This window comes from Trachemys scripta, chromosome 9 (assembly GCF_013100865.1).
Source record: "Trachemys scripta elegans isolate TJP31775 chromosome 9, CAS_Tse_1.0, whole genome shotgun sequence".
In the NCBI taxonomy this organism is placed as follows: domain Eukaryota; kingdom Metazoa; phylum Chordata; order Testudines; family Emydidae; genus Trachemys; species Trachemys scripta.
The window spans coordinates 45,170,752-45,282,811 of record NC_048306.1 but is presented as its reverse complement, the minus strand read 5'-3'; the positions used below and the strand labels follow the sequence as shown (position 1 = coordinate 45,282,811).

General features: G+C 47.6%; 2 protein-coding genes and 1 long non-coding RNA gene across 5 annotated transcripts; 2 read left to right on the top strand and 1 right to left on the bottom strand.

Annotated features, from left to right (window-relative positions):
• Window positions 1-23,600: 23,600 nt before the first annotated feature.
• On the bottom strand, window positions 23,601-41,127 carry CLIC2 (chloride intracellular channel 2). The gene is made up of 6 exons (XM_034781334.1): window positions 40,645-41,127; window positions 33,137-33,246; window positions 31,854-31,979; window positions 29,026-29,132; window positions 27,770-27,951; window positions 23,601-25,833 (listed from the first exon to the last, which is right to left on the bottom strand). Exons 1-6 carry the CDS (start codon window positions 40,699-40,701, stop codon window positions 25,672-25,674), a joined length of 744 nt encoding a protein of 247 aa, XP_034637225.1. The 5' UTR covers window positions 40,702-41,127; the 3' UTR covers window positions 23,601-25,671.
• A 5,229-nt stretch (window positions 41,128-46,356) lies between these two features.
• LOC117882691 (protein eva-1 homolog C-like) lies at window positions 46,357-85,854 on the top strand. Of its 3 annotated transcripts, XM_034781331.1 has the most exons (8): window positions 46,357-46,588; window positions 64,941-65,140; window positions 75,917-76,040; window positions 76,709-76,861; window positions 77,706-77,849; window positions 80,738-80,809; window positions 82,338-82,427; window positions 84,878-85,854. In XM_034781331.1, exons 1-8 carry the CDS (start codon window positions 46,480-46,482, stop codon window positions 85,264-85,266), a joined length of 1,281 nt encoding a protein of 426 aa, XP_034637222.1. In that variant the 5' UTR covers window positions 46,357-46,479; the 3' UTR covers window positions 85,267-85,854. The 3 variants fall into 3 exon arrangements, with proteins under 3 accessions (XP_034637222.1, XP_034637224.1, XP_034637223.1); XM_034781332.1 differs by lacking the exon at window positions 82,338-82,427 and having other exon boundaries at window positions 46,358-46,588; XM_034781333.1 differs by lacking the exons at window positions 80,738-80,809; window positions 82,338-82,427.
• Window positions 85,855-102,904: 17,050 nt separating this feature from the next.
• LOC117882965 lies at window positions 102,905-107,367 on the top strand. Its single transcript, XR_004647149.1, has 4 exons — window positions 102,905-103,073; window positions 103,171-103,219; window positions 104,575-104,655; window positions 105,881-107,367. It is a non-coding gene; the product is annotated as an uncharacterized LOC117882965 (long non-coding RNA).
• The last annotated feature ends 4,693 nt before the right edge of the window (window positions 107,368-112,060 follow it).

The window sequence follows — 112,060 nt, the reverse complement described above, 5'->3', positions numbered from 1 at the left end:
GCTGTGTGCAGAATAATGGGGACTAGCCAGCAGTTCTCCTAGCTTAGGGGTGAGGGCAGGGTAAGTGAAGTTTCCAGCTGAGCAGTCAGGGAGAGACGCGCACTACAGATTGATGTTTCACCCTGAAATCCTCCCTCCCCTCTCACACACACACAGGCAGAGGAGTAGCAGGGAGTTAAAAAGCCAGGCTGCAAAAACCTGATTTGATTTAATAGTAAAATAAAATAAAAAGTCCTCAGGATTTTGGGGGCAAGCTCATGATTTTTGAGGGTCTGACTCTGGATTTTTGGTCCCTTTAGGCTTGCAGTACTGTAGGCCCAGGGGACATCTACACAGCAAAACCTCCCCCAGCAGCGAGTCTCAGCATCCAGGTCAACTGACTGGGGCTTGTGCTGCAGGGCTGAAAATAGCAGTGTAGACCTTTGGGTTGCAGCCTGGCCTCAGACCTGACAAGTGGGGTCCCTAGAGGGCTTCAGCCAGCCCTGGGGTGGGTTTGATTCATTCTGACCACAGCTCCTGAAACACCAATGTAAGGAGACAAATCAGGCTTGTGTGTGCTCTGACTGATCTTAAACCCCCTGGTCTGGCTCTCCATTGCTGTCTGCTCAGTGATCTACATGTTGACTCCTGCAGTTGCCAGATCAAAGAACATAGGAAAAAGCAGCTGAAGCGAGCCCTACTCAGAAAAGCTAGCTCAGAAATATTGTACAGGGTATTTTTATTACTAATACTAATTCTGATAAAACCAAATTGCCTGAGTGCCAAGAAGCTAATTGTACTGGCCTCAGAGAAAAGAGAAAAACGCCCAGGAAGACAGGGGGCTTTACTAGCAGTGACTGACTAGGAAATAGTTAATCAGTATTTAAATTTCTAGAAAGGCTCGAAACGAGCTTGTCTATAAATCACAATGCTGCAGAATTAAGTCCTGCTATCTCACAACCTGGCAGGGTTAGAACAAATACCTTCACTCATTAGAATGAGAGCCCCTAGTCACTCTCCGTTAGCGCCATTTCTAGTTCTGACCTGAGGTCTTGTGTTTCATTAGCCCTGTCATTCACCCAGGCCTGAGTACTGTCCATGCTGCACTTCTGGGAAGACCTGCATAATTCACATGAAGGTTTCAGCGTGCATCAGTAATGCAGCCATCCTAACCTCAGTCTGCTACAGCATTGATGCCACCCTCACGTACCCCCATGCTTTGTATCTGCATCGAATCATCTGCTGGGGAGCACGCTGGTGTAGACGCTTGAGAGGATAGTCTTCTCCTTAGGCTGGTTCTCAGATGCTTTGTAAACAAATATGAAGCCATGATGGTCTAAAATAGCCCAACCGAATCCCACTCCTTCCCTGGGCTGTGCAGGCAGCAGCTGTAATACCAGCTGCTGGCAGCCTGAGCCACAGAGCTGTAGCATGTCGATATCACTCTGCTTAGTACTGATTGGGAAGCGTTGTCCAGTGGGGCGGACACTGGTCTAGGAGTCAGAAGACCTGTGTTCAAGTCGCTACTGTGTCCCAGCCTGCCTGTGACGTTGGGTGAGTCACTTAGCCACTCTGTGCCTCCCCCTGTACAATGAAGACAATGTTTCCCTAGCTCCCAGCGGTTTTGTGAGGGTTAATACATTACAGATTGTGAAGCACTCAGATACATCAGCACAATAGATAGATTAATAGAATAAATCCCTGACCTGTTGGGCTTTTGAGCTCAGTGGGGCAGTAGCTACAACAAATCTTTCACAGATACTGTTTCATAATGTTTCCATTTCTGAAGTTCCTGGCTTGCCAGCCTGGCAAAGGGTCTTTTCATGAGGACAATGGAAAGTCTACAGCTAACTGTGATACAGCCCCTGCTGCAAATGTCCCCACTAAAGATTTAAATAGAATATTCCCCCTGGTCACAGCTAAGTTGGCCACATGGCCAGGTTTTTACTGCCTTGCTGGTTAAAAGCTTTAATGTACTGTAAAAAGAACAGGATTCTTTTCACATTAGAGTGCTACAACTCACACCTAAGGCTGCGTGTCTGTCATGAAGGTCATGGAAGTCATGGATTCTGTGACTTTCCGTGACCTCAATGACTTCTGCAGTGGCCAGTGTGGCTGTCCAAGAAGATCAGGCAGCCTCTGGGCCAGCAGCACTGGCCGCTGCTGGGGAAGTTTGGGTGTAGGAAGGGGTTGGGGCTGGGGTGGGGTGTTGGGGTGCAGGGTGGCACTTACCTCTGGGGGGACTCCCCAGAAGCAGCTGGCATGTCCCTGCAGCTCCTAGGCAGAGGGGCCGGGGGTTCCGCGTGCTGCCCGCGGTCCCAGGCACCGGCCCTGCAGCTCCCATTGACTGCGATTCCCAGCCAATGGGAATTGCTTAGCTGGAGCTCATGGCGGGGGCATTGCAGGGAACTCTCCTGGCCTTCCCTCCCCCTAGGAGCTTCAGGGACACGCAGAGCCCAGTAGGGAGCCTGCCAGCCCCACCAATTCTCCCCCCCAGCATCAGCATGGGTCCCGGGCCGTGCGCCGCTGACCACTACCCCTCCCCCAGCACCAGCAGGGGTCCTAGGCAGTGCGCTGCCGCCCGCCCCCACCAACACCAGCAGGGGTCCTGGGATGCACACTGCCGCCCGCCCCCACCAGTACCCGCAGCACCCCTGGACACCCCCCCCGCCCCCAGTACCCATGGCCCAAGTTTTAGTTAGGGATATATAGTACAAGTCATGGAAGGTCACGGGCTGTGAATTTTTGTTTACTGCCTGTGACCTGTCCATGACTTTTACTAAAAATATCTGTGACTAAAACGTAGCCTTGGTCCAGACCAAGATCCAGACTGTGGCACCAGGCATCAGGTTCACACCCCATGGTCCAGACTGCAGCACCAGGTTAGGATAAAGTAAGACAAATGATAAAATAACACACAAATGTGTGTATGTGTACAATCATTCTCTAAAACACTTTAGTAATAATTAGCTGCATCAGCACAAGGCCCCTTTCTGCTGGTGGGTGAGGGCTGGCCAGTGGCTGGCTTTCCTGCCTCTCAGCGGTTCCAGTGTCTGCTTTTCCTGTATCTCAGAGGTGGCAATGCTGGTCACAGCCCATGATCTCCAGTGTTTGTGGAAGTGAGGCTGAGATGTGCTTAGAACAACTATGGGCATTTCAGTTCATTGCATTGACTCTGGTCCAAGCAAGCCCTAATGAGCCACTCCTCTGCAGTTGTGGATGGGAGAACTCTAGCGACCTCTGATGGGTATGAGAGGCAAAACAGAAAACAGGGAAATAGTGTAGGATAGTCCTCTGGATTAAGGGGCGTTGGCCATGTGCAGTCAACGGGGTGTGGCTAAATCAGCAGATCAACCAAATTTATTTCCTTTCTTATATGTCTCTCTTGCATCCATTTGTGGCCAGTGGGCTAGGAGAAGGAGAGCCCAGACCATGCTGTGCTTGTTGAAAGATTTGGATTGCATTAAATTATTTTTGCAACCCCTTCCAGATCCTCGACCCTCTGACACAAGTCAGAGCAGCCTCAGGGCAGCTCTATTTTATACTGGCTACCCATGGCCCCCAGGGGGCTGTTCTGGCATCTGGGATAGGCTGGGACAGAGGGACACCTGAGCCATGCCTCTTTTTTCCAGCCACATCCCCTGCATTTCTTTGGAAGATGAGAAGCCACTACCATTAGCTACAGAGAATATTAAGGTAGCTCTATGCAAACCCCCCACCCCCGCCCCAGATCCTCGACCCTCTGACACAAGTTAGAGCAGCCTCGGGGCAGCTCTATTTTATACTGGCTCCCCATAGTCCCCAGAGGGCTGTTCTGGCAGCTGGGATAGGTGGGGACAGAGGGACACCTGAGCCATGCCATCTTTTTCCAGCCACACCCCGGCATTTCTGTGGAAGATGAGAAGCCACTACCATTGGCTACAGAGCATATTAAGGTAGCTCTATGCAATGAGGACTCTGTTGGGACTGTAAGCTGTCACTTTAAGAGTGGGGGCAGGGAGGAGGGAAGGGCATTTCATCCTGGGCCTGCTTACAGGATAGGGGGTTCTGTGGTGAAGTGTGTGATCAGAGATTCAGAGTCATTCTGGAAAAAGCTAGATTAGAAAATCATAGAATCGTAGGACTAGAAAATCATAGAATCATAGGACTCCAGAGGTCTTCTAGTCTAGTCCCCTGCACTCAAGACAAAACTAAGTATTATCTAGACCAGGGGTCTCAAACTCAATTTACCTTAGGGCCAGTGACAGACCTAAAATCCTCCCAGCGAGCCAATAATGTCACTGAAGATGGTGTTCAGAAAAGAAAACTTTTATATTTTATTTTTTATTTTGAATTTCTTAGAAATAATAAAACTGTTATACAACTTTATACAATTATCTGCATGCCAGAGAGTTTTTCTTGTTTGCCAGACACCTGGCAACGTTTCAGTTCAGTCAGTTTGTTGATGTTTGGCCTCAGTGACTGAGCAGTTGAAAACTTCAGGATTGCAGCAAGGTGTGCATCAGATAGTTGTGTTCGGTATTTTGACTTGTTTATATTCATTGTGGAAAAAAGTTTCTCACAAATGTAAGTACTGCCAAACAAGGACATGATTTTTCTAAAGGTTTTGCAAAGATTTGGGAAAGATGGTGGTAGCTGTCTGAAGAACTCTGTGACATCCTCAGTCTTTCTGAATTTAGTCTTTAAAGATGTATTGCACTGCATATCAATGAGTTCCACTTGTAAATCACATGGTGCTGTTGCCACATCACCAGAAAATGGATTAGCAAACATATGAAGCTTTCTTTGTGCTTTCTGAAATCTGCAACCCGCTGATCAAATTCTTCCAAAAGCAGGTCAAGCTTAATAGTGCATTCAGAACCACTGAACTGTATTTCAGAGCCGAGCTCTTCCATAAGTGACTTGCATGCTGGGAAATGAGTGAGATTCCCCTGAGAAATCTGATTTGTCCACAATTTTAGTTTAGTTGTGAATGCTCTCACATTATCATACACTGCTGTCACCTAGGGTGACCAGACAGCAAATGTGAAAAATCGGGACATGGGGTGGGGGGTAATAGGAGCCTATATAAGAAAAAGACCCCAAAATCAGGACTGTCCCTATAAAATCGGGACATCTGGTCATCCTACTTGTCACCACCTGGCCTGGACCTTGCAGCTTCAGGTTTAGGATATTCAGCTCTTGTGCTACATCAACAAGGAAAGCAAGATCTGTCATCCATTTGTGATCTTCAAATTGTGGTACAGGCATTTTAATTTCTTCCATGAATCTTTTCACCTCTGTTTTCAATTCAATGAATCTCCTTCAATTCAGTGAATCCCTGCTTAGCCAGCGCACCTCAGTGAAGTAGAGCAAGTCACCGTATTTAGATTCAATTTCCTCCAAGAAAGTACGAAACTGTGCTGCAAGCCCCTGGAGCAAATGGAATTCACACATTTCACAACAACGGACATGACATTGTCAGATTTCAAAGATTTACTGCACAGTGCTTGTTGGTGAATGATGCAGTGTAACGCTATTGGTTGCTCAGCATTTTGCTCGGCCATCTTTCTTTGGGCTAGTGCTACCAGTCCGTTTTTTTGCCAATCATTGCTGGGGCCCCGTCAGTGGTTAAGCCTGCTAACAAGTGCCATGGCAGAACACGTTGTTCCAGTGCTTCTTTGAGGCAGTGAAAAATTTCACTGGCCGTTGTTCTACCGCGCATTGTTGACAAGCTGAGCAATTCTTCAGTTACTGCAAAGTTTTCATCAACGCCTCTCACAAATATGGCAAGCTACGAACTATCGGTCAAATTGGTACTCTCATCAAGTGCGATTGAATATGCGTGGAAAGCTGTGCTTTTCTCGATGAGCTGCCCATCGATATCTTTAGAGAACTCAAGAATATGCTCTGCTACTGTATTTGGAGATAGGAGAGATGTTTTCAGCAATATCATGGACATCAGGGACATACAATCTCACTGACTTTAATAAAGCATTGTTTAATAAATTCACCATCAGTAATTGGCTTCCCACACTTAGCAATCATTTCACTCATGATATAACTTGCCAAAACTGCTGATTCTGACTCTTTTCTCACTTTCTGAAAAAGCTGCTGCTGCTTTGCTAATTCTTTTTTCAATTGTAAGACCATCTTCTCTCTCTCTTCTCCCTGATATTTATCATATTGCTGTGCATGTTTCACTGTGTAATGTCGTTTGATATTGTAGTCTTTTAAAACAGCAATTTTGTCTTTGCAGACCAAGCATGAGGCAGTTTGTTTGTACTCAATGACAAAATAATCAACAGTCCACTTATCTTGGAATTGGCGGTATTTGTGTGTGTGTGTGTGAGAGAGAGAGAGATGGGTTGTTATTATTATCCCGGCACAATGGGTTATTATTATCCCTGTGTGACAGCTGGGGAACTGAGGCTTTGTCCAAGGTCACATAGGACATCACTGGCAGAGGCAGCACCAAGAATAGAAACCTGGTCTCTCAGGGACCGCCAAGCACTTTCACCAAGACCATCCTACCAGGAGGCAGTTCCTGCTCCACTTTGCCATACTTCAGCTCTGCTGACAGCAGGACCTTGCTGGGCTGGGCCTCCTTGAGCACAAAAGCAGCTGAGGAGGAGGCACAGTCATGTCTGCCCACTGGTCAGATGCAGGGGGTGAGGAGCATGGCTACTACCCTAAAGAGATGGGGCAGTGGGTGGTTCTAATCCTCCCTGTGTGTCTGGGATTCTGCTCCCATCAGGTTCAGTGCCTCCTGGTGCTCTTGCTGAGATGGCCCTCTCCTACACAACCTACCAACATTACATGGGACAGTGGGTAAAAAACTAAATAAAGGGCCCCATTTCATTACACAGACCTGCAGTGCCAACAGCTAGAAAGAACCTCTTTCCTTTCTTCTTATCTTCACCTTGTCTTATCTGCAGGCATCAGGCACATTGCCTCCATGCAGGCGCCGTCCCCTGGAGCTCCCAGGAAGCCGAGCTGCCTGAGGTGAATGTCCCGGCAGCCTCGAGGGCCGAGTGAAAGAATTTTTTTAAAAGTTTCCGCGGGCCGTAGTGGGGCGGCTTTCAGGCCGCAGGTGGCCTGCAGGCTGGGATGTTGAGACTCCTGATCTAGACGAAGTGGTGGGGTGAATTGTGTATCGCCTCCTTAGGGAGCAGCCTGCTTTGTCTCTCTCTGTTTTGGGTTCTTGTGTGTTACCGTTCTGAATTCTAAGAAGTACAGAAGTGCTATGTTGCAAGAGTATTTATGTCTTTATCTAACTTTTTTGCGCGTACATAGCCATTTCCAGAAGCCTTTTTTGGACAACTAAACTCGAATACCCCAACCTCATCTCTCCATCCTATGTAGCTGTTTTGTCTCTCTGTGTTGCTGGTCTCTTTGGTGCAAATTCAACTGTGATCATATTTGTAGGTGACATCAAATTGAGAGGGGTAGCAAAACATGCAGGAGGAGAGAGATTTTCCCAGCTCTGAAATAAGGATAAAGATACTGACCCATCTTTGTAACATGATTTAAGATCTACAGATAGAAAGTATTGTAGGAGTGCTCAGCACTATTATTATTAATTACTTATTAAAGTGAATGGAAGGTTTGGAGCAGTGGGGGCTTGAGACCATGAGACCACTAGCAAATATAATGTTCTTCCTCCAGAGAGATGATGTGAACAGCAGAAATGTATAAAATAGAGGATATAATCAGGCAACCACACATGGCACATTCAAGCCTGTGATAAATGAGAGTGAGGGTAGCTTTCTTTTGTGGACACCCAGCCAGCCAGTTAGCTATAAAATCCCCCTTGATAGCTGTTCTCTACTTACTTTACCTGTAAAGGGTTAAAAAAGTCCATAGGTAAAAAGAAGGGAGTGGGCACCTGACCAAAGAGCCAATGGGAGGGCTAGAACTTTTTAAAATTGGGAAAAAACTTTCCCTTTGTCTGTTTGTTGTTGTTCTCTTGAGAGAGGAAATGCAGAGCAGGAACCGGGCTGAACTATGATGTAGGAAGCTTTAAGCCAGGTATGAAAAAACATCAGATCATACCTAGAGATTGCTTATCTGAAACCCCAGATATGTAAGTAAGTCAGGGAAGGTCTAGGAAGATGCCATTAGGGTTATTTCTTTTATTTCTTATTGGCTTGTGGACTCCTCTGTGCTAATCCCAGGTGCTTTTGTTTTGCTTGTAACCTTTAAGCTAAACCTCAAGAGAGCTATCTTGATGCTTAATTGTTGTAATTTTTTTTTGATCTAGCAAAAAGCCTAAGTTCCAGATGTATTTTCTTTCTTTTTGTTTTTAATAAAATTTACGTTTTTTAAGAACAGGATTGGATTTTTGTGTCCCTAAGAGGTTTGTGCATGTTGTTTAATTAGCTGGTGGCAACAGCTGATTTCCTTTGTTTTTCTTTCTCGGCTCTTCCCCGGAGGGGGCGTGAAAGGGCTTGAGGGTACCCCACAGGGAGGAATTCCCAAGTGCGCCTTTCTAGGTTCTCATAAGGTTTTTTTTGTGCATTTGGGTGGTGCAGCATCTACCCACCCAAGGTCAGAGAGAAGCTGTAGCCTTGGGAGTTTAATAAAAGCTTGGAGTGGCCAATATTAATTTTTAGAATCCTTGCAGGGCCCCACCTTCTGCACTTGAAGTTTCAGAGTGGGGAATCAGTCTTGACAAAGCCATTTTGTCTCCTTATTACCATCCACTAGTCCTTTCTTTTAGGGGCACCGTGGAATGACCCACTCACTGTTTGAGCAGTGGGTTCAGTTCTAGGAATAAGGGAACATTTGGGGTTGTTTCTTTTCCCCAAATCTGGACACCCATCTGGAACCATCTCCTGGGCACAGGAGTTGGATAAGTATTGATCATGTTTGACAGAAGCATGGAGATCATCCATCTGCAGGCCACAGCAAGCTCTGCCAGCAGCGTGCAGTGTGCTGTCTTTATCGTATCTGGCTTTTATAGGGAGCCTAGAGCATGTCTTTATACCCTCTACCTTCCATATTACAGAGTATTAAAACACTGATCAGGGAAGCCTCACAACACTGCTGTGAGGAAGGGAAATATTAGCAGCATTTCACAGGTGGAGAAACCAAGACAGAATGGCTAGGTGACATGCCCAAGTCAAATGCTCCATTCTGGTCTTCTGACTCCCTAGCCTATGCTCTAACCCCTGGACCATGCTCTTACTTACTTGGAGTCCTTTTGCAGAGCAACCAGATCAGAGTCCCAAGAATGTTATGTCAGTTGCAGTATGGGGAGAAGCACAGTTCTCCTTTGTACAGAAAGCTCTCCTTCCTGCAGAGGCTAACCTTTCACTGACAGCCATGCTGAGAGGTTTCTCCTAGAATGTCTCTCAAACTTTTTCATCCTGTGTGTGGACCACCTGGTAAGCGGACATTCCTCCTAGAAAGTCTGCTGAATCCAGGCCATAAGAGTGACTGAATTTTCAGAACAAATACAAGACCCATAGCACTGGCTTGTGTCAAGTCTGGTATGGACAACATCTTTGCAACCTTCCCTCAATCACAGGCCTTCAATTTTACCTCATTCCTGATCTGCAGCATGCCCTGAGATGCCAGTCCTGGGCCTCCACAAAGCAATACCAACGCCCTTTCCTCTTGGCCTGCAGCTCTCTGTGCTATTCTAGTCCTGGGCCCCCCAAAATCTCAGTCACTGACCATCAATCCCAATTTGCACCATATGCCAGCCAGCTGTGGTTCTGAGATCTGGGCTAGACTAGGACCAGCAAAGCTATATCACTGATAGGATGTAATCGCCGATCTCTGCACTCTCACCACCTTCTTACCTGGCCCTTTGTGACTGATCTCTGGCTCACGCCTTTGCCCCCGTGCCTGTCTGGTCTGATGAAAGGAGTGATGGGCCCCCATCAGGAATATTTCATTCTGTCTCAAGAAATCTGACAGTGGAAACAAATGGAAATAGAATAGAAATGGATTTAATCAGAGAAGAATAGTCTGAGCTGGCTGGCACTTGTGGGGAGGATGAATGGGTGCTGGGCCTCATCAGTCTCATCTAGGCCTCGGCTGATGGGCGATGATGTGCAGACAAAGGTAATGCTCACTAGTCCAGTCCCTCAAGCTGCTGCATGAAAAATGAGCCTCAATTTAGGAGAGGGATCAACAGCAAATGCATGTCTAAGAGTCCCCCAGCTGTGCTGTATCTAATTTGGCTCTTCTCAGCAAGTGGAAGGCAAAATATTTCTTTCTTCCTCAGCTTTTTCCAACCCACAGACCCTCCAACATCCCTCCTCTCCTCTACTGTTATTTATTATTTGTAGGAGCGTTGTGCTCAGGAGCCCCATTCATGGAGCAAGACCCTGCTGTGCTAGGTGCTGGGCAGACAGAAAAAAAGATGGTCCCTGCCCTCCAAAAGCTTAGTCTATGCCAAGATTCCCCCCCACTGCTACACACACACACATACACTATGGGGAAGGCAAGGTGGTCATGATCCCCTGGCACCTATTTGTAACCCTCTTTGGAGTCATGACCCCTCCTTTGAGCAACATTTCTAAGAATCTTTTTTATTGCCATTACTTTAGAAATATCTTAACACAATTTTTAACAAGCCTTTAAATGTGATGTTACTACGGAATATACACTAGCCCCCATCACAGGTCATGGCCGTCCCATAGTGCTCTCTGCTGGCTGAGCATAGTGCAGCTGGCACTGTCAGCCTCAGTTTCCCTCCCTGAGGTTGGTCTCCTTTGCAGTGCACATATGGGTCTATGCTGGAGATGTGGCTTAGCCTCCAGCCACATCACAGCAAACAGACCCCTCCTGGGGTAGCAAAATCCAACTAAAAAGTCCCAAACAAGCAAAAAGGTCCCTCTGACATTGGGGGCTTCTCTTCAACCCACTGTCTAGGCCCTGTCCCTTTCTGGGCTACATCTGAGAGTCTCTCTCTCTCTCTCTGTGCTCTGGGCTAGATGCTGGGCCCATGCTGATTCCCGTGATGTTCCCTTTCCCCTGCAGATCCTAGCTCGGGAGTGAGCCACCCAGCCTGTGGTTCCCTCTCTAGTCTGCTCACACTCTCAGTCCTTTGATATGCCCAGGTGTCCATTAATCTATCATCTGACCCCTCTTAGCCCCACCTCCTCAGGCTGGAAGCAACTAATTAATTCAGGCACAGGTGTGGCTGGCCTCATTTCCCCTTAGAGAATGTCTACACAGCAACTAGACACCCCAGCTTGCCTGTGCCAGCTGACTTCGGCTCACAGGCTTGGGCCGTGGGGCTGGTTCATGGCTGTGTAGACTTCCGGGCTCACGCTGGGGCCCAGGCTCTAGGACCCTGAGGGGTAGGAAGATCCCAGAGCTCGGGCTCCAGCAACACCATTGATGATGCTTGTTACCATAAAGTGGTGAACCTTACGTTTTCCATTCATTAGGCGCCGGGAGCTCAATGGGGAAGCATGCCCTGTCTGCACAGCAGAGAGGAAGGGGAGACAGTACCTCATCTAACTCAATAGTTAAACTCAATAGTTCAACACAATAGACTCAATAGATGGTGTGGATGGACTCCAAAAAGCCCTGTCCACTCTTCCATGGCAAGGCCTGTGTGCAGAGGCAGATTAAGGTTTCCTGGGGCCCTGGGCCAGAGCAAGTGGGGGGCTCCTCCTTCCACCTGCAGTCCCGCCCCTATTCCACCCTTCCATCTGCAGCCCTGCCCACAGCCCCACCTCTTTCTGCCCCTTCCCCGGGACCCTGCCCCTGTTCCACTCATGGTCCCCCCCATTCTGCCCACTCCACAATCTGTTTGCTCCTTTCTGCCCCCCCCCTGCTGGGGGGGCTTCCCCCGTCCCACAGTTTCTGCGGGGGATGGGCTGGGTTGCTGCCGGCGGGGGGAAGGGGCTTCTCCCTTCCCATGGCTTCTGCTGGGGATGAGGTGGGGGAGTGCTGCCAGGGGGGCTTCCCTCATCATGCGGCTTCGGAGGGGGATAGGGTCGGGTGGCACAGGGGCTTCCCCGACCCCACCCACCGGGCAGAAGTTATGGGCCCCCAGTTGGCTGGGTTCCCAGGGCCTGGGCCCCATGGGCTCAGTGGCTAATCTGCCATTGGCTGTGTGATAGTGACCATGGTGTGGAACATCAGCCAGTGGAGGCCATGAGTGCGAGAAGTAGGGGGAGAGCCCCAAAGAGCTAACCAGGGACACATGAAACTTCCATCTTTCATAAGACACCTTAGTTTAGTTCCAATTTCCCCTGACTATTTATGCTCATATACATCACCTGAGCGTGTGTAGGGTGGAGTGAAGCCAACAATGCAATGCTTTCCCTCCCCTGATCTCCTGCCACCACCTTTGCACATGGAAGAATAAATATTAAACTCAAAACTAAAAATGTCCAGAATTTAGAAACAAATGTAAATGGTGCAGTGTGTACAAAATCGCACAATCAAGTGAAAATCCCCTGACATTTATGGGCATGGACCATCCCAGTCGGGGCGTCCCTGGGAGAGGTGACTTTATCAATACCCTGGTGTGACTGTACTAATCTTGGCCTCCCCTAGAAGGAGGCCCTTTAGCCATAGCTTGGGGTTCAGTGAAAGGAAAGTGGCTCCCTTGCGAACTTCAGCAGCAGCCTGGTGCTAGTTGTTCCAACCTGTGGCTGCGAGGAGGGGGGAAATGACCACTAACCTTGTATGGTTGTTGGCGAATGGGGACTTCTGATGTGTGTCCTATGGAAGAGGGTCTGCATTATCACTGACTGGGGGTGCAGTAGGAGGGGATGTCTCAAAGTGGGGGTACTTTGGCCCAGATCCTCAAAGGTATTTAGGATCAATGGGAGTTATGTGCCTAAATATCTTTGAAGATCTGGGCCTTTATCATTAACCCTGGCTGGGAAAGTCCTGATCTGAAGGGTTTTTGGGGAAAATGGCACAGTGATGTTTGCAAAATAGTGTCCTGTGAAAAGGAACTGCAGGTTTTCTACAAATGGCAGTTCTGTTTCACTGTCGTCTCTCCTCAGATTTCCACTCAGCGTTGGCCGAAACCTGCTGCATTCATTGTGAAGCTCTCAGGCCTGTGACGTCAGGGCTCAGAGAGGGGAACTGCCCCGTCTCCTGTTCAGCATGGCCAAGGTAAACAGTGGGGCTCTTCAAGGGCCAGGCAAACATCTGTTAACGCCACCTGTTCAAGCAGTGATGGGGGAGATTTAAAGGATGGTACCCGGGTGACAATAGTGATGGCTGGCTCTGTCACCAGGATGGCTGGCTGGCTAGGAAGATGAGAATCACAATGATGACATATTGATCTCTCAGAGATTGATACGCGAGGAATGTATAAAAGAAGAGGTCCCTTCTCAGCCCTTCATCAGGCTGGCAGGCTCCTCCAACGTTGATCAAGTTTCCAAGGAGAAGAGGAGTCTGGGAGATGCATCCCAGGGTTCTGTTGTGCATCCTGGCAGTGCTTTCGGCAGCCTGCCGCATGGACACTTATCCCATGTATCCTGAGAGCGATGGGGTGCAAGGTAAGAGCCATTACTGAGTCTTTCTTTCACTTGGTTGGCAGCACCGATAAGCCAGGCAGAGTCTAGTCAGTGTCCTAATGGGCAGGTCCTGTCCAGCTCCAAGTGGAATCAAACCAAATCTGACATTTAGTTTGGCATCGAACGCTGGAAAGTGCATGCAAACTTGCCAGCATCTCCCTGCTTTGGTCTTAGACCTGGTTTGATTTGGTTCATCAGAACCACAAGCTAGCTTGCCAGAATTTTTCTACAGCCAGTGAGATGGACTGTCCTGATCTGGTTCTGTGTATAACTGGGTCAAATTTAGAGGTGAGACAACAGACCCTGTTCTTAGGCTCAAATAGGCAGTGTGGCCTAATGAATTAGGCAGTGGACTGGGACTCACGAGACCAGCATTCAATTTCTGGCTCTGCCACTGGCCAGCTGGGTGACCTTGGGCAAGTCACTGCCTCTGTGTGCCTCGGTTTCCCCATTTGGGGTTAATGATACTGATGACCTTTGCAAATTGCTTTGAAATTTGCTGATTAAAAATGCTGCATAAGGGCTAGAATTATTTTTAAATTACTAAAGACCAGTCTACTCATGAACAACCTGATCTCATTGATCTGTTGTTTTTTAAAACAAGACACAGGTAGCTGAGTTCAGATGAGGTGCTCAGATGTGCCTGTGGTGAGAGCCCTGCGTACCCTATAGGTAGCCAGACAGAAGTAAATATACAACGACCCCATGGAGAATGGGAGATTACATAGGCATTTCTGGCTTCTAAACAGGAGATCTGGAAACCACAGCTCATGTGTAAAGCAATTTTCTAGAGTTACCATCCTTGCTAATAACTAATGTAACTAATGTCTGACTATGAACACCATATATGGGGCCAGTCCTGCATCCCTGGATCAGTTTGTTTGCACTCAGGCGAAGCTCTCAGTGGTGTATCAGTGGGAATTTGCCCCAACCAGGGCTGTGAGACTTGGGATTTGTAATTAACGTTATTTGTACCACATAAGTTAGAAACATCAGGATTCCATCATTTGGTATTTTACAGGGCAGCCGAGTAGAAAGCAATGTGGCCTAGTGGCTAGAACACCACACTGGGCATTAGGAGACCAGGCTTTGATTTCCGGTTATGCTACTGCATGACCTTGGGCAAATCCCTTCACCTCCCCGTCCCCCTCTAAAACGGGGTAATGGCATGCCCCTCATCACGTGTGACGCGCTTGGTGATCTACACATGACAAATGCGCTGTGAGAGCTGGGTGTTGGTGTTGTTACTGGCCTATTGAAGGCTCGTGTGTGGGGGAGGATTTCAGGTTGGAGTCCAGTGGTGAACAGTGCCTGTGGGTATCAGTGGCTTCCCCCCCCGAGATTCAGTCTGTAAGTTCCATTAATGACCAAGGTGGTGATCGTGAGCTGCAATCAAAGCTGCCTCTTCAAGATCCCACTGATGTTCTGTGGAAACCTTTGAACAAATGTTATCTGGAGAGACCCCAGGCCTGATTCCAAGTCAGGATCAGATGAGCTAGAAGGAATATGTTGAAGTACAGGTCTCTTTGGGAGAGAACAAAAGCCATAAGGGAAACTATGAAAACCACAAACAGGCCCAATGCTCAGCATTCCTGAGCACCTGTAAATCCCACTGAAGGCAGTGGGTAAAATCCTGGCCCCAGTGAAATTAATGGGAGTTTTGCTGCTGACTTTAATGAGGCCAGAATTTCATCCTACAGCAGCTGCTGGGACTCAGCTGGTGCCAGCCCCTGTGGCCGTATAGGATGGATATAGAAAAGCGATAGCAGTGCTGATGCATATTGCATTAGACAGCACTGGACACACACTGATCTTTCTAATTAGTGATCCGGGATGTCTTGGAGGCTGGGGAAGAGCTCAGTTATCCAACAGGTTGATTGCTCAGTCACTGGTGTCTTTTTGCTGTTGCCAGTGGCTCCTCTGCATGTCTTTGCCCCTCTGCTACTTGGTCCTTCTGGACACTGGCGTCCAGCAGCATGTGGGAGGGATCTGAAATTTGGTATCACCAGCTGTGCCCAGCCCTCTCTTTAAGCTTCTGCTGCCTACCCCCCATGGATGGCTCCTAAGTGAGCAGGAACAGCTCTGTCCCCTCAGAAGGATCCACTCAGGGCTTCCCTGCTGCAGACTTGGGCAGTGAGGGACGTGGGGGCAGCCTGGGGGGAAATACTGCCTGAGTGCCAAGTCACCACAGCTGACTGCCAAAGCTCTAGATTTCTAGGTGCCCAGAAATGCCAGTGACAAAGCCATAAGGTGCCCTCTCTAGGGCAATAATCACATCCCTTTGGAACATCCCTTCCCACCTAGCCTGGCTGACAGTGGTCACTACAGCTGTGGCCCAAAGTACTTCATCCCACCAGAAGCCAGAGTGCATTTCCTGTGGGGCATGGGACAGAGATCAGGCCATGAACTCAGATGTCCTTCCTGGCCATGTGATATACCCACAGCCATGAGTGACGAAAGATTCCAATACCACCCCTCACAACATATCAAATTCCTCTGCCTGTCTGTCTGAGGAGCAGGACTGTCCTAAAGTACCAGGAACCTTGTGATAGTTTCTCTATTTAACCCAGATTTTGTTCCTACGGATTTTAACTTGGCGGACAATGCAGTTGGGTTCATACCTGATAACACCCCTTCCACTGGGCTCAGGCAGTCCAGGAATCTGAACTCAGTTCTCTCTGCTCTGGAAGAAGGAATAAGCCAGATTCAGAAAGCTGGCCCTTGGAAGGGTGAGTACCCAGAGTCTTTGGCACCTGCCTTCCGCTCTCCTGGCTCTCATTTGTGTCCTGTGCTCTGTCCCCTGAAAGAGGAGAATTTCCTTTGGTCTCATTCTGACACTGCAGGGTGCAATCCAGACCAGTGAAGGGCTGTGTTACCGCCTGCCCTGCAACCTGGGGTGCCTCGCTGCTGTAGCTCCTACCTGGGCCGCTCACAACCAGCCAGACAGTATGCAGGTCACTCCCTGCGTGTCTGTGAGTACAGTCCTGGTCCAGCAACTCTGACCCTAGCAGCCTGTCAGCAACAGAGCTGCCACACACTGGCTCCCAGCGGCCTGGATTACTACCTGCACTCCTGCAGTGTGACCCCAACACACTGCCAGGCCCGGATTTTATCCCCAAATGTGTGTTCTGCACTGTCTGGCCCTCTCCTGGACAGTTCAGCTAGATTACGTCCATTGCCCCTCTAAGGGGATCAATATACAGCAGTTTGCCACTTTAAATGAAGTTATCCACACAGTTCACAACTCTGGATCAGTTTTGATTAAAGAATGAAACAAACTGATTTAACTACAAGGAGATAGGTTTTAAGTGAGTGGCCTTAAAATCAGAAATGGTTACCAGAGAAATAAAGTGAAAATACTTTCTAGGGCTAAACTCAACTAACTAGATGTAAGTGAGGGAATGGTCCTGCTATTGTGGGGAACTTTCCTGGCTTCTGCACTACCCCGGTGAAGTGGGCTAGCAAAAGGATCTGAGTCCTTGCTCCCACTTCCTTTACCCAGAGGCCTCCCTGCCCTTGAGGACTCCCCTTCCACTCTCCTGTCTGGCAGAATCCTGATAAACCCCGACAAGGCTGGGCCCAGGATTCCTGGGGGGCTTGACCCCCAACCCTGCTTTGGTCACCCAGGACAGGGGCTAGGGTGTCCCCACTCCGGGGTACTCTCTCTGCACTGGGCACCTCCCTGACCCACTGATCATTTCATACAATTTAAAGCAAATACAAGTTGTTTAATTAACAGTTAATTTAAAAAAAGAATAAGAAAAAATGGGAAAGGTTAAAGGAAAACACATCACCCTGCTTTGTGGCAGGGAACATCACAAACAGTGTCTCTGGAACGTCAGGGCAGTTCACAGTCTGTTCCTTGTAGGTCCCAGGCCTCCTTCTCAGGCCCTGGCTGTGCTGCAGAGACGCTGCGGGTTTGACACTTGCTCTGGCGGTGGCCACACACTCTCAGGCTCTAGGTGGCAGGACCCTTCTTCCCAGCATCGCCCCCACCCTGTCAGGGTTACGATCCCCCTCCAAGTCTGGCCTGCTGAGGCGTCTCCCTGTGCTGGGCCCACTGCCCAGGGTCCCCCTCACTCTCCCCAGCTGCTCACCACACTCAGCTCCGGACTGCTCCAGCCCCAGCTCCAGCTCCACACTGCCTCAGCACGGCTGCTGCTGCTGCTCTGTCTTCAGCTCCCTGGGCTGCTTCTCTGGCCTCTCTGTCTCTGGTTGCTACAGCTCTGCTTCTGTGACTCTGCTCCCAGCTCTGACCTGCTTCCTGGCTGCTTGCCTGGCCCTTCTGGCTCTGGCTTTTGGGCTGCAGCTCTGCTCCCAGCAGCTTAGCTTGGGCCCCTGCTCTCTCCTTAGCTCGGCCCCACTCTGTCTGACTCAGGCAATTCCAGCTCACACGGGGGACAGGACACCCCTGGCCTCCTGACTCCCTGACTAGCCTGCCCGCCCTGTCAATCAGGCTGATCTGGAGCATTGGCCTCTCTCCATTGTGCTGGGAGCTAGCCAACCAAAACACCCCCACTGAATGTTAGTAAGGGGGCAACAGTCCCCTTACATTGACTTGACTCAAGGTGAAGTCCCTTACCACATGTTTCCAGTAATGTTGCTGACCAAACTTTCAGGCCAGGACCTGCTTCCAAAGTCCAATGGCTGCTTCTTTTGTCGTCTCAGCTGAAAAAGAAGGGGCTGGACAGGGAGAGACATGGAGTCTCTTCATGAAAGAGGCTTCATGCTGTTGTTTGCTAAAATGCGGATTTGCTTTGTCTCCCTCTTGTTGTCTCAAAGACCTTGGTTAGCACTTACATGTAAATTGAGGTAAATTCACACTCCTTTGTTTAGTGTGCTAAACTTGTGTCACACTGCTTGACCGGTCCTCCCTAACTGGGGCTGCTTCTGAACATATGCCACCAACATCACTCAGGGGGAATTAATAACTTTACAGATAATGTAAAGTTGCTGCACACATTTCGCCATGATACTATTGACCAGTGAGTTGTTAGTTTTCAAATGATAGCTCACAAGGCATATTTTGCACAAAGATTATTACAGTCATGTGTAGGGGGTGAAGACGGGGTGCATTCCATCACACCCATTTGATTGTTACCCAGTCTTTCTATTGGAAAACCCAGTTGCTCTGTGTTCTGTTGACGATGGTGTTGCCATAGATATTTTGTCATTTCAGGAGGCAAAGAGACTTCTCCGGAGGACGCCCCTGATAACCTGGTGAGTGAGAGAGGCAGGCATTGTTGCTGTTTTTCACTATGGAGTAGTCAGCCTTGTTTGGGATGCCAAGTCCCAAATGATCAGACCCAGGGCCAGTCATTCTGGAGTAGGCCAGGTGATGGAGAAAGCAGTTTTGAGGTCTAGGGGCTGTAACAGGGCACTGCTGGAGGGAAGCTCACACTGTTGGGAGTTTAATCTGTCATTGGCAGGACCTTGCTGTGCAGACTCGGGGCACCAATATGAGGGAGCTCTCACTGGCCCTGCTGCCAGGGGGCTGGAATCCAAGCAACATGCTTGCAGCTTGCAGTGCTGCTGAGGCAGCCTCTTCACTAGCATGTGTGATTGGGAGGTGAGGAGGGAAAGGGTTCCAAGGAGGGCACTTTCTCCCCAGCGAAGGGCTGTTGTAAGCCAGCATGGCTCTGTGTCTTTTCAGGTGAACGATGTCAAGATGATCCTGTGGAAACTGGTGGCCACAGACCAGCTCCAGAGCCAGGGATTCACCAAATCAGAGCAGCCCCGACAGAAACCCAACAAGCGAGGTGAGCACTTAGCTCTTGGGGAGCCACAAGGCCGACCTGAGTCTCCAGGAGGGGAAGGGGCAGTTTGCTGAGTGCGGTTCCTTGTTCTCAGGGGCCAGACGTCTGGTCTGTCAGGGTGGGATGCTTGTCACCTGCTGCAGGAATCGAGCAGAGCGTTAGTTTTGCCGTCTCTGGGAGCGGGTTGGAAGACCAGTGGTAGGAGCTGAAGGCACTTTCCCCAGTCAAGTCATGAAAAGGAATTGTAGGGGTAAGTGCAATTCAGGGAGAGTGGGGACTTGAAACTTCAGCTCCCCGAGTACCTCCCACTCCTTTGAGGAGGATAGAAACGCTAGATCCCCTTGCTCTGGCTGCTTGTGAAACCTGCCTGAAGTGACTGCTCAAAGGACTGACAACAGTCAATTACTCCATGGACATCTCAATAAAAATGTCAAAGGACTCGACTGGCCATATTGAGCAGCAGTGACTTGGCATGTGAGGCAATTGGCTCCCTCCTGTGCCAGCAAAACCATTGCATCCCAGAGAGGATTCATCCCAGGGGGTGGGCAGGAGGTGATCCCAGGGTAATTCCTCAGCTCCCACAAGTTTCTGTAGATGAACCCAGCTGGGTTCACTAGCTGCTGTAGCTATACCCACTCTGTAGGGGTCACAGCCTGGACTGGGGCTGCACTGCCTGTCTGCAGGTCCCTGGGTGAAAGGAAGACAGTAGGTATCTTGCACAACAGCAAACCTGACAGACTCCCTGCACCAGGCCTGGCTCCTGGAGTGAATCTGGCCCAGTATGTTCTGGGAATGTTTTACTTGATGACTAAAGATAGAATGTTGCCTGTGGTCATTTCACTGTCAGCATAATGTGAACAGCTGGCTGAGCACCAGCTCCAAGTCTCCTCCAAAATGATCCTGATAAACTGGAGAATTGGTCTGAAATCAACAATTCAGTAAAGACAAGTGCAAAGTTCTTCACTTAGGAAGGAAAAATCAAATGCAAATCTACAAAATGGGGAATAACTGGCAGTACTGCTGGAAAGAATCTGGGGGTTAGAATAGATCACAAATGAAATGAGAGCCAACAATGTGATACTGTTGCAAAAAAAGACAATCATCATTCTGGGGCATATTAACAGGATTGTCATACGTAAGATATGGGAGCTAATTGTCCTGCTCTACTCAGCACTGGAGAGGCCTCAGCTGGAGTACTGTGCCATGTTCTGGGCAGCACACTTTAGGAAAGATGTGGACAAATTGGAGAGAGCCCAGAGGGGAGCAACAAAAACTATCAAAGATTTAGAAAACCTGACCTGTGAGGAAAGGATACAAAACTGGGTGTGTTTAGTCTGGAGAAAAGAAGACTGCAGGAAGGTCTGATCAGTCTTCAAATATGTTCAGGACTGTTCTAAAGAGGACAGGGATCAATTGTTCTCCACCTCAGCTGAGGGTGGGACAAAAGATAATCAGCTTAAGCTGCAGCAAGGGAGATTTAGCGTTAGGTATTAAGAAAAGCTTTCTGGCTATAAGGATAGTTAAGCTTTGGAACAGGTGACCTAGGGAGGTGTGGGATCCCCATCACTGGAGGTTTGTAAGAAGAGGTTGGACAAACCCCTATCAGGGATGGTCTGTGTATTCCTGGTCCTGCCTTAGTGCATGGGCTTGACTACAGGACCTCTCAAGCTCCCTTCCAGATGTACCTTTCTGTGGTTCTGTAACGTGTACTTATGCCATTGTATGCCCAGTGCAGTGAATGAAGTTACACCAGTGCAAAGCCAATTTAAAAGAGGTGAGATTGAATCAGGACCTGGGTCTCTTCAGAGATCTGTCTCCATCTCTGGGACAGCAAAATGGTCTATCCTGTGTGAACCCTCAATTTGACAGCCTAGGATCCAAACAGAGGAATTTTCAGGAGCCTTTCTCAAAAATGGAGACTTCTTAGCTGTTCCACTGAAACCATTAACTTCCCACCACAAAGTTTCACCTATATGGTGAATTAAAGGGTTAGGGAGGTCCATTGCTCCATCAGTCTGCTCAGTTTAACACCCTCAGGTGCTCTATCTGACATTTCCAGATAGAACGTCTGTCTTTTCTACTCACAAGCTATTGTGAATGCAGAATGGTGGGTCCAAGTGCTAACAGTGAGCCATCTAACTACCTGGCTTTGGAACTGATTGCCAGGGCAACTATAGGTGCTTGGCTAGATAACTGTATCCACAAAGCTCAGCCATGTTGCTGTATCAGAACTGTGCTGTATCCCCTCCCACTGACTGTCACACTTCTCCTCCACTCTCCTTGTCCCAGCCTGCTTCTGGAAGTACTGTATCACCAACTGAGGCTGCCTGTCACATGTCCATCCCAACGCAGACATGCACTTTGTGAGTCCTCCACCAAGAGTCCTCCACAAACTCATCCCCCTTGGATGCGTATGCCCCTTCCTTGCCTGCCTTTGTGCCCCCCAGCCTCTCTGCAGCTGCCATGGAAGAGCATGCATTGCTTTGTAAATAGCATTACAAATAATGAGGATGCGTCGGTGGAAAGAGGAGAACATTTGTAAGAGGGTAATGGGCTTAGTATGTTGAGAGAAAGAACAGGGTTTGACTCTGTTCAGATGAAATAGTCCATATTGAAATATAGGCTACAGTCCTGGGGCTGTATTCCCCTGCCACAGCGTGCACGGAAACCCACTGAAGTCAAGTATCCTGCAGTGTGAGAATCAGACATCTGGTGCCTTTAAAGGTCCCCCCTATCCTGCAGTGTGAATTCCACTGAATAATGCTGAGCTCCTGGAAAGAGACAGCCCCGTGCTGCACCACAGGAGGAATCTTAAAGGGCTGGAACTGTTCCAGGCTTGTTTCAGCATTGCAAATTTCAGACAAACTAGGAAGACAAAAGAGCATGACCCATGCTGGGCATTTGTCGGTTTGTTCTTGTGCCTGTCAGGCCCATTGCAGAGGTCACAAGGCGAGAGTGCTCCATGCCCCAGGATCAGCGGGCAATTAAGAAGAAAACTGAATGATCAAACTCTCATGTTGAAAACCACAAGGCAGCTGCACTGGTTTCCTGCACATCACATGACTGACTCATAAAGCAGCTAAACCGTTCTTGTGGCTGTGTGGATTATAGCAATGGAATGGTGTAGCTGCTGAGGGATAAAGGCCAGACTTGGTCTGGCAACACAGACAGCTAAGTGGGGAAAAAGAAAAAGAAAACCCATTACTGATCATTTTCCAGGCCTCCGGGATATGCACTTAGCAATTGTCCATCTCACCAGGTTTGCCGCTGTTCATTCCCCCAGTTCTAGCACTTGGTGGCTTAACCCCACTTGGAGCTATTTTATTTAATAAACTCTGACATGTTTAATACATTTTCTTGATTTCTTGTGTGTTTGGCTCTTTCTCTTTACTCTCTGAGTCCATCTTGTTTAGCGTCTTTGGCCCCTCTTCTTCCCTCCCTTACATTGCACAGAGGAAACAGGTGGGAGTAAATGAAGCATAAAGGGCTCACAGAAAGACAGGAAATGCTGCTGCATGGTGCCATCCGATGGCACTATGTAGAATGCACAGGCAACTTGGAGGTCCTTGCACACCAGGGACTAAACTGGGGACCTCCAGAGCTAAAAGCACCAGTGGCTACAGCTTGCTGCTGCTGAACAGACTCATGTTTGCTGTGGATTGAGGACCGTCGTGGACATGGTGAAATGGGGCCTACCCCTCAGAGAGGAGTCAGGGACCAGTCCTTGGATGCAGCATGTTCCTCTCCCAAATCCAAGCACAAGGTGCAGAAAGCAATGGCAGAAGTTACTGACCAGCAGTAAGTGCCCTATATGCTCTGCATCCCTCACTGGTGGCATGGGCACGTCAGATGCCAACAGGGGACTAATATCAGCACAGCAAAGGGACAGGCCATGCTGCCAAAACTGCGGGGCCTGGGAGCCCTATGGAGGGCCATGACCTCAACCAACATGTGGTCAGTAGTCCCTGTCCTTTGCACTTGTTCCTACTGCCAGTGAGTGACATCGTCAATAATACCACAGCTGTTGCTATGCTGCTGTGGCTTCTCCCATTCTGCAGTTTCTGAGGGGAGTAAAGGGGTCATGAAATTCCTGTTCATGTGACGCTGCTCTATAGAATTTGAGATGCAGAGCAGATGCAGTGTGCCACCCCAGAGCGGGCTGCCTTGCAGGTGGTGTCTATATCCCTCTAGTCTGTACAGCATATTAGGATCCTTCAGCACAAGGGACTGCACAGAAAATGGAAGTTATTATTACTGTTTATTTTAGAAATGCAATTAATATTCACTTCCTCATGTTCCCAGCATAACCACACACCTTTTCATGCTCTACTGCCTTCTCTAGCTCTCAGCGTCTCCTGGACAGCAGTCTGGGGCCAGGTTGTGAAAGTTGTATATAAAATAAAGTTTATTATCACTTGAATGAAACTAACAAATATATCAAAAGCAGAATTGCGAGTACACACTATTTAGTGCAAAAGTACAAGTAAGAGAGAAACTTAGTGGGTTTTCTAGGGGGCTTTTACCATCAGCCCAGTGCAGATCTGTAACGCTCAGTACATTATAGGCAGGCCATTGCATTCTACAGAATATCTACATTGCCACTGGTTTCCGTACTATTTGGGGCGAGGAGTCAGATTCCTGGGTACAGATTTTGGCGGGAGGCCCCAGCAGCACAAATCTAATGGAGGAGAGGAGAATGTGGCCATGCAAAATGTTCCCAACATCCCAGGGGTCCCTGTAGATAGCCAGTTCACACCATAGAGTGGATAATGCTGGATGAGAAGGGGCAGGGCTGGCATGAGCACTGGGCCAGCCCCTCCCAGCAAACCTCTGTCAGTTGCCTCCTGGACTATGCCAGAGCTAGCAGCAATCCCCAAGGTTGCAGTAGTAGAAAAGGGCCTTAAGGGTCGTACTTCTTAAGCCAGCATCAGTCACTCCATGCTTATATGGGCCAGATCCTTAGCTGGTCTTGCCCTTCAGTGGAACTGCGCTAGGCTCACCCAGCTATGGAAGTGGCCCTGGGTGCTCTGTGCACACGCACACACTGTTTGACCTTGATACGCTGCACATCAATTATAAAAACCCTTTTGTTTTAGAAAGCAAATGAATTTTTGTCCACTCTGGTTGGCTGCGCAGGTGGGTACAGCTTGTGTGGGATCAGGGGAAAGTTCACAGTCTGCTGCCCAATCATGGAAAACTCCTGCACTGCCTGTACCTGCAAGGGGAACCTCTCCTGATCAAGCTGCATTGCTGCGCGGGATCATGGAGATCTGGAGATGAAGCACCTGAGTCTTAGCAGTGCACATTCCAGCAGTAAGACCGGGGCAGATCTCTTGCAAGAGTTTCCAAGCTGATCACTGACACTTACCGGGTGAACTTTGTATAAGAAATGGCTCTTTGCTGCTGGTGCTCTGTATTGAGCTTGTGATATGTGTGAGCCTGATCTACCTCGAACCTACACCTACATGCCTCAGGAGGAGCTCTGCTGAAGTCAGTGGAGACAAAGCAATGGAAACCTGGTATTGGAGGAGGGGAAGGCACTGTAGTTCAGTGTCTGTTGTTGGTATGTTTGTGACTTGCAGAGCCTCCCATGCTGGAGCCTTCACACAGCTCCGCCAGGGCACCTCATTCCTCATCTAGAGCAGCCCCCGCTGGTGCAGCCCTGTGCACATCCTGAGCACACTATTTTTCCTCAGCAATTTGATGGAGCTTCTCCAAATTCTAATTAGAAATCAGGCACATTCCTTTTTACCAGTGAGGGTGATTAACCATGGGCATAAACGCTCCAGGGAAGTGGTGGATTCTCTATCTCTTGGTGTCTTCAAATGACTTTCCAGAAAATATACTTTAGCCAAACACAAGTGATTGGGCTCAAAGCAGAGGTAAGTGGGTGAAATGTAATGCCCTGTGTTATACAGGGTAGGTAAGTCTAGATGATCTGATGGTGTCTTCTGGCCTAAACTCTATGCATATGTGAAAACCCATTTTGCTGGGATCTAAGACATCATTTGTACCCCGTCCTCCAGATTCAAAAGGGGGATACTTAAACCGCTCTATGCCGCATGGTCACCAGCTCTGCGCAGTTTTGCACAATAAACGTTGGTGATCCCACAAAAAGGTTGGGAATCCTAGCCTCTAAGGAATGACAAAGCAGCTGCCTCGGCAGCTGGGTGGTGGCATTTTGCTACATGCAATGATTATAGCTGTAAAATCAGGGTGCAGTCAATCTACACATGAGGAGGATAGCTGCAGCAGCTGGAAGCACAGGGTTATTTTCTGAAAGGCTGTTACTAATTAGATCATAATGATTCCTCCAGTTCCTAGATCCCCAAATGTTTGCAGGTGACAGGACTGGGCTGTTCTACTGGCATGGCCATTCAGAAGAAGGCAGCTTTCACGGCAGTGTTTCCAATGGAAAGAGGGGTTTAAAAAACCGTCTCGTTTGGCTGCCCCTAGGTCATCTTCTTGGCAACGCTGGCATAGGTGCGTTCTATCTCCTCATTGGCTGGGCATGTGTGGCTGAACTCATCACGGGAGTAAGCATTGTGGAGGTAGCGCCAGATGCCTGTCATTTCCGCTGGGATCTCGAAGTCACGGTATTTCTTGGCAGCAATCTAGAGGGATGAAGGGTGAGAAAATGCAGGTGATTATTAGACTTCTGGGTATCCAGATAAGATCTGGCCCCATTGACCTGGAGGCCGGCAGGTTTTGTTGTTAAGGCACTGGCCTGGTATGCAGAAATTCAGACTTCACTTCCTAGATCCATCATTAGTTCCTTGGGCAACTCACCTAATCTCTCTGTGCCTCAGTTCACATCTGTAAAATTGGGACAATAATCCCACCTTGGGCAGTGTCCAGCACAATGGGGCCCCAGTCTCAGCTGGGGTTTCTAGGTGCTACAGTAGAACCTCAGAGTTACGAACTGATCAGTCAATCATGCACCTCATTTGGAACCGGAATTATGCAATCAGGCAGCAGCAGACCAAAAAAAAAAAAAAAAAAAAAAAAGACAGTACAGTGCTGTGTTAAACATAAACTACAAAAATAAATAAAGGGAAAGTTTTAAAAAAAATTTTGACCAGGTAAAGAAACTGTTTCTGTGCTTGTTTCATTTAAATTAAGATGGTTAAAAGCAGAATTTTTCTTCTGCAGAGTAAAGTTTCAAAGTTGTGTTACGTCACTGTTCAGTTGTAAACTTTGAAAGAACCAGAACATTTTGTTCAGAGTTACGAACAACCATTCCCAAGGCATTTGTAACTCTTAGGTTCCACTGTAGCATCTTGGACCAAACAGGACTCCATATGCATGAGCAACTAAGGGTGAATCTTGACTTGGAACTCCCAGGGTGCCCCCTAAAGATTGGCCAAGGCAATCCACGTAAGAGAGGGAGTGAAAATCATGAAGTGGATGAAACAGTGAAGTCCACTGAGTTCCCACAAATCCCTCCCATCCCTTCTGGATCAATACCCTCATTCAGAGGAAGAAGACGGCCAGCTTTGCTGGAGAGAGATCAATAGACCTGTCAGCTCAGAATCTCAGCTTTCTCGGCTCATCCATCCAGCATGTCAGGGATGGCTATTACACACTGTGCTCTGTTCCTGCAGCAATGCTCTCCCTGACTTCACACTTATTGTTCATCATGGATGAGATGGATGGGTTCAAGGCTGTTAAATCCAGAAGCAGAGGAGGGTTGCAGGCGGGAGGGGAGCTGTCCACCCAGTCTGGCTTTGAACCAGAGACACAAAGGTGTCCCAGCACTTCCAAAAGTACTGGCTGTGAAAGCCATACCCCTGAAAATAACATCAGAGCTTCACACGGCCAGAAGGGGTGATACTGTGAAGGCTTTACTGGGGACATCGCCTTTGAGATCTAGCCAGGAGCTTCCCAGACTTTGGTTACCAGCACTGTGTTTGGGTCTGGCTAGTGCTGTTGGTCCCTCATGGAAGAGCAGGGGCTGGAGTGGGGTTGCCCCTACAGGTTTCTCTCCAGTGCTTTTCCCGTTTAGCTTTAGCTCCCTAGAGTGATGGAGCTTCCTTCACTCTCCTTGGGATGAAATTCACCCATGTTTAAATGATCAGACCTGGCTCACCTTCTTCTAGCCTCCCTCTCCAGCCCACTGCCAGGTAAATGCCCTATTGAAGGGACAAGCGAGACACCGAGCAGGGGATAGCGCCAAAGGGATGAATACAGACAGGCTTGAGTCAAGATATTCTGAGCTGGAACTGGACAGCGCCTCAGCTCCCCAAATCTTCACAAGGTCAGATGTGGTGAGCTGGCTCTAGTTGGGAGTGTAAAGGGACCTGTACTGCTTTGGGAGGTGATTCTCACAAGTGCCTAAGGCTCAGATCCTCAAAGGTACTCATATGCCTAACTGGCATTGATCTCAATGAGGTGGTAGGCCTAAGTGACTTAGGAGCACAAGTCCTGCTAACTGTCACAGGACCTTGCACTCCCTGGGCATGAAGGCACTTTTGAAAATCCTGTACTTCGTGTGCTGGCCTGCCCTTTGACCCAGAGATTGTGGCCTCTGTAGCTAGTGGGTGGATTTACTTTGATGATGTGCAGCTTGGGCAGCAGGTTGCAGTCAGCTAACGTTAGCCTGTTCCCATCCAGGAACTTCCTGTTGGAGACCAGGACTTCCTCAGTACTGTCCTGGTCGATTTCTTCAGGGAGCGGGTTGTTCAGGTAGGTATCCAGGCGTTTGAACTCCCTCAGCAAAGCCTTCTCAAAAGCTGCACCCAAGGAGAAACCAGTGTTAGTGTGAAAGACCTTGAGCAGATTCTGCTCTCACACCCACCAATTTCACTGCAACTCCACTGATTTCAGTAGAGTTACTCTTGATCTACAACAGCCCAACTGAGATCACAGTCAGGGCCCCTGGCGTCAGATAAGGAACCTGCCCCAATGCGTAGGTATAGACAGAATCCGTGCCCCTGCCCCCATCAAAAAAAAAAATGTCCACCCTCACAAACAAATCCCTGATACTTGTACCGTTGAGCTGGACCATACCTGAAGAGGGGTTTCCACCTGGGACCGCTGTTGGGATTTTGGTGGAGAAACCCCAGAAGATATCCCTTTGGCACCTTCCAAAGAGCTCTAGGATCTGAACGTGCCCCTAATACGTATTGCCACCTTTCTCTGAGAGGGAGTGGTTAGAGGGGGTTGGCCAAACCAGTGGTAGACTGCCTCCCCAAGCCCAGATCCACCAAACACAGTGCGATGTCCCACTGCCCCCTGTAGGGTGTGCCAGAACTGCTCACAGTGTGTACAGAACAGGTCTCTGTGCAGGTGGAGCTACCAGAGCTGCTCCTTTAGCAGCCACCTAGCCTGATGCTGTGCTGCTTCCAGGCATTTACAGCACAAGCTATGGATCATGATCCTCAAATGGTGCTGGGTGAAAGGCAGGGTTGCTTTTGTCCTTCCAATTTATTGCTTTACTTCCTGGGGGCATCACTTGGGCGGGTGGAGTGTGGGAGACAGTGGGGACTCCAGCCCAGCCATAGGATGCCCTCTCAACGAGCAGGAATCCTGCACACAGGAGTTATCACCAATACTCAGCACCTCTAGATCCCTGCCGCTGCTGTTGAGAGGCATCCCCTCCACCTCTCCTGGAGGTTCTGTAGCTCCCATTCTGTGCACCGACATCCCCACCTTCATGGACTGTGAACAGCTGATACACCCTCTGGATCTCCTTGGGTGAGCGAGCTATTTTTCTAATAGGTTTTGCTTCAGGATCCAGGGAAGTAAATTTCCAGGGGAAATGATGAACTCAGAATAATAAATAAAAATACCCTAGGGTTCCTTACTCTCATTCGCTTCCTTGCGGGGATTCTTGATGTATGCAGAGAACTTGGCAAAAATGTTGCTGCCCACATCAAAGGACTCCTTGTATTTGGGGCTTAAGTGTGGGTACCTTAAACAGATAATTGCATAGAGTCATACATGGAGAATTCACTCTGCCATTAGAAAGCTAGTCAGCTGCATTCTCCTCTGGTGACTATACAACCCACAAGCACTGAGATGGGTTCAAAAGCATAAAGCCCTGCAATGATCAACCTCATCTAACTTCCTGCCCAAGGGATAGGGGGAAGCCTGAGCTCTGCTGGCACTTCCGGGATGCTGGCCTCAGACAGGAGTGCACGGATTGGCATGAGGGGGATATGGAAACTCATGCAGCTCCCATGGGGAAATGCCTTTTGTTCTTGAGGTATCCCAGTATACCCCGCAGGCCAACATCATCCCAGCTGTTGTGTTAGGCCCAGCCCTGCACTGGCCCTAAGGTGGGCTTTGCCAGACTCAGGGTCTGTCCACTCTGCAGTCAGAGCGGGGACTGCAGCCCGTGTAGACAGACCCAAGCCAGTTCTAATCTAGCTAGCTCTGGCAGCAATAGCAGCAAAGCTGCGGCAGCACAGGCTAGCAGCTCCAGTACCTACCCAGTGGCCTGGGGTGAGGAATGAGTGAAGAAGGTTGAAGGGTGCCTCAAAATAACACTGCTGTAGGTACCAAAACCTCTCCTGGCAGGGGGTGCTGTTCTATAACTAGACCTGACAATCTGAGCAGGTAATATGCTTTTTCCCATTAATCTGTTTGTCACAGGGTGGCCGGTCCCTTTAAGGAGAGCAACCCCATCTCAGCCCACCTGTAGGTCATTAATGCCATGCCCAGGTGGCTGGCTGGCAGTTAACAAGGGCCTGGACATGAGGAAAGGTAGCTCAGCTGGTGGTGGGTGCACCTAGAGGAAATTCCCCAGGAGATCAGCACTACTGCTGGCTGAGCTTTCCCAGGGCAGGGCAGGGCAGGGCAGGGCAGGGCTGGAAGGACTGACCTGTGAGCCCTGGAGGGGGGCTGGTGGACTCTCAAATTCAAGGGAGGTAAGCCTGCCTGAATTATTACTCAGGCCGTGGAGGAGGCTGTGGGACTCCTGAGCTTAGGGGAAGAGGCCTGAATTAGCTCCCAGAAGAATGGGAAGACTTGAGGGGCTAAAGAGCTTTGTACTCTGTACAGGAGTTAATCCATAAGCTGTTGGTCTAAGTGCCCTTGTCTGGGAGAGGAGAGGGCAGGACTGCACCATGTCATTGCACTGAGCTGAGACTCACACCTGCCCCATCTCTGTGCTGTGCCTGCTGGGCTGAAAGCTGTTAGGTGAGCGAGGATGGAGAGCAAAGCCTCAGTGTTTCATGTGCTCAGCAGTCACCCAGTGAAAGGCTTGAGCCTTGAGCATTGGTGTGTCTGATGGTTGCTAAGGGTGCACTCCTCCAGAGGCATTTCAGCCCCTAACTCCCACAGGAATCAGGCCTCTCAGGCCGGGGCTTTCAGAGGGGCTCAGCCCCCGCCACTGTGGACAGATTTGCAAGATATCCCAGCACCCAACATGCGCCCAATGTGCTGAGCTTGTTTGCAGATCTGGCCCTAGGACCTAGCGAGTATCTTGGATTCCTCTAGCATGAGCTCCTGGAGTGCCCCCATGCCAGCTTGCTCGGGATGTGGCTGCAATCTGGAAAGGGTTGTGCAACAATGACCTCTAGCTAGGTATGTTCCAAAGTTTGGCTAGGCACAGAGGGGAGTTTTCAGGGCAATATGGAGCTGAAGGAGGAAACCCAGGCTAGGATTCTGCTCCCTGCTATCCAAAGAGTGTTGCTTTGGGTTCCATCCAGACAGCCATGCAGCCACCAACAGCTGGTAACTCATCAGGGAGGTGAGGGGGGGAGACTCGGGGGAGCCACACAGCTTTCTCCAGCTCAGGATCTGGCCTAAAGCCCCAGCTGTGAACTGTTCTGGCTCTTTAAGGTGTCTCCTGTTTACCACTGCAGTGAACCTTTGGGGAGAGAGCCAAGAATGAGCGCATAATAACCGCTCAGCTGGGAGCTAGCTGCACTCCTAACCCCTGGGCTGGAGTGTTCACCTTGGCTCAGCTACATGCACCTGCCCCTTTCAAAAACAAGCAGAAAAAAGGTTTTCAGATCCCTTCCCCTCCCCTGCTGCAAAAATAATGGCATCTGCTTCTTGGGTCTCTAAACCGATCCACTTGCACTTCTCACCACATCCCCCACCCCTGTGGCTCGCCTGTCCGGCCCCTTTCCCTCTTTGCCTGCATCCAGAGATCACACAGTGAATTTCCTTCCATTGTGTTATCTCACCGGCCAAACTGTTTCCTTGCTGCTTAGCTATTCATAGAGGAAGGGGGAGGGAGGGTCACAACCTTAAACCAACCGTCTCACACTAGGCAAAAGCCTATCTCTGCTTCTTCTGAGGGACACACAGCAGTACCTTGGCCTCAGCAATACCCTCATGGAGACAGCAATATATTGTTCAGAGCAAGGGACTAGGGCCAAGGGACATTCTACTCACTGCCACTGGCTCCCAGTCCCACTCTGTGCCTCTGTCCGTTCCTACCGCCCCACAAGATGAGTACCATTGCTGAACTGATCAATGTTTGCAAAGTGCAAGGGGCGAGAGGAGAGAGGGGGGGGGCAGGGGAAGCCCAGAATTGGGTAAGTGCAATGGCCACTACTGCACCCATGCCATTCGAGCTTTGCCATGGCCACAGATCTAGGCCCAGTGTTCTGATCTGGTGGCAGTTCACATCTCCTGGTTGGAAGGTTGCAAAAGTGCATAATACTATGATAATAAATACTTAGGAGGCGCCAGCGTCTGCTCCAGGAACTCCTCGATCTTAATGAAGTCTGTTTTCAGCTCCTTGTTGAACAATAAGAATGGAGGGTTGGTCCCTGGAGCCAGAGATTTCAGCTCTTCAGGTTTCCTGAAATGATTTTTTTTTTTTTTTTTTAAAGAGGGATTCACTGCTGAGGCGAAGACCTCACTGCAAGTGCAGTGTCACAATCTCATCTCACCACCATGCATAACCACCAAGAAGAACATAGAATGGTAGGACAGGAAGGGACCCTGAGAGGTCATCTAGTTCAGGCCTCTGCACTGAGGCAGGACCATGTAAACCTAGAACATCCCTGACCAGTGTTTGTCCAACCTGCTCTTAAACACCACATGATGAAGGCATCAAATAGTGAGAGACACAGATTAGTACAGGGAGGAGACACAGTGGTGAGAAGGAATCATGGGCCCCATGTTTTGGAGCCAGAGCCATGCTGATCAGGAGAGGGAGCTCCCTAGATAAAGGCCCAAATTCTACCCTGAGTTCACAGCTCCCATTGACTTCACTGGCCATTGGGACATCCATCTTTGGCGGCACATGGGATATGTGTAGTCATTTCAATTTTCTGAGAGGGCTCACTGCCATCTTTTCATGGCCCTGTCTCTGCAGGATATCTTGTATAAATCTCCATGGACAAACTTTTGTTGTTCACATTGTGTCCCCAGTTGCTTACAATGGCCTGAACTGTTGATTTTTGGGACCAAATTTCCTGCTGGCTTATCCCCTGTGTAATTCCAGGGAGGTCAGTGGCGGGGGGCAAATGGAGCATAAGTGAGGCGAGAATTTGGTCACAGCTAGACTGCTAGCAGGGACACCGCCTCGTAATGATGCCAGTCAGCTCCATCTATGCCAGTGACATGGCACATGTAACGAAAGGGGATGTGATGCTGACAGCGGGAGAGATCTGAAGTGTAGAGTGAAGAGCAATTGAGCCATATGACACTAAGATTTTGTTGAGTATCAGAGGGGTAGCCGTGTTAGTCTGAATCTGTAAAAAGCAACAGAGGGTCCTGTGGCACCTTTGAGACTAAGAGAAGTATTGGGAGCATAAGCTTGCATCTGAAGAAGTGAGGTTCTTACCCACGAAAGCTTATGCTCCCAATACTTCTGTTAGTCTCAAAGGTGCCAGAGGACCCTCTGTTGCTTTTTAAGATTTTGTTGGTGCACACAATCCAAGGGGCAGCCCTGAGCTTCCCTGCTGTGTACTCTGGATATCTCACTGGCAAGAATTACCACCATTCCCTTACCTCGTCATGTCCACTGTGGTCACGTTGAATTTGACTCCTTTGAGCCACAGAACCATAAAGAGACGCTGGCAGAAGGGACAATTCCCAATGTTCTCGCCATCCAGGCCAGCCTGCAGAAGGAGCAAAATAGACCAATGCTGCTCACTGGGCATAAGATGTCTCCCACAGCTGGGCCACTGCAAGCGGCTTTGGGCAAGGAGCTGCTAGCACAGCTCCGGGCTTGGTAAACAGACAGTGGCAGCATAACAGGTGATTCACTGGTTTCATTGGGAGTTAGGCCCAGATCGTCAAAGGTGCCTTTCTCTCCATTTTTTTTAACAAGGAGATTCAATGCAACATTATGGTTCAGATTTCAAATGGACCAGAGATGGGAGATGCTCAGATGGTTCTTGTAGCAACTATAATCTAAGTCACATGGCACATGTATAGTCTATCTAGATATAGGCCCAGGCTGCAAAGTTTGCATCTGTGTTTAGGTTTTTTTAAGGGATATGTTAGGATCAGGGGTCCATTCAGGATCCATTACACAGAGAGACACCTAAGCACCAAATTCAGATCTAGGTTTGCATCTGTATTTTGGAAATCCCTTCCCAGAAGTCTGGGGTTGGTTAGAGGCTGGGGGTCCATTACAGAGACAGGGCATCAGGCTGATTGAAATTACATGGGGAAGATGAAGGGGAGAGGTGGGGGAAGCCCAGTGCATAGCCAGCCCAGTACTGGGGAAGTGCAGTGGCCAGTACTGCACCCATGCCAGTCTGAGCTTTGCCACAGCCATGGATCTAGGCCTAGCGTTCTGATCTGGTGGCAGTTCACAGCTCCTTTGCACAGTTGTGAATGATCACACATGATGCAAAGCAGGGGTTAATTAGCCCCTACTATGCTAACTTACACCCAGGCTTGGGGAGCTAAGTCAGAGGAGTCGTGTAAGTGGAGGAGGTGGCAGTGGCCATGGGCTGGATTCACTAGCCCAGATAGCCTGCATTGCACCCCTGCAGTGCATACAAAAGCAAATGTAACATTATGAAGTCACACTCCAGCATCCAGGCATCACAGCCCAACGTCACCAGGGCATTCGCCAAACACAGGGCTCAGGACTGGAGATAGCTGGGCTGGGAAAGCTTTGGAGTCCCATCCAAATTGGTGGCCTAACTCTAGCGAACGTAGCAGCAACCCCCTGAAAGACTGAATTTAATCTAGCTATTTATACGGCCCTTGTCACTATGGTATCTGAGCACCGGAAATGCACCAAAACTGATCGTCATCAGACCAGGTGGGCCAGGCCCCTCGTAGGGCTGCTGGGTTCATGACCCAGCACCACTCACAGTGATTGTTTTATACGCTAGTGTGGTATTGTTTCTGTTTCTTTGGGTGGGAGCTGGGTCAGAGGGGAAGACAATATGAAAGCTCTCTGTGCCCCTTGTTGCCATATTTTGGAAAGCCTGTCTCTAGAAGCTGGATTGTCAGGGGCTCCTCAGACAGGAAGTGAGAAAGGGAGGCGCAGGCCAGTACACTCAGCGCTGGTGGGGGCGGGAGGCACAAAATGGAGTTTGATAATGGATTCAACAGGAAGGGAGGCTTCTCACTGGCAGGAGGAAGAACTCAAGAGGGAGGGTGTGGGAGAAAATGCACTAACGTTTTCCAGGAAAACAGTAGTTTGTTTTCTTTTTACTGTTCACTTGCTGATTTAAAGGGACACGGCGTAAATTCCCAAAGGCTCAGATTTTCCATGAACTAGACAAACAATTCCCTTTTTAAAAACGAAAGTCAGTCTTCAACAAAAATGAAGAATACTGCAAGCCTACTGAGCAAGTCCTGGGACTATCTTGTCAGACACAGATTACAGCCTTCATTCTCTGTAGAAGTCCTAATCAACAAATACATCTAGACAGGCCCCTCCAGGAGTCTTGCATGTATTTGGAAGGCTCTGAGGTCAGTATAGGAGAGGTGGGATTGTTCAATACAAGGCAATAATAACTCTCAAACTGTGGGCCCCTTCTCCAAGTGGGGTTCTACTCTGAAAAGTGACTGTAACAATGCCAGCTTGGGGGTTCCACATTTATAAACCCACAATCTGGGTTCCTGCCTTCTTGTGCATCAGTGCTATGCGCTGGGTCTGCAGGCTACACTGGGCTCTTGGGGTGACATTTTCAGAAGCACCTAAGAGTAGATTTGTTAAGGTCGTTAGGCCCCTAATTTGCACGGAATTGGCCAGCCCCAATGTCTACACAGCAATCTTACAGCCCCGCAGCCCGAGCCCCATGTATCAGGTGGCCCGGGCCAGCCACTGGGGTTTTATTGCAGTGTGGACATACCCTTAGACACTGGAGGCGTCTCAGTCCCACTGAAAGTCAAGGGCCAGACTTTAGAGGTGCTCGGGTGCCTAAAAATACAGATAGACACCTAAGAGGTACTTTAATAAGTCCCCCACAAGTTAGGCACCCAATTCCCATGGGCTTTCAGTGGGAGAGAGACACCCAGCCTGCTTAGGGCTTTCAGAAATGCCACTAGGTATCTGTCTGCAGCTTTAGGCTCCTGCTCCTACATAGTTTAGAAAATCAGGCCTCTGCTTACATAGGCACCTTTGGAAATTTTACCTTGATGCATCAGACTCTTGTAAAGACAACTAGAGCATCGGAATCAAACCAAGGAAAGCCGATTGTTTAAATAAACAAAATGACAATTTAAAAATGTTCTCCCCTTACCTTAATTATGCTGAAAAGAAACTATTCAAATGAATATTCTCCCAAGAGTATTTTCTGTTACCGTTTCTGATCATAGAGCTGTGTAATCAATAATTTCCATCTCAAGAGTCATATGGAACAGGAATAAGTAACTAGTAACTATAAGGCCTCAGCACTGCAAATGCTTACATGCCTAATTTTAAGCCCCAGAGTATTTCCACCCAAGTCAGTAGGACTATTCAGAGTCTGAAAGCCAAGCCCACGTGTTTGCAGGACTGTGCCCTCTTGCTGCTGAAGCAAATACATTTACAGAACGGGGGGTGATCAGAATAAAAGAATTAAGAGAAATGGAACAACTTTTAGGTCCAGATCCTCAAAAGTATTTGGGTGCCTAACTCCCATGGGTTAGACAAATAACGAAATTATGGGAACAAATGTAGGACAAATCGGATGAACTGATTTGATATGAACAAATGAATTAATATAACTTTTAAAAATCAATTTGTATATCTACCAGCACTCAGACAGTCTTCTGCCTCACCTCCGCTTCATGCCCTTGTCTGCTGTGTTTGTCACCCCCTCTTTTAATGGATGTGTAAGAAAATAATTTGGACTGCCCACAAAATTCTACTTGTTGATTTTAAAAAAGGTAATAAATAAAATCTTTTCAAATAGTCATATTTACAAATGAGGAAAATCTTCTGGGTGCTGAAAGCTTAGAGAGCTTTATTACCTTTCTTGGAGACCTTTACTACTGCAGAGAATTAAAAAAAATACCAAACCCATAAACCTAAAATGGAGATTGGCTACCCTATAGCAGGGGTAGGCAACCTATGGCACGTGTGCCGAAGGCGGCACGCGAGTGGATTTTCAGTGGCATTCACATTGCCCGGGTCCTGGCCACCGGTCCGGGGGGCTCTGCATTTTAATTTAATTTTAAATGAAGCTTCTTAAACATTTTAAAAACCTTGTTTACTTTACATACAACAATAGTTCAGTTATATATTATAGACTTATAGAAAGAGACCTGCTAAAAACGTTAAATGTATGACAGGCACACGAAACTTTAAATTAGAGTGAATAAATGAAGACTCGGCACACCACTTCTGAAAGGTTGCCGACCCCTGCCCTATAGCCACTGATAATGGGAAGCTGAGCTTTTTGGTGCTAGATGGCTGATTCGGATTCAGGCTAGGCCACAGACAGCTGGAAGTCATTACATGCTGATTTATGGAGACCTATTTGCAAGGAGTGAATGTTCTCCTAACTCCACAGCTACAATACAAGTGATACTGAAAGAATGGTGCGTGTGTTGACACTGTTATCGCAGAAGCCAAGGACTGAATGAATTTAAAACTGAACTACGGTGGCAGCCTTAGATGTGATCTCCCTAGATTAACGTTCAGATGCACTGGGAGCATATCAACAGGGCAAGGAGCTTCCTCTGCTATCTCTACTCAACTGGCCCATTAGACACAGAGGATTTGACTCGCCAGGGTTGTCCTCCTGCCACGTTCACAAGCAATCGCCTAGCAATCAGACTCTAGCAGGCGAGGGGCTAGTACAATTTGACAAATGGCCCCTTACAATACACTCCTGAGCTGTAAGGAACTCTCCCTGCCATTGCAATGGGGGCAGTCAGATCATCCAGGCTTGAGAGTTCAGTGACAGCTAGGGATCAGCCGCTGAGCGACAGACACAGAAAGATTGTTGGTTGGGTGACCTAAAGAGAGGACCAATATTGCAGATCAAGGGGGAGTGAAGGGATAGAAATTGATAGGAGCAAAGTGCCAGAGTGAGGGCACAGGAAAGATTTATGGTATATTTTTTCAATTCTTTTAAAAATTAATCCGAAGCTGGGTAATGTTAGACAGAGCTGAATTTTAACAACAGAATGACGATTGTAGAAAAAAGTGACAGATAGCTCCTTAACTCATATAAATTGGTGTAGCTCCACCAACTTCAGTGGCGCTGCACTGATCCATAGCAGCTGAAGATTTAGCTCTTAGGTTAACAGTTAAGACGATGGCCAGTCTATCATCAGTTCTGACACAGACTTCCTGTGTGACCTTGGGCAAGTCACTTTGAGTCAGATTTTTAAAGGTATTCAGGCACTAACCCCCCTGGAAATCACAGGAAATTAGGTGCCTTTAAAATACATCCCTTAATGTCTTTGTGCCTCTCTTCCCCATCTATAAAATAGAGATAATCATTCCTTTCTTGCACCCTTTGTCTGTCTTGTTTTCACCGCAAAATTGACTCGAGTTATAACTTGAGTCCTGTCCGGACACAAAACCCATTGACTCTAGTGTGGTGGTGCTTTTACTTCCTGTAGATGAGCCCAAGTGCGGGTATAGGGTAAAGCTCAAGTTAGTACAACTTGTCAGCTGCTGGTATGACCACTCTGCAGTGTGGATGCAGGCTAGCTTCATTTGAGGGCTAATAGTCCTCTGATGCCTTCCCACAATTCCCCATGTGCTCAGAAAGGAGAGGCAAGTTTCCCCACAACTCACTGACAGAGAGATCATAGAGTGGCTCAGCCTACAAAAAAGCAAAGAACCATGGGATGACCCCCAGTTGCCGTAGTGCCACACATGAGTGAATGCAATGCATGCTGGTGTGGACACAACAGCTCAAGTGTTAGTCCTCCGTGTGGCTGCTCTCACCCACTCAAGGCTAACTCCAGAGGGGTAAATTGAGTGTGGCTAACTCAAGTGAACTACAATGAAGACATGCCCAAGGGCCATGCCAGGGATTGTCTCTTACTATGTGTTTGTATAGTGCCTGGCACAATAGCGTATGCCTCAGGAATAGAAATAATGATCACAAATAATAGCTTTTACCATCTGAAGATGCACGAGTTACAAGGAAGAAAAATCAAGACCAAGAGGTTCTCAATAGAGCTTCAGGAACTGTCACTCTGGGAATAATAGCAAAGGTAGGTAAAAGGGCAGCTGCATCACACCATCCATGTCCTATTGGTCAATATCTCTGCCAGGAGACTAGACCAGTCCTGTGAGGTGCTTGGAACTAGGTGTTCAGCACCTTGTGGGAAGCACTCAGCATCTCATGGGATTCTTTTCCCCCCCAAAACAAGATTGGGGTTTAGGGCCAGATTCTCTCCTACCAATACTGGTGTGAATGGGGTGTAATTCTAAAGTTACTCCAGTGTTAATTGGGGAGCAGGATCTGGCTCTTGATCATGAGAGGTGCTGAGAGCCTACAACTCCCATTGGGATCGGTGGTTGCTCAGCACCCCTTTAGATCAGACCCTGTTTCATTAAAGGCTGCCTGCCAAAGATGGTTAAAACACAGAAACTGTTATGGTAGGGGACTGTTAGTTTACCACCATACTACTTGTTCCAAGGGGTTTTTTTACTGCTAAATTAAGTAAGTTTTAGGGGAAGTACTGACTAAGCGTTTGTTTTCTGTTTCCCTTCTCTAATAAAAAGCCCCTTGATTCTGATGCAGTTTTGAAACAATCTTGTGTATCATTTTCCTGCCTCTCCCTAAGATAGTTAGGGACTAGCTAAGTAATAGTGATAAAACAGGGAACCACAGAAGCGCTGAATTCACCAGCAAAATACCCTGGGCCAAGTTTGGTTTTAACAATTGAAGGACAGTGAACAGAAGATGATCTTAATGAAGTATCTCTGTTCAGCAACTTAGCCTAGGCTTTGAGAGGTTAAGGACAGATAATATCTTTTACCTGACCCCTGAATAGTTTTACTTTGGACAGTTCTGTACGTCAACAATGAGAGTGGAGTCTGAGTCCCTAGATTTCTAACATAGACCAAGGTAGCCTTCTGTTATTTGCTGTGGGAAGGATTCGTTGTAATAGTTGGGGAATAAAACCTCCTATCTCATTTAAATGACACTTTTAGAACATTAAACATTTCTTTTTAAAAGACTCAGAATCTCAACATTATTTGTGGTGTGAAATCTTGAGCATTTGCTGTTTGCATCAAAATACCCTAGACAAAGTCACGTGTTGTTCTATTACTGTGATGGTGTAATCAATGGCCAGCCAAGTAAAAAGCACAGGGCCAGGGAATTTAAAGTTATGGAAGTTGTCTGGGGTCATGTCTCTCTCAGACATTCATTTGGAAATTCAGGCTCTCTGATTTATTTATTGCTCTCTCCACTTTTGCTAAGAATGTTTTGAAGAAAGGAGTTGAAATGTTCCAAAGGAAACTGTCCCCAAAACACTTAACGGAGGGGGAAACATTTCTACAGCAAAACAGCCTTCAGCTGAATAATTGACACATACAGAGCAAAAGAGAGACAGAGCAGTTCAGAGAGTCTGTCTTGCAACCACAACTTGGTGAGAAGCTGAAATTGAATGTATGTGTTTGTGTTGTTATCTATTATCTCTTCTGGACAGGCTCACACCTTATCTGTCTCTGTAAGGCACATGCCATATTTACACTGCTGTACATATGATTTATATCAGCATAACAACAATTAATAACACAACATCATACCGAAGGAACTTGATCCCTTGATAACTTTATAACCTGCCAGTTCCTTTGGCACTCCGCAGTAGAATGCACAGCTCCCTGGGAATTCCCCCAGTTTGGGCATGCTTGGCACCCTTTTCTGCCAACCGCTGTGCACACACACATGTAGTCATGGGTCTATCTGCCCGTATGTACCGCTGACCATTGCAAATGGGACAATGCCCCCCACTCTGAAATGATAAAGCACTTGTAAAAAAATCTGCAGGTAACTTCATCAAAAGTAACTGATGAGTTTAGTGGGTCGTTGTTCTTCCTGCCTGGGGTAAATCCAGCATGCAGAATTCATAAGCATGTCTTTGAAACTCACCTTCACGAAAAGCTCGATCTCAGGCTCCTTCCGAGGGCTGTGCCGCTGGCTTGCCATCCTCTCTGCTTGTTCAAACTGCTAGCCGCTCTCCACTGCAGCAAGTTGCTCCGTTCTTTGCTGCTATTGAACCTCTGAGTGGAAGCAGGTGGCGATCCAGTGGGAAAGCCGCTGGTGTATGGTGAAGGACCTCTCTAATGAAGATACACCAAGCCCCGTTGCCAGCTTAACTCACCAATGGGCAGTTCTATCGCAGTTCTTTTCCTTCCTCCTCCTGAATTCTGAACTGAGGAGGAGTGACAGAGTATGTGCAGCAACGGCTGGAGGGGCAAGGGTATTTCCACAAGGGCCTCCCAGTTGTGACTCAGCATCCTAATCTAACAGAGAGCATGCAAGAGGTCCCCCTGTCAGCTATCAAGCAGACCAGATGCTGCCCTGGACTCTTTCTGAGCCGTGGGCTTATGTCCCAGAAAAGGTCCTTCCACTTCTGTTACTGTAAACTCCCACCCATGAGAGCTTTTATGACAGGAAATGGGCTGGAAGTGTCTTGTGCTTCATCAGTTGGAGAGATCGTGTATCTAATTATCCTGTCCAGGAGGCAAAAAGTCCACAGCTCCAGAGCACATCCCTTCCCCCACAACACTCACTAAGAGAAAGCAAGCGTTGTTGGGAGAGACCCCAGATTCACCAATAAAAGAGGCAAACTTCCCTCTACTAAGCACAACTTTAAACACATGGTATCTGCCTTAAACAACAACATCTGAGCAGGGCCCACACTGGCAGCTCAGATCTGAATCCCTTTCCACCCTTTGGGGAAAGCCCCAGCGATCCAGGGAAGGGTCTGAATTTCATACCTCTGGCCTCTCACTTTTGTGGGCTGACATAGAACCCCAGAGGTGAGCAGCCCCCAAATCGGCAGGAGTTTCAATTCCAATCCTGATCTGAACTCTGTGGCTCTGGCTCATCTCCTCTGGATCCAATTCACTTTCCATGTGTTATTCTCCCATTTCCTTAGAGAGTTTCATGGATTTGTCATGGATATTTGTGTGTATCATCAAGGGCTGCGTGACAGGGGAGAGATGGGGATCTGCTTGGTCCATAGTAAACAAGGGAATATCTCCAGATCTCCTCTGCCCTTGCACAGGTCGCCCAGGAGAGGGAATGCTTGATGAGACAGAGTGGGAAGAATGGCTTGGGGGAGGTCAGGCCCCACACCCAGGAACTTAGGAGAAGCTGGAGAAGTTTACTGTTTGCCCTCCACACTCTGTCCTTTGCTGATTGGGGGCTGTTGGGACAAAGAGTTTGGTTTGGCCCAATGAAAGTCCATCACAAATAGATCAGCTCTCCAGACAAAAACACAGAGATTGAGGATGGCTCCTTCTCTTTGGCCCAGAGACTCCCAGGGGCCAATGGGAGGTGCTGCTGCTTTCCTGGCAGCACAGGAGTGGGGGAAGTGACTGCCATATGCCTTATCAGGGAATCTTTCAATCAGACTCAGCATAAGAGCCTAGTACTGGAGATGAAGTCATTTCATTAGAAAACATGATCAATTTGCTTTTTCTCCAGAAGGGAAGGGTCATGAATGTGTTATTACTGGCTGGCTGCCCTCCCCCCACCTCCATCCCTCACCCCCCTGCGCCCTGGGATTCCTGATTAGAACTAGAGCACCCACTAGGAAAACAAAAGCGAGGCCTCTCCATTACAGCAGGGGCAATTTATTGGATTAAACTTTTTTTCAATGAATTCAGGTTGACCAAACCATGTCATGAATTCAGGTCCAAGTCACTGAATTGTTTCAGTTAAAAAAAAAAAAAAACTTGGAAAGAAGCCAAAACATTTCCATTTGGACTTTGAACTGACTTGTTTGTTTCAAATTTCACTTCACATTGACTTTAAAAAAAGTTTAAAAATACCCCTGCTCAAAACCAAGCCATTTCCTTCCATCTGAAACGAAATTTCATTGACTTTTCCCATGTGGTCAGTGAACCAAAAACTCAGTTATTTTCACAGATCTCCTGCCAGCTCTCATACTTCAGGACATAGGCTGAGCCCCAGCGAGGGTCGGAGACTAATACCTCTGCCTGGGACAGCAGTGCATACTTTGGTATTGTAGCAGCAGCACCCACTGTCAGCCACAGTGCAAAATGCTGGTCGATTGTGCTCTGGCTGCATGTATGGGCCAGTGGCACAAGTCCCAGCCTTGGAATCAGGGGAGCTGTGCTCTGTAATGATAGCTGCTTGCAGTTATGCTATTCAGCAACTAGGGGCTATACTGAAAATTTCAGAAAGAGTGTGGTCTGTGGGACTAAGCAAAAATGGAGGCTTCATAGATTTCAAGGCCAGAAGAGACCTAGTCTACACTAGGAGCTTGGGGTGCAGGGCCGGCTCCAGGCACCAGCGTAGGAAGCAGGTGCTTGGGATGGCCAATTCAAAGGGGCGGCACTCTGTCTGGTATCGGAGCGGCACGTCCGGGTCTTCGGTGGGAATTTAGCGGCGGGTCCCTCATTCCCTGTCTTCCTCTTTGAGCTGCTGCCGAATTGCCGCCGAAGAGGAAGAGAGGGACGACCCGCCACCGAACAGCAGCAGAAGTGACGTGATTAAGCAGCCGCCGAAGTGCAGCCGCTTGTCTTTTTTTTTTGCCGCTTGGGGCTGCAGAAAAGCTGGAGCCAGCCCTGTTGGGGTGTGATTCCCCTGCTCATGTACACATACTCAAATGGTATAAATAGTAGCATAGCTGCAGTAGTATTGGTAGCAGCAGCGGGGACACGGATTAGTCATGTACCCACTGGTTTCAAGTAGATTTGTCCTAGGCATGGAAAATCAGTGCCTTTGCTGCTGCTACCATGGCTACACTGCTATTCATGCTCATGCTAGCTCACTGAGAGCTAGCACGTGTGTGTGTACATGAGGGGGGAATCACACCCCAAACTCCTAGTGTAGACATTACGCTGGTCTGACCGCCTGTACTACACAGGCAATAGAACTTCCCCCAAATAATTCCTGTTCGAACTAGAGCACATCTTTTAGAAAAACATCCAATCTTGATTTAAGGATGAAGCTGGAAACTCCGATGGAAGGCAGCTTGTTTGTTTTGCTGCTGTTTCCCCCTAATAAGTGCCGTTGTTTACCCAGATGGTGGATTCACCCATTCTGACACTGACACTGAATGTGGTCTTGGGCTAATCCCTTCACCGCTCCATGCCTCAGTTTCCCTATCTGTAAGATGGGGGCAAAAATCCCTTTCTAAAGTTCTCTGAGATAATAAGTGTCATGAAAGTGCTAAGTATACTGAGGATTAGCACAAAGCCCCTGCTTCCTAGCTTGAATGAGTCACCCCAGAGTCGCAGAGAGAGTTCAGAGATTTTTGAAAATGAGCATGCCCCTGGTCAGAAAATAGCTATTGCAAGGACATTTTGGTGACCAATGTTGTCTGTTGCAGCAGAGCGTATGGGAAGCATTTCTGCTGGGAGCTCCTGCTGTTATAGCACGGAGCCATAAGACACAGCCACTGGTGAGGAGCATATCATCACCTGCCTGGTGATACCCTGCAGCTCTGAAGTTGTCCTCTGCTGTTCACCTCCTGCCCAAGGACAGGAAGAAAGAGACACTTCCAAGGTGAAATGCATTAGAGAAGGCAAAGCATTATTATTCAATGACATTGATGCTCACAGGACAGGGCAAGAGATGGGAAAGAGCAGCCAGGGACCATTGATCTTAAGACTGTTAAATTAATACTGGTGGATTTTCAAAGAGCAATATTAAAACATAAACCAACCTTTAATTAATGTGAGTTAGGAAGAAACTTTCCCTATGGGCAGGTTATAAATAAATGCCTTTTACAGGGATGTTTGCACCTTCCTATGAAGCATCTGGGACAGAAACAGATTCTGGGCTAGATGGACCAATGGTCTGAGCTCGTCTGCCAATTCTTTAAAAAAAGCAAAGAACTGTCTCCTTCATCCAAGACCACTGGAGGAAGGGAAGAGGAAACATTTAGCATGAAGGGCAACTCCTTGTACAGCTGTTAAATAAATACCATGGCCAGAGATAGGGTAGTGCTACAGATATTTGTTTGAATTTGGAAAAAAAAATTCACCTTGTGCTTGTGCCCCTTTTGTAGGTACATTTTGCAAATATTCCAGCCAACTAATTCACTGGCAGGAATATTCCCTGAAACAGATAATGCTACACAAACACTGCAGAATGTTCCCCTTTGGTATCTGTAATCAGGGTATCCACAAAGGGAAAACCCGATTTTAAGAGTTATGCTCGTCCGGTAGGGGAACAGAAACAAAACTATGTGACGAATCAAAAGAGCACAGCTACTGAATACTCCAACAAACTGCTCCAAAGGAGGTGCTGACCCAAATTATTTGACAAACAATTTAGAGTCATAAATAAATCTAAGGACATTGCAGTCAGTTCTTGGGTAGTCCATGAACAAGAAAAGGCGATTTTATGTACTGTATACTGGGCAATAACATGAGAAGGCTCCTGATTTCTAAAACTAACCTGGCTCTTTCTTAAGAGACCTATTTACAGAGATGCTGCAGCTGCAGCTAGCATGCCAACTATGTGCACACAAACTGACTTCCTTCTCCAAACTCTTCCCTTCTGCCCCCCGTGCTCCCCTCTCCAAGTTCCTTCCAGGTTGCTGCAAGTGACATTTTCCAGGTAAATTGTTTGATACCATGGAGTCACAGATTTTTAACAACCATTTGAGAGCTCTTTAAAGAGTTGTGCCAGTGCCCTTGTCCTTGGCACTGTTGTCTTGTCTTTCTGGTGCTGACCTCAGATTCTAAGCAGCCAGTTCTCTGGACTTTGGAGGAGGGAATCCTTTGCTTTGGGCTTATCAAAGTTCTGCAGCTGAAGTAACAGCCGATGTTGTAACCCTTTCAGACTGCCAGGCACAACAACAATGTGTTGAAGATTTTCCACCACTTGTGAAAGTGCTGTGTGTCCTGAGTGCCCCCCAAAAGTCAATTCAATGCCTCAGGCAAATTACTGATTTCTCAGCAGGGGAGGATGAGGAGAGCAGCTGTGGATGGATAGAGGCAGCTAGAATTGCATACAGAGTGGTAGAAACTATGGGGCTTTACCGTTGGCAGGGAGAACCAGCCCACTCGCTCTCCCTGAGTGAATTTTCATGCAAGGGATCATTTCATGAGCATTTGTGAGGTTGGTGCAGGGTGCACATTTCCTCTGGAAAATGCCTCTTTGTGTGGCAGGCAGCCACCTGGCACCATTGCATTCAATGCAAAATCAAGACTTAAACAAACATTTGCTGAGATGGAGATTTTATGTATTTAATATCTCTATTCATGGTTTAAACAGGGAAAATGGCTTTTTATCTTTCTGAGAAACTAGAGGTGTAAGCTAGAAATCTGGCAAATACACGAAACCCTGATTTGTGGAGAGACGTTGTCTGTGTTTGGATTGTTTTTGCCAGTTTCACTGGCAGTGAAAACTCTGTGGACCCTGCTCCATGGCACAATTCCCCATCAGGTCTTGCTGCAGAATTCCAGTGGACCTTTGTTGTGGCTTATTCCTCCTTTTAAAGTGTGTGTGGTGGGGGGGAAAGACATCCCAGCTCTGAGAATGAGACTTTACTGGTTAATTAATGAGTCATTTTCTCATTGAAGGGAGAGAGAGAGAGACACACACACACACACACACACGTTCCTAGTAATTCTGGCAATGCAAAGAACCAACCCATTGTTAATGGACAATAGGAGCCTCTGAGCTACAGCACCAGCAGCAAAGAAAGATGAGATCCCACCCGGACTGGAGTCACGGTGGCTCTGGGACCCAGGCAACAGGGAATCCGGGATAAGCTACATGATGACTGTGTCTCAGCGGCTGCTTGGGGCTCGGGTCTCATGTCTGGGGGCAGTGCTGGGCTTCCTTTGCTTCTCAATGGTGCTGAAGGCAGCCCCTGAGTTCTCAGGTGAGTTTGTGAGATGGCATAGTGGAGGGTGAGGGTAGGTTGGAGGGAGAAGAATCTTCTTAAGTCTTAGCCCTGTTACCACTACCACTTCTTAGCAGACAGCGAATGAGGATGGGGTGGGGTGGAGATGAGAGGATAATTTCCTCTAATTGTACATCCAAGAGATCAGATTCTCAGACCTATCCAGGGAGAGGTTCCCACCAGTGAAGATGAAGGTGTAGGGCAGGGTTATATTTGTCGGAGGTGTGGGGGTGGCATAGTCTGTGTTTAGTTCTGGTGAATCAGGGTATGAGTGACACAAACAAATACACCCTGTTTGAGTTCAAGCCGGCTGTGATTCACCGGCAAGACTATTCTCCATCTGGCCCAGATCAGACCCCGAAGCAAACAATGCCTTCCCTGAGCTGTGACCGTTCTGTGTTTGCTACAAATGGTCTAGGAGCAGGGCCCTGCCTGCCACTGATGCTGCAGGCCAAGTTAGAATGGCAAAGTCACAAAGCAGAAAATGAATTCTAGGAAGATCCCTTTAACCCTGGTGACATTCCCTCCCTGCCCCATGGAAGTTTGGGCATAGAACGAGTGAGCTGTGAGGCACAGAGATAAAGCCCCGCAGCCTTTAGAACCCATGTGTCATAGTGTGACAGGTACCTTGAAAAGGGAGTTGGGTCCAATGCACCTGTGACTGGCCAGTTGCATCCCAGTTGGGCTTAAGGGAAGGCACCTGGGGCTGTGGGGGAGGAAGACAGGAAGGGGTAGGAGAGAGCTTCCTCAGAACACAGACAGAAGGAGCAGAGACTAGCCCCAGAGAGAGAGTTGCAGGAAGCATGGATGAGGGCAGTAACTGTGGCTGCTGGGGTGAGTTCTGTGGAAAGTCATGGGGTGGACTTGCTAGAGCTGGAGAACCCTGCCAAGTTGTGGGAAAGTTAGTGCAGAGGCCCCTGAAAATGAGGGGAAGAATCAGCTTGGTCAGTGTGTGCTGGGCATAGGGATTCTGGAGGGAGGTTCCATTGAGCGAAGTGGGGCACACAGGTGAGGAGCCCTGGGGCAGTGGAGCCCTGAGGGGGGCCCTCTTACAGGAGACCTGACTTGGGGCTACAGGAGAAGGCTGAGCCCCAAGTCTTCAAGGGAGAGAGCAAGGCTTCATGGCTTCAAGACTCATGAGAGAGCAGCAGGTCTGGGAACTCTCAGGTGGAGGAGAGTGAGGCCCTGGGGCAAGGGAATGGATCTGGGACCGAGTGGTTAATGACTCGGGTGGACAATCTGGGAACAGAGACCTTTGTATGGGATTGAAGAGCTGGTGCATTGTGAGTGGATTTTACTTTGCGGTTTTGTTTTACCATGAAGGATCTGCAGACTGTTGCCCTTTCTATGACTAAAAGGGTTTGCATTTGCCACGGAGGGAGAGAATATTCTTTTGCGTGGGTGACACTCTGGGGAAACTGAGGCAGACACAGCCTGACCCTGGAGGGCACCCCAGTGGGGGCAACTCAGTAATGCCATATGTATTTAGGACCCTCATCTGAGCAGTGTTTTGGTTCAGGATGAAATGAGGGGTCAGGTAGAGCACAGTCACAAATGGAGTCTCTGGCTGGAATGAGAGAGCTGGAATTTTTCATTGTGCAGGGGTTCAGATGGGCAGTGATTTGGATTCTAATGCCCGGATCTGAACCAGCACCCTTGCACTGCAGGTAGTCCTTGGGGGCTGTTTACAGCTGCTTCAAGGTCCTTTCATGGTGCTGGAGTAGCAGATAGGGGTTTCTTGGAGCAATTAAATGTCTGGCCCTAGAATTTATGAGCCCAGCTAAATATACCACCTCTGGGCCCAGTGGTGCTGAGCACCCAAACTCCAGTGACTTCAGTGGAACCACATTGTGACAGTGTACCCCATAAGGCTTTATGGGGAGGGGGTGCTTATAAATGTACGTATGACATAACTGGAATATGTTTTGTGCTGCCTGTGCCATGTAACATATCTCCGTAAGGGTTATGGTCTACTATGTCTATTCATCCTATTTGTACATATATATATCATTTTCTACTCGAGGTTAAGAATATGGGCTGTATGCTTGCCTGATTTCTAAGTAAGCTTTGTGAGGCATTTGGTCAGCTTCTTTAGGAAGGAATTTGCCAGGTTAAGTACCTGATCAGGAGACACTTAGGGAACAATGCATCTTGGAATGCTCCAATCCACATGAGAAGTCTTCCTGGAGACATGCAAGATGCCATGTGGACAATGGCGTTGGCCTGCAAAGACTGAGTCACACAGGGGCATGTGACTTGCCCAGGTGACTCCAAAACTCCATCTTGGAGCTGGGCTTTGCATAGGAGGGAGGTCTCCACCCACAAGAGAGAGTCTACTTAAACCTGTGGGAGACCCCTACATTTTGTCTTCAGCTGGCTAAAGAAGGAGCCTCTCCACCCCCCCCAGGATACTTGAAGGAGACTGAAACAAAGGACAGTAACTACAGGCGGTGTGAGTGATTGCTGGACCCAGGCTAAAAGGAGCTTAGCCTGTAAAAGGGAGCACTCTGGAATTGGTGAGGAAATTATCTGTATTCAGTTTGATTAGGCATAGATCTGCGCATTTTATTTTATTTTGCTTGGTGACTTACTTTGTTCTGTCTGTTACTACTTTGAACCACTTAAATCCTACTGTCTGTATTTAATAAAATCACTTTTTATTTAGTAATTTACTCAGAGTATGTATTAATACCTGGGGGAGCAAACAACTGTGCATATCTCTCTATCAGTGTTATAGAGGGCGAACAATTTATGAGTTTGCCCTGCATAAGCTTTATGCAGGGTAAAACGGATTTATCTGGGTTTAGACCCCACTGGGAGTTGGGCATCTGAGTGCTAAAGACAAGCACACTACTGTGAGCTGTTTTCAGGTAAACTTGCAGCTTTGGGACAAGAGATTCAGACCCTGGGTCTGTGTCTGGAGCCAGACGGGAGTGTCTGGCTCAGCAAGACAGGGTGCTGGAGTCCTGAGCTGGCAGGGAAAACAGAAGCAGGGGTAGTCTTTGCACATCGGGTGGCAGCTCCCAAGGGGGTTTCTGTGATCCAACCCGTCACACACATCTGTTTATGCAAGTAGAGAAACTGGCCCTACTATGTGACCATTACAGCATGTGACATTTCTCCAACTAAGCTCAGTCAAACCCCAGCTCAGCCTCTAGAGATTTGTGCCTAGCCAGAAAGAGCAAAATGTTTCCCCCCACCTTTGTCCAAAGACTCCTGGACGAAAAAGTGTTTGAGCGAAACCCAGCCACTTCCCATTTTGTGGTAAACTGAAACCTGCTGTGTATTTTTGGGTTTCACAGTAAACAGCCCTGAGCTACTAGGATAATAAACTGAACCCCCTGCCTTTCATTAAACCTAAGCATCTTGTAGAAGCACTAATGCATATCAAGATGTTACTTAGAATAACAGATGAGGCTGCAGTAAGATCAAAGGAAATGACTTCATCAGGCAGGGTTATGGTAACTTCATAACCACGAGAAGAGGGACTGAGTCACTGGAACCTCGAGGCAGGAACAATTCCCTGCAAGCCATGATCCTTAAAACAAACGTATGGGCTGAAGTCTGTTTAATTCTAACACTCCTAAAACAATGTATCCCAATCCGCCCGCATCTGTGGAAACAGAGGCTGGATTCTGGTATTATGCAATATACCATGTACCCATGTTCTACCAGTGCCCTCACCAGCTTTGGCCTCGTTTCAGATTTCATTTTAAAATAAAAGTTTTTAGTCCTAATGGTTGTAAAGAAAATTGCTGAACTATCAGGACAATCATTGCTGGGAGGTGCCAGCTACAAGAGAGAGTGGGAGTTGGGAGCATACTGCGGTATTGGATTATTTTTGAATGCTTGGCGTCAGGCACCTGAAACTCCTAAAATCAGCTTAAAAATCATGATATTAAAGAAAAGCCCAATACATTTTTATATATATTTGGATTATTAGATGCCTTTTGAGTTTTCAGCATTTAGGGTGCCCTCAGGTCATGTTTTCAAGCTTTTCTCCATGACCATCAGGGCTAGAAACTTACTTTAAAAAAAAAAAGCTAAGAGTTTCATATAGTCACTTGACTCCAGGAATTGGAGTTTTAAAAAAGCCATCAAAAGTCATGAAGCTCATGGTAAAATCATGAGAGTTGGCAACAATTAAGTTGTCATTGTAAGCTCAGTTGGCCATTCAATATACATAGGAGTTTAAAGAACAGGTCAGCACCATGTATGGCAGGCTATCAAGCAATGAAATCTCTCTTGTTTGGGCCATATTTGGAGGTGGTGTGGGCTGCCAAAAGTATGACCCCCCCCCCCCGCTTCCCCCGCCCTGGACCTGTGAGACCATTTGAACTACAGTTCCCAGAATGCTCCTGTTCTAAGGAACCTAGGAATTCCAGACTGGATCAAATATGTAGTTCATCTAGTCCAGTGTCATCTCCAACAGTGGCTGGTGCCAAATGCTTCAGAGCATACAAATCAATGATTTTTTAAAAAAAAATGGAAAAAATGGACTTTTTTGATAAAATGCTTTTTGAGGAAAAAACCTATCTAAAGGTAGTTTTAATTAAGATACATTATAGCTCAAAGAAATCTCATTATGGAATAGGGATTATACATTCTAATTCTATAGTATGAGAGACTATATTCATGTAATGTTTAAGAAAAGTTTTGTAAATGAGTTCCAATAGTTCATGGATTAGGGACCCAATTTTATGGGGTTCCAGGGGCTTCTGTATAGATTATTTTGGTTAATCTTTCTATCTACCCAATGGGACTCAGTGCTCAGTCTAGAAGATACCATCAGAGATGCTTAGTTTTGCAGTTCTCAAACTGTGGATTTGTGTCTCCAGAGATAACATGCTTGTTAACAGCAAAAGACTTTTAAATAAATAAATAATATATAGAGGTGAGAAATAACAGACCTCAACCCTATTGCCCCTTTGCAAATTTGTGTACACAGAGACAATCCCTTACCTCTCTCTAAAAGTGCAAATTTTCAAAAAGTTCAATGAATAGAAGATTGTTGGGGGTACAGGGTCCGGCGGCACGGGGGATGCCCGAAGCCGGTAGCTCTCGGGCAGCCCGGCTCTTAAACAGAGCCTCCAGCGGCTGCGGCTCTGTGTAACTGACACTGTGTCAGTTACACAGAGCCCCGGCGGCTGGAGGCTCCAGCCGCCGCGGCTCTGCTCCTCCCCGACTCTTCGGCTCTGTTTAAGAGCCGGGCAGCCCCCTGCCTCCAGACCCTGTGCCCCCAGCCGGGCACTTCCCCTCCCTGGCTCCGGCGGCGCAGGGTCTGGAGGCACAGGGCTGCCCGAAGCCGGTAGCGTTCGGGCAGCCCGGCTCTTAAACAGAGCCGAAGAGTCAGGGAGGAGCAGAGCCGCCATTTTCCCGGACATGTTCGGCTTTTTGGCAATTCCCCCCCCGGACGGGGGTTTGACTGCCGAAAAGCCGGACATGTCCGAGAAAAAGAGGACGTATGGTAACCCTAAGCTCCCTGCCCCCCCCCCCTCGGGGACTTGATTGAAGGGTCCTGGTTGTACCTACAAGCTCTGTTTGGGACTGTGTTCCTGTCGTCCAATAAACCTTCCGTTTAACTGGCTGGCTAAGAGTCACGGCGAATCGCAGGAATTGGGGCAGAGCCCTGACTGCCCCCACACTCCATGACAGAACCATTCAAGAAATATGTTTGCTGATGATGTTTTAAAGAAAGTCACACCAGTGAACTGGTGGAAGTCACTTAAGCACTTGGATTCAGAGACTGTTGAAGTGATAATCTCACTTTTAACAGCAGTAGCTTCTTCTGCCGGTGTAGAAAGAATATTTTCTTCCTTTGGACTAATTCACTCCAAATTGAGAAATTGTTTGGGACCTGAAAAAGCAGAAAAGCTTGTTTTTCTTTTCCAGATTCTAAACAAACAGGAAAATGAAGGTGAAAATAACCGAGTTAGCAGAAGCCAATATTTTAAGTTTCTCATGTTTCCTAGCTGACATAGTTGATTTAATTTTTGTTTGTTTTTTTTACATATTTCATTTAAGTATTTTAGTTAAAAATAATTTTAACAAAAACAAACCTGATTTTAAAAAACTTGAATGTTTAACTAAAGTCAAAAATTCATAGCTTGTTTTGTTAAAATATTATATGATGCTGTTGAAGAAAAAAATCCAGAATACATAACGTTGTTGTTTTAGTTAAATAAAACAATTTAAATGTCTGTCTGGTGATGTTCTCCTCCTAATACAGCATAGCAAGAAAATCCTCCAAATATTAATGATTAACCTGTTGAATTGGGGATAGTTCACCTCCCAGTGACTTCATAAATATCTGCTTCAATTACCTTTGGTAAATGAAATAACCAAACAATCATTCATTTTCTGATATAGCTGTAAAACTAATCTGAAAAGTTTTCAAAATAAATCACTTAAAAATGTATAGTGTGTGTGTACCTTCTAAAAATGAAACCTACATCTGTCTCTGAGTTGTGAAGAATATGTATTAAGGTTATAACAATGAACAAGAATGCACTTTTATGTAGAAATCCATGATTAAATCGAGTCTTCCTGACTAGTGATTTAAATCATGATTTAAATCACTTAGATTTAAATCAAATCCACCCTGCTTCAGAGGATGGTGCAAGAAACTCCGCAGTAGGCGGTTGGGTGATAATCTGTCCCCCATGAAGATCTCTTCCTGATCCCTAATACACCGCTACCTCGATATAACGCAATCTGATATAACACGAATTCGGATAAAACACAGTAAAGCGGTGCTCCGGGGCGGGGCTGCGCACTCCGGTGGATCATAGCAAGTTCAATATAACGCGGTTTCACCTATAATGCCGTAAGATTTTTTTGGCTCCCGAGGACAGCGTTATATCAAGGTAGAGGTGTAGTTAGTTAGAGATTGTCTTAAGCCCTGAAGCAGGAAGTTTTATATCGCTTCCAATAGTCTTGTTCTTATCATTAATTCTGATGTTTGCATAGTCTTGTTATATGTATAAATGTCCAATCCCTCTTTGAATCTTGCCGTTTAAGGGTTTTTTAAAAATAACTTATGGTTCTGGTTCCTGAATAACATATTACAGCAAATATAATAATAATATGTGCTCACTGGGTCAAATCTTGCTAATGTAGGCACTCCAACAGCTGGAGATGGGACACTAGATGGGGAGGACTCTGAGTTACTACAGATAATTTTTACCCAGGTGTCTGATTGGTGGGTCTTGTTGGCGGGAGTGGATCTCCCTCCTCCCTCTCAGTTCCCAGACACAGTTCGCTGGAAAATAATAGTCCAGAGTCCAGTCTGCAGGCAATTCAATGGGTTTATTGGGGCTAAGCAAGCAAGCATATTCTGTAGCCCTTCACACCAGTCGGGCTATCTCTATACGCTGATAGAGTTTTCCTCTTCCCCTCCCCCAACTACAGTTCTATATGCTGATAGAACCCCCTTCTACTCCTAACCCCTAGGTTTGCACGCCGACGGAGCTCCCTCTCCCTCCTCTCCCCCCCACCTTCTTGGCAAACTTAATTACATTTGTAGTGCCCCTCCCTTGGTACCACCCCTTCCAATATATGGGTGTGTTCCATTCTGGAAGGTCTTGAGTCTAGGGGCCATGAGACTACCTCTTTTGTACCTGATGGGAGAGTGTCATAGATATAAAGGGAAGGGTAACAACCTTTATGTACGCAGTAATATAAAATACCTCTTGGCCAAAGGTACAGAATCACTTACCTGTAAGGGGTTAATCAGTTCAATTAACCTAGTTGGCACCTGATCAGAAGGACCAATGGGGAAAGAAGATACTTTCAAATCTGGGGGGAAGGCTTTGTTTGTTCTCTTGTGTGTGTGTTTGCTCTTGAGACAGAGAGAGGGACCAGGGCAGAAAAAAAATCTCCTAAAAAGATCCTGAAATGATACATCTAAAATCACAGAAATTGTAAATAATAGCAAGGAAATGCATTAGATTATCTTTTGTATTAGCTTGTGAATTTTCCCTATACTAAAAGGTAATTTTATTCCTGTTTTGTCACGGGGAAGCAGAATCAGAGGGGAATCCTCTGCATTTTAAATCTTTTTATTTACTCTGTAAAGTTATCTTCCATACTGATTTTGCAGGTGTGATTCTTTTACTTTTTTTTAAATAAAATTCTTCTTTTAAAAACCTGATTGTTTTTCAGTGTCCTAAAAACCAGGGATTTGGTATGTGCTCACATTGCTAACCAATTGGTTGGTATATTATTCTCAAGCCTCCCCCGGAAAAGGAGTGAAGGGGTTTGGGGGGATATTTTGGGGGATATAGGGTTCCAAATGGCCCCTCCCTGAATATTTGTTTAAATCACTTGATGGTGGCAGCAATACTGTCCAAGGACAATGAAAGGAATTTCTGCCTTGGGGAAGTTTTTAACCTAAGATGGTGGAATATAAACTTAGGGGGTCTTTCATGCAGGTCCCCACATCTGTACCCCAGAGTTCAGAGTGGGGAGGGAACCCTGACAGAGGGGTAAGAAGCAGGGTTTCTTTTGGCCATGGTCACTTTCTTGCAGACTTTGTGTCTCATCTATATACCCTCCCGCTGCTCGATTAGCTCCTTATCTTCTCTTGTTACTGAAAGGCAAGACTACCCGCTTGGGGTGGGAGTGGGGGTGCGGCCTTGTGCTTTCACTTACATTCTCTTGCTTGCTTATTCAGCCTGTATAAACTAAAAGCAAGGCCAGAAGCAAGATTATTATTGTTTAGTCTCTACCCTTTTTATTTCACATTCTCCTAACAGGTCTCACCTACATGCCCAGGGTTTAAGAGGTTGCTGTATTTGGGGTCAGGAAGGAATTTTCCCCCGGGTCAGATTGGGAGAGACCATGGTGGGTTTTTGCTTCCTCTGCAGCATGGGGTCCAGGTTACTTGCTGGTTTGAACTAGAGTAAATGGTGGATTCTCTGTAAATTGAAGTCTTTAAATCAAGATTTGGTCACCACAAAGCTGCATTTTTTTTGGTGAATTTACTATTCGACCAAAAAATTTCTCCCAGTTCTAGTGCAGCCACACTGAAGTCGATGGTCCCAAAGGGCCAAATTCTGTGTTCAGTTACACCAGTGTAAATCCCTAGTAACTCTGTCGGCTTCAGGATTTGGCTCATAGGCCAAGTACATTGGTGCATTCTTACACCTGGGCTGAATTTGGCCTGGTATGTTTTAAGTGCCCCAAAATTATTGAGCTTGATAGGGTTGACTTACATAGTTGGGAAGAATAAGTCCATCCACTACAGGAATCAGTGGATGAATGTCTATGACCAGGATTATGCAGGAGGCCAGATTCATTGATTCCAAGGTCCAAAGGACCATTGTGATCATCTAGTCTGACCTCCTGTATAACACAGGTCAGAGACCTGCCCCAAAACAATTCCTAGAGCAGATCTCTTACAAAAAACGCCCAATCTTGATTTTAAAAGGGTCAGCGATGCAGAATCCACAATGACACTTGATAAATTATTCCAAGGATTAATTACTCTCACTGTTAAAATTTACACCTTATTACCAGTCTGAATTTGTCTCGCTTACAATTCTAGCCATTGAATTGTGTTAGACCAGGGATCGGCAACCTTTAGCATGCGGCTCGCCAGGGTAAGCAACCTGGTGGGCCGGGCCGGCTTGTTTACCTGCCGTGTCCACAGGTTCAGGCAATCGTGGCTCTCACTGGCTGCGGTTTGCCACTCCAGGCCAATAGGGGCTGTGGAAAGCGGCGCGGGCCAAGGGATGTGCTGGCCGCTGCTTCCCACCACCCCCATTGGCCTGGAGCGGTGAACCGTGGCCAGTGGGAGCCACGATTGCCTGAATCTGCGGACGCGGCAGGTAAACAAATCGGCCCGGCCCGCCAGGGTGCTTACCCTGCTGGGTCTCGTGCCATAGGTTGCTGATTCTTGTGTTAGACCTTTCTCTGCTAGACTGAAGAGCCCATTATTAAATATGTTTCCCAGGTAGATACTTGTAGACTGTGATCCAGTCACCCCTTCACCTTTTCTTTGTCAAACTAAAAAGATTGAACTCTTTGAGTCTATCACTATGAGGCAGATTTTCTGATCCTTTAATTGTTTTCATGACTCTTCTCTGAACCTTCTGTATTTTATCAACATCCTTCTTTAATTGTGGGCTCCAGAACTGGATACAGTATTCCAGCAGTGGTTGCACCAATGCCAAATAGGGAGGTAAAATAACCTCTCTAGTGCTACTCTAGATTCCCCTGTTTATGCATCCCAGAATTACATTAGCTCTTTTGGCCACAGCATCACATTGTGTGCTCCTGTTCAGCTGATTATCCACCACAGTCCCCAAATCTTTTTCAGAATCACTGATTTCCAGGATAGAGTCCCCGAGCCTGTAAGTGTGGCCTGCATTCTTTGGTCCTAGATGTATACATCTACATTTAGCTGTATTAAAATGTACATTGTTTGCTCGCATCTAGTTTACCTAGTGATCCCGCTCTCTCTGAATCAGTGACCTGTCCTTGTCTTTGTTTATTGCTCTCCCAATTTTTGTCTCATCTGCAAACTTTATCAGTGATGATTTTGTTTTCTTCCAAGTAGGGCTATCAAGTGATTTAAAAAAATTAATCGCACATTAAAAACATTAATTGCGTGATTAATCATGCTGTTAAACAATAATAGAATACCATTTAAATAATTTTTGATGTTTTCTACATTTTCAAATATATTGATTTCAATTACAATACAGAATACAAAGTGTACAGTGCTCACTTTTTATTTATTTTTGATTACAAACATTTGCAATGTAAAAATGATAAAATAAATAGTATTTTTTCAATTCTCCCATTACAAGTACTGTAGTGCAACCTTTATATCATGAAAGTTGAACTTACAAATGAAGAATTATGTACAAAAAATAATGACTTTGTTTTTGAATGCAATGTAAAACTGTAGAGCCTACAAGTCCACTCAGTCCCAGGGCCGCCCAGAGGATTCAGGGGGCCTGGGGCAAAGCAATTTCGGAATACCATACAATACTATATTCTCGTGGGGGCCCCTGTGGGGCCTGGGGCAAATTACCCCACTTCCCCCCGCCCCCCACCCACGGGCGGCCCTGGGAAAAATAAATCTTCCACACCTCGGCACAAACCCAGTTTTGAGAAAACTTCTTTACAAGGTATCACTGGTTCTCAGCATCAGCTAGTGCTAAAAGGCACTAAAGCTCATTAAAAGGGTTGGACAAATATTTTGGGTCAAAGCTTTTTTTGGATCAAAAACTAGGGGGTTTTAAAAAGCAGAAAAAATCATGGACAATGTCTGCTTTCCTTCAAAATGTGTTGTGTTGTTGTTTTTTTTTATTAAAAAGCTGAAATTAGTCTGCCAAAACCTGAATATGGTTTGGGGTTTCAGAAGTGTGTGGTCAAATATTTGCTACTTGCTATGTTTGATTGTTTAAAGAAACAATAAACAAATTCTGCTTAAAAAAAAATCCAAAACTTTTGAACTTCAGCTTGTGACCAAACGCGTGAGCCCATCCAGTCAGAGATTTTTCCAGGTTTCTGATACTCTGCTGGCTTCCTTGACTCATATCTGTCTCCACAACTTTGGGTTAATTTAGGTTAGAACATAAGAACAGGCATACTGGGTCAGACCAAAGGTCCATCCAGCTCAGTATCCTGTCTACCGACAATGGCCAATGCCCCAGAGGGAGTGAACCTAACAGTTAATGATCAAGTGATCTCTCTCCTGCCATCCATCTCCATTCACCCTCTGACAAACAGAGGCTAGGGGCACCATTCCTTACCCATCCTGGCTAATAGCCATTAATGGACTTAACCTCTGTTTTGTCTGTTTCCTAGAGACTGGCTCCATGGGGTCCCTCACAAACTGGAGACGGTTACTGGGGTTTGTCTTTAGTATAGCTTATGTACATATTCCACAAACTGAGCATTTGAGCTTGTTCCAGAATCTGGGATGAGCCTATGTCGTGAAAACTGAAATGCTCAAAATAGCACATGCATGTGAATGGACACAGGGTGCTAAAATTAAATTAACCCAGGGGGGTCTCAAACTGGGGGTTGGGACCCCTCAGGGGGTCACAAGGTTATTACTGGGGGTCGCGAGCTGCCAGCCTCCACCTCAAACCCCACTTTGCCTCCAGCATTTATAATAGTATTAAATATATAAAAAAGTGTTTTTAATTTATAAGGGTGGGGGTCGCACTCAGAGGTTTGCTATGTGAAAGGGGTCACCAGTACAAAACTTTGAGAAACACTGAATTAACCCCTCTGAAGCCTCAGGGAATGCAGAGAGGGGGGTCTCCCTTGCTAGGGTTGGGTAGGAGGTAGGTGGTGTAGGATATTGCTCTTCTCATATGATCCCTCCCACAGTGGCTAATTTTAAATGAAGCTACACTCCCCTGACATGAATCTCCCTATGGCACTGAAATTAATTTGACATTTGAGAAGTGAAAGGGACGGCAGCCCTAATGGAAAAGCTAACAGCTTGGCTCGTCTGCAAGCCTCAAACTGCTGATGAGCTTTAGGGTAGGGAAGGCTGTGCCTCCCAAACAGCCTGGCCCTGCCCCCTATCTGACTCCCATCCACATCCACTGCCCCCCCGACTGCCCACCACTCTCAGAATCCCCAACCCATCCTGCTCTTTGTCCCCTCACCGTCCCCCAGAGACCTCCCCCCAACCACCATCCCGGGACCCCACCCCCACAACCCCCCCCCTGCTCCCAGTCCCCTGACTGCCCCGACCCCTATGCGGCCCCCGGCTGAGTCCTGACAGACCCCCAGAATGCCCATGATCCAACCCCCCCCCGTTCCCTGTCCCCTGAGCACCCCCCAACCTCTGCCCCTCCCTGCCCCTTATCCAACCCCCTGGGCCCCTTACCCCCGGCTCCCCCCTCAGCGCGCCGCATCCAGGAGCGTCCCTGGACAGCACTGCAGCGTGGCTCCGGTGGGGCCTGAGCTCCTCCCTGCTCAGAGCCGTGTGGTAAGGGGGCGGGGCTGCGAGCTCTAGCGGGGCCTGAACTCCAGTCACTCGGCCCGGAGCTCATAGCCCCGCCCCCTTACCACGCGGCTCCAAGCGGGGAGGAGCTCAGGCTCCACCTGGATGGGCTGAGGCTCCGGGAGAGGGGCGGATGCGGGGTCGGGCCAGGGCCAGGGAGGGAGCCTCAGCCCTTCTCGTGTGGGCCCCTGCGGAGCCCGGGGCCTGGAGCAAATTGCCCAACTTGCCCCCCCCCCCCCCCCCCCCCGGGCAGACCTGCTCAGTCCTACTTCTTGTTCAGCCAATCGCTCAGACAAACAAGTTTGTTCACATTTGTGGGAGATAATGCTGCCCACTTCTTGTTTACAATGTCATCTGAAAGTCAAAACAGCCATTTGCATGGCACTGTTGTAGCCGGCGTCGCAAGATATTTATGTGCCAGATGCGCTAAAGATTCAAATGTCCCTTCATGCTTTAACCACCATTCCAGAGGATATGTGTCCATGTTGATGATGGGTTCTGCTCGATAACGATCCAAAGCAGTGCAGACCGAAGCATGTTCATTTTCATCATCTGAGTCAGATGCCACCAGCAGATGGTTGATTTTCTTTTTTGGACGTTCGAGTTCTGTTGTTTCTTCACTGGAGTGTTGTCTTTTAAGACTTCTGAAAGCATGCTCCACACCTAGTCCCTCTCAGATTTTGGAAGGCACTTCAGATTCTTAAACCTTGGGTCAAGTGCTGTAGCTATTTTTAGAAATCTCACAAACATCTCTTTGTGTTTTGTCAAATCTGCATTGAAAGTGTTCTTAAAACGAACATGTGCTGGGTCATCATCTGAGATTGCTATAACATGATATATATGGTAGAATGTGGGTAAAACAGACCAGGAGACATACAATTTTCCCCCAAGGAGTTCAGTCACAAATTTAATTAATGCATTATTTTTTTAATGAGCATCATCAGCATGGAAGCATGTCCTCTGGAATGGTGGCTAAAGCATGAAGGGGCACGCAAATACTGAGCATATCTGGCACATAAATACCTTGCAATGCCGGCTACAAAAGTGCCATGCAAATACCTGTTCTCACTTTCAGATGTCATTGTAAATAAGAAGCAGGCAGCATTTTCTCCCATAAGTGTAAATAAACTTGTTTGTCTTAGCGATTGGCTGACCAAGAACTATGACTGAGTGCACTTGCAGATGCTAAAGTTTTATACTGTTTTGTTTTTATGTAACAAAAAAAATCTACATTTGTAAGTTGTACTCTCATGATAAAGAGAATGCACTACAGTACTTGTATGAGGTAAATTGAAAAATACTATTTCTTTTATCATTTTTACAATGCAAGTATTTTTAATAAAAATAATAATATAAAATGAGCACTGTACACTTTGTATTCTATGTTGTAATTGAAATCAATATAATTGAAAATATAGAAAAACATCCAAAATATTTAATACATTTCAATTGGTATTCTATTGTTTAACAGTGTGATTAAAGCTGCAATTAAATCGTGATGAATTTTTTTTAGTTAATCGCGTGAGTGAACTGCGATTAATTGACAGCCCTACTTCCAAGTCATTGATAAAAATGTATCTTCTGATTTTAAAATCTATTAATGTAATGGTAGTTCTAATCCTAGTACTTTTTAGCATAGGCACTGCTGTTTGGACTATACTACCTAGAATCTGCAACAAGGAGTAATAATTATTAACATTATCATTTGTAACTTCTATAGAATCATAGATGTGCTTGGCACTTTACAATATAGATAAAGACTGAGTCTCTGTCCCGAAGACCTTACAATCTAAGCTGGTCATCCTGCAAAATCATACGATCATAAGTAGTCCCAATGCTTCAATGGACTGTTCATGTGTATTAAGTTAAGCAGATGCATACATTTTTGTACAATTGGACCTTTGTGCAGATGAGACAAAAGTGAGAAAGTGAATTAAGAGGAGGGAAGCATGTGGGAGAAGACCGTGTGATTATGAGTATATGTGCTTATCTAGAAGGGAATATGACATCCTTACAACTGTGACTATGCATCAAGATGATGAATGTTTCTAAAAATAAGTTATATTTTGGGTTTGTCGCTGTGCTCAGTGGATTTTTAGCTGTACAGCCAAGGTTGGTGTGTTTCTTTACAAAAATTAAACCCTACGGAGTGTGGTGTATTGTACATATCTGTCTTGTTATACAATTCCCAGCACCCTGCATGTTACAAAGAAATGCCAACACTTCTTTGGATGCTGAATCCTGAGGTTTTGGCAGCTTTGGGCTTTTAGATTCACCTATCACAGTGTATTTTCCTCCTTGGTGTATCAATGACACACCTCTGCTAGGAATTATTACTGGTGCTGGTTAAGCACCTTAGCAGTAAGTTCTAACTTGGGTGGGCTATTGTTTTGTATCTCACATGTCAGAACCCTCCTCCACCAATCAACTTGAGCCTCTGGTTCTGTCATTTGCTTGCCACCTACACTTAAGGTGTATTTGCTGTGGTGCCCCGGAGGCACGCTCTGACCTGTGATTCACTGGTCGATGGACACCTGTATTCTGCTGGCTATTGATGCATTGCTTGTGACATGAACTCGTGCACTGTGTCTAGCTTTTGATGGAGAGGTGCCCACATTAATTTACAGTAATTGGTCTTTTGCAGGCCATGGCACAAAGAGACCAACTGACTGAATGGGCTATGAAGAGTGGTCCCAATGGGGGAAATTGGCACTGCCATCGTCTGAGCCAGCCCTGTCCTTTGGCTCAGTGGAACACTTCGGTCTTTGGGGCTGTCAGTCTGTCTTGTTTCACAGCACTAAATTAAATGTTAAAGGATAAGGCACCAGGCTGGGAATTAGGAACCCTGGGTTCATTTTCTGGCTTTGCCACCACCACCTTGCATGGCTTTTGGCAAGTCACTTCATCTCTCTTTGCCTCAATTTCCCCATCTGTACAATGGGAATAACTACACTTGCTTTCTCCCACCCTTTGTTTGTCTCATCTCTTCAGATCATAAGTCCTTTGAAGCAGGGGTTGTCTCTTAGCAGGTATGTGCAGTGCCTAGAACAAATCAGACCTGATCCTAATTGGGGCCTCTAGGCAACCATATTCCACACTTGAATCACTGTACTCTGTGGGGACCCTTGAAGAGCAGTACTTTTCCAGGATATGAATGTTGCTCTGTGGCCTTGTTGATCCTGTCAGCCTCTTTCAATGGACACCAGTGCCCCAAGAGCCTCCCTCTTTTGCCCTTGTTGGGTCAGCACTGTTCTTTCCTGGAACCAGCACCCGTTCCAAGGAATGCCATTTCTTCCCCTCTGGGGGAGGTGGGCTTTGCAGGGACCCCACCAAAGCTGTTGATCTGCTGCCCTCTTGGCTGCATTTCCGTCCTCCTCCCTTCCTTTCTTGTTTTCTTCTTTGTAGTTACATTAAGATGAATGAACCAGTTGTGAAACCCCGAGGCCCTCCAGGGACAGATTTCAGATGTTTATTCTTCTCTCACCAATGAAAAGAGAAGGAAAGAAAATGATCAAAAAATCTGCTGCTGTGTCCAAGTGTATAATTAACCCTTTGGGGCCCGGAATGAGTCTGCATACAGGAAACCCTGCACTATCAGGAGCTCTGACTCCAGACATCAAAGGGTTAGTGTCAGCACTGAGTACTGGGAAGGTAAAAGAGGCCATTGTACAGCAGAGCTTGGTACCAGGGTTTCTGGATGGATTCAGAGAGCACGTGTGGATACAGTCGGTGTGGATGGCAGCTCCTTCCCCAGATAGCCCAGCTGGAGGGATGGGGGATAGCTGGATGTACACAGCCCCACCACATGGCTCTCCAGATTCTTCACCAGCTGTGAATTCAGAGCTTCTCAGACCAGTGATTGAAAAAGAATCTGATCAATTGACTCCTTTACTCAGAGTCATAGATTAGGCCAAGGGTTTCTGAGACTTTGACTCTTGCTTGTAAATAGGGCTGGCTCCAGGCACCAGCTAAGGAAGCAGGTGCTTGGGGCGGCCAATACAAAGGGGCGGCACGTCCGGGTCTTCGGCGGGAATTCGGCGGCAGGTCCCTCAGTCCCTCTCTTCCTCTTTGAGCTGCCGCCGAAGTGCTGCTGAAGAGGAAGAGAGGGAGTGAAGGACCCGTCGCCAAACTGCCACCAAAGAATGGAGCGGCTCGATTGAGCTGCCACCAAAGTGCTGCCAATCGTTTTTTTGGGTTTTTTTTTGCCGCTTGGAGTAGCAAAAAACCTGGAGCCGGCCCTGCTTGTAAAACTGGGGTGCTGTTGGTTTGTGGATCTCTAAGGCCTTGTCTACAAATGCCTAGTGTAGCCTCTCTGGTGAGATCTGAACTGGTGTAAATAGTGCAGACTCCTGTAGACACAGATGCAGCTACATCAGGGGTTGAAATTCCAGTGTAGACAAGGCCTAAAACCTAGAAGGGATGCTGGCATTAGGTTGACCAATTCACTACCCATCCTGGCTATTAAATCCCCAAGCTCTGTTATGAAAAATATTAGATTATAGCCTTAGAAGCGATGAATCTATGAACCATCTTGGTCTGTTTCTACAGTAAGTTTGTTATGTCACCAAAAACCTTGAAAACCCCCAATTGGTTCTTTTAGCTTAAAGACGGGTTAAAAAAAAAACAAATTTTGTCTCCAACTCTTGCTTATTCTTTCCAAGTGGCTGAGCTGGTTTTTGTTACTTTTATCCCACTTTGGACAACCCTTAGTGTAGACCAGGGGTTCTCAAACTTCACTGCACTGCGACCCCCTTCTGACAACAAAAATTACTACAAGACCCCAGGAGTGGGGACCAAAGCCTGAGCCTGCCCAAGCTCTGCCACCCCAGGTGGGGAGAATCAAAGCCAAAGCCAAAGCCCAAGGGCTTCATCCCCAGGCCCCTGCCATCCAGGGTGGAAGCCCTCGAGCTTTGGCTTTGGCCCTGGGTGGTGGGGCTCAGGCTTTGGCCCTGGGCCCCAGCAAGTCTAATGCCAGCCCTGGCAACCCTACTAAAATGGGGTTGTGACCCACTTTGGGGTCCTGACCCATAGTTTGAGAACTGCTGGTGTAGACCTTGGTACAATATTCCCCTTCCCCTGCCTGGCAGAAAAGTGCATTCCCCTCCCTGCCACAACATCTCCCTCCCTCTTTGAGTTTGCATTTGCCTAGGATACTGCCCCAGTTCAGGGCCATCCCTTTCCTCCCCCTCCGCCCTCCTCCCCCCTGCTGCCAGGAGTCTGGAGGCTGTGTTCTCATTCCCTGCAGCTCTAGCACTTCCCAGCTCTAATGACTCTCTCTATTTTATAGAGACAAGGTGGGACTAGCATGGCTACAACAACCCTGCATACAACATCTGTGTGTTTTACTCCTCTCAGGTTACCTTCAAAAGGTGCTGAAGAACCACACAGCCCACGCCTGTGATGGGGAGCAACTGGGAGTCATTTGTCCCCACAAGACCTCCATTAGCATCCTATCTGCATTTTATGGGCGTCGAGTGCCCAGCCAGAACCTCTGCCCGAGTACTGGCAATATCTCTGGTGAGAGCATCATGTGTGTATCTGCCACAGCCCGCCAGGTAAAAGCAAAAACATCCTTGAAATTCACAAGTAACAACATTCTAAGGGAGTGCAGGAAACCAGGGCAGTACCATGCATGGAGGTGTTCAGGGTGACATGGGATGCTTTTGGGTTCAGGCAAGGGAGATTAGATTGTCTGATTGGGGGCCCCCAAAGTGCTCCCACATCTGCCAACTGGCCCTCAAACACTGTAGCCTCAGGTCCCATCCCAAAAAATGGTGGGTGGTTTGGGACCTTGTAGTGAACTCTCGCCCCTTACTTATACATGCAGAAGGAATTCAGGATGCTATTTTACCAGTGGAGTGATGAAAGGTACTGACACAATGGGACCTTCTGTGATGGATTGGGTGGGTTCACCTCCTGGAACTGCATTTGAAGATATAAACCTAGGAAGAGGCGTTACAGATTCATTTTAACCAAGATGAATTTTGGAATATGCATACAAAAAATTAATTGTGAGAAATTTATCCATGTTAGGGCTTAACCCAGAGACGAAGGATGGTCCAGTTGCTGTGTAACCCCAAAAAACTGATTCTGGGATGCCGCTCTAATAATCTATCCCCATTAAACTGTCCTTCCCGAGATGTAAGTTTCCAGGGTTGTTAAGGAAACACTAAAGGACACGGATATAACCTTCGGATAAAGAAATTGACACAGGAAGTATTGTTTTTCAAAACAACGTAACTAATAATCCCTAATACACTGTATCCTAAAAATTCTAAACAAAAAACACAAAATCCCTTGTTGCAAGTTTAAAGAGCATTTAAACCACAATAGTATATAGTTTATGATTCTAAGCAAAGTGCTTTGTTACAAGTGGCCAGTTTGTAACAAATCGCAGACAGTTGTTCTTTCAATCAGTGGTTCTTAACCTTTCTAGACTACTGTACCCTTTTTAGGTGTCTGATTTGTCTTCTGTACCCCAAGTTTCACCTCACTTAAAAACTACTTGCTTACAAAATCAGACATAAAAATACTAAAGTGTCACAGCACACTTACTGAGAAATTGCTGCCTTTCTCATTTTTATCATATAATTATAAAATAAATCAGTTGGAATATAAATATTGTACTTACATTTCAGTGTGATATTGAGCCTGTTTTTTTCACTTGTGAGCCTTGTCTGAAGCCCAAGCCTTGCTGTCCAGGGCTGAAGCCCTGCATGCCACCAGCTGATTTTGGCTCTGCACTTGCAACCCCATCCTGTGACCCCCATGGAGGCTTCAAACCCCAGGTTGAGAAACACTGATCTAGATGAGTTGAGTACCTCCTGGAAGACCTTTGAGTACCCCTGGTTGAGAACCACTGCTTTATATTTCACACAAGTAAAATACAATTAAAAGACACATACTTCTAGCATACACATGTTAAATACTATGCTAGACTACACTACACTACAAATTATATTAAAACTGGCAAGCTTACTTTATAAATCCATTGGTATCCCTTTATATCACTACTGCTGCTGTGATAAATCTTTTACTATTCTTCTTTAATTGCAGTTCAGCTCCTGGTCAGTCAGCTCTGCTCTGTCTCTCTCTCTGCAGCTTTTCTGACTTCTTTGGCTACTCTTACTGGTTTCCAATTCCTCCGTCTGCTCCCGACTGAATTCCCCTCTCTCTCTCTCTGACTCGGACTCTGAAACTGCCTGCTGGCAGCTGGCCTTTTATGATGCACTTGTGGCTCTCTCCTAATATACCTTTCTATTCTTAGAAGCAATTACCTCACTTGCACATGCCCAGTATCAACCATTAGTTTAGGAAATGTAAATTTCAGAGATTTAAATAAGAAAGATCATGATTTTTAATTTACTGGGGCTAATATAGAACCAAAGGAAATCATTGTTTTCCTTTGACTCTGGATACTCGAGCCATGTATGGTGGAGGTGAATGCCAAGAGATTCTTTGAGAGGTGCTTTTATTGTGTAGAGTCCAATGGCAAAAGAATTTTTAAATCTGATTAAATACTTTCTTAACATTGCACTTTTGCTGGGAAGAGATCTGCCTTCACATGGGCTTATGAAGGAAAGAGATTGTGTGTCAAAGAGTCAGAAAGCCAGATAGAGGCACAGGTTCTTTGACATTAGCAGTAACTAACTTTTCATTCTGTGTGTCACCATTTTAAGGAGGGGTGTCTGGATAGGAAACTAGGAGATATGTTGGGGTTTTAAAGCAACTGAACCTCACCCACCCCACTAGGTTCTGACAACTACTGTGAAAATTGTTTGAGGTGGGTGGCATCCTCTGACTGTCTGGAACATGCAGTGACTTTTCTAACACCAGTTAGATCCTCCTCACAATCACAGTGGAATGTTTTTATTTAGTGACAGGCCATTTCACCATTTAGTGCAAGCTGATCTTCATCCTCTTCATTTAATAGAAACATTCTTGACTGTCCCAGCTGACATATCAGGGAGTCAAAATGGGGCTATGAGCCTAGACTGATCCTGGGTCTCTGATCTCATGAGCCAGGGGACTTTATACTTGTGAAATTTTATTGCCTCTTGTTGGCTTATCTTGGGGATAGGATGCAACTGGGTTTTGCTATTGAATTGAGAGCTATGACTTGTTTTGTAGCTGAGCCTATGGTAACACCACTAAGCTCCTTTTTACTCACCATCACCTCCTTGTTCTAGATTCACCAAGAGAGTGGAAATCCTTGTCCTTGTGCCTTTGGCTGCCAAGGGCAGCGGGACTTAAAGAGAATATTAGAGCAAGAGGTGTGCAGAGCAGCCCAGGAGAACTAAGAGCTGATCGGAACCTTCCTTATAACCTCAGACTGAACCTTTCATAGTACACGTCTCACTAATAAGAGCAACCCTCCATAGGCAGTTAGGAGTGCCCTGGATGTCATGTTCCCTGAGTCAGGAATAGAATAAGGAATGAGGCCGACTGGGGATAGCAGTGTTACCATCTCCCCATAGCTCATAGTTATCATTCGTCTGATGAAGTGGGTATACACCCACAAAAGCTCATGCTTCAATACATCTGTTAGTCTATAAGGTGCCACAGGACTCTTTGCTGCTTTTACAGATCCACACTAACATGGCTACCCCTCTGATACTAGAGTTATCATAGTTATCAATCCAGAGTTATTCATCACCACTCTTAACATGGGTGACCGTTGGGGCAATCCCCTCAACCCTCAGAATCAACTAACTTTCCTGGCTGTCTGGAAACCAACCTGATTTCAATGAAAATAATGGTGCTGATAATGAGCATAAATCACACAACTCTTTCGAAGATTCCCCAGCGCAGCAGCTCTAGTTCTTTGTCTGCCATTTCACTTTTGACTTAATAAACACACCAAAGGCTTTTCACCCATGGGCTGGGCTTTCAATTTGCAACTTTTGTTCCCCATCAAACGTCTCACATCAGCCTGAGCTGTCCTTGTGTTGTGCCTCTCTTTAGTTACAACCCAGCTAGAGGAGGGTAGGGTAACTCCCTGGTTTCCCTCCAGGGACTGAATCTCCCTGGCCAATCCAAGTATGCAAACTAGGAAATATCATCTGGTCCAGCTGCTGATCATTTTAATCATGGATAAGCCTGTGATTCTGTCACAGAGGTCATGGAAGTCACAGATTTCATGACTTTCTGTGACCTCCGGGACTTCCAGAACAGTTGATACGGCCGACTCCAGGGCCACTCGAACAGATGGCCCCAGGACCAGCTGCTCCGGTGTCCCACGGCCAGCCACACCGGCCGCTGCTGGAACGGCCCCGGGGCCAGCTGCTCAGGCTGTCCCCAGGGCCAGCCGCATCGGCTGCTTCTTGAGTGTCCCCCGGCAGCTGGCTCCAGGGAGCGCCGGGGCCCCCTGAAGCAGAGATTCAGTCATGGGTATTTATAGTAAAAGTCATGGACAGGTCTCAGGCCGTGAATTTTTATTTATTGCCCGTGACCTGTCCATGACTTTTACCAAAAATACCTGTGACTAAATCTTAGCCTTAATCATGGATTGAGAGGCATAGTATTCACCAACTGACTCCTGCATGGGCATTGAAACGGCTCAGTTGTTTCTTCTGCAAACTTTACTGGCTTATTTTAGTTGGTCCTTCTGAAGCCCCACCCCCATGCTCTGCATAGCCAATGGGGACAGGAACCCTGTGCTTATCCACTTCCGGGTAATCTTTTTCTATGAACATTGAGGACGAGCTGTGACCCTAGCTGTACATATCACATTGTATGTATTATGCTTATTGATTGCAGGGTCCATTGACTTAAGGTATTGAGGCTTAAGAGTGAAATGGGTCAAAGTTATTTTCCATTTGTGTCATTACAGATACAGTGTAGAGGGAACCAGTCACCAGGTTTGGAGGCTTATTGAGTTATTTGTCATTATGGCCTGTAGCCATCAGTCCCCTATTCCTGCCACTTGTGGGGCCCACTGACTTTCCCTTACTCACCACAACCAGGATGCAGGGCATTTCTTAGGGGGCTTTCTAAACCAAGCGCTCTGGGGAATGTGCCCTTCCTCCCCACCCCCAACTGCCTCTCACGAGGTCAGAAGGCTGCCGGCCCTTTAAGGGAAGTCCCTATGCTAGACGCATGAAGTCATTCAAGCCTCCAGTGATCTCATTGTACACAAAGATGATAGGATTAGAACCAAAGAAATGGTATGTAAATAACAGCTCTGGTGTGACACTCCATCAAGGGTCACCCTAGGGCTAAGTACAAGGAATAAGAGACACCTCACAATTTTAGAGAGCACTTTCTCACCCTCCTAGGGGATCTCAGAGACACCACTCTGTGGCTTTCAGCTCAGCCCAGCACACATATACATTCCAGGTTTCTATCTGGCCCCACCATGGGAATCAGTAATGCACTTATCCCAGCAGCCCTCTGTGAGGCAGGGCTATGTGTCTCATTTTACAAGGTGTGGAATTAAGGCTCAGAGAGATTAAGGAGTTTGTCCATAGTAACATGTGGCAGAGGAGGGAATCAAACCCAGGTCTCCCCCAGCCTAGACAAATGCTCTAATCACTGAACCATCCTTTCTCTCTGCAGCATGCCTGGCTTGTCTGCTGGGGTCTAGCCCTGAACTGATCCAGGATTGTTTCCAGGGCGGTAGCTAAACTCTCTCATTGCCTAGTCTACCTTTGCATTTCATCACCTCTACTAAGCATCCTGGATCTTGCAGGCTGCCTGCTTTTTGGGGTAGTCATAAAGACCAGGCTTTGGCAAATGTCTTGTCTTGGTGTGTGGGGTCACCCTGAAACCAGTGCAGCCTGCTTTGAAAGATGCAGGGCAGATATAACACTAGATCGGAATGACCTGATTGGATACACAGCCCTCAGACAGTGGAGTCCTGTCAGGGGCCTTGGATTTCATGTGGCATTTTTCTATTGTCATATCTAGTGTAGGCTCTTGCCAGCACTGGTTTTAGAAACAACGGACACCTGAAAGAGTGTGCATGGGCACAGCAGTAGAAGAGACACAGAGAGTCATATATGGCCCAGAAGTGAAACTGCAGCTCATAAATTTTGGAGTGTCTGGGACTCTAAGGCCTCTTTGCCTGCACATGTTCCTTTCGGCTGTGGTTTCATTGCTAAGTTCAGTACTACCCCCTCATTGTACATGGGGATCTGTAAGTGCTAATACAGAATGTTTTGCCCTAGGCTTCCACTTGTTCTGCCCATAGTAAATAGGAGAGCTGTGCTGCCCCAGGCCGGTAGTGTCCTTTTAAAATAATTCTTCTCAACATGTGTCTCCATCGGTGGAGCTTTGGAAGCTAGGTAGGGAGAATGTCAAAGAATTGTTCCATATTGGCTAAATTTAAAGTAGCATCAGTAGATAGAAAGGGATTATTGTATTTCTGGTTTTAGCTTTTTCCTAAAAAATAAATAAAAAAAATAAAAAAGGCTTCAGGGAACCAGGAAGCCATATTTGGCACTGGTGTGGCCGTTGCTGGAATATTGTGTCCTGTTCTGGTGCCCACAATTCAAAAAGTGTGCTGATAAATTGGAGAAGGGTCAGAGAAAAGTGATGAGAAAACTTAAAGGATTGGAAAACCTGCCTTGTGGTGATAGACTCAAGGAGTTCAATCTATTTAGCTTAACAAACAGAGGTTAAAGGTTTCAGAGTAGCAGCCGTGTTAGTCTGTATCCGCGAAAAGAACAGGAGTACTTGTGGCACCTTAGAGACTAACAAATTTATTTGAGCATAAGCTTTCGTGGGCTACAGACGCATCCGAAGAAGTGGGCTGTAGCCCACGAAAGCTTATGCTCAAATAAATTTGTTAAGTCTCTAAGGTGCCACAAGTACTCCTGTTCTTTTTAGAGGTTAAAGGGCGACTTGATTAGTCAGTAGACCATGGGGAACAAACATTTAATAATGGGCTCTTTAGTCTAGCAGAGGAAGGTCTTACACGATCCAATGGCTGGAAGTTGAAGCTAGACTAATTCAGACTGGAAATAAGGCAAACATTTTTAACAGTGAGTAATTAACCACTGGACAATGTACCAAGAGTCATGGTGGATTCTCCATCACTGACTATTGTTAATTCAAGAAGGGATGTTTTTCTAAGAGATCTGCTCTAGGACTTATTGTGGGGATGTTCCCTGGCTTGTGTTATACGGGGGTCAGACCAGATGATCACAATGGCCCCTTCCCACCTTGGAATCTGTGAATCTCTGAAAAGACTGGAGTAAGATAAATGAGAAATAGGCTCCTGACTCTCTAAATCTTTCCCCTGTCTCTGAGTGAATGGCAGCTGTAGGGGTCAGGCCAGAACTTCTTGGGTTGACCACAGGCTCAGAATGCAGTAGATCAGTTTAGATTAAATGAGGTTAGACCAGCCAATCAGTTCTTATCCCTGATTTGGCTATTTCTGGGTCTCCCAATGCCATTCCCGGCTGCTACCAAGCTTTCAGTAATGCCATTCTGGGGTGGGTTTTTTTTCCTTGCCCTCTGCAAAGCTGGGAACAGGCACCCAGGCACTCCCATTAGAAAAAATCCCCAGCATCTTGCTGCAGGCTCTTCTAAACCTCTCTCTAGAGTTGGTGAACTGTGGAGCCTAGGGAGCTCTGGAAACGCTCGTACAGAGTTAAGCTCCTCCTTGCTCTGCCTATTCAATGGAAGAGCTGACATTGTCCTCTTAAAATAATTCTTTCAAATCTGGTTCCACCTCAGGCCTGGCTTTGGTTGCATATATGGGGCTTCCATTGACTGAGGTTGGAGCAAAGCCAGTATTTTACCTAAGGACTGCAGTGAAAATGAGCCTTCTCTGTGTGTGCTAAACCCCATGTCTCTGGGATGCATGGGCTCTGCTGAGAGTAGTGGGGAGGGACTGGGGAATGTTTCCCCCAAGGAACTCACCATATTGAAGTCCAAAGCAGGAGTGCCTCCATCTTGGGACAATCACCCCCAAACTTCTTTTCAAACTGTTTGTTGTATTTTAAGAAGGGGCTTTTGAGAGCCTGCTCCAGCCCATCACTGGAGATCACGCAGGATGACTAACGCCATGACCCTTGGATTAGTTCAGCTCAGATCCTGCATGCTGCAACCAACTTCATCCTTTGCTGGAAACAATCCGCACAGAACTCCTCAACAGCCACGTCTGAATTTATTTTCTGTGTACGTTGATGGGTGTCTTTAGCCCCATTGGAGCACTGCTCCTTTAAAATACCTGACGCTGACCTGCTCAGCTCTGGGCCAGGAGGTCATGGGCTCAAATCCTACATGTCCCATGAGTTCAGGTCTGGAACTTCGACCCAGTGCTGTCACTGTGGGGCATTTCTGTGTGGGTGTTGCACTGAGCACTCTTCTATTAACTTTGGTGTCTTGGTCAGTGTTCCTTCTTTGAGCATAAAACCAAGTGCTACAAGCCATAGCTTTCGGTGAGCTGCTGCTGTTGAGCTAAAATACCTGTTGTGTTATAGTCTCTGGCTGCAGTGTTTGTGCTCCCAGCATCTAACTCAAGGATTTCTCTGTAAGACCAAATTCTACTCTGTTCAGGGAGCAACTGAGTTGCAGCCAGTAATTGTGTTTGCTTGTTGAACTGTGCCTGTGAAGGGAGGAAGTGCCATCTAGTGGCCAGTGCCTGTAATAATCTATGCTGTTGAGAGTATATCACTTACCCGCTACTGAAAAGCAGCTGTGCATTCATGACACTGGAGCGGCACATGCAGCATTGTAATGCAAGACAGAAAAAATAAGCTGGTAGTCTTTAAACTGTGTGCAAGTCCTCATTGGAAAAGTCTGATTTAAAAGCCTGATGCCTAGTGGCTGCAGTAAAAGAAACAGGTCGGGAGAGCCCTGAGCCAAAGAGTGAGAAAGCAGCAATACTTTGGAATGATGCAGGATCTCTTCTTAGCTTAGGGTCCCTCTGGTCTATCTGCTGATGAGCTAAGTTTCCAACAGTGTTCAGTATGTCTGAATGCCTTTACCTGGGAAGCTAAGGAGATTAATATACAGCTACAATGTCCAGCAAAACTGTGGCCCTATTTTCCTAATTCTCCATCTTTTGCAATACGAAACACTTGAATTGTTTGAAGAAATCTATCCTTGGTTGGGACATGATCTAGCCATCTTGTTATACAAAGTGGTAGCTCTGTCCACCTCTTGAAACACACACAAATTGATTCTATAGGCATAACATTGCTATTATTTTTTATTCTTACTTTTATCGTAAATGGTATTTACGGTATAGTACAAATGTTTGACTTGAAGAAGGCATCGCCAATCTGAAAAGTGTTGAGAAAACTGGCCTAGAAGTTGGAATAAATGCCATGGTTAATGGAACCGGCAGATGGTTTTAACTTGAGACGAGCTGTGAACGTGAGGGCAGAGAAATAGTACAAAGGAACTGGATCAATGAAGCAGGACTGGAAGGGAGCTCCTGGGTCACCACACCCTGTCCCTTGCTGTTGCTGGTAACCCCTACCATATAATCCAGTCATAAATTTATCAAGATCCCTCTTAATCCCAGTTCCGTTGTTACCCCCACTGCTCCTGTTGGGAGGCTGTTCCAGAACCTCCCTCCTCTGACGGTTAGAAGCCTTCTTCCGATTTCCAACCTAGATTTATTCATGGCTAGTTTATCCCCATTTGTCCTTGGCCCACCATTGTCCTTTTGCATCTATAGCTCTCCTCCCTCCCTGGTGTTTGCTCCTGATGGATTTAATAGAGCACAACCAGCTCCCCACTAAACCTATGTTGGTTTAGTACAGCTCTTCCAGCCTCCTTGCATGAAATCGGCCCTTCCTTCCCCGATCATCCTTGTAGCCCTTCTCAACGCCAGTTCCCGTTTGAATGCATCTTTCCTAAATCATAGAATATCAGGGTTGGAAGGGACCTCAAGAGGTCATCTAGTCCAACCCCCTGACTGATTTTTACCCCAGATCCCTAAATGGCCCCCTCAAGGATTGAACTCACAACCCTGGGTTTAGCAGGCCAATGCTCAAACCACTGACCTATCCCTCTAGGAGTGACTAGAATTGTGTGCAGTATTCCAGATGAGGCCTTGTGCAATGGTTTTAATATATGGTCAGAAAATAACTAGATTAGATTAAATTTGGAATAATCCAGGCCAGTATCTCTGTGAAAAGATAATTTGAAGGGTAGATATTCAATGGGAGGGTGAAGTCTGGAAAGCAGTAATCCTAAAAGAGATCATGGGGTGATAGCAGGTCTGGCCCACTTTACAGATGGGGGTTGCAACTATCTGCTCCTACCCCATGGCCAAAGCCATACTATCAGGTGATGGCATGAAGAGGAAGGGTATCCTTAGATAAGGATCAGTGGGCGAATAGACGCACCGTGGAGGAAGAGGCCCAGCAAGAGAGCAGCCAAGTTAGCCACCTGGAGTTAAGTACATTAAAAATAGTTTCCGGTCTCTTTACATCTTCATCCTGCTGTTAGAGTGGCTGGCCCAGACTGGGGTTGGGCTGGCCCTTCCTGGATCAATGACAGGCTCAGAATTCAGCAGGGAGCAGCAGTGTTCGGGGGAGGAGTTCTGCGCTCAGTAGAGGGCCCTGAAACCAGACTGGGCCTGCAGGATTTCTTAGAAGTGACCTTGTCAATCACTCTTTACCATTGTGTGCATTGGGTGTTATGTGTGTCTCCCTTGGTTTAGCTTTATGCAAAGGCCTGTGATCACACTGCCCATCACAGGGCAGCATGGCCAACCCTGAGCATCACAAATCATAGTCCAAGCCCAAGAAGGACGGGAGAGAAATGCAAGGGGATTTGAGGAAAGGTTCAAAGAGCTAAACTAAGGAGGAGGGCTCATGATACAAATATGGGAAGGCTGTAAACATGATTTGTGTCATTCCCAGAGAGATGTGGCTGTACGTCCTGAGATGAAGAGAAGACAGAGACAAGTCAGGCTGGCCTATTTCAAATGCAGCCACCAGGACGATATATTAAACAGCCCAAAAAAGAAGGGGAGTCAGTGGGAGCAATTGAACTAAAGTGATATTTCATTGTAAGGTTTTCTCTTTAATAGATTCCAAGACCATTGTGATCATCCAGTCTGCTCCACTCGGTAATGTCTTGTCAAGAGGAGATTGCTTGCTTGGCAGTTTTTAAAATGGTTTGAAAGGTTCTTATGGAGGAAACGGTCAGCTATAGAAGTCAGCACTTGCGTGGTTGTTGCAATCTGATGCTTTGCTAGCAACGTAGAGCTTGGGAGTGGCAGCAGCAGGTCACTGTCACCAGGGCTACATGCACTTTGCCTGGCTCTGTTATTATAGAGGTGTTCTAGTGTATGTCAATGTGACCTTCGGATTTCTAATGTTAAATTCATATCTGTTTCCCCTTCTGCCCCCACCCCTCCACAGAAACTTCTGGATGAGTGCCAGGACCAGCGCTGGTGCCAGTTCTCTGTGCATAGTCCAGTGTTTGGGCCCGACCCGTGTCCCGGGACACACAAGTACCTGATAGTTTCATACAAGTGCAGACCAGGTGAGCTCTGCAAATGGCTTTAAAGTGCAAAGGAGGATTTTGCTTAGCATCCTCTCTGTTTGTTCCATAGACTATTGGTGCAGTCAGCACTATAAGTGTACCAGAGGCAAGAAGGGGATTCATTGTCTTTGTCAATCCATTGTCAATTACCCCACCTGTGTCCTGGACAGATCATCCTTCTCCTGAAGAGAGAGGGAGATCATAATTTTTTTGCTTGTCTTGCAGTAGCATTCCAAGGTCTCAGTCCAGATCAGGCCCTATTGGACAATGTGCTGTGCAATCACACAGGAAGACAATGGTCTCCATTAAGGAGCCTAAACTATGCCGTGTAATGTAGGTGACACAGATAAATAGTCAAAGCAAACAGTTTCCAAAATCCCATAGGATGAAAAATATCTGCCAAATCATTTAAGCAAATGCTAACAAATAGCTAGTGCATTCGCCAGCTGGTTGCAGAGACAACAGCGAAGGGAATTGCTCAGTCTCTTGGTTTCTTCTTGTTAGGTGTTTTATGCACTGATTGGGAAGGGATGCTTTTAGGCCAAATGGGAGGAGCTGAGAGCTGCCACTTCGGAGAGGGCTACATAAAATTTGCTTTCTGACTTTTGGAATGGTAAAGGCCTATCTGTTAATGATGCAACAGAATACTGTGTAATGTTGTTTCCCAGCTAACCACCGCATTAAGACCGTGTGTGAGAATGACAAGCTGAGGCTGCAGTGCAGGGCTAAATCTGTCCTAGCAATTTACTCCGCAAGCTATGGCAGATCCATGCGGGGCAAACCAGAGTGTGACTCTGCGAACAGGACTGGACTCAATGTAGGTATGTTGGGAAGGTGTGAACTAGAAATCTGGCGGGGCCCCTTTCACGTTGAAGAATCTGGAACTCATTGCCAGGGGATGTTGTGGAGGCCAAAAGTGTAATTGGGTTAAAAAAAGAACTAGATAAGTTCCTGGAGGATAGGTTCATCAATGGCTATTAGCCAAGATGGTCAGGGATGCAACCCCATGTTTTGGGTATCCCTAAGCTTTGATTGACAGAAGCTGGGCATGGACAGGGGATGGATCACTCACTAACTGCCCTGTTCACTCCCTTTGAAGCAAGTGGCATTGTCCACTGTTGGAAGACAGGATACTGGGCTAGATGGACCATTGGTCTGACCCAGTATGGCCGTTCTTATGTTCTTAATAAGTCATTACGCTGTCAGAGACATTACATTGGGCACAGCCATATCACTGCTGTGTGGGCATCGAGACATACACGTTCCCAGCCAAGACCCCATATTGCTAGGGATAGATGACTGCCACCCAGGCACAGCACTGCACTCACACACAGCCAGCTCACTGCTGCATGGGCGCTGGGATATGCAGTCTCTCAGCCAGCTCGCTGCCATGTGGGCTGAGGGAGTATGCATATAATCAGCCACATGGACACAATACATGCACCCTTCCTTCACAGCCAGCTCCCTGCTCAGTGGGCAGGGAGACATGCGATCCTGACAAGGTCACCAATATGGGCTCATTCATATACACTCCTACGTGGTGCGTGTGAATGGGATATTACAGACCAAGTATGGCTTTGGGCTACATGGTTTCCAGAAGCTTTTCTGCCTGCTACTGAGAATGCATGGGCCACAGCCTGGTGACCACTTGGTCTATATTTCCAGAGTGCTTAGCTCCTGATGCCTTGAGGAGAGTCTCTCGGAAGTGTCACAGGAAGGAGAACTGCACCATCTTGGCTAACAAGGCCACCTTTGGTGACCCCTGCTTCCCTGGCGTGAAGAAACAGCTGAGGGTCTCCTATACATGTGGTAAGAGTCCCCAGTCACCCTGACACTGCCCTGGGGAGGGGCTGGAAGGACTTCAGCAAGTGCTTTACGATGTACAACACGGGGGCGTTTTGAGGACTAAGGGCACCTGTTGGCCTAGCAAGCCAATAGCATAGCTGTTGAGGCTGCCGGGCAGGGTCAGTTTAGATGAGAGTGGTGCCATATGTCTCCTTGAGAGATGCTTGTGCATTCCATCAACAGCAGGCTGAGAACTATAGAAATGGCTACAAAGCTGAGCCCCCGAGAAACAGGACAGATGCTGAGCAGCTGTTGCTCTGTCTCCTCCTCTTGTGGCATGGATCTTTAACCACATGCATGCGGGTGGGGAGTGGGGAAATGGGAAGCTTCAGGGTGCACAGATACAGACAGAAGGTGAATCCTCAAAGCTACCCATTAGATGAAATATTTTTGTCTTTCTCTGTAAGTAGCAAATCGTAAGGATCTGAGGGCCCATGAAAGCAAGGTTAACATCCAGCCAGCCAGGGCATGGGTAGGTTCTATGCAAGCTGCCTCTCCCACCATGGCTCCAGGGCTGATGCAACCACTAGGCGAACTAGGCGGTCGCCTAGGGCGCCAAGATTTGGGGGCTCCAAAAAGCGGTGCCCCCCAATTTTTTTTTACATAGTTTCAGCCTTCCACCACCCCCCGTGCTTTCCCCAAGTGTCCCCCGGCCCCCAGAAGCGTCCCTGCCCCTCTCCTGCAGCTCCACACTGCCTCAGTTCTGCTCTGCTCCCAGCATCAACTGCTGCCACAGGGTCCTAGTGCCCTCACCTACTAGTGGCAGGGCAGGCTGCCCTTCCCCTGCCCTTCCCCCTCAGACCCTTCCCTTTTCCTGCGGGACTCTCCACCAGCACAGCCCCCACCCCCTGCCCACAGTCACCGCTCCTGCCCCACACTGGGCAAGGGTCACCCCCAGTGAGGCTACAGTGAGGGGCAGCAGCAGGGGAGGAGGCGCACCTGTGATGGCAGCCCCCCAACGGCACCCACCACTGGGGAGGCGAGGGGGCTTCCTGGACTTGAGAGGGGCGCTAAGAGCACATGCAGTGACAGTGGTGGAAGGTGAGTGTGCTACTGGGGTGGGGGGGGGGAAAGTGGGGGCCCCTCCCCCAGAGCCCTGCTGCCGGCAGAGAGAGGGCTTGGGGGACTTCTCATCCCCCTGCACCCTAATCCTCTGCTCAGCCCTGAGCCTCCTCCCAAACCCTAAACCCCTCATCCCCAGCCCCACCCCACAGTCCTCACCCCTCCAGCCTCACCCCCTTCCCACACACCCTCTCTGCTCCCAAACTTCCTCCCAGAGCCTGCACCGCAGCCCTTCACACGCCCTCCCAGAACCTGCACCCCTCACCCCCTCCTGTACCCCCACCCTCTGCCCCAGCCCAGAGCTTGCACCCAGCACCCAAACTTCCGCCCAGAGCCTGCACCCCAGACTCCCTCCCCCACCCAAACTCCCTCCCAGATCCTGCACCCCAATTTCCTGACCCAACCCAGGGCCTGCTCTCCAGACCTTCTCCCCCAACCCAAACTCCCTCCCAGAGCCTTAGGCAGGTGGGGGGCAGAGTTTGGGGGGGCGGGTTCTAGGCACCACCAACATTTCTACAAACCTGCCACCCCTGCCAGTATGTGGGTTTTAAGCCCTGTTATGCCTGCAACAGGCCTAAGCCTGTGAGTGACCCCCATAGCAGCTGCCTGAAGTGCTTGGAGGAATCACACATGAAAGACAAGTGTTGGATTTGTAAAAACTTTCGTCCGAGAATGCAGAAGGAGCATGATATTCATTTGAGGGCTCTCCTCATGGGGGCTGCGCTCTGCCCGGCGCAGGACTGCAGTCTCGGCAGGACTCTAGGCCCAGCACCTCGGCCTCGGTTTGTAGTGCACCCCTGGCAACCGGGCTGAGTCTGACACCGCTATCCCTTCCAGTGCCCAAGAAGCAGTCACAAAAAGTGGGACTCCCTGGCACCAAGCAAAAAGGGTCAAGGGACATCGGACAAAGGACCTAGTTCAGGCCACCTGCCCACCCCAGAGCCGCATGGCGGTTTCTCTCCGATTGGATCCACTAGTCTCCCCAGGGATCCACCACTGACTCCCGGGAGTGGCGTGGGATCCAAACTCACTATTGTGCGAATATGAGTGTGTAGATTATTGAAATTTGTCATATTGATATTGTCAGTAGTTGTTGTATGACATTCTAATTTTATAAATTGTATTAATAACAATAATTGGATACTCTAAAGGTAGAATAAAATGTAGTAGATTTTATATGAAAGAAGGAAATATATGTGACTAAAAAGGGTGTATTTCTGAAAGTATTTTGAAAGTTTATAAGTGATGGTCCAGGGGGAGGGAAGGGAGAAGGGGGGGTGCAAGGTGGAAGTTTCACCTTGGGTGCAAAATATCATTGCACCAGCCCTGCATAGCTCTACCACATACTGGCCTCCTGACTTGCAGCACCCCGTGGGAGCTTTACCAATGCGCCTCCATCCTGCTAGTAGCCCCCCTGCTATTCCAGCCCGGGGTTTGCTCTCTGCCCAATACAGACAAGGATGACACGTGACTTACTGAACTCATGTCTTTGGTGGTCAAGGCCAAGGACATTATTTACCCAACCTGGCCCCTCCCTCCTTGACCCACAGAATTCCCCCAGTCAGACTGAGGATGGCACCTGTGCTGTCTCTTCGCCCACTGCTTTGACATAGGGAAATATTTTGTATGTAAATTTCTGGCAGTAGTGGGTTGGTCCTGCTCTGTCCATACACCCCTCACCTGAGGTATCTGTGCAGCCTTCATGTCTCCTCTCCATCCCTGGCTGCTACCCCCATCCCAGGGGTTCTTCATGAGCTGCCCTTTCAGAGCAGTCTCCTTTCTCATTTCAGTGCCAAGGCAGCTGTTTGAGGAGGTGGGCCAGGATTCCTCAGACCCCTTCTCGCTCTCCGACTACACACATGGTAAACACTTGCTGTTCCCTTGGAGCTGTGCTGTGTGGGCTAAGGAAGGCTCTTGTTTGAGTGTCAGGTTGGGGTTTCCTGGCTGGCTGGGGACTGCATGTGTGTGATGTGCCAGGCTGGCTCCTCTCACACAGGCTGTGCGGTGGAAGGTTTGCCCAAAATCTGGCTCCTGCATCGCAGTGAAGAGGGGAAGTCCCTAAGCCAGGCACTTCTACCCTCCATGAGGAATGCAGTCCGAGTCCAGAGAAAGGGAAGCAGAAACCTAAATCAGGGCCTTTTACCTCCATGGACCAGGCTGATGGTCACAGGGCTCACAGAGATTCAGTTCATGTGCCTATTCTAGATGTGCTGACAGAAGGAGGGCTCTATTCCCTTCTTTACTCACACAGCCTCTGTGTCTCCCGTGTGTGGGAAATTACTTTGAGCTCCCTGGCCTGGTTATACAGGCAGTTCAGTGCAGTGCTGGTCACTAGAATGGCTCATTCAGTCTTTGATTTCTTAGTGCTGCTCCATCAATACTCTCGCTAGACCCCAGCTGTGCCCTGTGGTGGCTCCTCTCCACTGGGAATTCATTCACCATGTTTGTTCTCTCCTGGGTATCACACACTCTCCCAGCTCTTCCTGGGGACTCCACCTTCTTCTTGACTAAGGGCAGGTTTCAGTCCCCATAGTTATCTGGGTGTGGGCTAGGATCCCAGCCCAATGCTGCAGGGTGCATTTTGCCAGTGGCAAAAGGGAAGTGGAGTTGCTCTGTGAGGCGTGTCTCTTTGGTGGATTTGAAGCACCCTGCGCGGTAGCAGTGGCAGTGAGGTTGCACTGGGAGTTCATGCCGTGGCAGATGAATTAGAGAAAAGGCAGCAGGTGGAAGGCTAGCAAGAACTGGGAAGAGACCTCCTCCGCACCACCGCCTCCACACACACTTAGCTTTGTAACATTTTTTCATGAGGAAAACCAAGGTTGCAAAACCAGGAGTGAGATCTAGAGGATGTGGCCAAATGGTCTGGCAATAACATGGGGATCTCTGGAGGGGAGATGACAGATGGGCACAGACCAGCCAGGAGAAGTGAGCAAAGTGACAGATAGGAGAAGCACTGAAGCCTGCAGAGCAGGGGTGCCTCAGAACATAGCAAAGGGGAGTGGACTATGGAAGAGTTAAGGGAAGAACAGATCTGAGGGGGAGAAAAGTGGCCAAGAGCAAAGGAAGACTAGGAGAAGCTAGAGGAGAAGGTTTGGAACATGGCATGGAGGAGAGAGAGATGGTAGGGGGAGAGCGAAGAGTGGGAGCGCAGACAATGGGAGGAGCTGAGAGTGGATGGGAAGAACTTAGGGATGGGATGGTGAGGATCATGGAAGAGAAATGTGCCGAGTGCCTGGGAGGAGCAGAGCTGAGGCGGAAGGGGTGGGAGTGAAAGTTGGCAGATGTGTGGTGATAGGTTAAGGTTCAAGTCCACAGAGTGGATGAGGGCGTTGAGAAGCGCCTCGCCCCTGTACCCTAGCCAGTAAGACCATGTCCCCTTGTTCACTGCAGGTGGCTGGTACCATGGGCCGATGCTGTCCAGGCTCCGTGAAGATCTGATGATTTTTACTAGCTCTCTGAAAACGTTTGCCCACCTCTGGGGTATGTGAATTCGCTGAGCGTGTGCACAGTGCTCTGTGGAGAGGGTGCAGGGAGAGAGTCACATTCCAGTCTGTCTCTCTTGCTTTAGCGTGCCGGGAGACACGGGCATGTTAGGGGGCACTTGGCGAAGAGCCCGCAGCACCGTGCGCTCCCTTTATACCCATCAATGCTCCTCTGGTGTAGGCTGGTCATTAAAGCCACATCCAAGATACATCCGTAGGGGTGGAGCAATGTCATGGAGACTCAAGGACTGAATGACCCCAGGACTGAATTCTCTCTCCCTCAGGCAAGGAGACAGTACTAAGTCTAGCTGAGAGAGGATGTTAATGAATGTGATGCCCGCTGAATTCCTCACTCACTCTAGGGAGAAGCAAAGATGCCAGTCTGATTGGCCACTTGTTGGAACTCCAGGGCCACCCCTTTCCTCCTGCAATCAGGGAGGCAGCTGCAGCACATGTAGACAGACCCAACCTGACTTTGATCTAGCTAGTTCCAACAGCAATAGCAGTGAAGGTGCATCAGTGCAGGCTAGCCATTTAAGTAACATACCCAGGGTCCTGGGTGGAGTTGTACAGCCCATGCTGCTGCCCATGCCGCTGCAGATTCCTTGCTATTGTCACTGGAGATAGCTAGATCAGGACTAGCTTGGGTCTGTCTATACATGCTGCAGTCACACCTCTGTTTGCAGTGTAGCCAGACCCTCAACCTTTTGCGGGACATTGTTTTGCATCCGTTTCTGTAGAGAGAGAGGACAGTGCCTCACAGGGTTTATAGCTCAGACCCCTGAGCTCGGTGTGAGCTGTACCATTTGGCGAACTAGCCTCCCATTCTAGAAATTACTAGTGTAAATGAGTTAAAAAAATGAGTTACCAGTCCACTCACTGTGTGTCTTGCCCCCACCCTACCAGGAGTCAAACCCATCTTTGATAGTGCTAGTCAGAGAAAAACAGAATTTATCCTGCTGGAATAAAGCAGTGTCTTCCAGCCTGGCACCCTGTCTCCTACTGGGACCAGTGACAGATTCTTCTGAGGAAGGTGTAACACCCTGTACCGTCTGCGATGGGATCCCTGAGGTGTAGCCTGGGACCATGGGCCTGCTGTGCCCCCTTAACTCTCTCCCAGCCTGGGCTGTCACTCACAATGCCTTGCTAGTGACAAGCAGCAAACCCCTCCAGGTGCTATTATCACTCAGAACAACTGCATGTGGAGCCCCACACCCAGCTATATTACATGAATGCTCCCAGAGCCACTCATGAATCACACAGGGAAAGGCACCAGCCCAATCCCCCCAGCTCCCAGACTTACACTACAGGAAATATACCATCTTGCTCTGCTCAAGACGAGCAATGCAGATTTAATAATTGGTTCACCACTTCATCAATGGAAAGTGGATATACACACCAGCCTTTGCAAAACCTGAGTAGATTTGCCACACACTTCATACAAACTAACTGGCAAAGATAAACAGTAAAACAAATGTGTTGATTACAAAAGATAGATTTAAAATGATATTAAGTGATAGGTAAAAATCAGAGTTAGTTCCCAAAATAAGATAAAATATAATCATGCAGTCTAAACTCTCAACCATATTTGACTGGGCAACATCTAGATTAAGCAGTTTTTCTCACCCCACTGGATATTGCAGTCCTTAATATACAGATTTGTCCCTTAAATCTGGGCGAGTCTCCTCTGTTGGAGTCGTCAGTCTTCTTCTCAGTGTCTTTGTTGCATGCAGCATAGGTGGGGGCGGGAGAGAGGCCCAGCAGCATGGGCCTGCTGTGTTCTGTTTTATACCCTTAGTCCCATGTCTGGGGACATTGCTGAGTCTCCAGGCAACGTTGAACAATTCCCCTGGTGTGGCCTTATGCAGGTAAGTCACTGAATTGTAGCTCCCTTGCTGGACAATGGCCGTTGATGGGTTGTTTCACACGCTGCCTGAGCGTTGGTTACTTTCCTTGCTGTTGCTTCTGGGGTGCTAATATCTGTCTGATTCCCCAACTTACAGCATGATTTAGTGACAACCATACCACACAATTCTCATAACTTCATTTGTATTAATGATATACATATATGGATAGAGAAATGACTTTCAGCAAATCATACTCTTTCCCCTGATACCTTACAAGGCATGCTTTATATGTAAGATTATGATTATATAAAAATGAGGAATATGGGGATTACAAGACACTGCCCCAAGGTATAGAATGGCATACTGTCCTAATTCCATGATATGTTATCATGGGGGACAGAGGTGGTTCCTTCCTGACCCCTATACTGTGAAGCATGAGGATTGAGAGCCCTTGTTCTTTTACATCCCTTCTTCCCACTTGCTCTCATGCTTGCTCAGTAGGGCTATGAGACTGGTAGCTCACTGCAAGGGAGAATGATTCCTGTTGCTCTTTAGGAGTAATTCATATTCTCTTCTGAAGTGTTTGCACGTCTCTCCTTAGGTGTCCCCGAGAAGGTGGGCCTCTATTTTCTGTGTGGGGTCTCCGGAGGCCTGGTGTTCCTGCTTTGTATCTTCAGCCCCAAAATGGCCTTCATACAGGACATGAAGGAGGTCTTAAAAGACTCAAAACTGGGGAGCAGCTCAGAGCTAAGCCGGACCAAGTTACGGGATGACCACGACGAGGACAACCACAACGACGACAGCTCCTCAGACTCCTCATTCCGCCACCTCACCCGCACCTACTGTGCATCCAACAACATCTTCAGCCCGGAGCTGACCGCAGCCCTGGAGGGTGCTGCTGAGCACAGGGCCCAAGAGGGAGAGGAGATCTGGATGCTCAAAGATTCCAGCCCCTATGCTATTCACAAACTCAAATCTGCTACCAAATGAGAATGAAGAGCAGGGGCCACTGGCAGGGCAATGAGCCAGCTCCACATCAGCAAGCAGCTCTTCCTAGTTACAGATCCAAATAATGGAGTGGGAACAGGGTGGGAAGGGAGACAATTTTCATCTCCGGGGACCCAAACTCATAACAGGCTTAGGTCACGTGCAACGAGTATGTTGATAACAGTCTGATCCCTGATAGAGATTTATCATGACTCAAACAAAGCTAGGCAAACTAATATACATTCTGTGAACACCATGTAATAACTTTCCTGCTATAGAAACCATAGATTCCATAATCAGTATTTATATCACACACAACAAAAGCACATTTGTTACAATTGGCAGTCTCTGCTCAAGAGGCGAGCTGGTTGGAGAAATGTAGACATAATCATATTCCATCAGAATATACAGTTCTGTTGAAAGCAAAACATTTAGCAAAATTGGGTTGAATTCTGCCTGAACTTTGTTTAGGAAGAAATGCATGGGGGAAAAGGGATTCCAACAATGTTGAAATGACCCGTACCAACATTTTCAGAATGAAACTTTTTTGATTTTTTTTTTGTTTTGAAACAACTTTTAGTTTAAAATTTTTTGCATTTTGTAGTAAAATATATTTATAATACAAAATGAAAAAAGTCAAAATTGAAACAATACATTTCGGATGACCCCAAACAAAATATTTTTTGGAATGTTCCTTTGCACTTGAGATCTTCAGTTTAGGAAAAACACATATTTTGAAATCTCAAAATCCTTCTGTCCTCCCTGAGATCCTGGTCTAAAACAGCAGGGAGAGCTGCAGGGCAGGATTGAATGGGATTGTCTGTCATTTCAACTGAAAGTTCTGACTGGGAGTTACCCTGGTTTGGTTACCAAGAAGAATTCAGAGGTGGAAACCTTGCATTGTCATTACAGTTGGGTGTTTGTAAGGTCAGTGAACCGACCAGTTATGAAAAGCTATCTCAACAATATCAAGCAAGGAATCAGACTGGTACATTACGTGGTGTTTTGTCTGATTTCTTGGGGTACATCTATACGGCGGGTAGTGTTCGATGTATCGGGGATCGATTTATTGCGTCTTGTCTAGACGTGATAAATCAATCCCCGAATCGACGCCTGTGCTCCACCTCGGCAGGAGAAGTAAGCGGAGTTGACGGGGGAGCCGTGGCGGTCGACTCGCCACCGTGAGGACGGCCAGGTAAGTCAAACTAAGATACTTCGACTTCAGCTAAGTGAATAGCGTAGCTGAAGTTGCATATCTTAGTTCGAACACCTCCCCACCCCACCAGTGTAGCCCAGGCCTTAGTGATGTAATTAATTTTAGCCAATTAATGATTCAGTTCATACTGAATGCTCTGCTTACTCATGGTTGTGTTGCAGTCAGTTGCTAACACTCAATTACTCAATTAATTTCTTGTCTATTGGCCTATTTATAAGGCCCCTTTATCCTCCTTTTCACTGATTCCTGTCTTTTGTTTTTTATTCCAGTTATGTCAATTTACATTACAATTCATGGTCAATGTTCTTTAATGATATGTGATAACATTGTGTGGATAGAGAGCCAAGGAGATCAGAGTCTGGTTTTTGGTGTGTATGGGAAAATCAATACAGATGCATATGCCAAGTAAAAACGAGAGCGAGAGAGAGAGAGGAATAAGTAAGACAGACCGAGTTGTGTGAGGCACTGGCAGGGCCGGCTCCAGGGTTTTTGCCGCCCCAAGTGGTGCAAAGCAAAAAAAAAAAAAAAAAAAAGCCGCAATCGCAATCTGTGGTGGCAATTCGGCGGGAGGTCCTTCGCTCCGAGCGGGAGTGAGGGACCGTCCGCCGAATTGCTGCCGAATAGCTGGATGTGCCGCCCCTCTCTGGAGTGGTCGCCTCAAGCACCTGCTTGGCAAGCTGGTGCCTGGAGCCGGCCCTGGGCACTGGACTAGAACAGAGGTGGGTTCAGGAGGTCAGAGCTGTGCAAGATCCAGTGCTTGAACTGGCAATGCTACAGGCAAGGTTGAGCGCATTAGGAACAAACAGGAGTCAGCACAACCATGTTGTGCGACAGACACTTGACAAAATTACCGGCCTTAGTGACTGACATTGGCGGGGGGTTATGTCATTCAGTCATTCAACCTGTAAAATAGTGCAAATAATTTTCCACACTGAAAAAAAACAGTAACCTAGTATGGGAATGGGTTTTGAAGCAGCAGTGTAATGTTACTGGCCTTTGCTCTAATCTTCGGGGGGTTGATTCAGAGCCACCTGCAAGGCCTGGGAGTGGGAACTAGGCAGTGCAATGGGGGTAGGGTAACCAGACAGCAAGTGTGAAAAATCGGGACAGGAGGTGGGGGGGTAATAGGAACCTATATGAGAAAAAGACCCAGAAATCGGGACTGTCCCTATAAAATCAGGACATCTGGTCACTCTAAATGGGGGCTCCCCTTGGTTTGGGGGATGAACTCCTTGTGAGCTCCTAAAGGGACAGTGCCCCCAGTTGATTGCCTTGATTCACAGCAATTCACATGCAGATAAACCGGAGCAGCCCAGTTCTCATTTCAAAGTGCCTCTTCAAAGGGGCAGCCAGCCCCTCACTACTCCCCAGGGAAGTGGAGATTGACACAGTCTCAACAACTCTGAGAACTGCCTGAAATATTTGGCTGGTGCTATTTAAATGCAGAGGGGGATGTTAATGCAAACAGGGTCCGGCCAGGCATAAGGAGAGACCCCTCTGCGAGATCAGCTCCGTGCACTGCCGTGAGATCCCAGCCCAGCCTGCAGGAGCGTGGCTCGCAAGGTGGAGCATTGGGGAAGGCTGGCTCTGGGCACAGCCAAGAGGATCCCTCCCCGCTCCCCTCCCCATGTTCCTAACCCCCTGCTCCGCCAGGAAAGGGCAGAGCTCTGCAGGGCGGCGCTAGTCGCAGGCACTGCTGCTGCCCCCTGTTCTCGCTGACTCTGGGTAGCTATGGTGCACGTGCCTAGAAGCCCTGCGGCCCGCGCGGGCAATTTAAAAGGGCCCAGGGCTCACGGCCGCTGCCACTGCCGCTACTGCCAGTAGGCTGGGAGCCGCAGAGTCAGCACTCAGGGAGAAGGGACAGAGGCAGCCTGTAGACTCACCTGGCCATGCCTCCGCCAGCAACAGCATGGACGGAGAGCCACTTGTGGGGAGCCTCCCGAGGTGAGCACCCCCAGGGACCTCAACATTTTTACCATGGACACTTGTGTCCGTGTACAGCCACGTTGCCGATCCCTGGCAACAAACTGGCAGCTCAAGTTTTGCCTTCTTCTGTCTGCAGTTGTTGTTTTCTGTCCCTCGATTTCAGGAAGATCAGCTATTGCCCTGAAAGAAAAACCACGCCCCAAAATACCAATAATGTGCTATGCACTTGTAACATATCAAACAGGTTTTCTTTCCATAGCTCAAGGTAAATGAATTATCCCTTCATGGTGCTTTCATAACTGCTCCAAAGGTAAAGAGTCACTTAACTGTCATTGAAAGCTTTGTGAAATTCTTTTGCTACATTTCAGCTTTAACACCTCCGTGAGTCCTTTATCACTGCTTTTATTATTCCAGCTTGGCCAGCGCCACTCAGTTTCTAGGTAACAGGCTAAACTGGCATGGTCCTTTTTCAGCAAATAAACACTAAACATTTCATTAAAGTTGGGCTGCTGCCAATCACACAGGCATGTGAAGAGCCTTTTTTCACTGAAAAATGCAACTTCAGTTTGTTTGAAATATCAGGTAAATTTGGATCTAATTTGCTGAATTGTTTTGATCAGAAAAAAAATTCTGAAAACATCAAAACTTTTCAATGTTTTGATTCAAAATGACTTTTTCCCTCAAATTTTATTTCAATTTTGTTTTTAAAAGGTTAAAAACTCTCAAAACCAAAACAAAATGTTTCATTTTGTGTCAAACAGTACATTTTGTTCTACCCGAACCAATTTTTTTTTTTAACTTTTTTGGTTTGAGAAAAATTCAAAAAAATTTCATTTTGAGTCGATCCCAAATGATTTTTTTCTCCTTGATTTTTTTGGTTCACCCATCAAACCAAAAAATCAGTTATTAGCCTGGACATGTTCACATCAGACATTGATGTTACTGTTGGAAACACACACTTGTGTCAAATGCGTGCTGGTCTTTTAGCAGTGGGCTGCCATATCACTCTGAGCTGGGAGAGCAGCCCTCTCCTTTGACGTGGGGAGAGCTGGAACTGGGGGTGCCAATGTGTATCGTGTCCTGGTTACGTTACGTGTGTGAAGGGTCACTTGTCTATAGCAAATCACCTGTATCTAGAGCAAATATCCTACACTGATTTGCCTCCCTTAGCTCCGTAGAATCTGAGGAGAAATAGATGTAGCACAGCCATCCTGGCTTGGTGGAGCACGCACTGGTATCAGCTACAGCCTTCTCTGGGGGCAGGCTCAGCCGGGAGACAAGGAATGACTTGTTCCCTCTTAGCAATGCACCCTGAGGCCTGGCAGTGAGGCCCTTTGGCAGGGCAGCATGGGCAAAGCCACTGCTTCTGTCTCCTCTTAATGCATCTGATGCCAACACATGCCTCCCACCTGTAGACCATATGGTATATTAGACATGCATGTGTGCCATTTGTGTCATAGACTGTTACATGTGTGTATGTAACACCAGAGCCACACACTTGGTTTTAGAATTGTAGTAACATTTTCCGTGTCTCAAGACCTCCTCTTCCGCTCCCCCCTTGTCTTTTGTGACCCCCTCGGGGCAGGACCCTCCACTTGAAGAACACTGGACTAAAGGATAAAAGATTTTTGGGTTTCTGATAACAAGGGCTGTTGCCCTTCTGCTAGGGGGCTGCAGAGGTGATCAGATAATTCACTTGCATACCCAGAATGAAAACCAATCAACCAAGCCCGACAGCTTGCTGCTGCTGGGGATTCCATGACGGGGGATGCAGAGATTTCATTTACCTGCTGCTGAGGGCCAGATGTTTGCATCTGCAGCTGGGCAACAAGGGCAAGGGCTGGTCACATCCCAGTTACTGACCAAGGAGAAATTAAATGAGAACGACAAAGTTTCCTGGAACACATCTCTGCCAGGCTGAGTTTCAGACACTGCAAAGCTGGGGTCTGGTACTGACTAGAGAGCTCTGAAAGCAGGAATCTCTGCATTGGCTGCTGACCTGAGGTCTGTTTGGGGAAGGAGATGATACATTAGGAATGGAAATGGTGGGAGAGTTTAAAATGTGAAAAGGGGAGAATGCAGTTTTGTGGTAGGTTCAAAAGCCATTTTGCCATGGGTTAGCACTCCTCCTCCACATCCAACTTCGCTTCTTCATCCTATCTCTTAATCTGTCTTCCTGGCCCCCGTCACCATAGTAACTGAGCATCAGGATATTGGCAAGCAGACTCTATCTGGCCTTGCCACTCAACCTGGGCCTTGCAGAGGATGACTTAGGAGCGCTCTGGCTGAGCCTTCCATCCCCCAGAGCTCCCAGCTGACTCCACAGTTTCGGATGGCCTCTCAACACCCTTCTACTGCCCCACACCCTGGGGGATGGGCAGGATGGGAGTCTTTGGTTCTGATTGGTTCAAAAAGTCTCTGGTGAACTTTCCTAGCCCCTTTGGCACTTTTGGAGACAATGTTGCCTAGTGGATAGTCAGGAGCGCCGCCAGCTTTTTTGCCTCCCTAGGCGGCGGAAGGTCCCGACCCCGAAATGCCGACAGAGGAGGCAGAAGGTCCCACCCCTGAAATGCCGCTCCTGACAGAGGCGGCGGAAGGTCCAGCCCCCGAAATACCGCCGATGACCGGGGTGGCCGAAGATCCGGCCACCGCGGTCACCGCCCCCCAAATGTTAGTGACCTAGGCGACCGCCTAGGTCGCCTAATAGGTTGCGCTGGCCCTGGTTCTAGTCTTGGGCCCTGCCACTGGCCTGCTGGTGCCTTTGTGCTGTGCAGGTCACTTGCCCACTTTGTGCATCAGTTCCCCCAGCTGTAAAATGGAACTAATGCTACTGACCTGCTTTGTAAAGCACTTGGAGATCCACTGATGACAGGTCTCTATAAATGCTAGGTGGGATTAGCCTCCTGAAAAATCCATTATTTGCTCCACTCTGCTACCCCATCTTGTATGTTTGGCAGAGAACAGAGATTCCCAGACTGTGGCCTGCAGACGCTTGCTAGTGACTCGCAGAGAGCTGGCTGCTCATATGGACCTGGCTTCTCCTCTGTCCTAACTGCTATGCAACATTAAAAGAAGCTACAATTACACTTTGGGTATAAATGGTTTTTAGCATGTTTCAGGTGCTGTGCTTTTGAATCGATTCAGTGTAATTTCAGGGATAGAGGTAGAGGCCAGTGAAGCATTTCTGAAAAGGGAAACAAACTATTTGTTTGGTCAGTGAAAATGTAGAAAGTAAGGCCAGCTTCTCTATGGCATCAAGACAGCACAAAGGGATTGTAATGCTGCAGAAAATAATGCCCCTGGGGAATACCCTCTGCGTAAAGGAGTTCCCCAGCCAGTGCAGAGTTGCCAGGGTCACAGAGGTCCCTTCTAGCTTTATAATCTATGAAGCAATTTGGTTTGCCTTCTCACTGCCCTTTTCAAGAAGGCAGTCTCCCATCCCTCCTCCACTGCAGGAGGAGAATCTAATGGGCACCAGAGAGTATGATTTTACATACCAGTTTTACAGCCAGTTGACTATACACGTTTGTAATACTAGATGCCAGTTTTTGTCACCACTTTGCCCTGGGGTATTCTCATGGAAGTGCTGTTATTTCATGCTCTAGGATGTGTGTATGTGTAGAAATGGTGGCTTCTCCATCCCTGATGACATCTGGATAATTGGCTGGAACATGGAGCCACAGTGCTCGAGCATAGACAATGAAAATATCTGGTATGTGTGTAGAAGTGAGCGTGTCACAAACAGCTGGTGATCAGGTAAAATAGCCACAATTCATTGTTGTTATCACCACAGTATTTACCAAGGGATGAGGTGCCAGTTGTTCTTTTAACAGTGCTGCTGGCAGATGCAATTGAGTGGTGCACTTGCATTCTGGGGGCCTTATCTTAACTGGAGAAGAGAATCGCAGGATCAGATCCTAAGCCTCGATTTTCAACCATATAAAACAGGCTCAAAGAATAACCACTGGGCTCAAATCTCTGACACTTGCTCACAGCCCAGAAGCAGATTTTGTTAATGGGGAAAGGAAAAGGGGTGTATAAACATATGCCTTCCTTTCCAGTCTATGGCACGTATGTGCCCCCATCACTGGAGTATCTGAGCACCTCACAATCTTTAATGTATTGGCCCTCCTACACCCTATGAGGTGAGGTGGTGCTGTCATTCCTATTATACAGATGGGAACTGAGACAGAGACTAAGGATACATCCATATTGCAAAAGAGACCCCGCAGCAATAAGTCTCAGAACGCTGGTCAACTGGCTCTGGCTCTCGGGGCTTGTGCTCTAGGGCTAAAGATAGCAGGTAGACATTCAGGATCAGGCTGGAGCCCTGGCTCTGAAACCCGGCCAGAGGAGTGGAAGCCTGAGTGGGAACATCTACACTGCTAATTTTAGTCCTGTAGCGCAAGCCCAAGTCAGTTGATCCAGGCTCTGTGACTCGCTGCCGTGGATCTATAAAGATGCACCCAGAGTGACTTGCCCAAGGTCACATAGGAAGTCTGTGGCAGAATAGAGAACTGAACCTGAGTTTGCCAAGCCCTAACCACTGGACCAGCCTTCCTTCCTGATCTAGCCAAGAGTGCAAATATGCTCCTGCCATGTCTCTGAATACATATCCATTTTAACCCCTGCAAATGTATTGATTCTCCTAGCAGCATGTGGAGTGGCTAAAGGTGAGGAGAATTATATGGCTAGCACACTGCAAATTTATGTACTTAGGGCAGCATCTGGAAACTCTACTCAATCACCCAGCCTGTTCAACACTCTTTTCCTTCAGTCTTCAACCTCTCACTTCCCTTTGTCTAGCGGTTCACTGTGGTTGTCCATGTTACTCAACTGATGTGACGAAAGTGTTATATGCATTGCTCTGTCATTGCAGAAGGATATAAAGCTTATGAACAGGAAATGTTATGCTGAAAATTAAGGGCCTGATTCAAAGTCAGTTGAAGTCAATGGAAAGACTACCACTGTTGCAAATAGGCTTTAGATCGGTGCCTTTGTCCTTGCAATATTAAAGATTTAGAGACCAATTCTCCTCTCGCACTGGGGTGGTTATATTAACTTTCCTGGAGTTACGCCTGGTTTACACTGAAATAAGTGAGAGGTGCTCAAATTTTAATTTCTCTCGTGTCAGGTGATTCGGAATAATGGGACAGATCATAAATGGGTGCAAATGAGCATAGCTCCATTGATTGCACTCACTGGGGCTGTGCCATGTAGACCAGCTGAAAATCTAGTCCAATGAGCCCCCCTTGGATTTATGCATTACAATAGGGTCTTTTGTTTAAAAAATGATACAACATTCAGCAATGTGACAAACCATTTGTCAATTACAATGACACAAAGGAGCTGTTCCTTTTTACATAGCTGTTACCTTTTGTGTTATCTCCACTGGGTTGTGCACATTGTTCGCGACACAAGTTTGTCCAGGGCTGGGGGGTGAGGGCGGTCACAAACACCCTGGATCCCATGGTTTTACATATTTTCACTTTAGTACTTTTCATTGTAGCCAACATCAAAACTCTCTTTGATTACAATGGGAACATGAGGAGGCTTCTAATAATGCTATAATAATAAGTAATTTAATTAATAATAATGCTGTGAATTCAGATGTACAAATTGCATTAATGTAGGTTTTTGCATATGCTTTTACTATGTTTCTAATCTAAGGTTCTAAACATGGTTCAGAAATGTTTTTTCTTGTTTTGCACAAGAACTGAATGTGTGTACGAGACCCTGAACTTTGCTACTTGCTGAGATGCTAAAAGCCAACACTGTAGGTTAGTTTGGAGCTGGTTTCACTTTCTTGTTGATAAAGAAGGAGGAATCTTTGGTCTGTTTATTCAGACTCAGCTGAGACCGAGGAATTTCTACACAACATATTTATAGCAGCCACTTAGATATGATTTCCATAAGGAGAGGGAGTGGGCCAGAGAATGTTATGTCTTATTTACTTTTAAAAAGAACCAGATAAAACACATTATTATACAAGTGGCATTTCTGGGGCACGTATCAGGAAATGCCAAATCACATCATTCTTTGGCCAATAAATCCCCTCACACTGAGCACAACTCTACATGCATGGGCGGAGGGTGAAGCTTCCCCTGCGGGAGGCTAGCGCTCTGTCCCACCTCTTCGGCCAGTGGCCCCACCCACATTCCACCCCAGGCCCCACTCCCTCCTCTGCTTGGCCCCCTCCACACTCCCCCTCCCCACCGCTCAACCGCACACCACGTCCCTCCTCTCCTCCCCCCACACGCGTGAGGCCTCCACCACCTGCTGGATCCCTCTTCTCCTCCACCCCCTCCCCCCTGAGGCCCCCACTACTAGCACTTTCTGCATCCCTCCTCTCCTCCACTCCCCTCCCCCACAGGGATGGGGCCATGAGGAGGGATGTAGCGGGAGGGGGGATCTCGCGGGGGATGGTGGTGGAGGAGAGGAGGAATACGGAGGTGTCTCACAGGGAGGGGGGGTGGAATGGAGGAGAGGAGTGAGGAGGGATTCAACAGTCAGCGGCAGGTGGTGGGCCCTCAGGGAAGAGGTGGAGCAGAGAGGGGAAGAGGCGGAGCGCAGTCGTGGCCACCATGGCCCAGGTGTCCGGCGGTGGGGCAGCAGCGGCGTATGGGGAGGCTTAGCCTCTCTTGGTCTATTATACCCCCTGCCCATGTACACCTGTCTGAAGTAGTTTTGTGTTATTTACACCCCTTAACTACCATGTAAGCAGATCGGGTACACCTTCAGTGCTCAGCATAGCAAAGAACCCAGACCACATTGGATAGCTGCCCTGCGTAGATTGCTCTTGTATTGCTACCTTCCTATACAGACAGTGAGTGCAGGGGAGGGAGAGCCCATCCTACCCCTACACCTTGACTTCAGTGGGATGCAAGCACGTGCAGCACAGGATTGCCATTCTTGAATCAGGGCTTGTGTGCTGGAGAGGCGTTAGGAGGAACAGCAGAAGAAACCTGGCTGCCATAGCTGACTGCGAGACATCTGCACGTGTTCTAGTAATGTCAGCTGTTTCAAACCTCAACTGGAAATGCAAAGCCCTTTAAATCGACGATAAAACTCAGACTTTGTTTCTTAAGTGAGTTAACCTTTGTCATTCCGAATTTATGGTTCTGAAGTTTTATATAGCAGAGAGAATATTACTTTATTACCTTAAACCCACAAAACAACATACTCTGTCCTAGACGTGGCCTCCTTTACAATAACCTCAACTTCACCATGGCTTACCAAGGACCAAACAAATTACAGGTGTTGATGAAAGTCCAGAGTTCAATCTGATTGACTGTCACATGAGTCATTTTTACATTCCTATGCCCCAGCAGTGCTGAATTAGTTGGGATTGTTGGCCATCTGATTAATGTTGTCTCCACTGAGTCTATGTGAATGATTGCTTTTTGCCCTAAAATCTATGAAGCTATAGCACTGCTAGGCACTGACTTGCTATCTGCATCTGGGCCTCACATGCTAGGGCTGCTCTTTGGACCCCAGGAAGGTGGGGATCTGGCTATCTGGGGGACACCTCTTGCTTTGTACATCATGAAGGCAGCAGAGATCAGCTGAGCTGGTTTTGCTGATAGTTCCTAGGGTGAAATGCTCCGAGCCCAGCAGCAAGGGGCTTTGGTCTCACAATTTACTTTGTCCAGCAGTTGGTGGATTATTTCTGTTTCATTTGGCTTTGGTTCCTGACTGTTCTGTGTCTTGTTCTGGTAGCCCATGAACCCAGTAAGTTCCAATAGCCTGTTCTCAGGCCCTGCATTGGCACAGGGATCAGGGATGGGTTGGGCAGCCAGGCAGACCTCGCCCACTTTCTGAGTCCCATCTGTCACTAGATTCTCTGCCTGCAGAGCCCTTTCATGATGTCATCCCCCTCCCACTTAGGTTTTATGGATTTGTCTTGGGAGAAAGGGCAGGGCTCTCACACTTACTAGTTCCAGGAATGTTTATGAGGCCCTTTCTTACCCACTAGGGCCCTTCCCCTACTGCACCTCCATCACAGCTGATGCTTGTAAAAGGCAGGGCTGTGTGCCAGAGTCCAAGGCTCTGCACTGCACTCGGAGCTCTGGGTTTTGCACACAGACAATTGTAAGTCTCCTTTGTCTCTGGGGACAGGCGTCTCTTAGCCTCTTTTCACTGATGCTGTCTCAGGCAGGTTTCTCTTTCCCTGCAAAAGGGGAAATGTCAGAAATAACTGTCACTGTAGGATTATTTTAAATCTGTAAATCATTTCATGGCCACATGAGAGGTTAAATCTCTGCAGAGATTGAAGCTCTGCTTTGCCCATTTGCTGCATGCATGTTCCAGTAGACCAGCAATACATTGTGGACTATTAGCCATGGCTGCAGGACCCAAACCCAGCCCCTTTGGTTCTAAGGAGTGCTCAGACCGTGACCATCACCCAGCATCTCAGAGTCACTGGAAAAGGGGTCCAGTGATGCTCCAGCTCACAAAGGGCCCTGCCCACATAGCTCCTGACTGGGGGAGACGTCCAGCACCACTGATTGGCTGGAATGCACTACTTAAATTGCAAAAAGGCACAGGGCATTGTCTGAGCAGTTAATCCCTTGCTGGCTGCTGCTGTGTAAGGACTGTGCCCACTTGCCTGATGCCTGCCTATTCCTGTCCTCCTTATCCCAGGCTCCTACCGGTCCCTGGTTCCTGCCTCACTCCAGGTCCCTGCACCTTTGCCCTACCCCTGGTGCTGGGGTTGGACCTCTGGCTCTGCCCTTTGGCTTGGCAGCTGGCTCTGGTTCCAGCCACCTGACTCTATCCATTAGGCCTGATTGCCCATGCCCTGGTCCCCACAAGGAGGTGTGATGGGATGTATTCCCCATCTTAGCTCTGAAAGAGTTAACCGGAGCTGGAGAGCTCAATTGGGGCACTTGGTTGCACCTTGCAGGTGGGCCAGGCCCAATTACAGAGGATTCCCAGATGTGCAGGGAGTTAGTATAAGGAGAGGAAGGGAAGGAGCTGTGCTGTCCCTCTCTTTGCAAGTGAGACCAGCAGGGGTGAAGAGGCAGCCTGGCGGGAGAGTAGGCCCAAAGAGCCTCTCCTCAGTAGAGAGGCTCGGGGAAACAGACACAGAGCTGCGCTGAGCTGCCGGCTGCTGCTGCACAATGTGGATTTGAAAACTGTGGCCTTGGCAGGAGGCAGCCTGCGATTGGCCAGTCAGCAGCCAATCAGCGAGCCAGGCTGAATACGGTTGCTAAAGCTGGTGCATAGCATTTTTTAAATCGGCTCCCTCAGCCAATGGGAGAAATGGCTTCCTGGCAGGTGGGCAGGCCAAGAAACACAGGGGTCATGATCTCCCCTATCCGCCATTTTCATTGGCGCGGAACTCACATGGGGCGTGGTCTTCCCATCCCTCATTTTCATTGGCTGAGAAGTCATTGAGCGTTGTATCTTGTTTAAATTTACCTTAGGGCCAGACAACGGGGAACGTGTTAGCAGCTGCCAGAGCAGGAACTAGGGAAGGGATTGCTTCTGCCAGGACTTGTTCCACCTCCAGGACCTGTCTCCATCCCCCCTCCTCCAAATCATGCCTCACCAATCTATTAGAATTCTTTGAGGGGATCAACAAATGTGGACAAGAGTGATCTAATGGATATAGTGTACTTGGACTTTCAGAAAACTTATGACATGGTCCCTCACCAAAGGCTCCTAAGCAAAGTAAGCAGCCATGGGATAAGAGAGAAGGTTCTCTCATGGATCAGTAACTTGTTAAAAGATGGGAAACAAAGGGTAGGAATAAATGGTCAGTTTTCAGAGTGGAGAGAGGTAAATAGCGATGTCCCCCAGGGGTCTGTACTGGGACCAGTACTATTCAACATATTCATGAATGATCTGGAAAAAGGGGTAAATGATGAGGTAGCAAAGTTTGCAGATGATACAAAATTACTCAAGATAGGTAAGTCCAAAGTAGACTGTGTTGGGTGACCATATTTTCCCATAGTTCTCATGACCACATATAAATTCCCTCACTGTATATATATATATATATATATATATATACACGCCCTGCTGCTTCCTTGCAGGGTGCATAGCAAGCCATGATGTCTGCAGCACACCAGAAATGTCTGAAACCTGTTTAGCAACACTAACTGGTTCACTCTTTATAGCCGCTGCTGAAGTTAGCCTGGGGCTGCAGTAGCTTTGGTGACAGTCGCTGTGCTCTAGAAAAATCGAAACCAAACCTTCACCTTTTCCTTCACCTTGAAGGCAGCCCATTGCAGCTGTTCCTGGTGAAGGGGCCTTTCTGTTGATTCCTTTCTGCATTCAGATTGTATCGGGTTAGACTGAGCTTTCAGGCATAGCCCTGAGTATAGTGTGGAATGTGAACTGCACCAGCCCAGGAGGAGCTGTGACAGATGCCACGTGAGGCATAATTTCCTCCCTGCCTCCTTCTTGTTCAAGGGTGTGGGCAGTAATTTGCTCTTTTCCTGTGCCCTCAGCTAATGATAGGTACACCTACACTTGGTGCTGGAGGGTGTAATTTCCAGCTCAAGGAGCAGTACCCTGGCTAGCTCTGATCAAGCCAGCACACTAAAAATGGAGTGCAGCTGCAATGGTGTGAGAGGGGCTATGCCCCAGGTATTATCCCTTCAGAGTCTCTAGGCACCTATTTGGGGCAGCTAGCCCCTCGCACCATGGCAGCTACATAGCTATTGTTAGCACACTAGCTCTATCAGAGCTGGTACTGGTATGTCTCCTTGAGCTTGAACTGACACCTTCCAGCTCTAGGGTAGATATTTGGGGGGAGAGATAGCTCAGTGGTTTGAGCATGGGCCTGCTAAACCCAGGGTTGTGAGTTCAATCCTTGAGAGGGGCCATTTAGGGATCTGGGGCAAAAATCTGTCTGGGGATTAGCCCTGCTTTAAGCAGGGGGTTAGACTAGATGAGGTCCTTTCCAACCCTGATATTCTACACTAGGGCATCACTTGCTGGAGGAATGAGTAAAGGTTCTGTGTATTCACCATCCACCTGGATTAAGTTTCAATTGAAGACAGTGAAGAGGGTTGGAAGGAGAAGGGGGGAAGAAATTCCTGCTATTAGTCAAACCATTTAGGTAAGAAAAAAACTTGCATCAATGTAAAAAGAAAAGAGATACTCAATCCATCATGGGCAACTGACAAACCTCCTTTGGGGAACAGAGCCCAAGTTGAGTGAATTGGCCCACAAAGATGATATGTTTCCATCTGATAAAAGCAAAAAACAAAAGCCAATCCCATTCTCTGGACAAACAATTGCACAGCTGGGAGATGTAACACAGGAGAAAGCAGTATATTACGGTTTAATGTTCTGGACAAGACACACTCCTATACATGACTTTAAATTTTGGGAGGAGGGGGTTGAATTTTTCATTCTCCATCCTAGCAACTCCTGACAGCAGCTAGCTGTCCCTCTGCACCTGTTCAAATATCTGTCATGACATCCAGCAATAGACAAGCATGTTAGCTCGATTTTTTGTTCAATAGTTAGCAATCTGTTGATCTTTATATCTTCGTCATTCTGTTTCAGTGTTAACACCACATGGCAATGAAGGGGAAGAGTTCACGCTTGCACGTGAGCTATTTTGTCTGGCTGTATGTCTGCAGATTCTGGCAGATGTCACTGAATTGGTTTACAATCAGTTTACATTTTGAAGGCGATGTTTGCAACCAAAATGGCAGGAGACATTTTTTAAAAATCAAAGGTTAAACTGTGGAGTATAATTATGCAGCAACTTTTAAAACTGCATAATATGGTGATTTGCCCAATCATACAACTGCCTTACATGCTTGGCCTTGTAAATAGTGAATAATGGCAAAAACTCCTGAGCTGGCTATTTTATAATTTCCAATATTGTTATTACCAGTGGTGTATTCTGGGTCCCATTCTGCTGATATAAACACATCCCTATAGAATACAAACATACCCTACATGCAAAGACTATGAGACATACAGCACATCTTCCTTATAACAACTAGGGCAGCAGCATCCATATACGCATCTCTTGAAAAGGTAACTGCTCCTGTTGATGGACGTAAGAAACAGCAATTATTCCATTCCCCAGCAATCTAAGCCACTTTGCTACCAGCCACCATGGAAAGCTGCATTTTTTAAAATTCTTACAGTAAAATAAATTGTTTGAATGCTTTGTAGATGTTTTCTTTACATTATAAATGAGCACTAAAGGATGATCAGGAAACTAAAAGATTGCTGGACCCATGTTCTTGGTATTGCTGCTCTTGACACAAATCAGTCTCAATCTTCTTTTTCCAGTGAAAGTTAGCAAGAAGATTTTGGTAGGATGGGGCTGGCCCTACCTAACATCCTCAGCCGCTTATGATCTTATTTCAGGCCTTGCTGTGATACAGACACATTGCTGGCCGCATTGACTGGTGGATACCTTGGGACTAAGGGCAATCACTAAGTGCCTCATTAACACCAGCCATACAGCTGCAGAATTACTCCTGATTTATATGGAGGTGAAATTCACAAGTTACCTATTTTGCTCTCAAGACTGGATTACTGCAATGGTCTCCAAATGTGATTGCTCTAGGATCACACTTGGAAAGTTTGGTTAGTGAGGAATGTGCTTGCTTGCTTACCTAGCAGTATTTTCTGCCTAGAACATGCTACTCTGGCAAGCACTGTAGGTCACACGAGCTCCCAGGTGGTTTTTGGTACAGTTCAAGTCATTTGGTCTTTAGCTAGAAAGCCCTTTGTGGATGGTGCCCTGTGCAACTTAGAAATAGCCTCTGCCTTCTGGCTTTCACCCAGCAGGGATGCTGAGGCTGGCACTCCCTAAGTACATCTAACATGTAGGCAGGGCACTCTGCTGAGACCTGACCTAGCTAAGATACTTGTGAGGCACCAGGAACATCATATCTGACCACCTTATGGCTGTCAACTCTTCACGCATGCCTAGGAGGTGGGCACATGCTGTGTCTCACTTTGCAGGTGGAGCAGTGAGCAGGAGTGCCACCAGCTTTTCTGCCATCCTAGGCGGCGGAAGGTCCCTCCCCAAAATGCCACCCCCACAGAGGCAGCAGAAGGTCCCACCGCTGAAATACCGCCGCGGTTGCCACCCCCCAAATTGTAGTGCCCTAGGCGACTGCCTAGGTTGCCTAATGGGTTGCGCCAGCCCTGGCAGTGAGGTACAGTGGGAGGAAGGCCTAGATTTACAAATATCAGGGGGTAGCCGTGTTAGTCTGTATCTACAAAAACAACAAAGAGTCTGGTGGCACCTTAAAGACTAACAGATTTATTTGGGCATAAGCTTTCGTGAGTAAAAACCTCACTTCTTCGGATGCATCAAGTGAGGTTTTTACTCACGAAAGCTTATGCCCAAATAAATCTGTTAGTCTTTAAGGTGCCACCAGACTCTTTGTTGTTTTTGTAGATTTACAAAGGGACTCAGGTGGCTAATTTTGGTGCTTAAGTCCTGGTTTTAGGCTCCTCTATAGTTCACAAAACTCCCTTGGTGCCTCAATTTCTGCCTCTGAGCACACACACTGCTGCCTCCCTCTGGGCATCCTGATGCCTATCTCCTGTCTATGCCTGAGAGCAATGCACATATTGGGGGAAGATCAGTCTTGTTAGAGCCTGGGCTAGTGGGTGTGCCCCGAGGCTGCCTGCTGGATTGGGTCCCATTCAAACTTTGGCTGGGTGGAGGTTGCTACTGCAGCCAACCTTATAACTGTTAGCCCCATGGGTAGCACACTCACCAGGGATGTGGGAGACTGGGATTCAAGTCCCCATCTCTGCCAGAGGGGGAGAAAGGAAGGAGATCCCTGTTCAAATCCTCTCAGGAGAGTGCTCTAACCACTGGGCGATGGGAGACTCTGGTGTGGGGTCCTATCAATCTCTCCTGCTGCGTCTAAATAATTAGTCACTGGAGCAGGGGGTTGGGTTGGACCCTGGGTCCCCCCACCTCCCAGTGGGTGCCCTAACCACTAGGCAACAGAGTCATTATCTCTCTCTGGCCCAATGACTCATTATTTATATTGTTTATAAAGAACCCAAAAATCCAAGACTCTCTGGAAGTCCGGGGGCCAGATTACTCCACCAAGATATGAGTACAACGGCCCCGGAGTGTTTCTGCAAAAGCCACAGCAAGGGGTGGGGGACCCTGACCTGGAAGGGCTCCTGCCTCTCCTTACTTCTTTGCTCTCTGAAGTTCTCCTTCTCACGCCATACACATTCCGCCTGTAAGCTGCCTCCCAGCTGCTAGTTCAGTGTCATCTTAGGCCAGCACCCAGGAGAGAGCGACCTGGGGCTAAGGGACTGAACCAGAAGCTGCTGTGGGAAGGCAGAATAGGAACTGGCTGTGGGAAGAAAGGGTTGGGTTGTGGCATTTTGGAGGGATGGGATGCAGGAAGGCTAGTGGGTGTGGTGGGGGGAAGGGCAGCACGTATGGGGGAAGAGAAAGAAGAAGTGAAAATCAGTGAATTTGCCTTCATTTTCCTAGTGCAGTTCACTGAGAAGGAGCACACCTGTCCAGTGCTGACAGCTCCTTTGCAACTCGAGGAAAGTTAGAGGAGGAACTATGAAACCCGAGGGGGAGGTGCTAGCCAGGCTGTCTTCAGCTCCTGAGCCATAAAACATTCCACTTGACTACAGTTCAGACTACAGAAAACAAGTGCAGCAGACACGTCTGTAATGTCAAGCCGTGTGACAGGTAACCCAGCTGTTCCTTACTGTCTAATGACTCCAGCTCCATTACATGGCAAGAAAATAAAATCTAACTTCTCAATTGTGATTGTTTTCACGAATAGATGGCAGTGGATCAGATTCCAACAGCAAGCTAGACAGATTCATAGAATGGTATGTAATGCTGGGGCAGCCCCTTTTTATTACTGAGCGTGAGTGAGTGAGTGAGTGAGTGAGTGAGTGTGAGAGTGAGTGTGTTTTGAAGAGTTGGAATTACTCTAATTTGTGGCTGTTTCATTTTATCTAGGTAGTTGCCATGGAAAAAAATCATCATCCTAGACCTGTTGCATGTATCTTTCTTTCTTTTTCCCTTTCTGTATGCATTCTGTAACTGTCGGTCTCTCCTAACCTAGGTGTTCGCTGTTAGCAGACCAGATTTAAATTCCTCTTTACAAAGGATGCTAGGTTGCTCTGGGGAGCTTTGTTAATAATCAGTCAATAATTAATGATCACTAATAATATTTTTATAAATGTATATCGTGCTTTAAACCATTGAATAAAATACTTTCCCTGCTCTGTATTCTGCATTACTTTCTAGTGTCCAAGATATTATTGTGCAATAGCACCCAGATAAAATCACATGTTTTTCTATTAACCATGTCAGTGCTGTTTAGCATACCAGGTACATAGGGGAAATCCACTGCCTGGGCTGCTCCCTGTACCTGCTTGGTCCTTGCTTATGGCACTGCCAGCATTGCACTGCCAATTACTGAAAGTTAGGGGCTGGTGAGGGAGGTACTATTCCGAGCTGGATTTGGTTTAGGCTATGACTCAGATTCATGTTGTGGGTGTATCCTCAGGGCTAGTCTTTGAGGTTTGGTATGAGGCTGCATCAGCACCAGGGTTCAGGGTCAAGCCCCCATCAGGTGTAAAGCTCTTGTCTTGATTTTATGAACGTCACCAGGCTGGCCTCCTCCCAGCTTCCCCGTCATAGCTAGAGGTTGCTCTGTAGGTGGCCTGCCTCGCCTTAGTTTCCCCCTTCAAGAGATTTCCTCAATAATTCACAAACCCTTTGTCCCTTCCCATCCCTTCTAAGCTTCTGTGTTATTAAATTAACAAACATTTAAAATAAAGTTTTCAAGTCCCTCTGTTCTCTGCTGGAGCTTACCCTCTGCAAACTCCCTCACTCTGCAGCTTCCTGCTGCTCTTCTAAGGGAATCGAGTGACCCCTGCTTAAGTGTGCCTCCTCAGTAATCAGGGCTGGCTGGCCACTAGCCCTCCCTGTTAAAATGACACTGAAATCTCACAAGTGTTAGGGTGGAAATGTTTGTGAGATCAGCTTCTCTTCTAAGATTCTGGCCACATCTGAACCAGAAAACAAACACCTTTTAACTGAAACCATCCAAGTGGATTTGGGATTCAGGGACTTGAATCTGACCTGCCCTGTTTGGCAGACATCGAAAGAGGCAGGGACATGACTTACCGGACTGTATCGTAACAGCCCATGTAACAACACCTGTTAATTGCAGGCTGATGCAGAAGCTCAGTTACATCAGCGTGACAACCGGCCATGATGAGTACATGAAGGAGATTGGAGAGAGGCAGCAGAGGTGAGAGCCAGGAGGTATTTAATCAGGGAATGACAAGGGTGGACTATTCCCCCTCCAAATCAATAAATTAGTTAGGAGGTGGGGGGCCCTTCCCACTGGCTTGAGCCAGGCACAGAGTGGTACAGGGCACTGACAGGGCTCAACTTCTGCTGCAGGCCTGCGTGGCTTCTGGGCAGTGGCAGCATGCAGCAGCAGCCTGCTTTGCCAGCCAGGTGTGCTAGGAACAACACCAAACTCAGCTCATGTAGTACCTGCTCCTGCCAGGGCCTCAGCACCTCAGTGCTCTGTGCTAGGGATGTGGAACAGAGCAGTAACAGACTCTGCAGAACCCAGCTCGAGCCCAACAATGGGACAGAGCAAGGGCGATTCTAGCTCCTTTCCAACAGAGGGTGTTGCTGTGACATGTTCTGGAGCTGCCACCTAGCGTTCAGTGGTCTCCCCACACCGCACGGTACTAGGGTAACCAGATGTCCTGATTTTATAGGGACAGTCCTGATTTTTGGATCTTTTTCTTATATAGGTTCCTATTATCCCCCACCCCTGTCCCGATTTTTCACACTTGCTGTCTGGCCACCCTACACGGTACCAGGATGGCTGAGGGCCTCTGTCCCTCTCTCGCAGTTTAACCTGTTACCCTTCGCCATGATATCTAAGCACCAGTTCTCCCCTCCTCTAGCCCTGGACACTCTAGGGAAATCAGTGCTGAAGGTGGGTTAGTTGTCCATGAAAACAGGACAAAGCCCTTTTCAGCCCCACTACAAAAAGCATTTGAGACTTCAGTGTCACAGCCCACTCCTTCCTGTCTACACTAGTAGTTAAACCTCTCAGCACCAGCTCAAGAGCATCCAGTACTGATGAACATTTACAGTCTCCCAGTGGAGGCTGGGCTTTTTTTAGTCTGGACAAGGCCTGAGAGACAGAGATTTTTCTTCAAATACTTGACCTCTGAGCTACCACCAATGCAGCTTCCCCTGTGGTAACAATGACGGGAGTGCTAGCGTCCACCAGCATTTTAACCAGTGTGTTATCTGGACCTGCTCTGAACAGGTGGCTAAACTACCTATGCTTGGTCTTTCTGAGAATTTCTACCACCAGGAAGCCGTACAGGTACTAGCAATGGGAAGACACTGGAGCTGTAGCAATGTCCTCAGGCATTTGGACAGGGTTTGGATGCTAAAACTGATGTAGAAGGTACACTGACTTCAATTTCTGTGTCTCATTGCAGGAACGAGGATTTGAACCGCGAGAGATTAGTGCAATGTGAACCAGCCATGGCAGACGCTTAAAATAATATTATTCTTTCCTACAGTTTATACTGTAGTGTATGTAGTATATTTTTGCTACTCTATATAGTGTTTCTCATGCTTGGCCTCCTATAGCAAAAGAAAATTAGAAAGTGGGGAGTGATTGGGGAGATGGGGGCGGGCTGGGGAAGTGATTTAGAAAGTGATCCGAGCGCATCTGAAAACAAAAAAATCTTTAAAATTGACTGAGCCAAACCTGGAAAGCCACACAAAACAGGAAGGGAAGGAAAAGAACAGACAAAATAAATAAGAAACAAGGGGGAAAAGAGAAACAGCAGCATAAGGAAAAGAAAATGAATGAGAGACAGAGAAAGGGACTTTTTAAAGAGACCGAGGGGAAAGGGGAGGCCCAAAAGAGACATTCAGAGTCACTTGGGGGTATAGCACAGGGCGACAAGGAGCTGGATAATCGGGTGTCTGGACAGAGGGCAGGAGATGAAGACAATGGTGAAGGAAACACTAGGGCAGTAATCACAGGGGAAAGGACACAAGCTGTGGGGACGGGGACAGTATTCATGGAGCGGGACACATGGGCAGTAATTTTAAAGCAGAAAGAAGCTAATTAGGGTGACCAGATGTCCCGATTTTATAGGGACAGTCCCAATTTTGGGTCTTTTTCGTATATAGGCTCCTATTACCCCCCACCTCCTGTCCCGATTTTTCACATTTGCTGTCTGGTCACCCTAAAGCTAATGGAGGCAATTCTCATTTTACTTTGCCTTCCCAATTATATATAGTCACTGAGAAGAAACAGCTGCAGGATCATAAGTGTTTATGGCAAAAAAAGTAACTAGGCAGAGCAGGCAGTGGTGGGTGTAGCTACAGTTGCTTGACACTTCTCACTATGACACCTAGTTAAAGACTGCACCGTGATGCACACACACAAGAGGCGGGCAATTAAAGCTGCAGAGCAAGCTGAAGTCTGCCATTTCCTAATGTTTGAGTGCTCGATATGGAGCCAAATGGCTTTGTGAATGTAACGTGGGACATATACTAAATCACTCCAATGAGTTACATAAATATTGTAAAGAACATTAAATGGGCATCTTCTTTATTGCATCCCTATGGCTGCCCCAACTACCCAGGCTGTGAACTGGAGGAAGCTCCAGCCTTCTGCTTTGGGAAGCAATTTAACAGTGGTCTCAGGAAGGGCGTCCCACTGACCGATCTCCATGGCCATGGCGGGCACTAGTGGAACTGTGCATCCAGTTGGAGCCACTTTACATCTTAGTCAGCCATGGTCTGATTGAAGCTTTCCCTGGCCATTATTTGGCATGCACCACCGACCACTCATGACTTAGGGACACATAGCCCCGCGTGGAGCCGGGGAACTAAGCAAATGTGGCCTAGAAGCAATATAGCAAATAAAGCACTCGAAAGGCCTCAGAAGGCTTTGGTGATGTGCACTCAGCGTTCCTGTGAGCTTCTGAAGGGTTCGTTTGCTTAGCTGAATTCTGAGAATCCCAGCACTGCAGACAGTGCCATCGGGTGTTCAATAACATGGATTTATCGTAACCCAGGTATGTGCGTGTTCAGGGAGTGCATCGCGCTAACCTGTGTGGAGCTACCCATCAGGGTGAGCCCACAGGTGGTTGTACCATGTGTAGGTGAAGGGGGGTGACTGTTACACTCAGGATACAACTGTTCAGGGTTCTGGCTCTGACCATGACCACAGGAGGTGTGGGGCACAGGACGTGGTTTCACTGCTGCATTGTCAGCATGGGAGAGTTCCTATGCCTGGAGGTGGTTTTGTTTGCCAGTATGGAGGAGGACTGGATGTCATATAAGATGATCTGGATGACCTTGAAAGCTGGAGTAATAGAAATGGGATGAAATTTAATCGAGCCGCCAATGTGATGTGGCCGTGAAAAAGGCAAATGCAGTCCAAGGATACATCAGTGAAGTATTTCCAGTAGAGACAGGGAAGTCTTAGTACCATTATACAAGGCACTGATGAGGCCTCAACTGGAATATTTTGTGCAATTCTGGTCTCCCATGTTTAAGAAAGATTAATTCAAACTGGAACAGGTACAGAGAAGGATGACTAGAATGATCCAAGGAATGGAAAACCTATCTTACAAGAAGAGACTCAAAGAGCTTGGCTTATTTAGCCTAACCAAAAGAAGGTTGAGGGGAGATATGATTACTACCTATAAATACACCAGAGGGATAAACACCTGGGAGGGAGAGGAGTTACTTAAGTTAAGGGCCAATGCGATAGGGCCACAAGAACAAATGGATATAAACTAGCCATCAACAAGTTTAGACTCTAAATTAGATAAAGGTTTCTAACCATCACAGGAGTGAAGTTCTGGAACAGAATCCCAAGGGGAGCAAAAAAACTAACTGGCTTCAAGAATGAGCTCAATACGTTTATGGAGGAGATGGTGTGATGGGACTGCCTACAATGGCATGTAGCCAATCTGCGACTGCTAGCAGCAAATATCTCCAGTGGCTGGTTATGGAACACTAGATGGGGAAAGCTCTGAGTTACAACAGAGAATTCTTTCCCAGGTGTCCGGCTTGTGGGTCTTGCCCACATGCTCAGGGTCTAACTGATCACCATATTTGGGGTCAGGAAGGAATTTTCCCCTGGGTCAGATTGGCAGAGACCCTGGGGGGGGTGGGGGGTTCACCTTCCTCTGCAGCACGGGGCATGGGTAATTTGCAGGTTTAAACTAGTATCAATGGTGGAGTCTCTGTAACTTGAAGTCTTTAAACAATGTTTTGAGGATGTCAGTGACTCAGCCAGATGTTAGGGTCTGTTATAGGTGTGGGCAAGTGAAGTTCTGTGGCCTGAAATGTTCAGGAGGTCAGACTAGATGATCAGGATGGTCCTGTGTAGCCTTAGAATCTATGATTTTATTTCCTCAAACTTCTCATACTGCCCTAGTGTGGGCAGGAGCAGGGAATCGTCTCCTAGCAGCCCTAAGTGCTAGGATGGCTATGCTGCATCCAATGCTCTCCAGCCAAACCCAGTTTAGGAGCTCACACGGCACCCTAGGGTTGCCAACTTTCTAATGGCACAAAACCAAACACCCCTGCCCTGCCCTGCCCCTTCCCCAGGGCCTCACCCCCACTTGCTCCATCCCCCCTCCCTCCATTGCTCACTCTCCCCCATTCTCACCTACTTTCACACGGCTGGGGCAGGAGGTTGCGGTGCGGAGTGTGTGGGGAGGGTTGAAGGCTCCAGCTGGGGGTGTGGTGGAGGTAGGGATGAGGGGTTTGGGGTGCAGGAGGGAGCTCTGGGCTGGGGCAGGGGGTTGGGGTGTGAAAGGAGGGAAATGGGATCTGGGCTGGGGGTGTGGGCTCCAGGTGGGGCCAGAAATGAGGGGTTCAGGGTGCGGGAGAGGGCTCCGGGCTGGGGCAGGGGGTTGGGGTGCAGAGTCCCGGCAGTGTTTGTGCCCTCACGCCCGCAGATGCCGCCCCCACAGCTCCCATTGGTCAAGTTTCCCAGCCAGTTGGAGCTGTGGAGCTATGTAGTAGTAGGATTTTATGTTTGTATTAATATAATTTAGAATGAAGGATAAAGAATAATAATATAGCATGTATTAAATATATTGGTGTATGATTTGATCATAGCCTGCCAGCCACCCTTTTTGAATAACGGAAAAGAATGGCCTAATGGGCCATTGGTAGAGATACATCAGCCAGAAACTGTGTGGACTAATTTCAAGGCAGTGACAGACCTTTGAGGGTCACCAATTTGTTGTAGGTTTAGCATTTTAAAATAAGTAAAAGAATGCAATTATTGTCTTTCTTTTGCATTGCAACTTGCTGTTTATCTTCAAAATGTTCTGTGTAAATTAATTCTGTTTTGTTTGTGAATGAGGAATGTGTGTTAAGAGATAAGTGTGAAGGCCATCACTGAACTAGATGTACAAGGGAGGAACCAGAGACAGATGCAAGGGCGCCAGGAGGCTGCAACAGGCTCCTATTGAAATGTCAGAGGAGGGGAGATTGACGATTCTAAAGATGAGACAGGCACCTTTCAATGGGGACAAGATAGCTGTGATAAAGAATGAGAAGGACAATTTAAGAAAACAAGCACTCGTCAAACAACAATTGATTACAGCATGACGGAGCAAAACTCATTGGACCCAATGAAAAAAATCACTATATAAACAGGGTACCTTGCAATGAAACTTTGGGTTCGTACTGCCAAGACTTCCCCAGAGCATTGTGTTGCGACCAATGGAACCCGGCTCCTCCCTACCGGTGATCAACCTAGCTGGCCACTAGGTTGATCCAGACTAGTAACTATAACATCCACTGGTGGGACAGTGTGCATGGTGTGTGTATGTGTGACTGAATTGTGTGCTAATTGTTGCCTTCTCCCCTGTAAAAGATCTTGCATGCTTTGTATAAGCATAAGAGCCAGCCCTGGGAGCGGGGGCAGTGCGGTGAGCCTCCCTGGCTGCCTATGCAGGGAACCGAATGGTGCTAGGGCAGGCAGGGAGCCTGCCTTAGTCCCAGGCCCCCGCTGCACCACTGACCAGACTTAAAACAGTGCCGACCAGAGCCAACAGGGTCCCCTTTTGACCAGACGTTCTGGTCCAAAACTAGACACCTGGCAACCCTTCGGCACCCTTCCACCTACTGACCCATACTAGCATTGGCCATGGACATCACTATAAGGACAGTAACACAGAACAGGACACTTTGAAGGAGGACTTGGGGGAGCTTGAGGTGGGGAGGGGACTACAGGGAACTTCTTCCATATGGGGGGGCAGCATGGTGGAAAGTACAAAGTCACGAGTTCAAGCAAGCACCAAGTGGACTGTGGAGTGGGGCAGCCTGGACTGCTGAGAGGAGACATCATTCTAGTGAATGAGAGATGATAGGATGCGGTGGGGAGGGGACGAGGCCGGGAAGGGCAATAGAGAAGGGGGAAGCTGGTGGAGGGCTGCAGACAGAGGGGTGACAAAACCAAGGCCACAGGCTAGGAAAGCGAGCTCTGCAGCAGCATTCTGAATGGAGATGTGCAGGGAAAGATCACGCACCTGTGCACACCAGTCAGGCCTGGTCCCAGGTGGGCTCTGTGTCCCAGCTCACCCCATCACAACTATAACTAACACCCAAAGACAGGCTTTGCCCTGACCATGTGCTACGAAAGACTAGAACCTGCTGCTCATTATAACAGCTGCTGCTGGCACAAATGGTTTCTAAGGAACTCTCTGTCGCCATTGTTGATACCAGCACATAACACACTGCTATTGTTTGATATCCTGTTGCCCTGAGAGACGAATGGGGCCTGGCCTTTCTCTGACAGCGCATGATGCCGTGACAGTCTCAGGAATGCCAACTTCAAGAGAGCAAAACTCATAAGTCAGACCCCAAAAATCAGGAGATTGGCCCCAAAATAATAAGATTTTTAAAAAGATCATACTGTGTTTTTAGTACTTGTGGCATCTTAGAGACTAATAAATTTATTTGAGCATAAGCTTTCGTGGGCTACAGCCCACTTCTTCGGATGCAGCTCTAAGGTGCCACAAGTACTCCTGTTTTTTTGCGGATACAGACTAACACGGCTGCTACTCTGAAACCTGTGTTTTTAGGTGAGTCTCTTGATTTCTGAACTTCCCCTGCCCATCTCCAGGGTTGTGCATGGGCCAATTGATGTCACCCACTCTCCCACAAGTACTGGATTAGGGGATTTTGGCCTTTCTGCAGGAGCTCTCACCCCCACATCTGCCTGTCTCCTGCCCAGCAATTAATCCTGTCCCTCAGTCCCCACCCCCCATCAGTTCTGTCCACAGCCAACCCCCCTTAATTCAGGCCCCCTCAGCTCAGTCCCTCAGCCCCCATCATCACCACCTCATCAGTTCAGTCCCCCTGCCCCAGAGACCCCACTGCCTTCAGTTCACCCTCCCAGCACCAACCCATCTGCTCAGAACCTACCATCAATACAGCCCCCTATAGCCCCAAGCCATAGCAGCCCTCACAACCTCACCTCTGCTCCTAAGGATTCTTCATCCTCCCCAGGCATGGGGGGGCTGTAGTGGGGTCCCCTCTCCCACTTACCAGGCTGGTAGGGGAGCAGCCACCACAAGACTTTACAAGACAGCGGGAACCTGAGGGGGCCATTTAGGGATCTGGGG

Bases quoted from the DNA above. Each gene is read 5' to 3' on its own strand.
- CLIC2 (XM_034781334.1), bottom strand. From the start codon at position 40,701: ATGGCAAGCCAGCGGCACAGCCCTCGGAAGGAGCCTGAGATCGAGCTT. The intron at 33,247-40,644 runs GTGAGTTTCAAA...CTCCTTCTGCAG, and splicing joins AGATCGAGCTTTTCGTGAAG to GCTGGCCTGGATGGCGAGAA. The intron at 25,834-27,769 runs GTAAATCCACCC...TCATCCCTCTAG, and splicing joins CCAAGCTGCACATCATCAAA to ATTGCTGCCAAGAAATACCG.
- LOC117882691 (XM_034781331.1), top strand. From the start codon at position 46,480: ATGATGACTGTGTCTCAGCGGCTGCTTGGGGCTCGGGTCTCATGTCTG. The intron at 46,589-64,940 runs GTGAGTTTGTGA...TACTCCTCTCAG, and splicing joins GGCAGCCCCTGAGTTCTCAG to GTTACCTTCAAAAGGTGCTG. The intron at 82,428-84,877 runs GTATGTGAATTC...GTCTCTCCTTAG, and splicing joins AACGTTTGCCCACCTCTGGG to GTGTCCCCGAGAAGGTGGGC.